General features: G+C 40.5%; 4 pseudogenes and 1 gene segment (V, D, J or C); all 5 read left to right on the forward strand.

Annotated features, from left to right (window-relative positions):
• The first annotated feature begins 34,121 nt into the window (after positions 1-34,121).
• LOC148046738 (Ig heavy chain V region pseudogene) lies at positions 34,122-34,601 on the forward strand (annotated as a pseudogene).
• A 3,137-nt stretch (positions 34,602-37,738) lies between these two features.
• Positions 37,739-38,215, forward strand: LOC148046739 (Ig heavy chain V region pseudogene; annotated as a pseudogene).
• Positions 38,216-76,461: 38,246 nt separating this feature from the next.
• Positions 76,462-78,955, forward strand: LOC148046740 (Ig heavy chain V region-like). The segment is given in 2 exon segments: positions 76,462-76,501; positions 78,642-78,955. Coding segments are annotated over 2 exon segments (354 nt in total).
• Positions 78,956-96,471: 17,516 nt separating this feature from the next.
• On the forward strand, positions 96,472-96,952 carry LOC148046741 (Ig heavy chain V region pseudogene; annotated as a pseudogene).
• Positions 96,953-135,538: 38,586 nt separating this feature from the next.
• On the forward strand, positions 135,539-136,017 carry LOC148046742 (Ig heavy chain V region pseudogene; annotated as a pseudogene).
• Positions 136,018-144,179: the final 8,162 nt, after the last annotated feature.

Below are 144,179 nucleotides of genomic sequence, written 5' to 3' on the forward strand. Positions count from 1 at the left end.
ATCAGTCAGGGTAGGATGACTCTTCTTTCACTGTTTGCCATATTGAGATTCTTTCACAGATGGGAACCTCCCATCAAGACGTACTATTTATGACCTATGCTTGCCTATTATAATAGAGGTAGTCCTCGACCTACAACAGTTCACTTTGTCTCCATTCAAAGTTACAACGGCAGTGGAAAAAAGTGGCTTATGATCATTTTCACACTTATGAGCATTGCAGCATCTTCACGATCATGTGATTTACGTTTGGAAGCTTGATAACTGACTCACATGATGGTTGCAGTGTTCCAATATTTGAGGGGCTGCCACAGAGAGGAGGAGGGGGGAATCAAAGTATTTTCCCGAAGGACAGACAAGGAATAATGGATGGAAACTGATTGAGAAATTCAACCTAGAAATAAAAAGAGATTTTTCTGACAATAGAACAGAAGTTGCCTTTGGAAGTCGTGGGAGCTTCATCCCTGGAGGCTTTCGGGGAAAAGATTGGACTCCCATTTGTCAGATATGGTGTAGGGTCTCCTGTTTTGGCAGAGGGTTGGACTAGATGACCTACAAGGTGCCTCCCAACTCTGTCTATTCTATTCTATTCTATTCTATTCTGTTCTGTTCTGTTCTGTTCTACTCTACTCTACTCTACTCTACTCTACTCTACTCTACTCTACTCTACTCTACTCTACTCAACTCTACTCAACTCTACTCTACTCTACTCTACTCTACTCTACTCTACTCTACTCTACTCCCTTTCCTATTCTATTCTAGTCTATCCTATCCTATCCTATCCCACTCCACTCCACTCCACTCCATTCCCTTTCCTATTCTATTCTGTTCTATTCTATTCTATTCCTATTCTATTCTATTCTATTCTATTCTATTCTATTCTATTCCATTCCATTCCATTCCATTCCACTCTATTCCACGCAATTCCCTTTATCAACCTTCTGACAAGCAAAGTCAACTTAAAAACCATGTTACGAATTTAACAACTGCAGTGATTCACTTAACAGATATGACAAGAAAGGTCGTAAAATGGGAAAAATCACCCTTGACATATTTCTCATTGAGCAACATAAATTTTTGGGGCTCAATTGTGGTTATAAAAGTGGAGGACGACCTCTTCTGCAGCTGGGTGGATCCAGTAGATGGTTGCATGTTCTCTGCTTCTCTTTTATTGTGAGTGCTATGCAAACCTAGATGCAAATCACTACACTCGATCTTAATTTCTTCTGGATCTCCAGAAAGCCAGACATCATTTCAACTGAATCCAGAGCAAAAAAAAAAGGAAAAGAGAGGAGAAAATGATATTTTGGTTGCCGTTTGTTTTCTCTTTTGCCCTCTTCAGACATCAAAGGATGCTGTTGTATTTCAATGTCTAAAACACATAAGCCCACATTAAGCAATCTTTCTTTGCAGGTGTCTATTTGGCGGTCCAGCTAGTAGAATCTGGTGGGGATGTGAAAAGACCTGGAGAATCCCTCCGTCTCTCCTGTCGAGGATCAGGATTCACCTTCAGTGGTGGCTATTTGCACTGGGTGAGACAAAGTCCCGGAAAGCCCTTGGAATGGGTGGCTTATATAAGTACCAACTCAAATCCCATTTATTATTCGGATAAAGTGAAAGGGCGATTCACCATCTCCAGAGACGATTCCAAAAGCCTGATGTTTCTCCAAATGAACAGCCTGAAAACTGAGGACACAGCAATGTATTATTGTACCAGAGATACACAATAAGAGAAAGGGAAGTGGAAGCCAAGCAAAAACTATCCTGTTTTGAGTGTGACTGTGTTATACCGATCTGCCCAGATTAGAATATATCTGCAGTTTGTACAGGTTTACAAGGAATCCTTTGTGTATGAAGAGTCACAAAACAATATTCAGCATCATCTCTAAAGCGTAAGGTCTGAAATTGGTGGGTAGGGAACAAGAGGTTTTCAGGCAGGCAGGCAAGCAGAACTGTTCAATAAATACAATTCCAACATGAAGTGAAGGAAAATAGTTTTCAAAAGCCCTTTAGTTTAAACTAGTTGAGAGCCCAGAAATTGCCCGGGTATTTATCTATAGGGGAAAAATATCTGGATCAAATGTACCAAACATAATTTCTAATGTTGGATTTTCCCCCTTGTGGAGTACCATGATGCTGTTACAATGGCAACTTCACTGCGCTGTACAGTAGAAGCCATTTTACAGCAGTACAGTAGAAGCCATTTGAAGGCACAACAGGCTGTATCTTAACAGAACACACACCCTGTGGGGTGTTGGGGGTGTGTTACCCCCACAGTATTTGTTTCCAGAGGGTAAGTCATCTGTGTACCAAGTTTGGTTGAAATTGCTCGAGACGTTCCAGAGTAATGCACGCACACACACACACACACACAAACACACACACACACACACACACAAAAACAGGCACACAAACAACTATCTATCTTTCTATCTTTCTATGGAATCTAGGATTTAGGAACCTCTGGTTCTATCTATAGATATTAAATAACACTAGTACTAGCACTTAGATTTATATACTGCTTTACAGTGCTTTACAACCCTCTCTAAGCGGTTTACAGAGTCAGCATATTGCCCTCAACAATCTAGAGCCCCATTTTACTGAACTCAGAAAGATGGAAGGCTGAGTCAATCTTGAACCTGGTGAGATTTGAACTCTTGGCAGTCGGCAGAGTTAGCCTGCAATACTGCATTCTAACCACTGCACCACCATGGCTCTTAAATAAAATAATGTCTATGATTGGCACCATCCATTGGGACGAAACACGTGTTGAAATAAATAAATAAAACTGCCTTAAAGGTAAAGGTTTCCCATGTCCATCTGAGTCCAATTCTAGGAGGTGGTGCTTATCTCCTTTTCATAGCCAAGGGAGCCAGCATTGTCTACAAATGCTTCCCTAGGGATGCTGTTAACTTCCCACTCAAATGGTACTTATTCATCTACTTGCATTTGCATGCTTTCAGACTGCTAGGTGGGTAGGAGATGGGGCAAGTAATGGCCCAGCTCACCCCATCACATGGCATTCTGATTTTGAACCTGGGCTGAAAACTTAGCGTCTTTAACTGCTGAGTTGTTGCACCCCCAAAACTGTCTTAAGTTGATTAACATTCATCAACATGAATTTCATATCAACTTATATTTCTGGAAGAAAAATCTTTCACAGGGTGGAACCACCCCAGAAAAGGCCACCCACCCTACCAACCAATACCTTGTAAGGTAGGAGAATGCAGAATAAGTCTTCTCTGCTTGACTTCAGCAGATGAACAGATTCAATTTTTCATAGCGTCGCCTGATAGATTCTGGTGTGTGGTCATATATGTGGCTTCAAAAGTATTAATTACCACCCTGAATTGGGCCTAGAAACCTACTGATCACTAAATGCAGAAATTTGAATATATGTGCAACTTGACAAGCTCAAGGTTGACTCAGCCTCCCATCTTTCTGAGGTCAGTAAAATAAGGACCCAAATTATTGGGGGGCAATATGGCTTGTCACACCAGAAGCCTGGCTGCTCCCTAACAAGGATGTTCTCTAGATCTTGATCTTTTTTTTCCTCTTTAGATGAAGACACTGTTGCGTACATTAAGAACCCAACAGCAAAACCCAGATGGTTATAAAAAGAAGCCAATGCAAATTAGTTGAACCAGTTGACCTTCTTAAAGAATGGTATTTCCAATCCAACCTTGCAGTCTCCGAACTCTGTAAGATCTGGAAAATGAAACAGAGGAAGCCTCACAGTCTTCCACCCAACCCAGTCGTGGAGATGACGTTGTGGATCAAACTTCTCCTGCTCTCAGCTGCTTTTTCGGGTAGATCCTTCCCTCCCCTCAATTTGGAATATAGAGTGTATACATAGATTTTCTGCCTATGTTTCCCCTGATGCTCATTAGGATTCTTGTTTCCAGGCTGCCACTCCGAAATTCAGATGACTCAATCCGGAGGAGGGATCAAAGAACCTGGGGGTTCACTCACCATCCTCTGTCAGACTTCTGGATTTACCTTTACAAACTATTACATGACCTGGGTTCGTAAACAACCCAAAAAAGGACTGGAATGGCTGTGCCGAATGCCCACTTTAGGTGCTAGCCCTTGGTACAATCCTGCCATCGTAGGAAGATTCATCCAAACTAGAGATAATACCAAGACTTCCACCACTCTGCAGCTGAACAACTTGAAGCTTGAAGACTCTGCTGTCTATTATTGTACAAGAGACACAGTGAGAGCATCTGCATTCCCTCCTGTACAAAAACCTCAGAGGACCCTTTGGGGCAGAAACCGGAGGCCTCTGCAGCTGGATGGAGGAGACAGACAAGATCTCAAGGTCTTAGAGAGCCAAGCATGGAAAGAGGCCAAGAATGAAGACGAAGGAAGAAACCCTGCAACTTAAAAATCCATGAATGCTTTCTGAGAAAGCAACGTATCCAGATTACTTTGCTAAGAGAGAACAATGGAAGAAACTGTGCCTGGAAAGTTGGGACAAGGAGGTCCAGCAGCTTCAGGAAGAAACCCCATCCGGTGGTCCTACTACTTAAGGCTTACCTCCCGCTCGTAAATAGCAATAGCAGTAGACTTATATACCGCTTCATAGGCCTTTCAGGCCTCTCTAAGCGGTTTACAGAGAGTCAGCATATTGCCCCCAACAATCTGGGTCCTCATTTTACCCACCTCGGAAGGATGGAAGGCTGAGTCAACCCTGAGCCGGTGAGATTTGAACCGCTGAACTGCTGATATAGCAGTAGCCTGCAGTGCTGCATTTAACCACTGCGCCACGTAAAGAGGGACACCTGCCTCCTTTCTGGTGGCAGTACGTAACTAAGCCTCACAGATACCCGTTGTAAAATGCTCCTTTCAGGAAGGTCTGTATAATCCCATGAAATGTTTCTGTGAGTTTCTTGCAGCCGCTCTTTCTTGTATTACTGTACTAGAAAACCCAACAAAAATCTGATATAAGCTAGCAATAGCAATAGCAATAGCAGTTAGACTTATATACCGCTTCATAGGGCTTTCAGCCCTCTCTGAGCGGTTTACAGAGTCAGCATATTGCCCCCAACAACAGTCGGGGTCTTCATTTTACCCACCTCGGAAGGATGGAAGGCTGAGTCAACCCTGAGCCGGTGAGATTTGAACAGCTGAACTGCAGAACTACAGTCAGCTGAAGTAGCCTGCAGTGCTGCATTTAACCACTGTGCCACCGCGGCTCTAAGCTGAACAGTGAAAAAAAATCAATGAATGCTTAAGGTAGAGGTAAAGGTTCCCCTCCCACATATATGCTAATCGTTCCTGACTCTAGGGGGCGGTGCTCATCTCCGTTTCAAAGCTGAAGCCATGTCTCTGTGGTCATGTGGCCAGCATGGCTAAACTCTGAACATGCACGGGACGCTGTTACCTTCCCACCCATTTTGGTGGTTCCCATCAAAATGGGTGGTTCCCATTTTTCTTCTTGCATTTTTTGCCTGCTTTCGAACTGTTAGGTTGGCAGAAGAATGAATGCTTATATACCCTATAAATTATTTGCCTACCTTATTTTCCTTCAACTACCTGTTTGGTTGAAGACATTGTGTGGTCGTTTATTAATAATGGAGTGGTTTTGAATGGAAGACCTCAAGCAAAATTATAAAGGGTTGAATTTTCAACAAAGTGTCCTTTTTCATTTGAGAAAATTTGAGCTACACAGCCATAGGATACAAAACATCACTTCTAAATTGTTTAAAGTTAGCCTAGCAAGGAGGAGCTAAGTTCAATGTAAAGATGTTTTCAATTTTTTATTCTTTTTTCCCATATATATTAGACTGTTTTTGTTAAAGATTTATACCGTGTATGGATTCTGGGAAGTCGGGGGAGGGAAGGCTGGGGGGGTTGGGGGGGAGGGGGGAGGGAGGGATGTATATTAGGCTTGACAAGGGGTGTTAGATTTTAATGTAATATGATTGCACATGTATACTGTTTTCTCTTATTTTTCTTTAAAACTAAGATATGTTAAGTATATTGATATGGAAGCACAAATACCATCAACATAGAATGGAGGTTGCTCAGAAGCGGAAATACACCAATAAGAGGAAGAGTGGGAAACAGAGGAGAGAAGAAAGATAGGAAGAGAGGGATAGGAGAGAAGGTAAGGGGGGAAGATGAGGAGGATAAGGAGGAGTGGAATGAAGAGAGAGGAGAAGGAGAAAGGAAGGGGAAGTAGAGTAGAAAAAGATGATGGAGGGAAGAAAGGAGGTAGGAGAGAGGTAGAAGAAAGAGGTGTATGGAGAGCAGACCCGGTTACAGCACAGAAACCGCTTTGGTCGCATTGACCGATGATCTCTGGAGAGCCTGGGATGGAGGCCATGCATCCATCCTGGTCCTCCTTGACCTCTCGGCGGCTTTCGATACTATCGACCATGGTATCCTTCTGCGACGACTGTGGGAGGTGGGGGTGGGAGGCACCGTGTTGCGGTGGTTCTCTTCCTACCTCTCGGACAGGTCGCAGTCAGTGTTAGTGGGGGGGCAGAGATCGTCCCCTAGGCCCCTAACATATGGGGTGCCTCAGGGCTCGGTCTTATCCCCCCTACTATTCAACATCTACATGAAACCGCTGGGAGAGATCATCCGTAGGCACGGGATCAGATACCATCAATATGCGGACGATACCCAGTTGTATCTGTCCGCCCCGTGCCAACTCAATGAAGCGGCAGACGTGATGAACCGAGGCCTTGAGGCCGTTATGGACTGGATGAGGGTTAACAAGCTTGTGCTCAACCCAGAAAAGACCGAGTGGCTGTTGTGTTTCCCTCCCAAAGATTCGACCAATATTCCATCACTCAGGCTGGGGGGTCAAATTTTATACCCCTCAGAGAGGGTTCGCAACTTGGGAGTCCTCCTGGATCCACAGCTATCGTTTGACCACCACCTGACGGCTGTGACCAGGGGGGCATTCGCCCAGGTTCGCCTGGTGCGCCAGTTGCGACCCTACCTGAATCGGGAGGCACTCACAACAGTCACTCGGGCCCTTGTGACCTCTAGGCTGGAATACTGCAATGTGCTCTACATGGGGCTGCCCTTGAAGAGCATCCGGCGACTTCCGCTGGTACAGAACGTGGCCGCGTGAGTGATTGTGGGTGCACCGCGGTTCACCCACATAACACCTATCCTCCGCGAGCTGCGCTGGCTACCTGTCGATCTCCGGATGCGCTTCAAGGTGCTATTAGTCACTCATAAAGCCCTGCATGGTAGTGGATCTGGATACTTGAGAGACCGCCTCCTGCCAATCACCTCCCTGCAACCAATTAGATCACACAGATTGGGCCTCCTCCGTATTCCATCGGCCAGCCAGTGCCGGCTGGCAACTACAAGGAGGAGGGCCTTCTCAGTAGTAGCCCCGACCCTTTGGAACGAACTCCCCGTGGAGATTCGTACCCTCACCACCGTCCAGGCCTTCCGCACAGCCCTCAAGAACTGGCTAGCCCGTCAGGCCTGGGGACAAGGATAGTTGCCCCTCCCGAATGATGAATGTATGTTGCTTATTACTTTTATTATATGTGTCTATGTCACTGTCTGTACTTCCCCTCCCTGATTTTATGTGAGCCGCCCTGAGTCCCCTCAGGGAAAAGGGCGGCCTACAAATGCTAATAAAAATCTCAAAAAAAAAAAAAAACATAGAATGGAGGTTGCTCAGAAGCGGAAATACACCAATAAGAGGAAGAGTGGGAAACAGAGGAGAGAAGAAAGATAGGAAGAGAGGGATAGGAGAGAAGGTAAGGGGGGAAGATGAGGAGGATAAGGAGGAGTGGAATGAAGAGAGAGGAGAAGGAGAAAGGAAGGGGAAGTAGAGTAGAAAAAGATGATGGAGGGAAGAAAGGAGGTAGGAGAGAGGTAGAAGAAAGAGGTGTATGGAGAGCAGAAGAGCTAATAATGGATTTTTATCTTTCTGGGCATTGATGACAAGAGGAACTGATGTAATTACTACTTAATACAATAGGATATTGGCTATGTAATAGTATACATGTGATTATACGTTAGGAAAGTGGAAAATAAAAAAGCATATTTAAAAACAAAAACAAAAAAACCCATCACTTCTAATAATACTTTAGCTGGATAATCTATGCGAATGTTTCATTTTGGAATGATGATATATTTGTCATAAACATTTAATTGTTTTGTGTGGTCCTTGATGCTCTCTTAGCTTGCTTGTTTTCTTGCAGGCATTTCATTACCCAACTAGGAAGTGTTAGAAGGGAATGGTGGAGGAGAACTCCTTGGTGCTCTCTGAGCTTGCTTGTTTTCCTGAAGACATTTCCGCATGAGCCCTGCACTTACCTAGCATCCAGAATGTGCCACCTGGAGACCCCTAGGAGGGGAGGGTGAGGCAGGAGGAGAGGGGAGGGATGGACGGGGCCAGCCAAAGCTGGGATTTGGAGGTCCTCTGAACCAGCCATAACATTAGCTATGGGTTCTCCCGAACCCAGTGCGAACCTGTAGTAGCCCACCCCTGCTTCTAATCCAACCCCCTGCTCAAGCAGGAGATTCGATACCATTTCAGACAAATGGTTGTCCATATGTCTTTTTCAAAGCTTCCAGGGATGGAGTAGCCACAAGTTCTGGATGTTTTATCTCTGGAGGCTTCCACAACATAGAGACAAAGATGGAAAAACCCATGATCAAATCCTTATTTTATTTCTCATTCAGCCTCTGGAGGAGGAGTTCATGCAAATTCCTGCAGAAGTCACTAGAAACAATCCACCTGAAAAAGAAGCTCATGCAGAAGGAAGAGTTTGAATTCATCTTGAGTTGAAAGGCGCCACTGAAACATCCTGACACCATGACCCTATGGCTATTTGCGTTATCTTTCATGGTTCTTCCGAGATGTAAGCATACAGTTATTGTAGGAAATGAAAACATTTTTGTTTGTTTAATAATGTGGTCTGTTGACTGAAAATTTTTCTTTTTCTTTCTTTTATTACGAGATATAACATTAACGTATATTACTTTAATTACATTGTATTATATTACGCTATGTTATTATATTACCTGCTATGCTATGCTATGCTATGCTATGCTATGCTATGCTATGCTATGCTATGCTATGCTATGCATCATATCCTGGTGTCAGGAAGGGCATCCAGTCAGTAAATCCTCAACTGCCTAGCCACTCCTTACTTTACCCTAAATTAAGGGATTACGGAGTCATAAAAAGGACAGTTTTTATATCATTATTGTGGTATTTATACAATATTAAGTATTAACACTCTAATGTTTAGATAACTTAGACTTTTCAAGGTTAATAATGATAATAATGATAAATTTCCTGACAACTAGAACAATTAATCAACTTCCCTCCAGAGGTTGTGAATGCTACAACACTGGAAGTCTTTAAGAAGATGTGGGATAACCATTCATCTGAAGTGCTGTATGGTTTCCTTCCTAAGCAGGGGATTGGACTAGAAGACTTCCAAGGTCCATTCCAACTCTGTTTATTCTATTCTATTCTATTCTATTCTATTCTATTCTATTCTATTCTATTCTATTCTATTCTATCCATCCTAAAAATGGATAAAAATGATGTCAGGTAATGAGGATTAAATAGCTGCCAGCTGATGTAAGGTTGTAAGCTGATGCAATGAGGATGATTCAGCAATATATGGTATCGCCTCTTTAAGACTATTCTATTCTATTCTATTCTATTCTATTCTATTCTATTCTATTCTATTCTATTCTATTCTATTCTATTCTATTCTATTGTACCCTACCCTATTCTAGAGACGTGGGGAAAGAAAATCTTTTTTCCTGTGTTAACTATATTTTGAAATGTCTATGTTAATCAATGTAGGAATGTTTAGATTTCATAATCAAAGTTGAATATATGATTAATAAGCAACTGAAAAGGACAACAAAATATTTTTTGTAAAGTTTTCTGCCTTAAGCCAAATATTTAATACCAAAATTTCCACTGTATCCTGACTTATTATTGTACGGGTATGTTGAAAAAAAGAGAAAATTAACAAAACAAAGTAGGTGAGAACAACTAAAAAAGGAAAAAGAAAGGAAAGGCTATTGGGTTTCTAGCATCTCCTCTTTTTGTGCTTCTACTAATTTGTAATGTTTATCAACAACTGTTGTCTTTTTTTCCCAAGCGGTCTTATCAAATCTCCAGCTGGCTGAATCTGGACCAGAGGTGGTGAGACCTGGAGATGTTCTCAACTTAGTTTGCAAAGTGACAGGTGTCTCCATCTCTGTGTCTAATGAATGGCACTGGATGAGAGACTCTCCTGAGAAGGGCCTGGAATGGGTCTCAGCCATAAATGTCCACAGTGGAAACAAATGGTACGCCGCCTCTCTGAAAAACCGAGCCACCATTTCCGCAGATGAGACCAGAAATGAATTCTACCTCCAGATCGAGTCTGTGACAGCTGCTGACTCATCGGTGTATTTTTGTACCCGGCTCTGCACGATGAGACAAAAGCTATTGGGGCTGTGTTAAAAAAAGGTTTTTATAACTTTCAATTAGAAAAAGAATCAGATCACCCCCTGAAGAGGAAAATATGTAAACACAACAACAGATAGAGAGGATGGAGAGAGGAGTAGAAGGAAAGATAGGAAGGAGAGGAGAAAGGAGAGGAGAAAGGAGAGAGGGAAAAGCAGAGGAAGAATTGGAGGGAATGCAAGAGTAGGAGAGAGGGGAGGAAAGGGAAGAAGAGGGGAGGGGTAGAGGAGAGGAAGGGGAGGGAGAGAAGGGAAAGGAGAGGAGGAAGGAAGGAAGGAGAGAAGAAAGAGAAGAAAGGGAGGAAGGAAGGAAGGAGAGAAGGAGAGAAGAAAGGAGGGAAGGAAGGAGGGAAGGAAGGAGGGAGGGAAGGAGGGAGGGAAGCAAGGAGGGAAGGAAAGAGGGAAGGAAGGAGAGAAGAAAGGAGGGAAGGAAGGAGGGGAGTAAGGAGAGAAGGAGAGAAGAAAGGAGGGAAGGAAGGAGGGAATGATGGAGGGAAGAAAGGGGGAAGGAAGGAGGGAAGGAAGGAGGAAAGGAAGGAGAGAAGGAGAGAAGAAAGGAGGGAAGGAAGGAGGGAAGGAAGGAAGAAGAAGGAGGATTGTTGTAAAATAAGATGGGTTTATGGGATGGTAAGAAAGCAATTTCAATTATATTGTCAACTGTAGGGGAGAAAAATTGTTACAAATACATATTAATAACAGTTATGAGATCATATAATTGTGAATGTATATATCAGAAATTTTTTTTTAAAAAAAAGGGTGAAATGGATTCAGCAATACAATTTACATCCCACAATGAAGGACTGGGCCATGAAGATGGAACCACTCGTGGAAACTGCTATATGGACTTCTTTCAGCAGTGGGTTTCACTTATTTTTACCAGCTGTTGGCTGCGTGTGCATATGTTTGCTTCACACATGTGTGCACCTTCCACACATGTTCCCGGCCTTCCATGCATGCGCTTGGGTCACATGTATGCCTTTCATGCATGCTCCCGGCCTCCAAAATGTGACTAAATATGACAGCATGGCACTGGGGCAGATGGGCAGGCCCACCAGCGATCCCCCTTACCGGTTCACTCGAACCGGTCTGAACCAGCTGAATATCACTTCCGATTTCTTTGATTAGGAAAAGAACAAGAACTGCTTTGATAAAGGACTGGAAAGCCTTGACTTTTTCCCCACTAAAAATGGATAAAAAATGATGTTAGGTAATGAGGATTTAATAGCTGCCAGCTGATGTAAGGTTGTAAGCTGATCCAATGAGGATGATTCAGCAACATATGGTGTCGCCTCTTTAAGACCCTGATGGGGTCCACAAAAGTCATTTACCTTTTTAAGAGGTGTCTCTATATAGGTGGCCATTAGAGTGCATTTCTCTCTCTCTCTCTCTCTCTCTCTCTCTCTCTCTCTCTCTCTCTCTCTCTCTCTCTCTCTCTCTCTCTCTCTCTCTCTCTCTCTCTCTCTCTCTCTCTCTCTCTCTCTCTCGTCATGTCTCCTTGTGTCCGTAGCTGAGTGGTAAGGGATATAATACACATAATGTGCAATATATGTATATATAAACCACTATTAATTGTACAAACGCTCTGTGTGCTGTGTGCTCTGTTTTGTCCCTGGGTTTATCTCATAATAATAGTCACACTGCCAAAACTCTCACAAATTAATGTGTTGTGACCCAGTTCCCAAACACAACAAGCATGCTGTTTTTAACCAACAGATCCAATTATTAGGACTGCCGGCGGCCCCAGGAAAGAGCCTCTGTCTCTATCTCTGTCGCTCTGACTCTCTGTTGCTCTGTCTCTATGTCTCTCTGTCTGTCTGTCTGTCTGTCTGTCTGTCTGTCTCTCTCTCTCTCTCTCTCTCTCACTCACACACACAAACACACACACACACGGCAAAAAAAGTCTCTAAGTAAAAGTACGAAGGTCATTTCCTTTCCTCCTGAAATGGCTCCAACACACCAGGAGTCTCTCTCTCTCTACACACACTCATAAAGGGAGTCCTGGAAAGTGTGCTTGCTCTTATGCAGCGCACACACAAACACACAAACAAACACACATACTCAAAAGGTGCGCCCGACTCTCAGCACCACAGATTCCAAGAAAGAATTCCGATAAAATTCCCAACAAGATTCAGAAGTTCAGGCTATCAGTGGCTGACCCACATGGAGATGAATAGCTGTCTGCCAACCTATTAGTCACCACTCCCCCTGCTTTTTATCCCCAGAGTTAGGGTGGGGCTTCCACCCCAAGGGCCAGCCCATAGATTCCTGCTGCTCTCCTCTCTTCTTCTGCATATCTGTGCATTAGTCATCAGACCCAGATATTTCTCCTCTTCTTCATCAGGCACCTCCAGACCTGGGGGCTATTGACTCTCCATCTGAGGGCTGATGGATGGCCCAGATTCCATCTCTCCCCCCCCCTCTCTCTCTGAAAGCTCCATTCCCTCTTTCCTCTTGGAGCTCTCAGATTGCCTTGATGCTGACCCTGATTCCCACTCCACCTCCTCATCTGATTTGGCAGCTGGGGGGATGCTGGTGGCTGACAGGACACAACAGAATGATTTTCTTATAATTTATTGTAATTTAATTTTGCAAAGAAAACATATTTATACACACACATACAAACACGCTCAAACATTTTACCATGCATAATATATTCCAAAAATCTGTGAGAAGAGGTTTCAGAGAATTAAGAGCCTCGGTGGCACAGTGGTTAGAGTGCAGCATTGCAGGCTATTTTCTGCTGACTGCCAGCTGCCTGCAATTTGGAAGATCGCATCTCCCCAGGCTCAAGGTTGACTCAGTCTTCCATCCTTCCAAGGTTAGTAGAATGAGGATTCAGATTGTTGGGGGCAATAGACTGACTCTGTAAAACTGCTTAGAGAGGGCTGTAAAGCACTGTGAAGTGGTATATAAGTCTAAGTGCTATTGCTATTTGTTAAAATATTCATGACTGGGAGAGACATGGGAACAAAGTCAGCCAATAAAGAGGCATAGCCACTAAGTCAGCCAATGGGAGATTAAACAGATATGATTCTGTGCAGAGAATTGAAACAGAAACTTAAGCAGTCTGGGGCTCTGAGAAGTAAACTAGTGGTCTTGTCTGGGCTTGTCTGCTGATATGAAACTAACTGCTTGTGTTTGCCTGTAACTCTCCTGCCTTGTGTTTATTTGGGAGAACCACTTGTTGGTATTGTAGATTTATTCATCTATTCTTATGTATATAAAGAAGTTAATGAATCCAGCTGAATCAGTTGTCTGTGTGTGTTTTCTGGATTTGATTTTTCTGCAACAAACTCTGACACTATTGCTTTTCATGATGAAAGGGAAAAGTTTGGTATAGATATCATCTGCTTTGGAGTGCATCACAAACATTTGAAATACGGAGATTTTCATAACTTTGGAATTGTTTCTTATGACCTCCCCGAAAGCGAGTCCAAAAAACTTTGAAGTGTTAATTTTATGTCTCCATTATATTTTTGCTTTCTTCACCTTCCTCAAATTTTGCAAAAACATAACCACAATTCCTGCTGATATGACTGAAGAATCTGCCGATAAAATTTCACACAGATTGAGATTTTAATTTCCCTCCACCTCAATTTCTCCAAAGAAGCAGAAGGAAGCCCATTAGCCAACGTTCTAATAAAGTCAGGTTTTAAGAACTCATTTTCCCACACTGCAATAGAGGAGGAGTTCATGCAAATACTTGCCATGGTAGCAATAGCAATAGCAATAGCAGTAGACTTATATACCGCTTCATAGGCCTTTCAGGCCTCTCTAAGCGGTTTACAGAGAGTCAGCATATTGCCCCCAACAATCTGGGTCCTCATTTTACCCACCTCGGAAGGATGGAAGGCTGAGTCAACCCTGAGCCGGTGAGATTTGAACCGCTGACCTGCTGATCTAGCAGTAGCCTGCAGTGCTGCATTTAACCACTGCGCCACCTTGGCTCACCATGGTGATGGTTCACTTCAAAATAAGTCTGTCCAGGATGAGAGCCTCATTTCCTTTGAAGTTCAAAGACCTCACTAGAGGGCCAGGATGACGTTATGGTTCCTTGCAGTTTGTTTTACAGCCCTCCCAAAATGTAAGAATATTTCATGGGAAATCGAGAGGTCTTTATTTAGTCAGTGATGTTTAGGGAGATTCTCAGTCATCCAGGTCCTGGTTGTCCCAAAGGTGCTTTTTTCAGGAGGCAACTGGACTTCCTTGTTCTTTTCTTTCTTTGGAAGACATCTTGCTTCTCATCCAAGAAGGCTACACACCAATTTGCACTACTCAGGTGACCCCCGAAGACCTCCAAATGTTTATGCAATTATGTATTTATTTTATTTCATCAAGCATGAATTAGATAACAGATATAAGTATAAACATGATTATGGATACATGAAATTGGTATGAATACAAGGGAACATTAGGACAGGGGCGTGCACTTATGCACACCCCTTAAAGACCTCTTAGGAATGGGGTAAGGTCAACAGTAGACAGTCTAAGGTTAAATTTTGGGGGTTTGGGGAAGAAACCACACTGTCAGGTAGTGCATTCCAGGCACTGACAATTCTGTTGCTGAAGTCGCATTTTCTGCAATCAAGTTTGGAATCAAATGGCCTCGATAACTCTCTAAAAGAAATGAATGCAATGAATATAAATCCTTCCATTTCTTGTCATCCAGACAGAGCTGAAGAAACTTCTTGGATGAGAAGTGAAACGTCTTCAAAGAAAAACAACTTGACTCCTGAAAAAGCACCTTTGGGATAGTCGGTGGTGTTGCTTCACTAATTGCAATCATGTGTGGTTGTTATTTATTTTTTTCCCCAAGGGGTCTTCGCAGAAACTCAGCTTGCAGAATCTGGGCCAGGAACGGTGAAACCTGGAAGTCAACTCAACCTAGTTTGCAAAGTCACAGGCTTCTCCATCGGTCATTCATTATATGAATGGCATTGGGTCAGGCAGCCACGCGGGAAAGGTCTTGAATGGCTCTCAGCCATCAATGCCAACAGTGGAAGCAAATGGTATGCCAATTCTGTGAAAAGCCGTATCACCACTTCGGCGGATCGGTCCAGGAATGAGTTCTCCCTCCAACTGAATTCTCTCACAGCTGCAGACTCCTCTGTGTATTTCTGTGCCCGAGAGCTCACAGTGTGACAGTATCTATTTGGCCACTGTAAAAAAAGAGGAAATTGTTTTCACGAAATGCAATGCTGAGCAGACGGAAGAAGAAGGAGGGAGGGAGAGAGAGGGAGGAGGGAGCCTGGGAGAGAGGGAGTAAGAGGGAGGGAGAAAGAGTGTGTCAGAGAGATGGCTGATGGAACAATGACAAGTAATTTTAAGAAATGTGATTAGCTTTATTAGATAAATTTTGACAGAGGTTTAATAAAGAGACATCAAAAATGTGGTAAGGTTTTTAAGAAGTAACTGGACAGCCACTTATCTAGAATGATGTAGGGCAGCGATGGCGAACTTTTTTTGGCTCGCGTGCCATAAGGGGGGAGCACAGGGGGTCATGAGCGGGCGTGCCACACCCATAATGCAACGCCGACCCCCCAGTGCGCATGCGCGCATGAGGGATGCAACCCCCCATTTTTTGCATGCTTTTTGTGCCCTCCCCAGGCTCCAAAGGTTTTATAGGAGCCTGGGGAGGGTGAAAACAGCCCCCCCCCGGAGGCCCTCCGGAGGCTTCAGGAGCTTCCCTGAAGCTTCTGGAATGCAAAAAACCTGGTCCTATGGACAAACCAGAAGTTCGGGAACGGACTTCCAGTTTGCTCTAGGGTTGGTTTAAGTATTCCAGAGGTTTCAGGGACCTTCAGGGGGCTTCTCTGAAGCCTCTGGAGTGCAGAAAAATGGTCCTATGGGCAAACTGGAAGTTTGGGAATGGACTTCTGGTTTGTTCGTAGGGTCATTTTTAGTCCTCCGGAGGCTTCAGGGAAGCCTCCTGAAAGTCCCTGAAGCCTCCGGAGGGCTTAAACCAACCCTACGAGCAAACCGGAAGTCCATTCCCAAACTTCTGTTTTGTCCATAGGACCAGGTTTTTTTGCACTCTGGAGGTGTCAGGGAAGCTCCTGAAGCCTCCGGAGGGCCTCCAGGGGAGGGGAATCTCTTTTTGCCCTCCCCATGCTCCTATAAAGCCTCTGGAGCCTGGGGAAGGTGAAAAAATGGCTTTAAAAAAGGCTGAACTCAGCTGACAGGGCAACACCTCGCGTGTCCTGACAAATGGCTCCGTGTGCCATCTGTGGCACGCGTGCCATAGGTTTGCTGTCCCGTATGTAGGGTTTTCTGCTTGAGCAAAGGGTTGCACTAGAAGACCTCCAAGGTCCCTTCAAACTCTATTATTCTGTTAATAAACAGACATGATCAGTTTACGTGCTAAACTTCATGTCAGACCTGGAAGCCATCTTTTAACTTTTGGACCTTCAGGCCTGCCACATTTTCAACTGAGATTTCTTCCAACAACCGGTTCTCCAAGCTGCTTAGAACGTTAACAACCGGTTCTCCTGAACAAGTGTGAATTGGCTGAATCCCACCATAGACATACATACATCAGGAACTTCATACATACCTAACATTTCAGGTTCTCTCCATCTCAATTTATCAAAAGAACAGAAACTGGTCCACGAGTCAACCTTGTAACAAACTCAGGTTTTAAGATTGAATTTATTATTCATTATGCATTAAAGGAGGAGCACATGCAAAACTTTATGAGATGCAATACTGATGCTTTACTTCAAAATAAACCCATCTGCTATGAGATTTTCACTTCCTTTGAAATTCAGGGACCTCACTGAATATCCTAGATGGCATTGTGGTTCTTTGCATTTTGTTTTGTACTGCTTCCAAGATGTAAGAGTGTTTAATGGACCATTATTAGACCATTATTCGGTCATTGAGGTTGTTTATTGATTGCAATCCTTTCTTTCTTTTTTTCCCCCAAGGGATCTTCTCAGACATTCAGCTTGGAGAATCTGGGCCAGGAATAGTGAGGCCTGGAAATCAAATCCACCTGGTTTGTAAAGTCACAGGTTCCTCCATTGCTACTTCATCAGCTGCTTGGCATTGGGTCAGGGAACCACCTGGGAAAGGTCTTGAATGGGTCTCAGCAATACATCCCAGCAGTGGCGGGAAATGGTATGGCAATTCTGTAAAAAGCCATGCCACCATCTCTGCAGATCAGCCCAGGAATGAAATATCCCTCTGGTTGAATTCTGTTACAGCTGCAGACTCCTCTGTATATTTCTGTGCCAGAGACTACACCATGAGACAGGATCTATATGGACTGTGTAAAAAAAGAGGAATTTGTATTCATAAAGTGCAATGCCAAGTAGAGGGAGGAAGACAGAGGAAGGGAGGGAGAGGGAGGGGGAGAGGGAGAGAAGGGGAAAGATGGAGGAAGTGAGAGGGGGAGATGGATATATGAGGGAGAGAGAAGGGAAGAAGGATATATGAGAAGTCGACATTGTTTATATTTGGCATTTAATTTTGGATATAAATAATCATTAATTCATATTAAGATTTTGAAAAAGCTTAAACCACACACAACCGAAAGGAACTCCTCTATAACAGACAATGTGTCAGGCCTGCAGTTATATCCCTTTTAGGATCTTTGGCCTGCCACACTCTCTCTTATTTCATTATGCTGTTTCATTAGTGTAGTAGTTGGGAGGGGGAAATAGAAAGGAGTAGAATGGTGGAATGTGTTGTTGTCATTCTTTTCTAGAAGCCAAGGTCATCTTTTGTCTTCACATCTCTGCACCTGACCGAAAGCAGCTGGGTGGAGATGCCAGTGTGGAAGAAGAAGATTGGACCATGTGATGGATTTGTGGGTGTGGGGACAAGATCATGAACTTTTTTATATATATTTTTTAAATTTTATTTTAAACACATAAACACAACAGAAACAAACACATGACTTAAAACAACATAGGAACAAGAAGTTCCATCATACATCATACAGCAGTTCTGTATCGGTTTCTTTACACTTAGAGTTTTCCCTTCTATACATTTCTATCTTGCATTCATTGTCTCCTTATTCGTTATCCATTTTTATGTACAATTCTATATTTATTTATACTTAGCTATTTATAATAAAATATTGTTTACCTCTATTGTGCTTTATATTCTTACTGTCATTTATTCTCTTACATACAATTATAGGTATACATTCACATAGTTATTCTTTTTCTTTGCCATTCTTATACTTTTGTTATTCCATTTAAAAGGTTATAATACACAGTTTGAGTTGCTTTGTTTACCATCCCTAGCACCTGTTTTAACACCACCTTATTTTCCCTTTCTTTTCTCCCTCTCTTCCTTCTCTACTTCCTTCCTTCATCCTCTCCTTCCCCTTCTTATTTCCCTTACCTCTCCCCCCTCCTACCCTCTCTCTTCCCCTTCCTGCCCTCTCTCCTTCTCTTTCTCTCCCTTCCACCCTTCTCTCCTTACCTCTTTCTTCTTCCCATAGCTCTCCTTCACTCTTCCTCTTCTTTTCCTACTATCTCTCCTTCTCTTTCTCTCCCTTCCACTCTCCTCTCCTTTCCCTTACTTCTTCCCTCCCTTCTCTACCTCCTTCCTCCTCTTCTCTCCTTCCTTCTTCCCTCCTTTTCTTTTTCTATTGTTATAGGTGTCTCTTTCAAATCTCAGTTTATGTTTTTTGGGGGATGGTATTTCCACAAACCCATATATAGTTTTGTATCATTTCCTTTTTTCTCTTTCCTTCTACAGTCTATATGCCAGCCATCGTCCTGATTTGATGGCTTATTCCAAGTAATTCAGTCTGACTACTTGAATTTTCTGTGCTAATTCCTTTTGAGTTATTAAATTGGTCTGCCCACTCATTTGGTTATATTTCAATTTTGTCTTCTTGATTACATAGCCCAGATGGATCATGAACTTTTAACCGGGTGGGATTCTGATGTCATTTCCAGAATTGGGATTCCACAGCAATGTGCTAAGATGTCTGCTTTATTAAATTGCAACTTTAAGGATAGTTTTGCCTTGGACTCTGATTTAATTCTACATGATACTTGGAATGCTGACATGCTCCAGAATGTAAAGGAATTGACTCTATGACAATTATAAAGCCTTACAGTCTCTGAGTTGCACTGACTCCCACTTCAACATGCTGGATAACAGACCAAATGCACTCTGTGTTGTTTCCAGTGAAGTGGGTACTTCTACCTTTGACAACAATGACTTGCTACTAAAATGATGGTCGAAATTGTACTCATAAGTTGAAGACTGTCTACATTCAGGTACACTCCATCTTCTATGTAAAACAATATACTGTACTAGATTTGTATACGCTCATGGACTTCATGTCCTATTTATACAATTCTCAGCAGGATTTATGCAAAGCCAACAAGACTTTCACTTCCTATTTAAACTCTAATTCTCCTTCTTCAGGTTCAACTCAAGGTGCAAAACTCATCCCTCCAAACTTCTTCACAATGACAACCCACTTCTTAATTCTCATCATGTTGGCTGCCTTCTCCAAAGGTCTGTAATTTGGTCCACTTTATGGGGTATTTTTTAGCACTCAAGGAAATGTAATATCTTTATTATGGCTCTTACTTTCTAACCATCATCCAATTGTGCTTTGTTCTTTCTCATTAGGTGGCCTCTCCCAGGTAGCTCTGACCCAGTCAGATGCAGCGCTGAAGAAACCAGGAGAATCCCATAAACTGACTTGTGCTGTCACAGGATTCAATGTTAACAGCTACAGCATGTATTGGATCAGACAGAAACCTGGTCAAGGACTGGAATGGATTGTTTACTATTACTCCTCTAGTGACAACTCTTATTCACCCACAATCCAAGGACGGTTTACTGCCTCCAAGGACAGTTCCAACTTCTATCTGCAAATGAACAGCCTAAAACCTGAGGACACAGCTGTCTATTACTGTGCAAGAGGCACAGTGAAATAGATCTTAAGGGAGCTCATGCAAAAACCTTTCCTGAAAAGTGTTTTGAGGGGAACAACAGAGAACCACAATAGTAGTTGTCTAAGCATCTGCAACAAAATCACTCAGGCAGAGAAGGGATGGAAATGAACAGACAAAACAAATATACCCCAAAATAAATTGTTATGCTAGTTTACTTGAACGCCATTCATGTGTTGGTTTCCAGCTAGTTTGTTGTGGTTTCCTGCAGGTTTTTTTTTTATGCCAGGGCCAGATGGCATCACAAAATGTGCCCCCTTTCCTCTTTAGGGATTCATTTCAAAAAGATTCTTGGGATTCTCTCCCCCATGAGAAGCCATATTTTCCGTTAAATGTTTTGAATTGTATGGAATTTCCTCTCCTGCTGTTCCCCCATCCCCTTGCAAAGCAAGCTCCATTTGAGAAGATATGCTGGACAACGCAAAGTATAAACTAAGTAATAGGCAGAGTGAATTATAGCTCTCATTTAGAAATATAAAACCCAAAAGTCAGCTAAAATAGGAAAATCTTGGAAATCAGATTCTGCTGTGCTTCCTATCCTTCTTATAGCCCAATGTCTCAGGGGGATATTTGTCTCAATTGTTTCCTAACATATGAGGAGAATTTCTCCTCTTTAGAATAGGCTTCAGCTCCCTTTCTGTTGTGACATTTTTTGGTGGAGTTCTGTGAAAGTCACTTTTGAGTTGACAATTTCATTGTTTCTTCTTTGCGAACTGTACTCATTTCTGGATCAAGTTACTCCATCAGCATCTATTTTTGTCACATAATTTCTCCTTATTTCTAGGTTGAATCTCTCCTTGATCAGTGTCCTTTCATTATTCCTTTTCTGGCCTTCAGTTGCCTTGGACAATAGCTTGACCCCCACCTCTCTGGGGCAGCCCCTCAAATATTGAAAGACTATTATGTCTCCCTATGTCCTTCTCTTCACTAGACTAGCTATGCCCAGTTCCTGTAACCGTAGTTCATATGTTTTAATCTCCATTCCCCTAATTATACTGGTTGCTCTTCTCTGAACTTTTCCTAGAGTCTCAACACCTTTTCTATAGCGTGGTGACCAAAACTAGACCATATTAGGAAGTCAAAGCCATGTAGAGCAATAGTGGTTTTATTTGAAATATATAGCAATAGAGTCTTTCAAATCTCAATGCACTTGCCCTGCCCTCCTTTTATCTTCGACAGAATGAGGGGAGTGGGTTGACTTTGATATTTTCTTAAGTGACAGCTCTGACCTAAACTCACCTTTATTTTCTCTGACTCTTCTCCTGGTAGTGGTTCCTCGCCTTGTACCTCAAGATCATTTCCTTGACCCTTTGCAATTAGATTACTGTAATAGCAATAGCAATATAGCAATAGCAGTAGACTTATATACCGCTTCATAGGCCTTTCAGGCCTCTCTAAGCGGTTTACAGAGAGTCAGCATATTGCCCCCAACAATCTGGGTCCTCATTTTACCCACCTCGGAAGGATGGAAGGCTGAGTCAACCCTGAGCCGGTGAGATTTGAACCGCTAACCTGCTGATCTAGCAGTAGCCTGCAGTGCTGCATTTAACCACTGCACCAACTTGGCTCTTCATAATGAAATAAGAGAGTTGTGGCAGGCCAAAATTAAAGTACCCTGCCTAGGACTGCCCTTGAAATGTATTTCTAATCCGCACTGCTCTGTCAGGCCTGCAATTATATTCCTTTTAGAATTTTGGCCTGCCACAACTCTCTTATTTCATTATGCTGTTTCATTAGTATAGTTGATGGGAGGGGAATAGACAGGAGTAGGATTTTGGAATGTATTGTTTTCATTCTTTTCTAGAAGCCAAGGTCAACTTTTCTCTCTGCAGTTTTACACCTGACCGGAAGCAGCTGTTTGGATGCCAGCGTGGAAGAAGAAGATTGGACCATGTGATGGACTGTGGGTGTGGGGACAAGATCATGAACTTTTGACTGGGTGGGATTCTGATGTAATTTCCAGAATTGGGATTCCACAGCAATGTGCTAAGGTGTCTGCTTTATTAAATTGGAATTTAAGGATCGTTTTGCCTTGGACTCTGATTTAATTCTACATGATACTTGGAACGCTGACATGCTCTAGAATGTAAACTTTGGCCATTATAAATCCTTTCAGTCTCTGAGTTGCACTGACTCCCACTTCAACATCCTGGATAACAAACCAAATGCACTCTGAGTTGTTTCCAGTGAAGTGGGTGCTTCTACCTGAGACAACAATGACTTGCTACTAAAATGATGGTCGAAATTGTACTCATAAGTTGAAGACTGTCTACATTCAGGTACACTCTGTCTTCTTTGTAAAACAATACTCCGAGAGCATGGGCGCAGCGGCTGCCGCCCGCACAGAACGTCATGCGGGGGTCCCGCCGCCCGGAAAGTTATGGAAAGTTATCTGCGGGCGGCGTCCGTTCGTGATTGGGATCGATCGCCGGGGCAGCCTCTCGCTTCTGGAACTTCCTCTCTCACTTCCGGGGGTCCCGCCGCCCGGCAGAAGCCCTTGAACCGCTGCGGAATCCGTTCGTGAATCAAAATGGATCCGCGCGGCAGGAGGAGAGGTTGGGGCGCTGCCAGCTGCCCGCAGACAATTTCCTCTCGCTTTCGGGGGTCCCGCCGCCTGGCAAAAGCCCCTGAATCGCGTGGAAGTTATCTGCTGGCGGCGTCCGTTCGTGATTGGGATCCATCGCCGCCTCCGAGAGGGTATACAGAACACTATTTACCTAAATGTGCATATATACAGTTTAGTATTTTAGCATTTATTTTTGAAAAAAAATCAAACTCCTAAATCATGGTGTATAGCTTATTGCTCCTATCTTGGACATATTTTTTCTGATCAAACATTTGTGTTTACTGGGGTGGTGCATAAAGCTGAAAAGAGTTATTGTTTGTAATTTTTCTACATTATTTTGCTGTTAAAGAAGAGTTTTCTTCTTGGGGATAGATATTGATGGAGATTTCTTGTGCCATTAGGAATTGTTGCAAAGAAAAGATAAAGAATCTTATGGTGTGATATTGGTGAATTTTTTTAAAAAATAGTCTGTGTTGTCTTTCTGTCCCAAATAGTTAAATATAATTTCATTATGAACATCTGCAGGGTTTATGGGATTCCCATAATATGGGAGATTCATGCCTTTGTAGGTCATATTTGCCCATTTGTGGTTTTCTGTCTCATCTGTGAAATTCACAACCTTTTATTTGTTATGTTCTGAATTTTTCTCTTTTTAGAAAGTGATAAGAAATCTACCTGCAATTTAATCTTGACCAGGCATCCTGACTTTTAAGAAGTCACTGACATGCCAGTTTTAAAATTGTTTTTTTTCTTGATAGTTAAGGTCAAAAATTTAAACTTGCTGTCACAACTTTGAGCAGGGTGTGAGATTGTTGATGTCCATTTTACTGTCTTTCAATAACTGTATAATGTTCCAATCAAGCCTCAAATTAAGATGTTACCAACTAGTATGTGAACTACTGGAAAGATTGTGTGCCTATAGAGTTAAGAGTAAGAGTTTCATTTCATGCATCAGAAGGCTGTATAGTGTAGAGAGAAAAATATGTTCAAAACATTACAGTTGTATGTGTTAGCCGCCTGAATCTATATTACTGTCTTTGTTTTAAAAATTTTCTCTCAGGATCCCAAAATGGTATTTGTTTGTATGGGTTATATTTATCAATATGTATTGCATTAAATATTGAAATCTAAGTATTCACTGCTACTGTGGATTCTCACAATTGTTTGATGGGATTTCAACATAGGCTGGCAAATTTGAATTTTGAGTACCCTTGATTGGGTCTGACCCTCTGGACTCCAAGGAGAGATTTTAAGAAACACTGATTTCTTTTGCCAGGTAATATGTAATAGGTTGCCACTGCAAGTGTATTTGAAAAAGATAGCTTACTCTATGGTGTTGTTTTTTTTATTTTTATACTGGAATTCTTCATGAAAAAATCCAAAAGGATTTACAAAAGAATAATAAAATATCTCTTCAAGAAAACAATAAAACTAACAGTGTCAGTGAAGATAATATAGAAAAGCAAGGCATAATTCATTTTTAAAAAGCAGTCTAAGAGGGAGGTTGTCCTGAAGCACATGTTACTCTAGAATTGCCTTGGGTGAACAGGCTTGATTTCAGCTGTTCAAACAAACCAATGTGTAGAAAACAGCTACACATTTCCTAATTTATTATTAAATAATTTGTATTCTATCAGGGGCTTTCAGCAGTTTACAGCAACAAAAATGCCAAATAAAATTATATTATTATAAAATCATTGTAACAATTCCACAAAAACAATAAAAAGAAAATCCAGTGATAAAACCATATTAAATCCCAATGGCTCTAGATTCTAGAAGACAGAATAATTTGTACAGCCTTCCTGAATGGACAGCAGGTTAGGGCTCCCTGCTCTGGAGGAGGTTTCCAAAGGATGGGCACAAGCTGAGACCTTCCTCCTGAGAAAGCCCTACCTTTGTCATGAATGGGATTACTAGCAGGGCCTCCCCAGAAGATATTTAAAGCTCTGGTAAGATAGCTTTGAGGGGGGTGGTCTTTAAATATTTGGACTTTAAGCTGATTTTGGAAAATCTGTAAATTTTAAAGCACAAAACTGCTATTGGCTTGTTTCCAGATGAGTCATTTACTGTAAGGAGTATAGGCTCAATGTATTTTAAAATAATATTTTATTTATTGTGCATATTATTTTTTAAAATAGTGGTATTCTGTGTTGATTCTTTTTTTAAATTGTCTTAGACTATTTAAAAAAAGATTCTATCCAAAATAAATTGAAACAAGCCATTTTAAAAATTTCTATGCACAATACTTTGAAATGGACTCAGGAGTCATGATTGACACTGAGTGAATTTGCACTTTTAATAATCAGGAAGATACAATGGCATTGAAAAAAGTGACTGATGACCATTTTTCACACTTAGCGACCATTTTCACACTTAGCGACCATTGTGGCATCCTCATGGTTACGCGATCAAAATGTTGATGTTTGGCAACAGATTCGTATTTCTGATGGTCGCTAAGTGAGGAGTCTCGAGGAGGGGGAAAACATTTAGTGACCAAAGTTACAATGGCATTGAAAAAAGTGACTGATGACCATTTTTCACACTTAGCGACCGTTGCGACCATTTTTCACACTTAGCGACCGTTGCAGCATCCTCATGGTCACGTGATCAAAATTTTGTTTGGCAACAGATTCGTATTTATGCTGGTTTCAGTGTCCTGGGGTGACCTTTTGACAAAAAAAATTTTTTTAATCAAGCCCCCCCCCCCCCCCCCCCCGGTCAAGGGTGTCCCTCTTTTCCAATCTGACAATCTGGTCACCTTATATTTATACAATTCTCAGAATGATTTATGCAAAGCCAACAAGACTTTCACTTCCTATTTAAACTCTCCTTCTCCTTCTTCAGGTTCAACTCAAGGTGCAAAACTCATCCCTCCAAACTTCTTCACAATGAGAACCCACTTCTTAATTCTCATTATGTTGGCTGCCTTCTCCAAAGGTCTGTAATTTGGTCCATGTTATGGGGTATTTTTTAGCACTCAAGGAAATTTAATATCTTTATTATGGCTCTTACTTTCTAACCATCATCCAATTGTGCTTTGTCTTTTCTCATTAGGTGGCCTCTCCCAGGTAGCTCTGACCCAGTCAGATGCAGCGCTGAAGAAACCAGGAGAATCCCATAAACTGACTTGTGCTGTCGCCGGATTCAATGTTAACAGCAAGAGCATGCTTTGGATCAGACAGAAACCTGGACAAGGACTGGAATGGCTTGTTGACTATTATTCATCTAGTAACAACTATTATTCACCAACAATCCAAGGACGGTTTACCGCCTCCAAGGACAGTTCCAACTTCTATCTGCAAATGAACAACCTAAAAGCTGAGGACACAGCTGTCTATTACTGTGCACAGTGAAATAGATCTTAAGAGATCTCATGCAAGAACCTTTCCTGAAAAGTGTTTTGAGGGGAGCAACAGAGAAACACAATAGTAGTTGTTGAAGCATCTGCAACAAAACCACTCAGGCAGAGAAGGGATGGAAATGAACAGACAAAACAAATATACCCCATAATAAATTGTTACTCTAGTTTGCTTGAACGCCATTCATGTGTTGGTTGCCAGCTAGTTTGTTGTGGTTTCCTGCAGGTTCCTCTTATGCCAGGGCCAGATGGCATCACAAAATGTGCCCCCTTTCCTCTTCAGGGATTCATTTCAAAAAGATTCTTCGGATTTTCTCCCCCATGACAGGCCATATTTTCCATTAAATGTTTTGAATTGTTACTACTGCTGTACCCACCCCCCTGCAAATCAAGCTCCATTGTGAGAAGATCTGCTAGAAAAAGCAAAGTATAAATTATGCAACAGGCAGAATGAAATATAGCTCTCTTTTAGAACTATAAAAACCAAAAGTCAGCGAAAATAGGAAAATATTGGAAGTGAATTTCTATTGTGCTTCCTATCCTTCTTATAGTCCAATAGATTAGGGGGACATTTGTCTCAATTGTTTCCTAACATATGAGGAGCAATTCTACTCCTTAGAATAAGCTTCAGCTCCCTTTCCTGTTGTGACATTTTTTGTGGAGTTCTGTGAAAGTCACTTTTGAGTTGACAATTTCATTGCTTCTTCTTTGCGAACTATACTCATTTCTGGATCAAGTGACTCCATCAGCATCTATTTATTGTCACACAATTTCTCCCTATTTCTAGGTTGAATCTCTCCTTGATCAGTGTCCATCCATTATTCCTTTTCTGGCCTTCAGTTGTCTTGGAGAATAGCTTGACCCCCCACCTCTCTGGGGCAGCCCCTCAAATATTGGAAGACTTTTCTCATGTCTCCCCATGTCCTTCTCTTCATTAAACTAGCTACGCCCATTTCCTGTAACCGTAGTTCATATGTTTTAATCTCCAGTCCCCTAATTATATGGTTGCTCTTCTCTGCACTTTTTCTAGAATCTCAACATCTTTTCTATAGTGTAGTGACCAAAACTAGGCCAGATTAGGAAGTCAAAGCCATGTAGAGCAATAGTGGTTTTATTTGAAAGATACAGAAATAGAGTCTTTCAAATCTCAAAGCACTTGCCCTGCCCTCCTTTTATCTTCGACAGAATGAGGGGAGTGGGTTGACTTTGATATTTTCTCAGGTGAGAGCTCTTGCCTAAACCCACCTTTATTTTCTCTGACTCTTCTCCTGGTAGTGGTTCCTCGCCTTGTACCTCAAGATCATTTCCTTGACCCTTTGCAATTAGATTACTGTAAAGTACCCTGCCTAGGACTGCCCTTGAAATTTATTTCAAATCTGCATTGCTCTGTCAGGCCTGCAATTATATTCCTTTTAGAATTTTGTCCTGCCATACTTTCTCTTATTTCATTTAGCTGTTTCATTAGTATAGTTGATGGGAGGGGGAATAGACAGGAGTAGGATTGTGGAATGTATTGTTTTCATTCTTTTCTAGAAGCCAAAGTCATCTTTTCTCTCCGCACTTTTACACCTGACCGGAAGCAGCTGGGTGGATGCCAGTGTGGAAGAAGATTGGATCATGTGATGGACTGTGGGTATGGGGACAAGATCATGAACTTTTAACTGGGTGGGATTCTGATGTAATTTCCAGAATTGGGATTCCACAGCAATGTGCTAAGGTGTCTGCTTTATTAAATTGGAATTTAAGGATCGTTTTGCCTTGGACTCTGATTTAATTCTACATGATACTTGGAACGCTGACATGCTCTCGAGTGTAAAGGAATTGACACTTTGGCCATTATAAAGCCTTTCAGTCTTGGAGTTGCACTGACTCCCACTTCAACATGCTGGATAACAGAACAAATGCACTCTTTGTTGTTTCCAGTGAAGTGGGTGCTTCTACCTGTGACAACAATGACTTGCTACTAAAATGATGGTCGAAATTGTAGTCATAAGTTGAAGACTGTCTACATTCAGGTACACTCCATCTTCTTTGTAAAACAATACACTCTGCTAGATATCTATACGCTCCTGGAGTTCATGTCCTGTTTATACAATTCTCAGCAGGATTTATGCAAAGTCAACAAGACTTTCACTTCCTATTTAAACTCTCATTCTCCTTCTTCAGGTTCAACTCAAGGTGCAAAACCTATCCCTCCAAACTTCTTCACAATGACAACCCACTTCTTAATTCTCATCATGTTGGCTGCCTTCTCCAAAGGTCTGTAATTTAGTCCACGTTATTGTTTTTTTTTTTAGCACTCAAGGAAATTTAATATCTTTATTATGGCTCTTACTTTCTAACCATCATCCAATTGTGCTTTGTCTTTTCTCATTAGGTGGCCTCTCCCAGGTAGCTTTGACCCAGTCAGATGCAGTGCTGAAGAAACCAGGAGAATTCCATAAACTGACATGTGCTGTCACTGGATTCAATGTTAACAGCTACAACATGTATTGGATCAGACAGAAACCTGGCCAAGGACTGGAATTCCTTGTTTACTATTATTCATCTAGTAGCAACTCTTATTCACCAACAATCCAAGGACGGTTTACCGCCTCCAAGGACAGTTCCAACTTCTATCTGCAAATGAACAACCTAAAAGCTGAGGACACAGCTGTCTATTACTGTGCAAGAGACACAGTGAAATAGATCTTAAGGAGCTCATGCAAAAACCTTTCCTGAAAAGGGTTTTGAGGGGAACAACAGAGAACCACAAAAGTAGTTGTCTAAGCATCTGCAACAAAATCACTCAGGCAGAGAAAGGATGGAAAGGAACAGACAAAACAAATATACCCCAAAATATATTGTTACTCTAGTTTGCTTGAACGCCATTCATGTGTTGGTTGCCAGCTAATTTGTTGTGGTTTCCTGCAGGTTCTTCTTATGCCAGGGCCAGATGGCATCACAAAATGTGCCCCCTTTCCTCTTCAGGGATTCATTTCAAAAAGATTCTTGGGATTATTTTTCCACATGACAAGCCATATTTTCCATTCAATGTTTTGAATTGTATGGAATTTCCTCTCTTGCTGTCCCCCCCCTGCAAATCAAGCTCCATTTTGAGAAGGTATGCTAGACAACGCAAAGTATAAACTAAGCAAGAGACAGAGTGAATTATAGTTCTCTTTTAGAAATATACAACAGAATTCAGCTAAAATAGGAAAATCTTGGAAATCAGATTCTGCTGTGCTTCCTATCCTTCTTATACCCCAATGTCTCAGGGAGGTATTTGTCTCAATTGTTTCCTAACATATGAGGAGCAATTCTCCTCCTTAGAATAGGCTTCAGCTCACTTTCCTGTTGTGACATTTTTTGTGGAGTTCTGTGAAAATCACCTTTGAGTTGACAATTTCATTGCTTCTTCTTTGCGAAGTGTACTCATTTCTGGATCAAGTGACTCCATCAGCATCTGTTTATTTTCAGATCTTAAGATTGCAGCTCTGACCCACACTCATGTTTATTTTCTGTGACTCCTCCCCTGGTAGTGGTTCTTCCTCTTGTACCTCAAGATCATTTCCTTGACCCTCTGGGTTCCACCACAAATGCGCGAACGACAAAAGCGTGCCTGACTAAACCGTGGTGACAAAACCGCGCCGACAAAACCGCGCCGACGAATGAGCGCTGAAGCGCCGACAACAGCGCGCCGACAGAAGCGCGCTGTAACCCTAACCCTAAACCAAACCCTAAACCTAACCCTAAACCTAACCCTAAACCTAACCCTAAACTTAACCCTAAACCTAACCCTAAACGTAACCCTAAACCTTACCTTAATTAAAACGTGCTTCTGTCGGTGCGGTTTTGTAGGCGCGCTGTTGTCGGCGTGCTATTGACATTGTGGTTTTAGCGCCGTGGTTTTGTCGGCGCGCTTTTGACGTTCGTGCATTTGTCGGGTCACGGACCCTCTGCAGTTGGCTTACTGTAAAGTACTCTGCCCAGGACAGCCCTTGAAGTATATTTCTAATCTGCATCGCTCCAGAATGTAAAGGAATGGACACTTTGGGCAGTATAAAGCTTTTGATCTCTGAGTTGCACTGACCCCCACTTCAACATGCTGGTTAACTGACCAAATGCTCTTTGACTTGTTTCCAGTGACGTGGCTGCTTCTACATGTGACAACCATGACTTGCTACTGGGAGAAGGATGAGCCACGTCGCAATGTCACAATATGCAGTCTCACTACTCTGAGACCACCGTTCACACTTTTGCCACTGGATGGTCCATTGAGACCTAAACTGTCCCATAGAGATGGTGATCAGGAAGACAAAGGCTTGCTGGTCTCAGGGATATCGCAAAATCCCTGAAGGGAAGTGCTTCAAGCCAGCGGTGAATAGGCAGCCCCAGGGCTGATGAAATCAGGATGCTCCAGAAGGAAGGAAGTGAAAAGAGAAAGTGAATCCATCTGGTGAGGTATTTTTTCCTTTTTTCTAAAGAGTGCCCAAAGAAATGTTTCTTTAAAGCCAAATAAGATCCTTAAGCAAAAGAACTGAGCGGCAAAAATAACCCGAATTGGATCGCTGTGGAAAGTTTTTCTTTTCTTTTTGTAACTATTTTTTGTGGATTGAAGTGCTCGCAACATTTTTTTCATCTCTCCACTTAAAGTGAACGGAATGATTTTTCTTCTGCTTTTTGTTGCTTTAGTTTTTTTGACTTCTTATTTTAACAATTCTTCCTACTACTTGTTATCAAACCACACTAAAAGAAATCTAAAGAACTTTGTTCCCTTTAAGCCAGAGTTAAATATTAGAAGGTGAAAATTAACACTGCCACTCGGAGGTCAGACGCTGGGGTTTTTGAAACAATGAATCTCTTTTCCTTCCTTATTTGACTTCACTAACTTTGTAGCTGAAGGGTTTGCAACTTGTTTACAGAAACTGATAAAGAATCAAGGACACAAATTGTTTTCACAGGTGCCTCTGAGAATTATTTTGGCAGGGGAAAGAAAGAAACAGGGAAAAAAAGAACCCTTCTCCTTTGAAGAGCATAAAAGAACTTGTGTTCAAGTCAATTTAAAATAAAAAATAAAAGAGGCCTGGAAGGTTAGAGTCGCTATTAGTTCTTTTTTTTTCTTTTTTCTTTCTTTCTTCTGTTTTGGAGACATGGATCAATACTTAGATGAGGAAACCTTAAAATTCCAAAATATCTTGGCTGGAATTCAACATATATTGGAAGAATATGGGAGAATTGAGAAGAAGTTGGAAAGACTAGTCTTCCTCACAGCCAAAGATGAAGGGGTTGGGACCCAAGAAATTTAAGGGGAGAATGAAGATATAGAAGATAAAGATAAGACAATAGATGAATTTATTAATGGAGCAAATGTGGGTGAAAGTGGAAAGAAGGGAATATGGAAAAGGGAATTTGATGAATTGGAACTCTACCACAGATTCCATGACACAGAAGGAAAAAAAACTACTAATGATGATAGAAATAAGAAGAGAAATTTTAGCAAGTTTGACAACCAAAAACAAGTCAATTTTAGTAACAACTGGTGGGCAATGAGATTATCTGAGAGACCCTTCAAGCAACAAAGTGCAGAGAGAAGTCTATAAAAACCTTATAAAGGAGATAAAAAGAAGACTGACACCACAATTGGCAAGAGAGATAAGACTGTTTTGTTATTGGAAAGATATAGGTTGACAATGAAAGTTGATAATAAAAAAATAGTTGATTTTGTTGATTAATAAGTAGGAATTTTGTAACTCTTGGATTGTTTTAGATTATCAAATGTTTATTTGCTAACAATTAGTTAACTATAATAACAATAAGGAAACAATAATGGATACAGCTTAATGATATATACATTTTTGGTAATCTAGCAAAAGAAATTTGGATATAAATTGCAAATTATGACATGGGAAAAAGACCTAGAAAATTTTATTAACAAATTTATATTTAGATCTTGTTATAAAAAATTGCATGCATAGCCTTACGGAAGCTTATAGAGTGCTGCTGGGGGCTGGGGGGGATAGCCCTTTTTTGCTCATTTCTGCCCTCCCCAGCCCCCAGGAGCCCTTTGACAGGCTCCATAAGGGAATGCACAGCCATTTTGGTGAAGGGGTGGGGATTCGGGAAGAAAAAATTCTGTATTCAATGTATAAGATGTACCCAGATTTTCACCATCTTTTTTGAGGGAAAAGGTGTGTCTTATACTCTGAACAATACTGTATATTTTTACTTTTTCTCTCCCCCAAGTTAGGCACTTCATGCTGAAGTGTCTGAAAATAATATTTGGTGCTTCATACAGACCTGAGATTTCAATTTCTCTCCACCTCACCTTATCAAAAGAGGTCCTTGAGCCAATCTTATAACAAACTCAGGTTTTGTGTCTTCATTTATTTTTCACCACTCAATAGAGGAGGAGCTCATGCAAATTTTATGATATGGAGTGCTGAGGCCTTGCTTCAAAATAAGCCCCTCCACTCAGAGATCATCACTTCCTTTGAAGTTCAGAGATCTCACTGAGACATCCTAGGTGGCCATCATGGCATTGTGGTTCTTTGCATTTTGTTTTATGGCTCTGCCAAGATGTAAGAATTTTTAATGGGACTAATATATCTTTATTTGTCCAGAGATCTTGTTTACTGATTGCAATCCTTTCCTTTCCTTTTTTCTTTTCCCCAAGGGGTCTTCTCAGACATTCAGCTCACAGAATCTGGGCCGGCAGTGGTGAGACCTGGAAGTCAATTCAACCTAGTTTGTAAAGTCACAGGTTTCTCCTTTGTTACTTCTTCATCTCTCGCTTGGCATTGGGTCAGGCAACCCCACGGGAAAGGTCTTGAATGGCTCTCAGCCATAAATGTCAACAGTGGAGGCAAAGTGTATGCTGATTCTTTAAAAGGCCGTGCCACCATTTCTGCAGATAAGCCCAGGAATGAGTTCTCCCTCCAACTGAATTCAGCCACAGTTTCAGATTCATCTGTGTATTTCTGTGTCCGAGAGCACACAGTGTGACAGTATCTATTTGGCCTCTGTAAAAAAAAGAGGACATTGTTTTTTACAAAGTGTAGTGCCAAACAGATGGAAACAGAGAGAGGGGAGAGAGATGGGGGAGGGAAAAAGAGTGGGATGAAGAGAGAGAGGGGGAGACAAAGAGACAAGGCAGAGAGAAAGGGGGGGGGGAGGGAGAGAGGGAGGGAGGGAGATAAAGAGGCAGAGGGAGAGAGGAAAAGAGAGAGAGGGAAAGAGAGAGAAAGATAGACCAAGACAGAGAGACAGAGACAGAGAGACTGAAGCAGAGAAGGAGAGATATAGATTTTCTGGAAAAAGATAACTCACAGAACAATCAAAAAGTAACAGAATTTAGAAATGGGGTGAGTTTGACAGTATGTATTTGGCCTCTGTAAAAAAAGAGAACATTGTTTTTTTACAAAGTGTAGTGCCAAACAGATGGAGATAGAGAGGGAGGGCAAAGTATCAGTAAAAAAATGTGTCCCCATGATTTGGAGCAATAGATTTGCTCAAAAACCCAAAGATTCTCTTAGAATCATTGAAAAGAATGGTTGAACATTTGTGTCCAGTCATGTGGTTTCCTCTACTTATGGCAGCACTCTCTAACAACCAAAATTCCAGAGCCTAAGTCAAGGACTGCTTGCATCCAGACACTCAATATCTTCATCTATTCTCAATTAAATTTCAGTACACTTTTGGACTTCATCTAATATTTATACAGCTCCCCGCAGGTTTTATGCAAAGCCAACAAGACTTTCACTTCCTATTTAAACTCTCCTTCTCCTTCTTCAGGTTCAACTCAAGGTGCAAATCTCATTCCTTTTTGACAATGACACCCCACTCGTTAATTCTCATCATACTGGCCTCCTTCTCTATAGGTTTGTAATTTGGATCATATTAAGTTTTTTTTTCTAGCACTGAAGGGAATTTTACATCTTTACTATGGCTCTTACTTTCTAACCATCATCCAATTGTGCTTTGTCTTTTCTCATTAGGTGGCCTCTCCCAGATTCTCCTGACCCAGTCAGATGCAGCACTGAAGAAACCAGGAGAATCCCATAAATTGACTTGTAGTGTCTCTGGATTCAATGTTAACAGCTACTGGATGGGTTGGATCAGGCAGAAACCTGGCCAAGGACTGGAATGGCTTGTTCTCTATCAGACATCTAGTAGCAACAACAATTATTCCCCAACAATCCAAGGACGTTTTACTGCCTCCAAGGACAGTTCCAACTTCTACCTGCAAATGAACAACCTAAAAGCCGAAGACACAGCTGTCTATTACTGTGCAAGATACACAGTGAAATAGATCTTAAGGCATCTCATGCAAAAACCTTTCCTTTCAATACTGAAATGTCTCTGTAGGGGACACCAGATAATCACAAAATGAGTTGTGTAATCATCTGGAACAGAATCACTGAGGCAGAGAAGAGGCGGAAATGAAAAGGCAAAACAAAAATACCACAAAAGATATTATTACTCCACACTTAGTGTGGTTGACCATCTTTCACTCATTGGTTTCTAACTATTTTTCTGTGGTTTCCTGCAGGTTCTTCTTCCAGGACCAAAATGCCATCTCAAAACATGCAACTTTCCCTCTTCAGGGATTCATTTCAGAAAGATTCCTGGGATTATTTCCATGAGGACACATACTTTTCATTACAAGTTTTGAATTGTATAGAATCTCCTCTCCTGCTATTTTCCCCCAAAAAGTTCTATTTTGAGAAGACGAGGAAGGTTCTTGTAAGAGGTTTTATCATGTGACTGTTCTCCCCTAGACCCAGATTCTTCTGAATGATGTTCTGGTAGTGAGTCATCACAGGGGCTACTCTTGAAGGCGATTTCTAATCTGAATTGTTCGAGAATTTAGAGGGATATGCAATTGGCCATGATAAAACTTCTAATGTGTTAATTTCACTAGCTTCTGTTATAAATTCTGTTTATAGTATCAGAGATCAAACAAAGTGCACACTTACCACGTGCTTTACTGCTTAACTGCTTTAACTGTAACTTAGAACAAAAGAACATACAGTATATACCATAGATCCGAACTTGAAAACACTGCCATCTACTAACTGAATACTACTGTAGTTGTTACACCAAAATACTTCAAAGTGCCAATTATTACCTATAAAGCCATATGATCAGTTACTTGTCTTACATCATTCCCTTTGATTGTCCCTTAATGCCCACCAGTACTGGCAGTGCAAGCTTATTGCAGGATGGGAACCGATTCTAAAATTTGTGTTAAAATTCCAACTTAATGAAACAACAGCCTCCAGATCTGAATGCCCCTAAATTTCTTGGCACTTTAAGAAATGAACATGAAAGCTAGAATTTCCCCACACATTTTAGTTCTGAGAGTTAATTGAGTCTGGTACTTAATTATTTAATATCCACTTCAAGATTTAGACTGGGAGTAAAATGATTTTGGAACCTCATGAATAGAAATGTTTGATCTTGAAATGGCTGAGAAGCTTAGAACTGTTTAATTTTGGGAGAGGAAATTATTAGGTATATGCAAGTCATTTGTTCAATACCTATTCTGGATAATACATTTGTCTAAAAATGCCAAGTTACAGGATAAGGAGTTAGTTTTGTTGACTTTAAGCTGAAAATGTTCACATGATTTTGCAGTCCCCAAGAAAGGACATTGTCCTTATAATATGGAGATGATGCAAATGAATTCAACGGATTTATCTCTTTAAAAGCAGATCTTGCAAAAATTCACCTGAACATATGAATTTAATATTAGGCATCATTTGTGCAAAACTAGTTTTCTTCAGGGCATTTATCTAAAAGTGCCAGTTTATAAGTAAAAAAGTTCGTTGTGTTGACCCTAAGGTGAAAATGTTCACATTATTTTGCAGATCCCAAGAAAGGGAGACGTCCTTATAATACGGAGATGATGCAAATTAATTCAAGTGCTTCATATCCTTAAAAAACAGTTCTTGCAAACTTACATCTGCAGAGCCAGCCACCAATTAGCCTCAAGGGAAGGCAACATAACTGGGAATATGCTTCTTAGAACTTTCCTCCTATTCCTTATCCGTCTTTTGAGGTAGATCTTCTCTCATAAAAAAAGTAGGACATAATAATCGTTCCTGTCCAGGTTTTGTCCTCATTCTCTGTTGATGTTTGATTTTCAGACTGCCAAGCAGATGTGAAATTGGTGGAGGGGGTGTTGTAATCCCTGGAGGTTCCCTTCGTCTAATCTGTAAAGCATCTGAATTCAACTTCACTAATTCTGAAATCCACTGCATCCGACAGTCTTCAGGAAAAGGACCGGAATGGGTGGCAGGAGTGAGCAAACCACAAGGAACTACTCAGTGCTATAACTCCAAAGTTGAGGGAAGATTCACCATTTCCAGGGACAATTCCCAGACTTCAGCTTATCTCCAAATGACCAATTGGAAGCCTGAAGACTCTGCCTTGTATTATTGTGCAAGGCACACAGTGAGTCCATTTTCTTTCTTCAATGTACAATCACTTCATTACTTGAGAGGAGAATCGAAAAGAAGAAAGCACAACCATCCATCCCCTGTCCCTGGAGGGCATCTTCAAGAAAAGACCAATTCTCATCTACACAATCAGGAAAGCAACCAGAGTGATAGAGAAAGTATAATATACCAGAATCTTGCAGGTCTGAATGTGAATGCTCTAACCCTGGATATTTCTAAGAAGAGATTGACAGCCATTGGTTTGAAATGGTACAGGATCCCATGCAAAAACCTTTCGTTTTGCAACTGCAATGTCTCCAGGGAATCAGAAAATGAGTTCTCCATATTCTGGGAAAAATCACTGAATCAGAATAGGGATGAAATGAATATGCCAAATCAATAGACCCTATTATTACTCCCTATTGTCATGGTTTCAACATCATTCACTTATTAGTTTCTAATTAGTTTGCTATGGTTTCTGCAGATTTGTCTCCTTTCAGGGCCAGAGGACATTTCAAAATGTCTTCCCTTTCCTCTTCAGGGATTCATTTGAGAAAGATTCCTGAGGAGACATATTTTTCATTAGATCTTTTGAATTGTAGGGAATTTGCTATCCTCCTATTTTCCCAAATCAAATTCTGTTTTGAGAATATCTGCTAGACACAGCAAAATATCAATGAAAAAAAAATCCCCCCATTTGGAGCAATACATTTGCTTAAAAATATTCTCAAATCAATTACTAAAAAAAATGGTTGAAGATTTGTGTCCAGTCATGTGGTTTCCTTTATTTATGGCAGCATAAATATGGAGGACTGCTTGCATCTATATGAATCTCACTCTATATCATCATCTATTCTCAACTAAATTTCAGTACACTTCTGGACCTCATCTAATATTTATACAGCTCCCAGCAGGTTTTATGCAAAGCCAACAAGACTTTCATTTCCTATTTAAACTCTCCTTCTTCAGGTTCAACTCAAGGTGCAAATCTTATTCCTTTTTCACAATGACACCCCACTTGTTAATTCTCATCATACTGGCCTCCTTCTCTAGAGGTTTGTAATTTGGATCATACTAAGTTTTTTTTCCTAGCACTGAAGGGAATTTTACATCTTTACTATGGACCTTACTTTCTAACAATCATCCAATTGTGCTTTGTCTTTTCTCATTAGGTGGCCTCTCCCAGGTAGCTTTGACCCAGTCAGATGCAGCGCTGAAGAAACCAGGAGAATCCCATAAATTGACTTGTGCTGTCACAGGATTCAATGTTAACAGCTACTGGATGGGTTGGATCAGACAGAAACCTGGCCAAGGACTGGAATGGCTTGTTTGGTATTATAATTCTGGTAGCAACTATTATTCCCCAACAATCCAAGGACGTTTTACTGCTTCCAAGGACAGTTCCAACTTCTATCTGCAAATGAACAACCTAAAAGCGGAAGACACAGCTGTCTATTACTGTGCAAGAGACACAGTGAAATAAATCTTAAGGCATCTCATGCAAAAACCTTTCCTTTCGCTACTAAAATGTCTCAATAGAGGACATCCAAGATCAACAAAATAAGCTGTGTAACCATCTGGAACAAAACCACTCTGGCAAGGAAGAGATGAAAATGAAAACACAAAACAAAAATACCACTAAAGAAACTATTGCTCCAGAGTTAGTGTGGCTGAACAAGTTTCACTCATTGGTTTCTAATTATTTTCCTGTGGTTTCTCAAATGTTCTTCTTCCAGAGCTAAATGCCATCTCAAAATGTCCTCCCTTTTCTCTTCAGGGATTCATTTCAGAAAGATTCCAGGGATTTCTTCCACAAGAAGCCATATTCTTCATAAAATATTTTGAATTCTACAAAATCCCCCCCCTGTTTTTCCCCAAATCAAGTTTTCTTTTGAAAAGATCTGCTAAATACAACAACTGTAAATCAAATATAATGAGCGTAAATTCCACCTCTGATTTTGAATATTAAAAAAAGAGCAGCTGAAATTATAGAATGTTGGAAGTCTGATTCAGCTGCATTTCCCATCTTTCTTATACTCCAGTGAATCAGTAGCTGCTTGAATTGCTTACAAATATTATCTGCTGATTGCAAAGCTGTAAAACTGCTTCAGCTCTTTTTTCTTTTGTAACAATGACTGTTTACTTTTGTCAAAGCAACCTGTTCACTGATGTTTCCATTGCTTCTTCTTCAATAGAAACTGAACCAATCATACTTTACTCAGCATCCAATCAAACCTTCAAGCTAGTCCAGACAAGGAAAACCAATACATTATAAATCAAAAGTATTTTCATGAAAAAGATGCAGTAATAGTCTTTCAACTCTGAATACTTCCACCTCCGTCCTTGAAAATTGTCAGAATGGGGGAGGGTCTTGTAAGAAGTTTTCTCATGTGACTGTTCTCCCCCAGAGTCAGGTTCTTATGATGTTTACTTTGCTTGTGGCTTCTCAACAGGGCTGCTCTTGAAGAAGATTTTAATCTGCATTGTTTGAGAATTTAGGGGGATGCACAATTTGACCCTAATAAAACTTCTGTTACATTAGTAGCACTAGCTTCTGTTAGAAATTATGTTCATAGAACCACAGATCTAACAAAGTGTACAGTCAACATGTCCTTTACTGCTTAACTGTTTTAACTACTGATTCTAGGGGGCGGTGTTCACCTCCATTTCAAATCCAAAGAGACAAAACGGTCTGAAGATGTTTCTGTGGTCATGTGGCTGGCATGACTAAACACCAAAGGCACACAAAACGCTGAAAGATATACTAATAGTGGCTTTTAAACAGGGCTGCTCTTGACAAAGATTTTAATCTGCATTGTTTGATAATTTAGGGGCATGCACAATTTGACCCTAATAAAACTTCTGTAACATTAGTAGCACAGCTTCTGTTAGAAATTATGTTCGTAAAACCACAGATCAAGCAAAGTGTACAGTCAACATGTGCTTTACTGCTTAACTGTTTTAAGTCTAACAGGAAAAAGGCGATCAAACCAGTCAGTCCTACAGAGATCAACTCTAACTCCATTTCAGAAGGCCAGATCCTGAAGATGAAACTCAAATACTTTGGCCAACTAATGAGAAGGAAGAAATAACTGGAGAAGAGCCTAATGCTGGGAAACAATGGAGGGCAAAGGAAAAAGGGGACAAGAGAGAATGAGGTGGGTGGATGGAGTCAATGAATGAGGTGGCTGGTTGGAGTCAATGAAGTGGTATGAGCTAAAATGGACTCTGGTGGATGATAGAGAACTGGAAGGCCTGGAGGAACATTTCTAATCTGCATTGTTTGAGAATTTAGGGGGATGCACAGTTTAACCCTTATAAAACTTCTGTTGTATTAGTAGCATTAGCTTCTGTTAGAAATTCTGTTCATAGAACCACAGATCTAACAAAGTGTACAGACAAAATCAGTGACGTGCAGTGAGGTTTATGGCTGGTGAGGCACTGACATCATCAGAATCAGATTTACCAACATAAAAATCTTACAAATTACCTTATCCAATATTAGATTGGCAGCACTTAACATGTTATGTTTAAAGTCTCATATCAGTACTTCTTACACATAATGTAGCACAAAGAAAACATTTAATTGAAAAAAAATTGAAGTTATTATGGGTCTTATCTTTACTTATGAATGAAATCCACCCGCCGCTCCTTCTGATCAAAAGCATCTATAACTTATTGGTAGAATTTTTCATTGTCTTCTTTTAGTTTTAAAAGTCTCTCTGTCTCAATGGTGATCACAGCCAGGGAAGAAAGTCGTCCTTGATGTCATCGTGCTCTGTGGCTGTCACTTACTCTGCTGAGTCACAGGAAGAATGAGCGCCCTCTACTATGAGACAGGAGAACTGCGTGCCTCACCTAGTTTGACTTTTTAGGCGTTTTATGATCGCTCAGCACAAGAAACACGTTCCACACACAGTTGTTGACAAAAAACACTCCATTTTATATTATATACATCAGCTAAACTATTAAAAGTGACATACAGAGAGACAGCAATATGGTCTCATTACAGATCATGTAAAGCAGTTAAGCAGAGTCATCCTCGGTGAGGCAGCAGCTAGCTCAGCCTCACCTCAGCTCTCTCCTCACTAAAGCCCTTCATGGTATTGGACCTGGGTACTTGAGAGACCACCTGCTGCCAATTACTTCCAACAGACCTATTCGATCCCACAGATTAGGCCTCCTCCGAATTCCATCTACCGGCCAATGCCGATTGGCTACCACCAGGAGGAGGGCCTTCTCTGTGGCTGCTCCGGCCCTCTGGAAGGAGCTCTCCATGGAGATTCAGACCCTCACCACCCTTCAGGCTTTCCGCAAAGCCCTTAAAACCTGCCTGTTCCGACAGGCCTGGGGCTAACGAGTTCTCGTCCCCCACTTGAATTTGTGTGGTTGTTGATTTTTTTAAATTGTTGTAGGTGTTTGTCTGATGTTTCCTCCTGTTTGTATCCCCCCCCCTTACTTTGGTTTGTGAGCCACTCTGAGTCCCTCTGGGAATAGGGCAGCGTAGAAATCCAATAAATCCAATCCAATCCAATCATTAGTTGAATGGTAAATGTGAAAATTCTGCAATTTTAATACCAAATAATGTAAAACTGGTGAAGTTAAATGGAGAAAAACTTTATGGTACAGATCAGTAGATAAATACAAACATTTAATTTAATGTTTTCCTTTTACATTTTTTTTCTTTTCATGATGAGAGGTGAGACTGTGCCTCACTTGCCACACCTGACTGCATGTCACTGGTCACCATGTGCTTTACTGCTTAACTGTTTTAACTGTAACAGGAAACTGTCCTTAAAACAAAAGAAAATAGAATATATACCAAAGATCCAGACTTGTAAACACTGCCATCTACTGTGTGAATATTACTGTATTTGTTACAAAAAAATACTTCAAAGTGCCAGTTATTACCTATAAAGCCATAGGATCAGGTTACTTACATTACTTTATTCTCTCTCATTGTCCCTTAATGCCCACCAGAACTGGCAGTGTAGGCTTTCTTCAGGATGGTATCCGGATTCTAAAATTTGTGTCAAAAACCCAACTTAAAGGAACAACACTCCCCAGGAGATCGGAATGGCACTAAATGTATTGGCACTTTAAGAAATAAACATGAAAGCCAGAATGTCCCATCACATGTTTGGTTCTGAAGTTAAATGAATCTGTTGCTTAATTGTTTAATATCCATTTCAAGATTTAGACTAGGAGTTAAATGATTTTGGATCTCGCAATTAATATTGTTCCATCTTGAAAGGCTGAAAAGCGCACAACTCTTTAAAGATTGTGGAGACAATTATTAGGATTCCCAGGGCCTGACACAGAGTTCACAATTGTGGATTTTAATGAAACATTCATGTTATCTGCAAGAATTGGACAAGGTTTGTCCATATTGAATGAGTTAAAATTAATTTCTTAAATTAAATTAAAAACTTCATGGAGTTTTAATGAAAATGACAAAATATATGAATTTAATATTAGGCATATGGAAGTCATTCTCTAATACCTGTTCCCTCCAATACATTTATCTAAAGGTGCCATTTACAAGAAAAGAAGTTAGTTGTGTTGACCTTCAGCTGAAACTGTTCACATGCTTTTGCAGTCCCCAAGAAAGGACCACGTCCTTATAATTTGGAGATGATGCAAATCAATTCAATCCCTTCATCTCCTTAAAAGCAGTTGTTGAAAACTTACATCCACAGAGCCAATCACCAGTTAGCCTCAAAGAAAGGCAACATAAGTGGAGATATGCTTCTTTGGACTTTCCTTCTGTTCCTTATCCATCTTTCAGGTAGATCTTCTCTCGAAAAAAAAAGTAGGAGGTTAAATGTTCCTGTTCAGGTTTTGTCCTGATTCGATGTTGATGTTTGATTTTCAGGCTGCCATGCAGAGGTTCAGTTGGTGGAGACTGGAGGGGGTATTGTAATCCCTGGAGGTTCCCTTCGTCTAACCTGTAAAGCATCTGGATTCACCTTTACTAACTATTCAATGGACTGGATCAGACAGTCTCCAGGAAAAGGACTGGAGTGGGTGGCTAGTGTTAGCCAACCACAAGGAACTAAACAGTGGTATAACTCCAAAGTGGAGGGAAGATTCACCATCTCGAGGGACAATTCCCAGACTTCAGCTTATCTCCAGATGAAGAATTTGAAGCGTGAAGACTCTGCCTTGTATTATTGTGCAAGGGAACACAGTGACTCCATCTGCTTTGCCTCTTGTACAATTACTCCAGGGGTCCCTTGAGAGGAGAAGCCAAAAGCAGAAAGCAGAACCATTCAGCCTCTGTCCCTGGAGGGCATCTGCCAGAAAATACAACTACTCACCCACACAAAACAACAAAGCAACAAAGTGGCAGAGAAAGTAAAGAGGAATGGAAAATGAGCAAGACATTCCAACACTTTCCAGAAAGATTGTGCCCCCAGTTTTGCATTTCCCATTCCAGTCCTTTTTCTGCAATCTTCTAGAGTTCTGTGTGAACCTCAATTCCCACATATTTTTCATTAAGCGTTTTGTTAAATGTTTCATGAAACGGAATTTCTTATCATGCTGCTTTTCCCATATATATATATATATATATATATATATATATATATATATATATATATATATATATATATATGTGTGTGTGTGTGTGTGTGTGTGTGTGTGTGTGTGTGTGTGTGTGTGTGTGTGTGTGTGTGTGTGTGTGTGTGTGTGTTTTATTTGTGCTGATAAATAAATAAAGGGAGATATATAATATATATATATTAATTTTTAGAAAGCTCTTCTAATTACAATAAAGTATCACCTTTAGGCATGCACTGTGAACTCTAGCTGTCTTTTTGAAATCTAAAGTAAAGGTAAATATTCCCCTCGCACATATGTGCTAGTTGTTCCTGACTCTAGGGGCAGTGCTCACCTCCGTTTCAAATCCAAAGAGCCAAAACTGTCTGAAGATGTTTCTGTGGTCATGTGGCCAGCATGACTAAACACCAAAGGCACACGGAACGCTGTTATCTTCCTATTTTTCTATTTGCATTTTTACATGCTTTCAAACTACTATCTTGGCAGAATCTGGGACAAGTAATGGGAGCTCACTCCATTATGTGGCACTAGGGATTCGAACATCTGAGTAGCCAACCTCTTTGATGGACAAGCTCAGTGTCTTAGCCACTTCCCCACTGGGTCCCTCTATTTTAGAAATCTACACATACCCCCAAAAGTCAGTTAATATACCAGAATCTTGTAGGTCTGATTGTGAATGTTCCAACACTGGAATTTTTTAAGAAGAGATTGGACAACCATTGGTCTGAAATGGTACAGGGATCCCATGCAAAAACCTTTCATTTCGTCACTGAAATGTCTCCAGAGAATCACAAAATAAACTCTTTATATTCTGGAGTAAAAAAAAACTGGAGCAGAGTAGGGATGAAATGAATGTGCCAAACTAGTATATCCTATTATTATTCCATATTATCATGATTTCAATATCATTCACTTATTGGATGGGGGGTTAACAAGCTTGTACTCAACCCAGATAAGACCGAGTGGCTGGTGTGCTTCCCTCCTACTAATTGGCCAAGTGTTCCATCTCTCAGGCTGGGGGGTCAAACAGTACGCCCCTCAGACAGGGTTCGCAATTTGGGAGTCCTCCTGGACCCACAGCTGACTTTTGAACACCACTTGTCGGCTGTGACCAGGGGGGCATTTGCACAGGTTCGCCTGGTGCACCAGTTGCGTCCCTACGTGAACCGGGAGGCTCTCACAACAGTCACTCGTGCCCTTGTGATCTCTAGACTGGACTACTGCAACATGCTCTACATGGGGCAGCCCTTGAAGAGCATTCGGCGACTTCAGCTTGTTCAGAATGCAGCCGCACCTCGGTTCACCCACGTAACACCTATCCTCCGCGAGCTGCACTGGCTGCCTATTGGTCTCTGGATACGCTTCAAGGTGCTAGTCATGACTTATAAAGCCCTTCATGGTATTGGACCTGGGTACTTGAGAGACCGCCTGCTGCCAATTACCTCCACTAGACCGATTAGATCCCACAGATTACGCCTCCTCCGAATTCCATCCGCCGGCCAATGTCGACTGGCGACTACTCGGAGGAGAGCCTTCTCTGTGGCTGCTCCGACCCTCTGGAACGAACTCCCCATGGAGATTCGAACCCTCACCACCCTCCAGGCCTTCCACAAAGCCCTTAAAACCTGGCTGTTCCGACAGGCCTGGGGCTAAAGAACTGTTGCCACCGCCTCAAATTGGTATGACTGTTGTGTTTTAATTATGCATTTTTTTTTTGTCGTTTAAATTCTTGTTTGTATCCCCCTTCCCTGGTTGAGTTGTGAGCCGCCCTGAGTCCCCTTCAGGGGAAAAGGGCGGCATATAAATAAAATCAACATCAAATCAACATCAACATTGGTTTCTAACCAGTTTGCTTTGTTTTCTTGAAGCTTCGTCTTCTTCCAGGATTAGGGGACATCTCAAAATGTCTTCCCTTTCCTCTTCAAGGATTCATTTTACCAAGATTCCTGGGATTATTTCCAAGGGAAACCATATTTTTCATTAAAATTTTTGAATTGTATAGAATCTGCTCTCCTGTTATTTTCCCATGTCAAGTTCTGTTTTAAGAAGATCTATTATATGTATCAAAGTATCTGTGAGAAAAAAAATGCCCAATTTGGAGCAATGGATTTGCTTAACAACCCAAAGATTCTCTTGTCAATCACTGAAAAGAATGGTTGAACATTTGTGTCCAGTCCAGAGGTGGGTTGCTACCAGTTCGCACTAGTTCGGGCACACCAGACCACCAAACTGGTTCCCCAGTTGCCACAGCATGTTTTTTTGACATTTTTAATGTTCTGCGCAAGCACCAACTTATTACAGGCAACTGAGAGCAGACTGCGCTAGCAAATCACGCATGTGCAAATCGGGCACAAACTGATCCAGCATTGGCAGAAACCCACCGCTGGCCCAGTCATGTGGTTGCCTCTACTTATGGCAGCACTGAATAACAACCAAAATTCCACTGCATACATTGAGGACTGCTTGCATCCAGTCCATACTCTATCGTCATCTATACTCAACTAAATTTGAGTAAACTTCTGGACTTCATCTAATATTTATACGCCTCCCAGCAGGTGTTATGCAAAGCCAATAAGACTTTCACTTCTTATTTAAACTCTTCTTCTCCTTCTCCAAGTTCACCTGAAGGTGGACATCTCATTTCACAATGACACCCCACTCCTTAATTCTCATCATGCTGGCTGCTTTCTCCAAAGGTTTGTAGTTTGGTCCATATTACATTTTTTCTTGCACTCAAGGGAATTTTACATCTTTACCATGGCTCTTAATTTCTAACCATTAACCAACTGTGCTGTCTCTTCTCATCAGGTGGCCTCTCCCAGGTTCTTACACAGTCAGATTCAGTGCTGAAGAAACCAGGAGAATCCCATAGATTGACTTGCACTGTCTCTGGATTCGATATTAACAGCTACTATACGGATTGGATCAGACAGAAACCTGGCCAAGGATTGGAATGGCTTGTTCACTATTACTCATCCAGTACCAACTATAATTCCCCAAAAATCCAAAGTCGTTTTACTGCCTCCAAGAGCAGTTCCAATTACTATCTGCAAATGAACAACCTAAAAACTGAGGACGCAGCTGTCTATTACTGTGCAAGATACACAGTGAAATAGATCTTAAGGCATCTCATGCAAAAACCTTTCCTTTCAATACTGAAATGTCTCTGTAGGGAACAGCAGAGAATTACAAAATGAGTTGGGTAATCATCTGGAACAGAATCACTGAGGCAGAGAAGACGTGGAAATGAAAAGCAAAACAAAAATACCACGAAAGATATTATTACTCCACACTTTGAGTGGTTGACCATCTTTCACTCATTGGTTTCTAACTATTTTTCTGTGGTTTCCTGCAGGTTCTTCTTCCAGGACCAAATGCCATCTCAAAACATGCAACTTTCCCTCTTCAGGGATTCATTTCAGAAAGATTCCTGGGATTATTTCCATGAGGACACATACTTTTCATTACAAGTTTTGAATTGTTTGGAATTTGCTCTCCTCTTATTTTCCCAAGTCAAGTTCTGTTTTGAGAAGATCTGCTAGACACAGCAAAGTATCAATGAAAAAAAATCCTCCCATTTGGAGCAATGCATTTGCTTAAAAATCTAAAGATTCTGATATCAATCACTAAAAAGAATGGTTGAAGATTTGCATCCAGTCATGTGGTTGCCTCTACCTATGGCAGCACTGACTAACAACGAAAATTCCAGAGTATGTTGAGGACTGCTAGCATCTATATGCATCTCACTGTATATCATCATCTATTCTCAAGTAAATTTCAGTACACTTCTGGACCTCATCTAATATTTATAAAACTCCCAGCAGGTTTTATGCAAAGCTAACAAGACTTTCACTTCCTATTTAAACTCTTCTTCTTCAGGTTCAACTCAAGGTGCCAATCTCATTCCTTTTTCACAATGACACCCCACTTGTTAATTCTCATCATACTGGCTTCCTTCTCTAGAGGTTTGTAATTTGGACCCTATTAAGTTTATTTTCTAGCACTGAAGGGAATTTTACATCTTTACTATGGCTCTTACTTTCTAACCATCATCCAATTGTGCTTTGTCCTTTCTCATTAGGTGGCCTCTCCCAGATTGTCCTGACCCAGTCAGATGCAGCAGTGAGGAAACCAGGAGAATCCCATAAATTGACTTGTGCTGTCTCTGGATTCAATGTTAACAGCTACTGGATGGGTTGGATCAGACAGAAACCTGGCCAAGGACTGGAACGGCTTGTTCTCTACCACACATTTAGTAGCAACAACTATTATTCCCCAACAATCCAAGGATGTTTTACTGCCTCCAAGGACAGTTCCAATTTCTATCTGCAAATGAACAACTAAAAGCTGAGGACACAGCTGTCTATTACTGTGCAGGGGACACAGTGAAATAGATCTTAAGGGATCTCATGCAAAAACCTTTCCTGAAAAGTGTTTTGAGGGGAACAACAGAGAACCACAAAAGTCGTTGTCTAAGCATCTGCAACAAAATCACTCAGGCAGAGAAGGGATGGAAATGAACAGACAAAACAAATATACCCCAAAATAAATTGTTACTCTAGTTTGCTTGAACGCCATTCATGTGTTGGTTGCCAGCTAATTTGTTGTGGTTTCCTGCAGGTTCTTCTTATGCCAGGGCCAGATGGCATCACAAAATGTGCCCCCTTTCCTCTTCAGGGATTCATTTCAAAAAGATTCTTGGGATTATTTTTCCACATGACAAGTCATATTTTCCATTAAATGTTTTGAATTATATGGAATTTCCTCTCTTGCTGTCCCCCCCCCTGCAAATCAAGCTCCATTTCAAGAAGATCTGCTAGACAACGCAAAGTATAAACTAAGCAGGAGGCAGAGTGAATTATAGCTCTCTTTTAGAAATGTAAAACCTAAAAGTCTGTTAAAGTAAGAAAATCTTGGAAGTCAGATTCTACTGTGTTTCCTATCCTTCATATGGCCCAATGGATCAAGGGGGCATTTGTCTCAATTGTTTCCTAACATATGAGGAGCAATTCTCCTCCTTAGAATAACCTTTAGCTCCCTTTCCTGTTGTGACATTTTTTGGTGGAGTTCTGTGAAAGTCACTTTTGAGTTGACAATTTCATTGTTTCTTCTTTGTGAACTATACTCATTTCTGGATCAAGTGACTCCATCAGCATCTATTTATTGTCACACAATTTCTCCCTATTTCTAGGTTGAATCTCTCCTTGATCAGTGTCCATCCATTATTCCTTTTCCGGCCTTCAGTTGCCTTGGACAATAGCTTGACACCCAGCTCTCTGGGGCAGCCCCTCAAATATTGGAAGACTTTTCTCATGTCTCTCCATGTCCTTCTCTTCATTAAACTAGCTACACCCATTTCCTGTAACCGTAGTTCATATGTTTTAATCTCCAGTCCCCTAATTATATGGTTGCTCTTCTCTGCACTTTTTCTAGAATCTCAACATCTTTTCTATAGTGTGGTGACCAAAATTAGGCCATATTAGGAAGTCAAAGCCATGTAGAGCAATATTGGTTTTATTTGAAAGATATAGCAATAAGAGTCTTTCAAATCTCAATGTACTTTCCCCGCCCTCCTTTTATCTCCGAGAGAATGAGGGGAGTGGGTTGACTTTGATGTTTCCTCAGGTGACAGCTCTGACCTAAACTCATGTCTCTCCATGTCCTTCTCTTCATTAAACTAGCTACACCCATAAACTCATGTCTATTTTCTCTGACTCTTCTCCTGGTAGTGGTTCTTCATCTTGTACCTCAAGACCATTTCCTTGATCCTTTGCAATTGGATTACTGTAAAGTACCCTGCCTAGGACCGCCTTTGAAATGTATTTCTAATCTGCATTGCTCTGTCAGGCCTGCAATTATATTCCTTTTAGAAATTTCGGCCTGCCGCATTTTCTCTTATTTCATTATGCTGTTTCATTAGTATAATTGATGGGAGGGGGAATAGACAGGAGTAGGATTGTGGAATGTATTGTTTTCATTCTTTTCTAGAAGCCAAGGTCAACTTTTCTCTCTGCACTTTTACACCTGACCAGGAGCAGCTGGGTGGATGCCAGCATGGAAAAAGAAGATTGGACCATGTGATGGACTGTGAGGGTGGGGACACGATCATGAACTTTTAACTGGGTGGGATTCTGATGTGATTTCCAGAATTGGGATTCCACAGCAATGTGCTAAGGTGTCTGCTTTATTAAATTGGAATTTAAGGATCATTTTGCCTTGGACTCTGATTTAATTCTACATGATACTTGGAACGCTGACATGCTCTCGAGTGTAAAGGAATTGACACTTTAGCCATTATAAAGCCTTTCAGTCTTGGAATTGCACTGACTCCCACTTCAACATGCTGGATAACAGAACAAATGCACTCTTTGTTGTTTCCAGTGAAGTGGGTGCTTCTACCTGTGACAACAATGACTTGCTACTAAAATGATGGTCGAAATTGTACTCATAAGTTGAAGACTGTCTACATTCAGGTACACTCCGTCTTCTTTGTAAACCAATACACTCTGCTAGATTTCTATACGCTCCTGGACTTCATGTCCTATTTATACAATTCTCAGAATGATTTATGCAAAGCCAACAAGACTTTCACTTCCTATTTAAACTCTCATTCTCCTTCTTCAGGTTCAACTCAAGGTGCAAAACCTATCCCTCCAAACTTCTTCACAATGACAACCCACTTCTTAATTCTCATCATGTTGGCTGCCTTCTACAAAGGTCTGTAATTTGGTCCATGTTATGGGGTTTTTTTAGCACTCAAGGAAATTTAATATCTTTATTATGGCTCTTACTTTCTAACCATCATCCAATTGTGCTTTCTCTTTTCTCATTAGGTGGCCTCTCCCAGGTAGCTCTCACCCAGTCAGATGCAGCGCTGAAGAAACCAGGAGAATCCTATAAACTGACTTGTGCTTTCACTGGATTCAATGTTAACCGCAACAGGATGCTTTGGATTAGACAGAAACCTGCCCAAGGACTGGAATGGCTTGTTTACTATTATTTATCTAGTGTCAACTCTTATTCACCAACAATCCAAGGACGGTTTACCGCCTCCAAGGACAGTTCCAACTTCTATCTGCAAATGAACAACGTAAAAGTTGAGGACACAGCTGTCTATTACTGTGCAGGGGACACAGTGAAATAGATCTTAAGGGATCTCATGCAAAAACCTTTCCTGAAAAGTGTTTTGAGGGGAACAACAGAGAACCACAAAAGTAGTTGTCTAAGCATCTGCAACAAAATCACTCAGGCAGAGAAGGGATGGAAAGGAACAGACAAAACAAATATACCCCAAAATATATTGTTACTCTAGTTTGCTTGAATGCCATTCATGTGTTGGTTGCCAGCTAATTTGTTGTGGTTTCCTGCAGGTTCTTCTTATGCCAGGGCCAGATGGCATCACAAAATGTGCCCCCTTTCCTCTTCAGGGATTCATTTCAAAAAGATTCTTGGGATTATTTTTCCACATGACAAGCCATATTTTCCATTAAATGTTTTGAATTGTATGGAATTTCCTCTCTTGCTGTCCCTGCCCCCCCTGCAAATCAAGCTCCATTTTGAGAAGATATGCTAGACAAAGCAAAGTATAAACTAAGCAAGAGGCAGGGTGAATTATAGCTCTCTTTTAGAAATATACAACAGAATTCAGCTAAAATAGGAAAATCTTGGAAATCAGATTCTGCTGTGCTTCCTAACCTTCTTATACCCCAATGTCTCAGGAGGGTATTTGTCTCAATTGTTTCCTAACATATGAGGAGCAATTCTCCTCCTTAGAATAGGCTTCAGCTCACTTTCCTGTTGTGACATTTTTTGGTGGAGTTCTGTGAAAATCACCTTTGAGTTGACAACTTCATTGCTACTTCTTTGCGAAGTGTACTCATTTCTGCATCAAGTGACTCCATCAGCATCTATTTATTGTCAGATCTTAAGATTGCAGATCTGACCCACACTCATGTTTATTTCCTCTGACTCCTCCCCTGGTAGTGGTTCTTCCTCTTGTACCTCAAGATCATTTCCTTGACCCTCTGGGTTCCACCACAAATGCGTGAACGACAAAAGCGTGCCTGACTAAACCGCGGTGACAAAACCGCGCCGACAAAACCACGCCGACGAATGAGCGCTGAAGCGCCGACAACAGCGCGCCGACAGAAGCGTGCTGTAACCCTAACCCTAAACCAAACCCTAAACCTAACCCTAAACCTAACCCTAAACTTAACCCTAAACCTAACCCTAAACGTAACCCTAAACCTTACCTTAACTTAAATCACGCTTCTGTCAGCGCGGTTTTGTAGGCGCGCTATTGTCGGCGTGCTATTGACATCGTGGTTTTAGCGCCGTGGTTTTGTCGGCGCGCTTTTGACATTTGCGTATTTGTCGGGTCACGGACCCTCTGCTGTTGGTTTACTGTAATGTACTCTGCCCAGGACAGCCCTTGAAGTATATTTCTAATCTGCATCGCTCCAGAATGTAAAGGAATGGACACTTTGGGCAGTATAAAGCTTTTGATCTCTGAGTTGCACTGACCCCCACTTCAACATGTTGGTTAACTGACCAAATGCTCTTTGACTTGTTTCCAGTGACGTGGCTGCTTCTACATGTGACAACCATGACTTGCTACTGGGAGAAGGATGAGCCACGTCGCAATGTCACAATATGCAGTCTCACTACTCTGAGACCACCGTTCACACTTTTGCCACTGGATGGTCCATTGAGACCTAAACTGTCCCATAGAGATGGTGATCAGGAAGACAAAGGCTTGCTGGTCTCACGGATATCGCAAAATCCCTGAAGGGAAGTGCTTCAAGCCAGCGGTGAATAGGCAGCCCCAGGGCTGATGAAATCAGGATGCTCCAGAAGGAAGGAAGTGAAAAGAGAAAGTGAATCCATCTGGTGAGGTATTTTTTCCTTTTTTCTAAAGAGTGCCCAAAGAAATGTTTCTTTAAAGCCAAATAAGATCCTTAAGCAAAAGAACTGAGCGGCAAAAATAACCCTAATTGGATCGCTGTGGAAAGTTTTTTTTTTCTTTTTGTAACTATTTTTTGTGGATTGAAGTGCTCGCAACATTTTTTTCATCTCTCCTTTTAAAGTGAATGGAATGATTTTTCTTCTGCTTTTTGTTGCTTTAGTTTTTTTGACTTCTTATTTTAACAATTCTTCCTACTACTTGTTATCAAACCACACTAAAAGAAATCTAAAGAACTTTGTTCCCTTTAAGCCAGAGTTAAATATTAGAAGGTGAAAATTAACACTGCCACTCGGAGGTCAGACGCTGGGGTTTTTGAAACAATGTATCTCTTTTCCTTCCTTATTTGACTTCACTAACTTTGTAGCTGAAGGGTTTGCAACTTGTTTACAGAAACTGATAATCAAGGACACAAATTGTTTTCACAGGTGCCTCTGAGAATTATTTTGGCAGGGGAAAGAAAGAAACAGGGGAAAAAAGAACCCTTCTCCTTTGAAGAGCATAAAAGAACTTGTGTTCAAGTCAATTTAAAATAAAAAATAAAAGAGGCCTGGAAGGTTAGAGTCACTATTAGTTCTTTTTTTTTCTTTTTTTTCCCCTTCTTTCTTCTGTTTTGGAGACATGGATCAATACTTAGATGAGGAAACCTTAAAATTCCAAAATATCTTGGCTGGAATTCAACATCTATTGGAAGGATATGGGAGAATTGAGAAGAAGTTGGAAAGACTAGTCTTCCTCACAGCCAAAGATGAAGGGGTTGGGGCCCAAAAAATTAAAGGGGAGAATGAAGATATAGAAGATAAAGATAAGACAATAGATGAATTTATTAATGGAGCAAATGTGGGTGAAAGTGGAAAGAAGGGAATATGGGAAAGAGAATTTGATGAATTGGAACTCTACCGCAGATTCCATGACACAGAAGGAAAAAAAAACACTACTAATGATGATAGAAATAAGAAGAGAAATTTTAGCAAGCTTGACAACCAAAAACAAGTCAATTTTAGTAACAACTGGTGGGCAATGAGATTATCTGAGAGACCCTTCAAGCAACAAAGTGCAGAGAGAAGTCTATAAAAACCTTATAAAGGAGATAAAAAGAAGACTGACACCACAATTGGCAAGAGAGATAAGACTGTTTTGTTATTGGAAAGATACAGGTTGACAATGAATGTTGATAATAAAAAAATAGTTGATTTTGGTGACTAATAAGTAGGAATTTTGTCATTCTTGGATTGTTTTAGATTATCAAATGTTTATTCACTAAAAATTAATTAACTATAATAACAATAAGGAAACAATAATGGATACAGTTTAATGATATATACATGTATGGTAATCTAGCAAAAGAAATTTGGATATAAATTGCAAATTATGACATGGGAAAAAGACCTAGAAAATTTTATTAACAAATTTATATTTAGATCTTGTTATAAAAAATTGCATGCATAGGCTTATGGAAACTTATAGAGTGCTGCTGGAGGTTGGGGGGGGGGGATGGCCCTTTTTTGCTCATTTCTGCCCTCCCCAGCCCCCAGGAGCCCTCTGAAAGGCTCCATAAGGGAATGCACAGCCATTTTGGTGAAGGGGTGGGGCTTTGGGAAGAAAAAATGCTGTATTCAGTGTATAAGATGTACCCAGATTTTCACCGTCTTTTTTGAGGGAAAAAGGTGTGTCTTATACTCTGAACAATACTGTATATTTTTACTTTTTCTCTCCCCCAAGTTAGGCACTTCATACTGAAGTGTCGGAAAATAATATTTGGTGCTTCATACGGACCTGAGATTTCAATTTCTCTCCACCTTACGTTATCAAAAGAGGTCCTTGAGCCACTCTTATAACAAACTCAGGTTTTGTGTCTTCATTTATTTTTCACCACTCAATAGAGGAGGAGCTCATGCAAATTTTATGATATGGAGTGCTGAGGCCTTGCTTCAAAATAAGCCCCTCCACTCAGAGATCATCACTTCCTTTGAAATTCAGAGATCTCACTGAAACATCCTAGGTGGCCATCATGGCATTGTGGTTCTTTGCATTTTGTTTTATGGCTCTGCCAAGATGTAAGAATTTTTAATGGGACTAATACATCTTTATTTGTCCAGAGATCTTGTTTACTGATTGCAATCCTTTCCTTTCCTTTTTTCTTTTCCCCAAGGGGTCTTCTCAGACATTCAGCTCACAGAATCTGGGCCGGCAGTGGCGAGACCTGGAAGTCAACTCAACCTAGTTTGTAAAGTCACAGGTTTCTCCTTTGCTACTTCTTCATCTCTCGCTTGGCATTGGGTCAGGCAACCCCGTGGGAAAGGTCTTGAATGGCTCTCAGCCATAAATGTCAACAGTGGAGGCAAAGTGTATGCTGATTCTTTAAAAGGCCGTGCCACCATTTCTGCAGATAAGCCCAGGAATGAGTTCTCCCTCCAACTGAATTCAGCCACAGTTTCAGATTCATCTGTGTATTTCTGTGTCCGAGAGCACACAGTGTGACAGTATCTATTTGGCCTCTGTAAAAAAAGAGGACATTGTTTTTTACAAAGTGTAGTGCCAAACAGATGGAAACAAAGAGAGGGGAGAGAGAGGGGGGAGGGAAAAAGAGTGGGATGAAGAGAGAGAGGGGGAGACAAAGAGACAAGGCAGAGAAAAAGGGGGGAGGGAGGGAGAGAGGGAGGGAGGGAGATAAAGAGGCAGAGGGAGAGAGGAAAAGAGAGAGAGGGAAAGAGAGAGAAAGATAGACCAAGACAGAGAGACAGAGAGACTGAAGCAGAGAAGGAGAGATATAGATTTTCTGGAAAAAGATAACTCACAGAACAATCTAAAAGTAACAGAATTTAGAAATGGGGTGAGTTTGACAGTATGTATTTGGCCTCTGTAAAAAAAGAGAACATTGTTTTTTTTAAAAAGTGTAGTGCCAAACAGATGGAGATAGAGGGAGGGCAAAGTATCAGTAAAAAAAATGTGTCCCCATGATTTGGAGCAATAGATTTGCTCAAAAACCCAAAGATTCTCTTACAATCACTGAAAAGAATGGTTGAACATTTAGGTCCAGTCATGTGGTTTCCTCTACTTATGGCAGCACAATCTAACAACCAAAATTCCAGAGCATAAGTTGAGGACTGCTTGCATCCAGTCACTCGATATCTTCATCTATTCTCAATTAAATTTCAGTACACTTCTGGACTTCATCTAATATTTATACAGCTCCCCGCAGGTTTTATGCAAAGCCAACAAGACTTTCACTTCCTATTTAAACTCTCCTTCTCCTTCTTCAGGTTCAACTCAAGGTGCAAATCTCATTCCTTTTTCACAATGACACCCCACTCGTTAATTCTCATCATACTGGCCTCCTTCTCTAGAGGTTTGTAATTTGGATCATACTAAGTTTTTTTCCCTAGGACTGAAGGGAATTTTACATCTTTACTATGGCTCTTACTTTCTAACCATCATCCAATTGTGCTTTGTCTTTTCTCATTAGGTGGACTCTCCCAGGTTGTCCTGACCCAGTCAGATGTAGCACTGAAGAAACCAGGAGAATCCCATAAACTGACTTGTGCTGTCACAGGATTCAATGTTAACAGCTACTATATGGGTTGGATCAGACAGAAACCTGGGCAAGGACTGGAATGGCTTGTTTACTACCACACATCTAGTAGCAACTATTATTCCCCAACAATCCAAGGACGTTTTACTGCCTCCAAGGACAGTTCCAACTTCTATCTGCAAATGAACAACTTAAAAGCTGAAGACACAGCTGTCTATTACTGTGCAAGAGACACAGTGAAATGGATCTTAAGGGATCTCATGCAAAAACCTTTCCTTTCAGTCTTGAAATGTCTCTGTAGGGGACAGCAGAGAACTACAAAATAAGTTATGTAACCATCTGGAACAAAATCACTCGGGCAGAGAAGAGATGAAAATGCAAAACAAAAATATCACTGAGAAATTATTGCTCCACAGTTTGTGTGATTGAACAAGTTTCACTCATTGGTTTCTAATTAATTTGCAGTGCTTTCTCAAATGTTCTTCTTCCAGGGCTAAAAGACATCTCAAAATGTCCTCCCTTTTCTCTTCAGGGATTCATTTCAGAAAGATTCGATGGATTTCTTCCACAAGAAGCCATATTCTTCCTAAAATATTTTGAATTCGATGAAATTTACTTCCCCCTGTTTTTCCCCAAATTAAGTTATATTTTGAGAAGATCTGCTGGATACAACGAAGTGGAAATGAGAGATAAGCAGCATGAATTCCACCTCTCATTTGGAATGTTAAAAAAAAGAACAGCTGAAAGTATAGAATGTTGGAAGTCTGATTCAGCTGCATTTTCCATCTTTCTTATACGCCAGTGTATCAGTAGCTGCTTGAATTGCTTACAAATACTATCTGCTGAATGCAAAGCTGTAAAACTACTTCAGCTCTTTTTTCTTTTGTAACAATGACTGTTTAATTTTGTCTAAGCAACCTGTGCACTCAAAAAAACTGCCCCAGTTTTTTTTTTTACTCCAGAATATAGAGAACTCATTTTGTGATTCTGTGGAGACATTTCAGTTGCAATAGGAAAGATTTTTGCGTGGGATCCCTGCACCATTTCAAACCAATGGCTTTCCAATCTCTTCTTTAAAAAGTCCAGTGTTGGAGCATTCACAATCAGACTTGCAAGATTCTGGTATATTAGCTGATTTTTTGGGGGGTATATGTAGATTTCTAAAATAGAGGGACACAGTGGCGGAGTGGCTAAGATGCTGAGTTTGCCAATCTTGTAAGAAGTTTTCTCATGTGACTGTTCTCCCCCAGAGTCAGGTTCTTCTGAGGTTTACTTTGCTGGTGGCTTTTCAACAGGGTTGGTCTTGAAGAAGATTTTAATCTCACTTCCTGGGAGGAGCTTACTGGTGGGGGCAGCAAAAAATCAGCTGCCTCCGAATTCCTGGCTACGTACCTGTTTAGAGGATCTTCCATCTGACGTCTTATCAGGTTTTCTTATCCTTCAGGCAAGAGGGAAAGAAGAAACTGTTTTGCTGGCAAATGCTCTTCGATTTTTGCAGCTTTTGTGCTTGCAAGGAAAGGGGGGCTAGCCCAAGGCAGAACGGCTGTCCGTGCTGGGAACTTCAAACTGCCTTGTGCAGGACAAAGTAGGTCTCTCCCACTCTGCTCTAAGTTTTGTTTGATTTAATCTTATCACGAGCTGAATCCGTTTACTGCGAGGACAATAATTGCTTATCAACATTTTAGCTTCTTCTCTTTTTCTCCTCCGAAAAATTATTTACTCAGAGGCTTTTAAAATGGCGCCGAGCAGGCTGGTTTCTCCGGTAATAACGAACACTTTTTGCTAATTCTCACAAGACTTCAAAAGAATTCAAAACAAAAGAGATAGCTTATCAAATGTTTTGGTTTCACAATAGAAGAATTTTACTCCTTCATTAACTTTGCTTATTTGGAAGTTAAATGGTGATGAATCTGTTGAACGGTCTTGTTACAATGTTTACTCACTGAAAGTTTTGCCAAGCCTTAAACTTCAAAATAAAAGCCTCTTTACTTAAAGCTGCATATTTAGGCGATAGAGTTTTATTAACTGCAGGCAGACAAATTTTGAAATGGCCTCAAAACCAAATATTAACTTGAAGTCGTCACCCTCTACTTCCAGGGGCACATCCTCAGTGCCTGGCACAAAGCTGCAGCCTCCGCTTCCTACGCCCCCTGCTGGGGATGTGTTAACGAAAGAATTTTTTCTGAGTAATCTAAGCGAGGCTCTTAATGCACAGACAATTAAAATGGAAGATAAATTTAGAGATAATAGAGAGGAGAGAAAAGAGGAAATAAAAGAAATGAAAGAAGAAATTAAAAGTGAAATTAAAAGTGAAATAAAAGGACTTAAACAGGAGTTGTATGAGAAATTTGAGGCTAAGGTTGATAAAATTAGAGACGACATGCTGAGTCTTGTAACTGTATTAACAGAACATATTTCTGGAGTGGAAGATACTCTAGAGGTTCTTAATGATGCCAATGCTAACTTGACATTGAAAACAGAGGTGGTGGAACAAAAAGTGGAAAATGCTGAAAAAGAAATTATTATGATACAGTACCGACAAATGGAGCTCGCATTAAGAGTAAGGGGGCTGCGTGAGGAGAAACAGGAGAACCTGAAACAGATCCTATCGGAAGCTTTTGACCGCCTGATGGGAAGACCAGGGACCAACCAAGGCTGGCAAATTGACAAAGCTTACCGCGTTAACTCCTGGCTGGCAAAGCAGAAGCAGCTTCCTCGAGACATCGTTATATATTTTACTACAAGAGAGTTCAGAAATATGGTACTGCAAGCGTCTTATAACACTAAGCTTCAAATTGGCGGTCAAGACCTGGCTGTTTTGAAAGAGATACCACCTCAAATGTTAAGAGCCAGAAGAGACTACGCTTTTTGGTCGAAGAACTCAGAAACCGTCAGATACAGTATAGATGGGATGCACCATTCGGCATCATATTTACATTTGATAAGCAAAGGTACCGCCTCAACTCTGTATGGAAAGCCCGAGATTTTTATTATAATATATTGAAGGCCGGACACCCTGCACCATCTGGACCTAGAGAAAGACCACAAGAAGGACAGGATAGACAGCAAACTACACAACCACCAGACAAGATGGAGCATCTCTCTTCTCTAGAAGTGCAAGGTGCTATGGAACCAAGACCTAGCCGCATGACTACTAGACGTATGGAGAAACAAGCTAAGAAGCAACAGTATCAACAATCATCGGCCATCGATCAAGGAACTACAACAACAAATCTGGAAGCAGTGGGAGGAGCTAAACCTAAGGTTAAACAGGCCGTGCAGGAAGCTCTAAAAATGCTTCAACCAACCAAAGATGACAACTAAGATTTTAACATGGAATGTCAACGGACTGAACTCTCCACAGAAGAGGAAGAAAATATTTCATTATCTTAAACAGTTTAAGAACGATGTAATTTGTTTGCAAGAAACTCATATCAAGTCAACTGATCAAAAATATTTGATCAACTCAAAACTTGGTCAACATTTTGCAGCTTCTGCTATGGAAAAGAAGAATGGTATAGTTGTATACTTAAGAAAAGATATGAAAGCTGAATTAATAGAAGCAGATCCCTTCGGAAGATATATTGCTTTAGACTTAATCTTAGAAGGGAAAAAGACATTACTTTTGGGAATTTATGCACCCAATCAACAGCAAGATAGATTCTATAGAAATCTTCATGCTAAATTAGTACAGTGGGACTATAGTTCCTGTATACTATTGGGTGACTGGAATGGAGTGATAGACACTAAGAGAGATAAGAAGATTTCCCGTCTAAATACCAAGATGCGAGCAAAGTTACCCAAATCCTTCTTTGACATTATGGATGATTTTGAATTGAGAGATATCTGGCGAGAAAGAAATGCAGAGGAATATGACTTCACTTTCTTCTCGGACAGGCATCAATCCCTTTCAAGGATTGATTTTATTCTAACTACTAATGATTTGCTTTCTAGGGTCAAGAAAACAAAGATTGCAGCTAGAGTCCTTTCGGACCATAATCCAGTTTGGATGGAGTTGGGAAGGGTAGTGCAGGCAAGAAGGTTTTGGAGACTGAATGAAAATTTATTTAGATATGAAAACTATATTAATGATTGTAAAAAATTACTATCTGAATATTTTGTTTTGAATATGAATAAGGGTACATCTATGGAATTTGTATGGGACGCAAGCAAAGCGTATATGAGAGGAGTTTTGATGAATATAAATAAAACACATAGAAATAAGCAAGGGTTAAAACGAACAGAACTGGAAGAGGAAATTAAGAGAAAAGAGCTGGAGTTAACAAGGAAACCAGACGATACAAAGGTTAAGGAAACTATTAACATATTAAAATCTCAATTTGACATGTTGATCTCTGACCAGGTAGCTACTAATTTATTATATGCAAAACACAATACCTTTTGTAATGCAAACAAACCTGGCAGATGGTTAGCTTATCAGATTAGGAAAAAAAGGAAAACTCGAAATATATCTAAACTGATTTACAGAGGGAAGGAGGTGTTCCAACAGGAAGAGATTCAAAAGGCTTTCTGGGAATTTTTTACAGAACTGTATAAAGGGGATAAAATTAATGGTTTAGACATAGACAAATATTTAGACAAGGAGAAAATACCTTCAGTTAGAGAAGAACACAGGCAAAAATTGAATCAACCAATAACCTCGGGGGAAATCCTGCAGGTAATTAAGCAATTAAAGCCAGGGAAAGCACCAGGTACAGATGGCTTGACAGCGGTTTACTATAAAAACTTACAGTTAGAAATGGTAGAACCTCTTAGAGAATTATTTAATATGATTCAAACGGAAGGTAAAGTCCCTCCATCTTGGAAGACAGCGTTTATATCTTTGATACCCAAAGAAGATCAAGATACTACTCAACCCAAAAATTATAGACCCATTTCATTACTGAATGTAGATTATAAAATTTTTACTAAAATATTAGCAAATAGGTTAATGTTGGTCATTCAACAATTGATACATACGGACCAAACAGGTTTTATACAAGGGAGACAGATGAAAAGTAATGTCAGATTAATTATTAATGCATTAGAATATTTGGGAAAGAACAACCAGATCCCTGCTGCGTTTATATTTTTGGATGCTGAGAAGGCCTTTGATCGAGTTAACTGGCAATTTCTGCTGAAGATATTGCAAAAAATGCAGATAGGAGATAATTTTTTACAGTCAATTAAAGGAATATACCAACAGCAAACAGCACAAATCATAGTCAATGGAAGTTTAACAGACTCTATTCAAATTGGAAAAGGTACAAGACAGGGTTGTCCTTTGTCCCCATTATTGTTTATTATAACTTTGGAAGTATTGTTGAATAAAATACGGGGCTTGGATGGTTTAAAAGGGATCAAGATTAGGCAGCAAGAATATAGAGTCCGCGCTTTTGCGGATGATTTGGTCATAATATTGGAACAACCGCAGGAATCCAGTATGGTTTTAATGAATACGATTAATCAATATGGTCAAGTGTCTGGCTTTAAAATAAACTTAGGAAAAACCAAAACATTAGCTATAAATATGAATATTAAACAAAAGGAAGAATTAGGAGTGATGCTAGGATGTGAGGTAGTTAAAAAAGTCAAATATCTTGGAGTTAACATTTTAACTTCAAATGGGAAGTTATATAAGCATAATTATGAACCACTTTGGCATAGCATACAGACAGAGATGAAAAAATGGGAGAAATTGCACTTATCTTTGCTGGGCAGGATAGCGGCAGTGAAAATGAACATTTTACCAAAATTTTTATTTCTTTTCCAAATGTTACCTATACTTAAAAAAGATGCGAACCTTTTAGAATGGCAGAAGGGTATCAACAAATTTGTGTGGGCAGGAAAGAAGCCGAGGGTAAAGATGAAAATAATGCAAGATGTACGTGAGAGAGGAGGACTGAAACTACCTAATTTAAAACTATATTATGATGCAGTGGCATTATCTGTAATTAGTGATTGGATTCATTTAACCAATGATAGAATATTGAACATTGAGGGACACGATCTGGTATTTGGTTGGCACGCTTACCTGTTATTCAACAAAAAATTGGATAAGAACTTTAAAAGTCATATTTTAAGAAATGCTTTATTGCGGGTTTGGAAGAAATACCAATATAAATTAAATGACAAGATACCCATGTGGGCAATTCCTAGACATGCAATTGAAAATATGAATACAGCACAAAAACAGGACAGATTTACTTACAGACAGCTTCTTACCTCGGAAAGGGGGGTATTACAATTAAAATCTTTAGAGGTATTAAAAGAGGAGAAGGTAGTTCAAACATGGTTCCAGTATGGGCAATTACAGGCTAGGTGGAAAATAGATCAAAAAATTGGTTTTATTCAAGTTGAGGATAATCTGTTTAAACAAATAAGAGATCAAAGCTTAATGCATATAAAGAGGATATATAATGTATTAATACAGATGGATTCGGAAACAGAATTAGTTAAAGATTGTATGATAAAATGGGCTCAAAATATTGAGGAACCAATAATGTTGGATACATGGGAAAGAATTTGGGTAAGAAATGTGAAATTTACACAAGCTCAAAATCTGAGAGAAAATTTTTACAAGATGTTCTACAGATGGCATTTAGATCCTAAAAAGTTGGCTTCTATGTATCCGAATGTACAGCCTAAATGTTGGAGGTGTGGTTCTCTCGATGCTACATATTATCATATATGGTGGACCTGCCAAAAGGTTAAGGCATTTTGGATAAAAATATGGTGGGTCATGCAAAATGTTTTTAAAAGAAGGATAAAGTTTACTCCTCAGTTATTTTTACTAGGTATATGTACTGATTTTACAGTGGTAGAGACCAATTTGATTCTGCACCTGATAACTGCAGCAAGACTGTTGGTGGCGCAATATTGGAAGAAGGGAGACTTGCCTACAATCCAAGAATGGACATTGAAAGTAACAAACTTAGCTGAAATGGCTAAAATATCGGCATATCTCAAAGATCATTCAAATGAGAGATATAAACGAGACTGGAAAAAATGGATTGACTATATACAAAATAAATACGGGACTAAGAAATTCCAGTTAGCCTATGCTTAAGATCAGAAATGATTTAAACTGTTAAAAGTCAGTTCAGTAAGAAGAAGCTAAGTTCAATCTAGAATGTCATTAATTTCTTTATTTCTTTTTTCTCAATAGATTTTAGACTGTGTTAGTTAAAAATCCATACCGTGTACGGGTTCTGGGAAGTCGGGGGGGGGAAGGAGGAGGGGGGATGGGGGGGTGGAGGGAGGGAGGGGTATACACAACAAAAAAAAATTGTACTTCAATGTCTTAATGATTGACAAATGATGACATATTTGTGTTTTTTTTTAAAGAAAAATAAAAAAGTTCTCTTAAAAAAAAAAAGAAGATTTTAATCTGCATTATTTGAGCATTTAGGGGGATGCACAATTTGACCTTAATAAAACTTCTGTTGCGTTAGTAGCACTAGCTTCTGTTACAAATTCTGTTCATAGAACCACAGATCAAACAAAGTGTACAGTCAGCATGTACTTTACTACTTAACTGTTTTAACTGTAATAGGAAAAAGGCGATCAAACCAGTCAGTTCTACAGAGATCAACTCTGACATTTCAGATGCCCAGATCCCGAAGATGTAAATCAAATGAGAAGGAGATAATCACTGGAGAAGAGGCTAATGCTGGGAACGATTGAAGACAAAAGAAAAAGGGGACCAGAGAGAATGAGGTGGCTGGATGTAGTCAATGAAGTGGCGTGAGCTAAAATGGGCTCTGGTGGATAGTATAGGACTGGAAGGCCTGGAGGAACATTTCTAATCAGCATTGTTTGAGAATTTAGGGTGATGTTACAGCTTTAACTGTAACAGGAAAAAGGCGATCAAACCAGTCAGTTCTACAGGAGATCAACTCTGACATTTCAGAACGTCAGATCCTGAAGCTGAAACTCAAATACTTTGGCCACCTAATGAGAAGGAAGTAATCACTGGAGAAGAGCCTAATGCTGGGAACGATTGAGGACAAAAGAAAAAGAGGGCAAGAGAGAATGAGGTGGCTGGATGGAGTCAATGAATGAGTTGGTTGGATGGAGTCAATGAAGTAGCATGAGCTAAAATGGACTCTGGTGGATAGTAGAGGACTGGAAGGCCTGGAGGAACATTTCTAATCTGCATTGTTTTAGTATTTAGGGTGATGCACAGTTTAACCCTTAAAAAAGTCTGTTGTATTAGTAGCATTAGCTCCTGTTAGAAATTCTGTTTATATAGCCAGAAATCAAACAAAGTGTATAGTCAACATGTGGTTTACTGCTTAACTGTTTTAACTGTAACAGGGAACTGTCCTTAAAACAAAAGAAAATAGAGTATATACCATACATCCAAACTTGTAAACACTGCCATCTACTTCCTGAATACTACTGTATTTGTTACCAAAAAATACTTCAAAGTGCCAGTCTCTCTCATTGTCTCATAATGCTCATCAGTGTTGGCTGTGTGGGCTTGCTCCAGGATGACATCCGGATTCTAAAATTTGTGTCAAAAACCCAACTTAATCGAACAACACTCCTCAGGAGATCGGAATGGCCCAACTTCATTGGCATTTTAAGAAATAAATATGAAAGACAGAGGGTCCCCATACACTTTTAGTTCTGAGAGTTAAATGAGTCTTTTGCTTAATTGTTTAATATCCATTTCAAGATTTAGACAAGGAGTTAAATGATTTTGGATCTCACAATTTATTGTTCCATCTTGAAAAGGCTGAAAAGCGCACAACTCTTTAAATTTGGTGGAGACAATTATTAGGATTCCCAGGACCTGAGAGAGAGTTCACAGTTGTGAATTTTAATGAAATTTTTAGGTTTTCTGCATGAATTGGACAAGGTTTGTCCATATGGAATGAGTTAAAATTAATTTCTTAAATTAAATTAAAAACTTCATGGAGTTTTAATGAAAATGACAAAATATACGAATTTAATATTAGACATATTGAAGTGATTTTTTAATACCTGTTCCCTCCAGTATACTTATGCCATTTACAAGAAAAGGAGTTAGTTGTGTTGACCTTAAGCTGAAACAGTTCACATGCATTTGCAGTCCCCAAGAAAGGACCACGTCCTTATAATTTGGAGATAATGCAAATCAATTCAATCGCTTCCTCTCCTTAAAAGCAGTTGTTGAAAACTTACATGTGCTGAGCCAATCACCAGTTAGCCTCAAGGAAAGGCAACATAAGTGGAGATATGTTTCTTTGGACTTTCCTCCTCTTCCTTATCCATCTTTCAGGTAGATCTTCTCTCTTAACAAAAAGTAGGAGGTTAAATGTTCCTGTTCAGATTTTGTCCTGATTCGATGTTGATGTTTTATTTTCAGGATGCCACGCAGAGGTTCAGTTGGTGGAGACTGGGGGGGGGGGTGTGTTGTAATCCCTGGAGGTTCCCTTCGCCTAACCTGTAAAGCATCTGGATTCACCTTTACCAGCTACGGCATCAACTGGATCCGACAGTCTCCAGGAAAAGGACTGGAGTGGGTGGCAGAGGTTAGCCAACCACAAGGAACTAGTCAATGGTATAACTCCAAAGTGGAGGGTAGATTCACCATCTCAAGGGACAATTCCCAGACTTCAGCTTATCTCCAGATGAACAATTTGAAGCCTGAAGACTCTGCCTTGTATTATTGTGCAAGGGAACACAGTGACTCCAATCTGCTTTGCCTCTTGTACAAATACTCCAGGGGTCCCTTGAGAGGAGAAGCCAAGAGCAGAAAGCAGAACCATTCAGCCTCTGTCCCTTGAGGGCATCTTCCAGAAAAGGCCAATTCTCACCCACACAAAAAAACAAAGCAACCATAGTGGCAGAGAAAGTAAAGAGGAATGGAAAATGAGCAAGACATTCCAACACTTTCCAGGAAGATTGTGCCCCCAGTTTTGCATGCCCCATTCCAGGTCTTTTTCTGCAGTCTTCCAGAGTTTTGTGTGAACCTCAATTCCCACATATTGTTCATTAAGTGTTTTGTTAAATGTTTCATGAAATGGAATTTCTTATCATGCTGCTTTTCCCATATACATACATACATACATACATACACACACACACACACACACACACACACACACACACACACACACACACACACACACACACACACACACACACACACACACACACACACACACATATATATATATATATATATATATATATATATATATATATATATATATAAATTTTTAGAAAGCTCTGCTAATTACAATAAAGTAATCACCTTTAGGCATGCACTGTGAATTCTAGCTCTCTTTTAGAAATCTAAAGTAAAGGTATAGATTCCCCTTGCACATACGTAAAAGTTGTTCCTGACTCTAGGGGGCGGTGCTCACCTCCGTTTCAAATAAAAAGAGCCAAATCTGTCTGAAGATGTTTCTGTGGTCATGTGACTGGCATGACTAAACAATCAAGGAACATGGAATGCTGTGCTGTTACGTTCCCACCAAATGTGGTCCCTATTTTTCTACTTGCATTTTTATATGCTTTCAAACTGCTAGCTTGGCAGAAGCTGGGACAAGTAACGGGAGCTCACTCCTTTATGTGACACTAGGGATTCGAACAGCCGAGCTGCCAACCTCATTGATTGACAAGCTCAGCATCTTAGCCACTCCGCCACTGTGTCCCTCTATTTTAGAAATCTACACATACCCAAAAAGAGTCAGCTTACATACCAGAATCTTGCAGGTCTGATTGTGAATGCTCCAACACTGGAATTTTTAAAGAAGAGATTGGAAAGCCATTGGTTTGAAATGGTGCATGGATCCCATGCAAAAACCTTTCATTTTGCAACTGAAATGCCTCCAGAGAATCACAAAATGAGTTCTCTATATTCTAGAGTAAAACAAAACAAAACTGGGGCAGAGTAGAGATGAAATGAATATGCCAAATCAATAGATCCTATTATTACTCCATATTATCATGGTTTCAACATCATTCACTTATTGGTTTCTAACTAGTTTGCTGTGGTTTCCTGCAGGTTCATCTACTTCCAGGACCAGAGGACATCTCAAAATGTCTTCCTTTTCCTCTTCAGGGATTCCTTTTAGGAAGATTCCAGAGATTATTTCCATGAGGAGACATCTTTTTCATTAAACGTTTTGAATTGTATGGAATCTGCTCTTCTGTTATTTTCCCATGTCAAGTTCTGTTTTGAGAAGACCTGCTAGATGTTTCAAAGTATCTGCAAGAAAAAAGATGCCCAGTTTGGAGCAATGGATTTGCTTAACAACCCAAAGATTCTCTTATCAATCACTGAAAAGAATTGTGGAACATTTGTGTCCAGTCCAGAGGTGGGTTGCTACCAGTTCGCACTAGTTCGGGCACATCAGACCAGCAAACTGGTTCCCCAGTTGCCACAGCATGTTTTTTGACATTTTTAATGTTCTGCGCAAGCACCAAGCTATTACAGGCAACTGCCCATGAGAGCAGACTGCGCTAGCAAATCACACATGTGCAAATCGGGCACAAACTGATCCAGCATTGGCAGAAACCCACCGCTGGCCCAGTCATGTGGTTGCCTCTACTTATGGCAGCACTGACTAACAACCAAAATTCCACTGCATACATTGAGGACTGCTTGCATCCAGTCCATACTCTATCATCATCTATACTCAACTAAATTTGAGTACACTTCTGGACTTCATCTAATATTTATACAGCTCCCATCAGGATTTATGCAAAGCCAATAAGACTTTCACTTCCTATTTAAACTCTCCTTCTCCTTCTTCAGGTTCATCCGAAGGTGGAAATCTCATTTCACAATGACACCCCACTCCTTAATTCTCATCATGCTGGCTGCTTTCTCCAAAGGTTTGTAGTTTGGTCCATATTACATTTTTTCTTGCACTCAAGGGAATTTTACATCTTTACCATGGCTCTTAATTTCTAACCATTAACCAACTGTGCTGTCTCTTCTCATCAGGTGGCCTCTCCCAGGTTCTTACACAGTCAGATTCAGTGCTGAAGAAACCAGGAGAATCCCAAAGATTGACTTGCACTGTCTCTGGATTCGATATTAACAGCTACTATACGGATTGGATCAGACAGAAACCTGGCCAAGGATTGGAATGGCTTGTTCACTATTACTCATCCAGTACCAACTATAATTCCCCAACAATCCAAAGTCGTTTTACTGCCTCCAAGGGCAGTTCCAATTATTATCTGCAAATGAACAACCTAAAAATTGAGGACACAGCTGTCTATTACTGTGCAAGATACACAGTGAAATAGATCTTAAGGCATCTCATGCAAAAACCTTTCCTTTCAATACTGAAATGTCTCTGTAGGGGACAGCAGAGAATTACAAAATGAGTTGGGTAATCATCTGGAACAGAATCACTGAGGCGGGAGAAGAGGCGGAAATGAAAAGGCAAAACAAAAATACCACAAAAGATATTATTACTCCACACTTTGAGTGGTTGACCATGTTTCACTCATTGGTTTCTAACTATTTTTCTGTGGTTTCCTGCAGGTTCTTCTTCCAGGACCAAATGCCATCTCAAAACATGCAACTTTCCCTCTTCAGGGATTCATTTCAGAATGATTCCTGGGATTATTTCCATGAGGACACATACTTTTCATTACAAGTTTTGAATTGTTTGGAATTTGCTCTCCTCTTATTTTCCCAAGTCAAGTTCTGTTTTGAGAAGATCTGCTAGACACAGCAAAGTATCAATGAAAAAAAATCCTCCCATTTGGAGCAATGCATTTGCTTAAAAATCTAAAGATTCTGATATCAATCACTAAAAAGAATGGTTGAAGATTTGCATCCAGTCATGTGGTTGCCTCTACCTATGGCAGCACTGACTAACAACCAAAATTCCAGAGTATGTTGAAGACTGCTAGCATCTATATGCATCTCACTGTATATCATCATCTATTCTCAAGTAAATTTCAGTACACTTCTGGACCTCATCTAATATTTATAAAACTCCCAGCAGGTTTTATGCAAAGCCAACAAGACTTTCACTTCCTATTTAAACTCTTCTTCTTCAGGTTCAACTCAAGGTGCCAATCTCATTCCTTTTTCACAATGACACCCCACTTGTTAATTCTCATCATACTGGCCTCCTTCTCTAGAAATTTGTAATTTGGACCATATTAAGTTTTTTTTCTAGCACTGAGTGTAATTTTACATCATTACTATGGCCACCTAATGAGATGGCCTCTCCCAGATTGTCCTGACCCAGTCAGATGCAGCACTGAAGAAACCAGGAGAATCCCATAAATTGACTTGTGCTGTCTCTGGATTCAATGTTAACAACAACTGGATGGGTTGGATCAGGCAGAAACCTGGCCAATGACTGGAATGGCTTGTTCGCTATTATGATTCTGATATCCAGTATTATTCACCCACAATCCAAGGACGTTTTACTGCCTCCAAGGGCAGTTCCAACTTCTATCTGCAAATGAACAACCTAAAAACTGAGGACACATCTGTCTATTACTGCACAGGGTACCCAGTGAAATAGATCTTAAGACATCTCATGCAAAAACCTTTCCTTTTGCTAATGAAATATGTCTATAGGGGACAGCAGAGAGCCACAAAATAAGTTTTTTAAGCATCTGTGGAAAAAATCACTCTTGCAGAGAAGAGATGGAAATGAAAAGGCAAAACAAAAACACTCCAAGAGATATTATTGCGCGACAGTTAGTGTGGTTGATTCGCTTTCTAACTATTTTGCTGCAATTTCCCAAAAATTCTTCTTCCAAGGCCAAATGATATCTCAAAATGTCCTCCCCTTTCTCTTCAGGGATTCATTTCAGAAAGATTCCTGGGATTTCTTCCATGAGAAGTAATATTCTTCATAAAATATTTTGAATTGTATAGAATTTCCTTTCCAGATGTTTTTCCCAAATCAAATTCTATTTTGAGAAGATCGGCTAGATATAACAAAGTATAAATGAGAGGTAAGCAGCATGAATTCTACCTCTCGTTTGGAATGTTAAAAAAAAGACAGCTGAAATTACAGAATGTTGGAAGTCTGATTGAGCTGTATTTCCCATCCTTCTTATACTCCAGTGGATCAGTAGCTGCTTGAATTGCTTCCAAATATTATCTGGTAATTGCAAATCTGCAAAATTGCTTCAGCTCTCCTTTCCTTTGTAACAATGACTGTTTAATTATGTCAAAGCAATCTTTGCACTGATATTTCCCTTGCTTCTCCTTCAATAGAAACTGAACCATGTGACTCATTCCTTATTGAGCACCCAGTCATTGTCAATCTTTCAATCTCATCCAGACAAGGAAACCCAACCCATATAGATCAATAGTATTTTCATTAGAAAGATACACTACTGGAGTCTTTCAACTCTGAATTTCCTTCCCCCCCCTCCTTGAAATGTGTGAGAATGAGGGAAAGTCTTGTAAGAGGTTTTCTCATGTTACTGTTCTCCCCCAGAGTCAGGTTCTTCTGATGTTTGTTCTCATAATAACTTTTCACTGGGGCTGCTCTTGAAGGTCATTTTTAATCTGTATTGTTAGAGAATTTAGGGGGATGCCCAGTTTAACCCTGATAAAACTTATGTTGCATTAGTAGCACTAGCTTCGGTTAGAAATTATGTTTATATAACCACAGATCAAACAAAGTGCACAGTCAACATGTTCTTTACTGCTTAACTGTTTTAACTATAACAGAAAACTGTCCTTAGAAGAAAAGAACATAGAATATATACCATACATCCAAACTTGTAAATATTGCCACCTAATGCCTGAATACTAATGGATTTGTTACAAAAAATATTTCAAAGTGCCAGTTATTACCTATAAAGCCATAGTATGAGGTTACTTGCCTGACTTCATTCTCTCACATTGTCCCTTAATGCCCGATAGAACTGGCAGTGTAGGCCTGCTCCAGGATGGACCCCGGATTCTAAAATTTGTGTCACAACTCCAACTTTGAATGTTTCCCGCACACTTCTGGTACTGAGTGTTAAACAAATCTGTTGCTTAATTATTTTACATACACTTCAAGATTTAGACTAGGAGTAAAATTATTTTGGACCACATGATTCCTATTGTTTGGTCTTGAAATGGTTTAAAAGTTAACAACCCTTTAATTTTGCGTGAGGGAACGATCAGGATTTTTAGGGCCTAAGCCAGTAGGCACAATTGGGAATTTAAATTAAATTTTCAGGTTATCTGTAACCATTAGAAAAGGTTTGTCCATATGGACTGAGTTAAATTTAATTCCTTAGATTAAATTTAAAATTTCATGGTGTTTTAATGACGTAAAAAAAAATATGTATTTAATATTAGGCACCATTTGTTCAAAACCTGTTTTCTTCAGTACATTTATCTAAAAGTGCCAGTTTATAAGTAAAGCAGTTAGATGTTTTGACCTGAATTTGAAAATGTTCACTGGATTTATCAGTCTCCAAGAAAGGACCACATCCTTACAATATGGAGATGATGCAAATTAATTCAACAGTTTCATCTCCTTAAAAGCAGTTCTTGCAAAAATTCATCCGCAGAACCAATCACAAATTAGCCTCAAGAAAAGCCAACATAACTGGAGATATGCTTCTTTGGACTTTCCTCCTATTCCTTATTCATCTTTCAGGTAGATCTTCTCCCATAAACAAAAGTAGGAGGTAATAACTATACAGGTTTGGTCCTGATTTGCTGATGATGTTTTATTTTCAGGATGCCATGCAGAGGTTCAGTTGGTGGAGACTGGAGGAGGTGTTGTAATCCCTGGAGGTTCCCTTCTTCTAACCTGTAAAGCATCCGGATTCAACTTTACTGATTATACAATCCACTGGATCCGACAGTCTCCAGGAAAAGGGCTGGAGTGGGTGGCAGGTGTTAGCAAACCAGAAGGAAATAGTCAATGGTATAACCCCAAAGTGGAGGGATGATTCACCATCTTTTCCTTTCTTTTTCTTTTTTCTTTTTTCTTCCTTTGTATGGGATATGCATGGGATACGCATGTGATTGGGCGAATGGTTCCACTTTTATTGACTTATCTGCTGTATTTTGTGTTTTAATTATCGTGTGGAGACTGCTTGGGTGAGTGAATGAGTATGTGTGCTTCGGAGGACCTGCCGGGGGTCATCGGGGTGGCTGGGGGGACCATGGCCACGGGAGTGGGCCAGAGCATTACGGTCGTAACGGGGAGGGGCAGATATGGCGGGTACTTTAGGGCTGGCCATTACCGGGGAAGGAGGGTTCGCTATGTCACAGAGATCCCTCCTTCCGGCCCTATGAGTTCCACTCTGAGGCCAGATGGCGCGAGTAATCAGGACCCTGGTCTGAGGCTGTTGTCGCTAAATGCCAGATCTGTTGTTCACAAGGCTCCCCTCGTCCGGGACTTAATTTTAGACGAGAGGGCAGATCTGGCATGTATTACTGAAACCTGGCTGGGCACGGAGGGAGGAGTCCCCATCGTAGAGATGTGCCCAGACGGATTTCACGTGCTTCACCAGCCGAGAGCCCAGGGAAGGGGTGGCGGTGTGGTTATCATTATCCGGGAGTCTTTAGCACCTCATAGGATCCTTGCTCCGGAGCTTGTCAGGTGTGAGTCCCTGCTGGTGAAGTTGGACCTCAAGGGTCAAGTGGGTCAAGATTTGCATCCAGTCATGTGGTTTCCTTTACTTATGGCAGCACTATCTAACAACCAAAATTCCAGAGCATAAGTTGAAGAATGCTTGCATCCAGACACTCTATATCATCATCTCTTCTCAACTAAATTTCAGTACACTTCTGGACTTCACCTAATATTTATACAGCTCCCCGCAGGTTTTGTGCAAAGCCAACAAGACTTTCACTTCCTATTTAAACTCTCCTTCTCTTTCTTCAGGTTCAAGTCAAGGTGAAAATCTAATTCCTTTTTCACAATGACACCCCACTCCTTAATTCTCATCATGCTGGCTTCCTTCTATAGAGGTTTGTAATTTGGACCATATTAAGTTTTTTTTTTCTAGCACTGAAGGGAATTTTATGACTTTATTATGGCTCTTACCCTCTAACAATCATCCAATTGTGCTTTGTCTTTTCTCATTAGGTGGCCTCTCCCAGATTTTCCTGACCCAGTCAGATGCAGCACTGAGGAAACCAGGAGAATCCCATAAATTGAGTTGTGCTGTCACAGGATTCAACATTAACAGCTACTGGATGAATTGGATCAGACAGAAGCCTGGCCAAGGACTGGAATGGCTTCTTTCCTACTACACATCTAGTAGCAACAATTATTCACCAACAATCCAAGGATGGTTCACTGCCTCTAAGGAGAGTTCCAACTTCTATCTTCAAATGAACAATCTAAAAGCCGAAGACACAGCTGTCTATTACTGTGCAAGATACACAGTGAAATGGATCTTAAGGGATCTCATGCAAAAACCCTTCCTTTCACTATTGAAATGTCTCTGTAGGGGACAGCAGAGACCTACAAAATAAGTTATGTAACCATCTGGAACAAAATCACTCGGGCAGAGAAGAGATGAAAATGAAAATGAAAAACAAAAATACCATTGAAGAAATTATTGCTCCACAGTTAGTGTGGTTGAACAAGTTTCACTCATTGGTTTCTAATTAATTTGCTGTGCTTTCTCAAATGTTCTTCTTCCAGGGCTAAATGACATCTCAAAATGTCCTCGTTTTCTCTTCAGGAATTCATTTCAGAAAGATTCCATGGATTTCCTCCACAAGAAGCCATATTCTTCATAAAATATTTTGAATTCTATGAAATTTCCTTCCCCCCTGTTTTTCCCCAAATCAAGTTTCATTTTGAGAAGATCTGCTAGATACAACAAAGTGTAAAAGAGAGATAAGCAGCATGAATTCCACCTCTCATTTGGAATGTTAAAAAAGAGCAACTGAAAATATAGAATGTTGGAAGTCTGATTCAGTTGTATTTCCCATCATTCTTATAATCCAGTGAATCAATAGCTGCTTGAATTGCTTACAAATATTATCTGCTGATTGCAAAGCTGTAAAACTGCTTCAGCTCTTTTTTCTTTTGTAACGATGATTGCTTAAATTTGTCAAAGCAACCTGTGCACTGATGTTTCCATTGCTTCTTCTTCAGCAGAAACTGAACCAATCATACCTTACTCAGCATCCAGTCAAAACTTCAAGCTAGTCCATACAAGGAAACCCAATAAATATACATCAAAATTATTTTCATTAAAAAAATACAGTAATAGTCTTTCAACTTCGAATGCTTCCACCTCCCTGTTTGAAAATTGTCAGAATGGCGGAGGGTCATGTAAAAGTTTTCTCATGTGACTGTTCTCCCCCAGAGTCAGGTTCTTCTGAGGTTTACTTTGCTGGTGGCTTTTCAACAGGGTTGGTCTTGAAGAAGATTTTAATCTGCATTGTTTGAGAATTTAAGGGGGATGCACAATTTGACCCTAATAAAACTTCTGTTGCGTTAGTAGCACTAGGGTCTGTTAGAAATTCTGTTTATATAACCACAAATCAAATAAAGTGCAAAGTCAACATGTGCTTTACTGCTTAACTGTTTTAAGTGTAACAGGAAACTGACCTTAAAACAAAAGAAAATAGAATATATACCATAGATCCAAACTTGTAAACGCTGCCATCTACGTCCTGAATACTACTGTATTTGTTACAAAAAAACAATACTTCGAAGAGCCAGTTATTACCTATAAAGCCATAGGATTAGGTTACTTACATTACTTCATTCTCTCTCATTTTTTCCTTAATGCCCATCAGTATTGGCAGTGTAGGCTTTCTTCAGGACAGTATCCAGATTCTAAAATTTGTGTCAAAAACCCAACTTAAAGGAACAACACTCCCCAGGAGATCTAAATGGCACTAAATTTATTAGCACTTTAAGAAATGAACAGAATGTCCCCACACATGTTTGGTTATGAGAGTAAAATGAATCTTTTGCTTAATTGTTTAATATCCATTTCAAGATTTAGACTAGGACTTGAATGATTTTTGGATCTCACAATTAATATTGTTCCACCTTGAAAAGGCATAAAAGTGTCCAACTCTTTAAATGTGGTGGAGACAATTACTGTTCACATGCATTTGCAGTCCCCATGAAAGGACCATGTCCTTATAATTTGGAGATGATGCAAATCAATTCAATCGCTTCATCTCCTTAAAAGCAGTTGTTGAAAACTTACATCTGCAGAGCCAATCACCAGTTAGCCTCAAGGAAAGGCAACATAAGTGGAGATATGCTTCTTTGGACTTTCCTCCTGTTCCTTATCCATCTTTCAGGTAGATCTTCTCTCGTAACAAAAAGTAGGAGGTTAAATGTTCCTGTTCAGATTTTGTCCTCAACCGCCCAGAGTCCCTAGGAATGGGTGGCATACAAATGCTAATAAATTATAATTATAATTATAATTGTCTGGTTCGATGTTGATGTTTGATTTTCAGGCTGCCATGCAGAGGTTCAGTTGGTGGAGACAGGAGGAGGTGTTGTAATCCCTGGAGGTTCCCTTCACCTAACCTGTAAAGCATCTGGATTCAACTTTACTACCTATTCAATCGACTGGATCCAAAAGTCTCCAGAAAAAGGACTGAAGTGGGTGGCAACAGTTAGCCAACCAGAAGGAACTAGTCAGTGGTATAACTCCAAAGTGGAGGGAAGATTCACCATCTCGAAGGACAATTCCAAGACTTCAGCGTATGTCCAGATGAACAATTTGAAGCCTGAACACTCTACCAAATACATATAGAGCAATAGTATTTTCCTTAAAAATATATAGTAATAGTCTTTCAACTCTGAATGCTTCCCCCTCCCTCCTTGAAATTTGTGAGAATGAGGAAGGGGCTTGTAAGAAGTTTTATCATGTGACTGTTCTCCCCCAGAGTCAGGTTCTTATGATGTTTACTTTGCTGGTGGCTTTTCAACAGGGCTGGTCTTGAAGAAGATTTTAATCTGCATTTTTTGAGAATTTAGGGGGATGCACAATTTGACCCTAATAAAACTTCAGTTGCGTTAGTAGCACTAGGTTCTATTAGAAATTCTGTTCATAGAACCACAGATCAAACAAAGTGTACAGTCAGCATGTGCTTTACTACTTAACTGTTTTAACTGTAACAGGAAAAATGTGATCAAAGCAGACAGTTCTACAGGAGATCAACTCTGACATTTCAGAAGGCCAGATCCTGAAGATGAAATTTAAATACTTTGGCGAACTAATGAGGAGATAATCACTGGAGAAGAGGCTAATGATGGGAACGATTGAAGACAAAAGAAAAAGAGGACCAGAGAGAATGAGGTGGCTGGATGTAGTCAATGAAGTGGCGTGAGCTAAAATGGGCTCTGGTGGATAGTAGAGGACTGGAAGGCCTGGAGGAACATTTCTAATCTGCATTGTTTGAGAATTTAGGGCGATGCAGAGTTTAACCCTTATAAAACTTCTATTGTATTAGTAGCATTAGCTTCTGTTAGAAATTCTTTTTATATAACCACAGATCAAACAAAGTGTACAGCCAACATGTGCTTTACTGCTTAACTGTTTTAACTGTAAGAGTAAACTGTTCTTAAAACAAAGGAAAATAGAATATATACCATAGATCCAAACTTGTAAACAATTTACTGCCATTTACTGCCTGAATACTACTGTTATTGTTACCCAAAAATACTTCAAAGTGCCAGTTATTACCTATAAAGGCATAGAATCAGGTTACTTACATTACTACATTCTCTCTCATTGTCCCATAATGCTCATCAGTGTTGGCTGTGTGGGCTTGCTCCAGGATGGTATCCGGATTCTAAAATTTGTGTCAAAAACCCAACTTAACTCCAGATGAACCATTTGAAGCCTGCAAGGATTTATTAACACACAGACAAGACCTTGGCAGCAATCCAGCACAGTCCAGGCCTTGGCAGCAATCCAGCACAGATGGCAACAATCCAGCACATTTGCCAACAAATGCCCCTGTAGTCAAGGCTCACCCACACAAAACAACAAAGTAACCATAGTGGCAGAGAAAGTAAAGAGGAATGGAAAATGAGCAAGACATTCCCACACTTTTCAGAAAGATTATGCCCCCAGATTTGCATGCCCCATTCGAGCCTCTTTTTTGCAATCTCCCAGAATCCTGTGTGAACTTCATTTCCCACATATTTTTCATTAAGTGTTTTGTTAAATGTTTCATGAAATGAAAATCTCCTGCTGCTTTTCCCAAACAAATTTTTAGTTTGGGAAGATCTGCTAATTACATTAAAGTATCACCTTTTGATGGCAAATCTAGATAGCAAATCTAGACAAGCATGCTAAAAAGCAGAGACATCTCTGTGCCAACAAATGCACCTCTATTCAAGGCTATGGTTTTCTCAGTTCCAATGTCTGGCTGTGAAAGTGGGACGATAAGAAACACTGAGCACCAAAGAATTGAGGCCTTTGAACTACGGTGCTGGAGAAGACTCCTGCTAGTCCCTTGGACTGCAAGGCCATCCAACCGGTCAGTCCCAGAGGAGCTCAACCATGACTGCTCTTTAGAAGGTCAAATCCTGAAGATGAAACTCAAATACTTTCGCCACCTAATGAGAAGGAAGGACTCACAGGAGAAGAGCCTAATGCTGAGAATTACTGAGGAAGAAAAAGAACGGGAAGATAGAGAATGAGGTGGCTGGATGGAGTCACTGTAGCAGTAGGCATGAGTTTAAATGGACTCCATTGGATGGTAGGGGACAGGAAGGCTGGGAGGAATATTATTCATGGAGTCGTGATGGGTCGGGCATGACTTCACAACTAATAACAACAACAGCAATCATCTTTAAATGGGCACGATGAATTCTCACTATCTTTTAGGAATTATTCCAACCCAATCCCACACACCCCCAAAACTCAGCAAATTTCCAGAATCTTGAAGGTCTGATTGTCAATGCTCTAACATGGGAAGTTTTTAAGAAGAGACTGGACAGCCATTGGTTTGAAATGTTGCAGGGTTTCCATGCAAAAACCTTTCCTTTTGCCACTGAAATGTCTCCAGAGAATCACAAAATGAGAGTTCTCTTTATTCTGGAATAAAAAATCATTGGGGCAGAGAAGGGATGAAATGAATATGCCAAATCAATAGATCACATTATTACTCCCTATTGTCATGGTTTCAACATCATTCACTTATTGGTTTCTAACTAGTTTGCTATGGTTTCCTGCAGATTCGTCTTCTTTCAGGGCCAGAGGACATATCAAAATGTCTTCCTTTTCCTCTTCAGGGATTCATTTCAGAAAGATTCCTGTGATTATTTCCATGACGAGACATACTTTTCATTAGAGGTTTTGTATTGTATGGAATTTGCTCTCCTCCTATTTTCCCAAGTCAAGTTCTGTTTTGAGAAGATCTGCTAGACACAGCAAAGTATCAATGAAAAAAAATCCTCCCATTTGAAGCAATGCATTTGCTTAAAAATCTAAAGATTCTGATATCAATCACTAAAAAGAATGGTTGAAGATTTGCATCCAGTCATGTGGTTGCCTCTACCTATGGCAGCACTGACTAACAACCAAAATTCCAGAGCATAAGTTGAGGACTGCTTGCATCTATATGCATCTCACTGTATATCATCATCTATTCTCAACTAAATTTCAGTACACTTCTGGACTTCATCTAATATTTATACAGCTCCCAGCAGGTTTTATGCAAAGCCAACCAGACTTTCACTTCCTATTTAAACTCTCCTTCTCCTTCAGGTTCAACTCAAGGTGCCAATCTCATTCCTTTTTCACAATGACACCCCACTCCTTAATTCTCATCATACTGGCCTCCTTCTCTAGAGGTTTGTAATTTGGACCATATTAAGTTTTTTTTTTCTAGCACTGAAGGGAATTTTACATCTTTACTATGGCTCTTACCTTCTAACCATCATCCAATTGTGCTTTGTATTTTCTCATTAGGTGGCCTCTCCCAGATTCTCCTGACCCAGTCAGATGCAGCACTGAAGAAACCAGGAGAATCCCATAAATTGACTTGTGCTGTCACAGGATTCAATGTTAACAGCTACTATATGGGTTGGATCAGACAGAAACCTGGCCAAGGACTGGAATGGCTTGTTCTCTACCACACATCTAGTAGCAGCAACTATTATTCCCCAACAATCCAAGGACGTTTTACTGCCTCCAAGGACAGTTCCAACTTCTACCTGCAAATGAACAACCTAAAAACTGAGGACGCAGCTGTCTATTACTGTGCAAGATACACAGTGAAATAGATCTTAAGGCATCTCATGCAAAAACCTTTCCTTTCAATACTGAAATGTCTCTGTAGGGGACAGCAGAGAATTACAAAATGAGTTGTGTAATCATCTGGAACAGAATCACTGAGGCAGAGAAGAGGTGGAAATGAAAAGGCAAAACAAAAATACCACGAAAGATATTATTACTCCACACTTAGTGTGGCTGACCATCTTTCACTCATTGGTTTCTAACTATTTTTCTGTGGTTTCCTGCAGGTTCTTCTTCCAGGACCAAATGACATCTCAAAACATGCAACTTTCCCTCTTCAGGGATTCATTTCAGAAAGATTCCTGGGATTTCTTCCATGAGAAGCTATATTCTTCATTAAAAGTTTTGAATTGTATGGAATCTCCTCTCCTGCTATTTCCCCCCAAAAAAGTTCTATTTTGAGAAGACGAGGAAGGTTCTTGTAAGAGGTTTTATCATGTGACTGTTCTCCCCTAGACCCAGATTCTTCTGAATGATGTTCTGGTAGTGAGTCATCACAGGGGCTACTCTTGAAGGTGATTTCTAATCAGAATTGTTAGAGAATTTAGAGGGATATGCAATTGGCCATGATAAAACATCTAATGTGTTAATTGCACCAGCTTCTGTTATAAATTCTGTTTATAGTACCACAGATCAAACAAAGTGCAAAGTTACCATGTGCTTTACTGCTTAACTGCTTTAACTGTAACTTAGAACAAAAGAACATAGAGTATATACCATAGATCCGAACTTGAAAAGACTGCTGTCTACTAATTGAATACTACTGTAGTTGCTACACCAAAATACTTCAAAGTGCCAATTATTACCTATAAAGCCATAGGATCAGGTTACTTGTCTTAAATCATTCCCTTTGATTGTCCCTTAATGCCCACCAGTACTGGCAGTGCAAGCTTATTGCAGGATGGGAACCGATTCTAAAATTTGTGTCAAAATTCCAACTTAATGAAACAACAGCCTCCAGATCTGAATGCCCCTAAATTTATTGGCACTTTAAGAAATGAACATGAAAGCTAGAATTTCCCCACACATTTTAGTTCTGAGAGTTAATTGAGTCTGGTAATTAATTACTTAATATCCACTTCAAGATTTAGACTGGGAGTAAAATGATATTGGAACCTCATGAATGGAAATGTTTGATCTTGAAAAGGCTGAGAAGCTGACAACTGTTTAATTTGGGAGAGGAAATTGTTAGGCATATTCAAGTCATTTGTTCATTACCAATTCTGGCTAGTACATTTATCTGAAAATGCCAACTTACAAGATAAGGAGTTAGTTGTGTTGACTTTAAGCTGAAAATGTTCACATGATTTTGCAGTCCCCAAGAAAGGACATCGTCCTTATAATATGGAGATGATGCAAATGAATTCAATGGCTTTCTCTCTTTAAAAGCAGATCTTGCAAAAATTCACCTGCACATATGAATTTAATATTAGGCATCATTTGTGCAAACCCTGTTTTCTTCAGGGCATTTATCTAAAAGTGCCAGTTTATAAGTAAAAAAGTTAGTTGTGTTGACCTTAAGGTGAAAATGTTCACATTATTTTGCAGATCCCAAGAAAGGGCCACGTCCTTATAATACGGAGATGATGCAAATTAATTCAAGTGCTTCATATCCTTAAAAAACAGTTCTTACAAACGTACATCTGCGGAGCCAATCACCAATTAGCCTCAAGGGAAGGCAACATAACTGGGAATATGCTTCTTGGGACTTTCCTCCTATTCCTTATCCGTCTTTTGAGGTAGATCTTCTCTCATAAACAAAAGTAGGAGGTAATAATCGTTCCTGTCCAGGTTTTCTCCTCATTCTCTGTTTGATTTTCAGACTGCCAAGCAGATGTGCAATTGGTGGAGGGGGTGTTGTAATCCCTGGAGGTTCCCTTTGTCTAACCTGTAAAGCATCTGAATTCAACTTTACTAATTCTGAAATCCACTGCATCCGACACTCTTCAGGAAAAGGACTGGAATGGGTGGCAGGAGTGAGCAAACCACAAGGAACTACTCAGTGCTATAACTCCAAAGTTGAGGGAAGATTCACCATTTCCAGGGACAATTCCCAGATTTCAGCTTATCTCCAAATGACCAATTGGAAGCCTGAAGACTCTGCCTTGTATTATTGTGCAAGGCACACAGTGAGTCCATTTGCTTTCTTCAATGTACAATCACTCCATTACTTGAGAGGAGAAACGAAGAGAAGAAAGCACAACCATTCATCCTCTGTCCCTGGAGGGCATCTTCCAGAAAAGACCAATTCTCATCCACACAATCAGGAAAGCAACCAGAGTGATAGAGAAAGTATAACATACAAGAATCTTGCAGGTCTGAATGTGAATGCTCTAACCCTGGATATTTCTAAGAAGAGATTGGACAGCCATTGGTTTGAAATGGTACAGGATCCCATGCAAAAACCTTTCCTTTTGCAACTGCAATGTCTCCAGGGAATCACAAAATGAGTTCTCCATATTCTGGGGGAAAAAATCACTGAATCGGAATAGGGATGAAATGAATATGCCAAATCAATAGATCCTATTATTACTCCCTATTGTCATGGGTTCAACATCATTCACTTATTAATTTCTAACTAGTTTGCTATGGTTTCTGCAGATTTGTCTTCTTTCAGGGCCAGAGGACATCTCAAAATGTCTTCCCTTTCCTCTTCAGGGATTCATTTGAGAAAGATTCCTGTGATTATTTCCATGAGGAGACATATTTTTCATTAGATGTTTTGAATTGTAGGGAATTTGCTATCCTCCTATTTTCCCAAGTCAAATTCTGTTTTGAGAATATCTGCTAGACACAGCAAAGTATCAATGAAAAAAATCCCCCCCCATTTGGAGTAATACATTTGCTTAAAAATATTCTCATATCAATCACTAAAAAAAAAATGGTTGAAGATTTGTGTCCAGTCATGTGGTTTCCTTTATTTATGGCAGCACTATCTAACAAACAAAATACCAGAACATAAGTTGAGGACTGCTTGCATCTATATGCATCTCACTTTATATCATCATCTATTCTCAACTAAATTTCACTACACTTCTGGACCTCATCTAATATTTATACAGCTCCCAGCAGGTTTTATGCAAAGCCAAAAAGACTTTCACTTCCTATTTAAACTCTCCTTCTCCTTCTTCAGGTTCAACTCAAGGTGCAAATCTCATTCCTTTTTCACAATGACACCCTATTTGTTAATTCTTATCATACTGGCTTCCTTCTCTAGAGGTTTGTAATTTGGACCATATTAAGTTTTTTTTTTCCTAGCACTGAAGGGAATTTTAAATCTTTACTATGGCTCTTACTTTCTAACCATCATCCAATTGTGCTTTGTCTTTTCTCATTAGGTGGCCTCTCCCAGGTAGCTTTGACCCAGTCAGATGCAGTGCTGAAGAAACCAGGAGAATCCCATAAATTGACTTGTGCTGTCACAGGATTCAATGTTAACAGCTACTGGATGGGTTGGATCAGACAGAAACCTGGCCAAGGACTGGAATGGCTTGTTTACTATTATGATTCTGCTAACAAGTATTATTCCCCAACAATCCAAGGACGTTTTACTGCCTCCAAGGACAGTTCCAACTTCTATCTGCAAATGAACAACCTAAAAGCCGAAGACACAGCTGTCTATTACTGTGCAAGAGACACAGTGAAATAAATCTTAAGGGATCTCATGCAAAAACCTTTCCTTTCGCTAAGAAAATGTCTCAATAGAGGACATCCAAGAACAACAAAATAAGCTGTGTAACCATCTGGAACAAAATCACTCTGGCAAGGAAGAGATGAAAATGAAAACGCAAAACAAAAATACCACTGAAGAAACTTTTGCTCCAGAGTTAATGTGGCTGAACAAGTTTCACTCATTGGTTTCTAATTCTTTTGCTGTGGTTTCTCAAATGTTCTTTTTCCAGGGCTAAATGCCATCTCAAAATGTCCTCCCTTTTCTCTTCAGGGATTCATTTCAGAAAGATTCCAGGGATTTCTTCCACAAGAAGCCATATTCTTCATAAAATATTTTGAATTCTATGAAATTTCCCCCCCCCCCCTGTTTTTCCCCAAATCAAGTTTTCTTTTGAAAAGATCTGCTAAATACAACAACTGTAAATCAAATGTAATGAGCGTAAATTCCACCTCTCATTTTGAAAATTGCGCATGTGCGAGGAACATGTCTGCCGAGTCCACCACTCTGGCGTCCGTACAGGGAAAACAGCCAAAAAAGGGAGAAATTGGCCTCAGAAATTGAGCTGGAGAGAGGCCATGGTATGAGCAATTTCCTCGGGGGCCTGGCAGCAGACTGGAGAGATATTGCTCTCCAAGGCTGCTTTTTGAGAAAGACGCCGATGCCGCCTGGAAGCCACTCGGAAGACGCCGCGACCCAGCTGGCGACCCAGCTGGCCTTGGAAGGCATCGGAGAGCGTTCCGAGCGTTCGGAGTGTTGGAGAGCGTTTGGAGTGTTTGGAGAGCGTTTGAGAGGCCAGGGTACGAGCGACTTCTTGGGGGTCCGACGCTGGCCGCGGACTGGAGATCCAGCTGGCTGGAGAGAGCTTCGACCTTCATCTAACTGCTGGCTGAGAAAGCCTCACCTCCCCCCCCCCCCCTCTTTCTTCGCTGCTTTGTCTGCCGTGACTGTTGTTGTGCCTCTGGTTGCTGAGACTGTTTGAAAACGCTGCGGCTCAGCTTTAGAAGACATTGTGACTTAGCTGCAGAGGGGGCTTGGGTTTCCCCGCGATTACCATTAGGCTTGGAGATTATGGGGACTATGACTATCGCAGGGCTGCTGTTGGCTTGTTAGACCTGGTTTGTCGCTGCAATTGGGAGAACGCTGTGGCTAAGTTTCTTGGAGGACATCGCCCCTGCGTTTGCTTGGGGAGTTTTGACTTAGCTATGATTACTATGACTGCCGCCCTGATTATATTAATTATTGTTATATTGATGTTGGCTGCTGCTGGCTTGCTACCCTATTGGCTCACTGAAGCCACTTCGAAAATGCCCCGGCTTAGCCGTCTGGCCCACTTTGTCAATGTGGACCAGGTGAAGGGGTGGCTAGCCTGGATGGAGGGGTTAGGGCCCAGGGTGATCGAGTGGCTAGTTCGTAACCACCATTACGGCTCTCCTGCATCTTCCCCCCCGTCCATTACCTTTCAATCTGCAACAGCAACAGCCGACTTCCCATCTTATTGGGTGTGCAAGCCCCCCCCCCCCCCCGGTTTGCCCTTTTTTGTGGCTGGGGGGTGGCTTCTCTGTTTGCCATCTTTATCATCCACCTTAGCTGGCCCCTCCAATTATGTTTCATCTTTATGGACTTAGCCCGCTGGACTTTCAGCTCTGCATCTCTCCCCCCGGACTGCGTTTATTATTGTGGCTTTCATCGCCCACTACTATCTCAGAAACTTTACCCTTGCCATCCCGACTACTATTCCTCCTACACCAGACTTTTGAAGAAAGAGGCCACTTTAGCTCCCCCACATCATCCCAGCTTGACCGGTCTATTGTGCTGTTACTTTATGGACTTTATGTCCCCACATGCGGACTGTTCACCTATTTTTTATCAGCTATTATACCTGCGCAATTTCTTTCATGTAAGTAGTGTGGATGTGTATGATTATAAGTGAATGTTCCCACTTTTAACCTGTGTAATTTTTCCCCTTTTATATTATACTGTTGTATTTTAAATTTTGTGGGGGTGTGAGTGAGTGAACGTTTGGGTGTGTAAGCGAGGATTGGGATGGGAACCAGGTTCCCCCACACTGAATGCTCTGCAGAAGTGCTGGGGGGATCTGGGCCCATTCCAATCTCAAGATGAATGATTCGAAGGGCCTGTCGGGAAATATGGGGGCTATGGGGGTGGGTGGAGGGACTACGGACACGGGAGTGGGCCGGAGCATTACGGTCTTAACAGGGAGGAGCAGATATGGCGGGGACTTTAGGGCTGGCCATTACCGGGGAAGGAGGGCTCGCTATGTTACAGAGATCCCTCCTTCCGGCCCTATGAGTCCCACTCCAAGGCCAGATGGCGCGAGTAATCAGGACCCTGGTCTCAGGCTGCTGTCGCTAAATGCAAGGTCTGTAGTTCATAAGGCTCCCCTCGTTCGGGACTTAATTTTAGACAAGAGGGCAGACCTGGCATGTATTACTGAAACCTGGCTGGGCCCGGAGGGAGGAGTCCCCCTCGTAGAGATGTGCCCAGAGGGTTTTCAGGTGCTTCATCAGCCGCGATCCCAAAAAAAGGGGGGGGGGTGCGGCTATTGTTATCCGAGAGTCTTTAGTACCTCGTAGGATCCCTGCTCCGGAGCTTGTCGGGTGTGAGTCCCTGCTGGTGAAGTTGGACCTCAAGGGTCAAGTGGGCTTGCTGTTAACGTACCTGCCTCCCAACAGCATTGCAGCAGCCCTCCCCTCGCTCCTCGAGTCGGTAGCCGAGCTGGCAATTGAGTTTCCCAGGCTTATGGTTCTGGGGGATTTCAATTTGCCTTCGCTCGATGAACACTCTGATGGAGCGCAGGAGTTCATGGCTTCCATGACAGCCATGGGCTTGACCCAAGTAATTCGGGGCCCGACTCACTCGGCGGGTCACATGCTCGACCTCGTATTTAGCTCGGAGCAGTGGAGTTGTGATCTTGGTTTGAGGGGTAGTGAGATCTTAACCCTGTCATGGTTGGACCACTACCTACTGAGGCTTGACTTTCAGAGACCAAACCCCCACTGTAGGGAGGAGGAACCGATTAGGTGGTTCTACCCCAGGCAACTTATGGACGCTTTGGGATTTCAGACGGAGCTTGGAGTTATTCCTGATACCCTCGTCCGCAGTCCGGCAGAGACTCTGGTTGCTGCCAGGAACTCAGCAGCGACAGAGGCTCTTAACCGGATTGCACCTTTATGGCCGATCTGAGGCAGTGGATCCAGGAGGGCCCCTTGGTTTACTGAGGAACTCCGGGAGATGAAGTGCCGAAAGAGACTCCTAGAGCAACGATGGAGATCCAGTAAGTCCGAGTCAGACCGAGCACTTTTAATATCTAGCATCAGAGCTTACCTCCGGGCAATTAGGACGACTAAAAGAACACACATTGCTTCTCTGATTGCTTCCGCTGAGTTGCACCCAGCCGCCTTGTTCAGGATAACCCATTCCCTCCTAAATAGGAGGGATACGAGTGATCCTTTGCAAGGCAGAGCTGAGGATTACATCCAATTCCTCGCGGATAAAGTTGCTCGGCTTCGGGCGGACCTGGACTCCAATAGCGCAGAACCAGCTGAGGCACCAAGGGATAATCTGGCAGGACATCACTGGATTGATTTTCAAGCTGTTACCCCTGAGGACGTGGACAAGGCCATGGGAGCTGTAAGTACCTCCACATGTGTACTGGACCCGTGCCCCTCCTGGCTGGTTGCTAACAGCAGGGAGGTGACACGGGGCTGGATCCAGGTGGTTGTTAACGCCTCCCTTTGGGAGGGGTTCTTTCCCCCTGCTCTAAAGGCGGCGGTGGTGAGACCCCTTCTGAAGAAGCCATCTTTGGATCCAGTCGTTTTAAACAACTATCGTCCAGTCTCCAACCTCCCCTTTGTGAGGAAGGTTGTTGAGAAGGTGGTAGCCTTTCAACTCCAGCAGTCCTTGGAGGAAACCGATTATCTAGATCCCTTCCAGTGGGGATTTAGGCCTGGCTACAGCACGGAAACCGCTTTGGTCGCATTGATCAATGATCTCTGGAGAGGCAGGAATGGAGGTTATGCCTCCGTCCTAGTGCTCCTTGACCTCTCAGAGGTTTTCGATACCATCGACCATGGTATCCTTCTGCGACGACTGCGGGAGGTGGGGGTGGGAGGCACTGTACTACAGTGGTTCTCCTCTTACCTCTTGGACAGGTCGCAGTCGGTGTTGGTCGGAGGGCAGAGATCGACCCCTAGGCCCCTGACGTACGGGGTACCGCAGGCTTCGGTCCTGTCCCCCCTCCTGTTTAATATCTACATGAAACCACTGGGTGAGATCATTCAACGGCACAGGATAAAATACCACCAGTATGCGGACGATACGCAGCTGTATCTGTCCGCCCCATGCCAACTCAATGAAGCGGTTGACGTGATGTGCCATGGCCTCGAGGCTGTTAGGGACTGGTTGGGGCTAACAAGCTTGTACTCAATCCAGATAAGACCAAGTGGCTGCTGTGCTTCCCTCCTACTAATTGGCCAAGTGTTTCATCTCTCAGGCTGGGGGATCAAACAGTATGTCCCTCAGACAGGTCCGCAATTTGGGAGTCCTCCTGGACCCACAGCTGACTTTTGAACACCACTTGTCAGCTGTGACCAGGGGGGCATTTGCCCAGGTTTGCCTGGTGTACCAGTTGCATCCCTACCTGAACCGGGAGCAATAGCAATAGCAATAGCAATAGCAGTAGACTTATATACCGCTTCATAGGCCTTTCAGGCCTCTCTAAGCGGTTTACAGAGAGTCAGCATATTGCCCCCAACAATCTGGGTCCTCATTTTACCCACCTCGGAAGGATGGAAGGCTGAGTCAACCCTGAGCCGGTGAGATTTGAACCGCTGACCTGCTGATCTAGCAGTAGCCTGCAGTGCTGCTTTTAACCACTGCGCCACCTTGGGAGGCCCTCACAACAGTCACTTGCATCCTTGTGACCTCTAGACTGGACTACTGCAACATGCTCTACATGGGGCAGCCCTTGAAGAGCATTCGGCGACTTCAGCTTGTCCAGAATGCAGCCGCGCGAGCAATCGTGGGTGCACCTCGGTTCACCCACGTAACACCTATCCTCCACGAACTGCACTGGCTGCCTATTGGTCTCCGGATACGCTTCAAGGCGCTAGTCGTCACTTATAAAGCCCTTCATGGTATTGGACCTGGGTACTTGAGAGACCGCCTGCTGCCAATTACCTCCACCAGACCGATTAGATCCCACAGAGTAGGCCTCCTCTGAATTCCATCCGCCGGCCAGTGTCGACTGGTGACTACCCGGAGGAGGGCCTTCCCTGTGGCTGCTCTGACCCTCTGGAACGAACTCCCCATGGAGATTCGCACCCTCACCACCCCCCAGGCCTTCCGCAAAGCCCTTAAAACCTGGCTGTTCCGACAGGCCTGGGGCTAAACAATTGTTGCCCCTATCTCGAATGGTATGATTGTTGGGCTTTTAATTTATGTATTGTTTTGTGTTGGTGTCAAACTGTTTGTATCCCCCTTCCCTTGCTCAACTTGTGAGCCGCCCTGAGTCCCCTTCGGGGAAAAGGGCAGCATACAAATGAAATAAATGAAATGAAATCAAATGAATGTTAAAAAAAGAGCAGCTGAAATTATTAGAATGTTGGAAGTCTGATTCAGCTGCATTTCCCATCTTTCTTATACTCCAGTGAATCAGTAGCTGCTTGAATTGCTTACAAATATTATCTACTGATTGCAAAGCTGTAAAACTGCTTTGGCTCTCTTTTCTTTTGTAACAATGACTGTTTAATTTTGTTAAAGCAACCTGTTCACTGATGTTTCCATTGCTTCTTCTTCAATAGAAACTGAACCAATCATACCTTACTCTGCATTCAGTCAAACCTTCAAGCTACTCCAGACAAGGAAACCCAATACATATACATCAAAAGTATTTTCCTTAAAAAGATACAGTAATAGTCTTTCAACTCTCAATGCTTCCCTCTTCCTCCTTGAAATTTGTGAGAATGAGGAAGAGTCTTGTAAGAAGTTTTCTCATGTGACTGTTCTCCCCCAGAGACAGGTTCTTCTGATGTTTACTTTGGTAGTTGCTTTTCAAAGTAGTTGGTAGTTGAAGAAGATTTTAATCTGCATTGTTTGAGAATTTAGAATTTAGGGGAGATGCACAATTTGACCCTAATAAAACTTCTGTTGTGTTAGAAGCACTATCGTCTGTTAGAAAATTTGTTCATAGAACCAGATCCTGAAGATGAAACTCAAATACTTTGGCCACCTAATGAGAAAGAAATAATCTCTGGAGAAGAGCCTAATGCTGGGAAACGATTGAGGGCAAAGAAAAAGGGGATGAGAGAGAATGAGGTGGCTGGATGGAGTCAATGAATGAGGTGGGTAGATGGAGTCAATGAAGTAGCGTGAGCTAAAATGGACTCTGGGGACTGAGGGGACTGGAAGGGGACTGGAAGACCTGGAGGAACATTTATAAACTGCATTATTTGAGGATTTAGGGCGATCCACAGTTTAACCCTTATAAAACTTCTGTTGTATTAGTAGCATTAGCTTCTGTTAGAAATTCTGTTTATATAACCACAAATCAAACAAAGTGTACAGTCAACATGTGCTTTACTGTTTAACTGTTTTAACAGTAACAGGAAACTGACCTTAAAACAAAAGAAAATAGAATATATACCATAGATCCAAACTTGTAAACACTGCCATCTACTTCCTGAATACTACTGTATTTGTTACAAAAAAAAAAAATACTTCAAAGTGCCAGTTATTACCTATAAAGCCATAGGATCAGGTTACTTACATTACTTCATTCTCTCTCATTGTCCCTTAATGCCCATCAGTATTGACAGTTTAGGCTTTCTTCAGGATAGTATCCAGATTCTAAAATTTGTGTCAAAAACCCAACTTAAAGGAACAACACTCCCCAGGAGATCTAAATGGCACTAAATTTATTGGCACTTTAAGAAATAAACAGAATGTCACCACACATGTTTGGTTATGAGAGTAAAATGAATGTTTTGCTTAATTATTTAATATCCATTTCAAGATTTAGACTAGGAGTTAAATGATTTTGGATCTCACAATTAATATTGTTTCATCTTGAAAAGGCTTAAAAGTGCCCAACTCTTTAAATGTGGTGGAGACAATTATTAGGATTCCCAGGGCCTGAGACAGAGTTCACAATTGTGAATTTTAATGAAATGTTAATGTTATCTGCAAGAATTGGAGAAGGTTTATCCATATGGAATGAGTTAAAATTAATTTCTTAAATTAAATTAAAAACTTCATGGAGTTTTAATGAAAATGACAAAATATATGAAATAAATATTAGGCATATTCTTTAATACCTGTTCCCTCCAGTATATTTATCTAAAGGTGCGATTTACAAGAAAAGGAGTTAGTTGTGTTGACCTTAAGCTGAAACTGTTCACATGCATTTGCAGTCCCCAAGAAAGGACCACGTCCTTATAATTTGGAGATGATGCAAATCAATTCAATCGCTTCATCTCCTTAAAAGGAGTTGTTGAAAACTTACATCTGCAGAGCCAAACACCAGTTAGCCTCAAGGAAAGGCAACATAATTGGAGATATGCTTCTTTGGACTTTCCTCCTGTTCCTTAGCCATCTTTCAGGTAGATCTTCTCTTGTAACAAAAAGTAGGAGGTTAAATGTTCCTGTTCAGATTTTGTCCTCAGCCGCCCAGAGTCCCTAGGGAGTGGGCGCCATACAAATGCTATTAAATTATAATTATAATTGTCCTAATTCGATGTTGATGTTTGATTTTCAGGCTGCCATGCAGAGGTTCAGTTGGTGGAGACTGGAGGAGGTGTTGTAATCCCTGGAGGTTCCCTTCGCCTAACCTGTAAAGCATCTGGATTCAACTTTACTAATTATCAAATCAACTGGATTCGACAGTCTCCAGGAAAAGGACTGGAGTGGGTGGCAACAGTTAGCAAACCACAAGGAACTAGTCAGTGGTATAACTCCAAAGTGGAGGGAAGATTCACCATCTCGAGGGACAATTCCAAGACTTCAGCTTATCTCCAGATGAACAATTTGAAGCCTGAAGACTCTGCCTTGTATTATTGTGCAAGGGAACACAGTGACTCCATCTGCTTTGTCTCTCGTACAAATACTCCAGGGGTCCCTTGAGAGGAGAAGCCAAGAGCAGAAAGCAGAACCATTCAACCACTGTCCCTGGAGGGCATCTGCCAGAAAATACAACTAATCACTCACACAAAACAACAAAGTAACCATAGTGGCAGAGAAAGTAAAGAGGAATGGAAAATGAGCAAGACATTCCAACACTCTCCAGAAAGATTGTGCTGCCAGTTTTACATGCCCCATTCCAGTGCTTTTTCTGCAATCTTCCAGAGTTCTGTGTGAACCTCAATTCCCACATATTTTTCATTAATTGTTTTGTGAAATGTTTCATGAAATGGAATTTCTTATCATGCTGCTTTCCCCAAGTGTGTGTGTGTGTGTGTGTGTGTGTGTGTATGTGTGTGTGTATATATATATATATATATATATATATATATATATATATATATATATATATATATATATATATATATATATATATATATATATATATATATATATACATACATACATACATACATACATATATATATATATATATATATATATACACACACACACACACACACACACACACACACACACACATATATATACATATACATATACATATACATATACATATACATATACATATACATATACATATACATATACATATACATATACATATACATATACATATACATATACATATACATATACATATACATATACATATACATATACATATATATATATATATTATATTTATGCTGATAAATAAATAAAGGGAGACTAGTATAGATCTATTTCAAGCTATTTAGCTCTCATCAGCTAGCCACACCCTTACTGGGAATCGAACCTGTGCTCTATTGCCTCTAAGGCAGATGTGTTAACCATTGAGCTACAGGGCTCAACTCCTTATCAGCGAGGCCAGGGTGAAAGGTATATATTTAAAGTCACAACCCCTGGTATGCCCAAATATGGGAGGAAGGTCACACTTCCACCCTTCCTCCCATATTTGGGCATACCAGGGGTTGTGACTTTAAATATATACCTTTCACCCTGGCCTCGCTGATAAGGAGTTGAGCCCTGTAGCTCAATGGTTAACACATCTGCCTTAGAGGCAATAGAGCACAGGTTCGATTCCCAGTAAGGGTGTGGCTAGCTGATGAGAGCTAAATAGCTTGAAATAGATCTATACTATTCTCCCTTTATTTATTTATCAGCATAAATATAACAAATGTAATAAAAAGGCAACAGTAAAAAATATTGGATTTCTGTCTGGATGGTCTCTTGTGACGAGCCGAAGATAGAGAGTGGAAGTGTGACCTTCCTCCCATATTTGGGCATACCAGGGGTTGTGACTTTAAATATATATATATATATATACACACACACACACATACATAAAAACTGGGGCAGAGTAGGGATGAAATTAATATGCCAAACCAATTGATCCTGTTATTTTTCCATATTATCATGGTTTCAACATCATTTACTTATTGGTTTCTAAATAGTTTGCTGTGTTTTCCTGTGTTTTCCTGCAGGTTCAACTTTTTCCAGCACCAGAGGACATCTCAAAATGTCTTCCCTTTCCTCTTCAGGGATTCCTTTTAGGAAGATTCTTGGGATTGTTTCCATGAGAAATCATATTTTTCATTAAATGTTTTGAATTGTATGGAATTTGCTCTCCTGCTATTTTCCCAAGTTAAGTTCTGTTTGGAGGACACCTGTCTGGAGGAGACCAGCACAGTATCTGTGAGAAAAAATGACCCCATTTGGAGCAATGGATTTGATTTACAATCCTAGGATTCTCTTAACGATAACTGAAAAGAATGGTTGAAAATTTCTGTCCAGTCATGTGGTTGCCTCTACTTATGGCAGCACTATCTAAGAACCAAAATTCCAGAGCATATGTTGAGGACTGCTTGCATCCAGACATTCTATATCATCATCTATTCTCAAGTAAATTTCAGTACACTTCTGGACTTCATCTCATATTTATACAGCTCCCAGCAGGTTTTATGCAAATCCAACCAGACTTTCACTTCTTATTTAAACTCTCCTTCTCCTTCTTCAGGTTCAACTCAAGGTGCAAATCTCATTCCTTTTACACAATGACACCCCACTTGTTAATTCTCATCATGCTGGCCTCCTTCTCTAAAGGTTTGTAATTTGGACCATATTAAGTTTTTTTTTTCTAGGACTGAAGGGAATTTTACATCTTTACTATGGCTCTTACTTTCTAACCATCATTGAATTGTGCTTTGTGTTTTCTAATTAGGTGGCCTCTCCCAGATTGTCCTTACCCAGTCAGATGCAGCACTGAAGAAACCAGGAGAATCCCATAAACTGACTTGTGCTGTCACAGGATTCAATGTTAACAGTTACTATATGAGTTGGATCAGACAGAAACCTGGCCAAGGACTGGAATGGCTTGTTTACTATTATGATTCTGCTAACAAGTATTATTCCCCAACAATCCAAGGACGGTTTACTGCCTCCAAGGACAGTTCCAACTTCTATCTGCAAATGAACAACCTCTGGTAGTGAGTCATCACAGGGGCTACTCTTGAAGGTGATTTCTAATCAGAATTAGATGAATTGGATCAGACAGAAACCTGGCCAAGGACTGGAATGCCTTGTTTCCTACTACATATCTAGTGAGAACTCTTATTCACCAACAATCCAAGGACGTTTTACTGCCTCCAAGGACAGTTTCAACTTCTATCTGCAAATGAACAACCTAAAAGCCGAAGACACAGCTGTCTATTACTGTGCAAGCTACACAGTGAAATAGATCTTAAGGGATCTCATGCAAAAACATTTCCTTTCACTACTGAATGTCTCTGTAGGGGATAGCAGAGAACCAGCAAATAAGTTGTGTAACCATCTGGAATAAAATCTATCAGGCAGGGAAGAGATGAAAATGAAAATACAAAACAAAAATACCACTGAAGAAATTATTGTCCCACAGTTAGTGTGGTTGAACAAGCTGCACTGATTGATTTCTAATTATTTCGCTGTAATTTCTCAAATGTTCTTCTTCCAGGGCTAAATGACATCTCAAAATGTCCTCTATTTTCTTTTCAGGGACTCATTTCAGAAAGATTCCAGTGATTTCTTCACCAAGAAGCCATATTCTTCATAAAGTATTTTGAATTCTATGAAATTACCTTTCCTGCTGTTCCCCCCCCCCAAATCAAGTTTAAATTTTAGTAGATCTGCTAGATACAACAAAGTGTAAATGAAAGGCAAGCAGTGTGAATTCTTCTTTGGACTTTACTCCTGTTCCTTATCCCTCTTTCAGATAGATCTTCTCTCGTAACAAAAAGTAGGAGGTTAAATGTTCCTGTTCAGGTTTCGTCCTGATTCAATGTTGATGTCTTATTTTCAATATGCCATGCAGAGGTTCAGTTGGTGGAGACTGGAGGGGATGTTGTAATCCCTAGAGGTTCCCTTCGCTTAACGTGCAAAGCATCTGGATTCACCTTTACCAGCTACGACATCTACTGGATCCAAAAGTCTCCAGGAAAAGCCAACCACAAGGAACTAGTCAATGATATAACTCCAAAGTGGAGGGAAGATTCACGATCTCGAGGGACAATTCCAAGACTTCAGCTTATCTCCAGATGAAGAATTTGAAGCGTGAAGACTCTGCCTTGTATTATTGTGCAAGGGGACACAGTGACTTCATCTGCTTTGCCTCTTGTACGATTACTCCAGGGGTACCTTGAGAGGAGAAGCCAGACCGCAGAACCATTCAGCCTCTGCCCCTGGAGGGCATCGTCCAGAAAACACCAATTCTCATCCACACAATCAGGAAAGCAACCAGAGTGGTAGAGAAAGTATAATATACCGGAATCTTGCAGGTCTGAATGTGAATGCTCTAACCAAGGAGGAGAAGCCAAGAGCAGAAAGCAGAACCATTCAGCCTCTGTCCCTTGAGGGCATCTGCCAGAAAGGACCAATTCTCATCCACACAAAACAACAAAGTAACCATAGTGGCAGAGAAAGTAAAGAGGAATGGAAAATGAGCAAGACATTCCCACACTTTTCAGGAGGATTATGCCCCCAGATTTGCATGCCCCATTTGAGCCTCTTTTTTGCAATCTCCCAGAATCCTGTGTGAACTTCATTTCCCTCATATTTTTCATTAAGTGTTTTGTTAAATGCTTCATGAAATGAAAATCGCCTGCTGCTTTTCCCAAACAAATTTTTAGTTTGGGAAGATCTGCTAATTACATTAAAGTATCACCTTTTGATGGCAAATCTAGATAGCAAATCTAGACAAGCATGCTAAAAAGCAGAGACATCTCTGTGCCAACAAATGCACCTCTATTCAAGGCTATGGTTTTCTCAGTTCCAATGTCTGGCTGTGAAAGTGGGACGATAAGAAACACTGAGCACCAAAGAATTGAGGCCTTTGAACTACGGTGCTGGAGAAGACTCCTGCTAGTCCCTTGGACTGCAAGGCCATCCAACCGGTCAGTCCCAGAGGAGCTCAACCATGACTGCTCTTTAGAAGGTCAAATCCTGAAGATGAAACTCAAATACTTTCGCCACCTAATGAGAAGGAAGGACTCACAGGAGAAGAGCCTAATGCTGAGAATTACTGAGGAAGAAAAAGAACGGGAAGACAGAGAATGAGGTGGCTGGATGGAGTCACTGTAGCAGTAGGCATGAGTTTAAATGGACTCCATTGGATGGTAGGGGACAGGAAGGCTGGGAGGAATATTATTCATGGAGTCGTGATGGGTCGGGCATGACTTCACAACTAATAACAACAACAGCAATCATCTTTAAATGGGCACGATGAATTCTCACTATCTTTTAAGAATTATTCCAACCCAATCCCACACACCCCAAAAATCAGCTAATGTCCAGAATCTTGAAGGTCTGATTGTCAATGCTCTAACATGGGAAGTTTTTAAGAAGAGATTGGACAGCCATTGGTTTGAAATGTTGCAGGGTTTCCATGCAAAAACCTTTCCTTTTGCCACTGAAATGTCTCCAGAGAATCACAAAATGAGAGTTCTCTTTATTCTGGAATAAAAATCATTGGGGCAGAGAAGGGATGAAATGAATATGCCAAATCAATAGATCACATTATTACTCCCTATTGTCATGGTTTCAACATCATTCACTTATTGGTTTCTAACTAGTTTGCTATGGTTTCCTGCAGATTCGTCTTCTTTCAGGGCCAGAGGACATATCAAAATGTCTTCCTTTTCCACTTCAGGGATTCATTTCAGAAAGATTCCTGTGATTATTTCCATGAGGAGACATACTTTTCATTAGAGGTTTTGTATTGTATGGAATTTGCTCTCATCCTATTTTCCCAAGTCAAGTTCTGTTTTGAGAAGATCTGCTAGACACAGCAAAGTATCAATGAAAAAAAATCCTCCCATTTGAAGCAATGCATTTGCTTAAAAATCTAAAGATTCTGATATCAATCACTAAAAAGAATGGTTGAAGATTTGCATCCAGTCATGTGGTTGCCTCTACCTATGGCAGCACTGAGTAACAACCAAAATTCCAGAGCATAAGTTGAGGACTGCTTGCATCTATATGCATCTCACTGTATATCATCATCTATTCTGAACTAAATTTCAGTACATTTCTGGACTTCATCTAATATTTATACAGCTCCCAGCAGGTTTTATGCAAAGCCAACAAGACTTTCACTTCCTATTTAAACTCTCCTTCTCCTTCAGGTTCAACTCAAGGTGCAAATCTCATTCCTTTTTCACAATGACACCCCACTCCTTAATTCTCATCATACTGGCCTCATTCTCTAGAGGTTTGTAATTTGGACCATATTAAGTTTTTTTTTTCTAGCACTGAAGGGAATTTTACATCTTTACTATGGCTCTTACCTTCTAACCATCATCCAATTGTGCTTTGTCTTTTCTCATTAGGTGGCCTCTCCCAGATTGTCCTGACCCAGTCAGATGAAGCACTGAAGAAACCAGGAGAATCCCATAAATTGACTTGTGCTGTCACAGGATTCAATGTTAACAGCTACTGGATGGGTTGGATCAGACAGAAACCTGGCCAAGGACTGGAATGGCTTGTTCTCTACCACACATCTAGTAGCAGCAACTATTATTCCCCAACAATCCAAGGACGTTTTACTGCCTCCAAGGACAGTTCCAACTTCTACCTGCAAATGAACAACCTAAAAACTGAGGACGCAGCTGTCTATTACTGTGCAAGATACACAGTGAAATAGATCTTAAGGCATCTCATGCAAAAACCTTCCCTTTCAATACTGAAATGTCTCTGTAGGGTACACCAGCTAATCACAAAATGAGTTGTGTAATCATCTGGAACAGAATCACTGAGGCAGAGAAGAGGCGGAAATGAAAAGGCAAAACAAAAATACCACGAAAGATATTATTACTCCACACTTAGTGTGGCTGACCATCTTTCACTCATTGGTTTCTAACTATTTTTCTGTGGTTTCCTGCAGGTTCTTCTTCCAGGACCAAATAACATCTCAAAACATGCAACTTTCCCTCTTCAGGGATTCATTTCAGAAAGATTCCTGGGATTTCTTCCATGAGAAGCTATATTCTTCATTAAAAGTTTTGAATTGTATGGAATCTCCTCTCCTGCTATTTCCCCCCCAAAAAAGTTCTATTTTGAGAAGACGAGGAAGGTTCTTGTAAGAGGTTTTATCATGTGACTGTTCTCCCCTAGACCCAGATTCTTCTGAATGATGTTCTGGTAGTGAGTCATCACAGGGGCTACTCTTGAAGGCAATTTCTACTCTGAATTGTTTGAGAATTTAGAGGGATATGCAATTGGCCATAATAAAACATCTAATGTTTTAATTTCACTAGTTTCTGTTAGAAATTCTGTTTATAGTATCACAGATTAAACAAACTGCACAATTACCATGTGCTTTACTGCTTAACTGCTTATACTGTAACTTAGAACAAAAGAACATAGAGTATATACCATAGATCCAAACATGAAAACACTGCCATCTACTAATTGAATACTACTGTAGTTGTTATACAAAAAATACTTCAAAGTGCCAATTATTACCTATAAAGCCATAGGATCAGGTTACTTGTTTTAGATCATTCCCTTTGATGGTCCCTTAATGCCCACCAGTACTGGCAGTGCAGGCCTATTGCAGGATGGGAACCAGATTCTAAAATTTGTGTCAAAATCCCAACTTAATGAAACAACAGCCTCCAGATCTGAACGGCCGTAAATGTATTGGTGCTTTAAGAAATAAACATGAAAGCTAGAGTGTCCCCACACATTTTAGTTCTGGGAGTTAAATGCATCTGGTGCTTAATTACTTAATATCCACTTCAAGATTTAGACTGGGAGTAAAATGATTTTGGAACCTCATGAATGGAAATGTTTGATCTTGAAAAGGCTAAGAAGCTAACAACTGTTTAATTTTGGGAGAGGAAATTGTTAGGCATATGCAAGTCATTTGTTCATTACCAATTCTGGCTAGTACATTTATCTAAAAATGCCAAGTTACAGGATAAGGAGTTAGTTGTGTTGACTTTAAACTGAAAATGTTCACATGATTTTGCAGTCCCCAAGAAAGGACATCGTCCTTATAATATGGAGATGATGCAAATGAATTCAATGGCTTTATCTGTTAAAAGCAGATCTTGCAAAAATTCATCTCCACATATGAATTTAATATTAGGCATCATTTGTTCAAAACTGTTTTCTTCAGGGCACTTATCTAAAAGTGCCAGTTTATAAGTAAAAAAGTTAGTTGTGTTGACCTTAAGCTGAAAATGTTCACATTATTTTGCAGATCCCAAGAAAGGGAGACGTCCTTATAATATGGAGATGATGCAAATTAATTCAAGTGCTTCATATCCTTAAAAAACAGTTCTTGTAAACGTACATCTGCGGAGCCAATCACCAATTAGCCTCAAGGGAAGGCAACATAACTGGGAATATGCTTCTTGGGACTTTCCTCCTATTCCTTATCCGTCTTTAGAGGTAGATCTTCTAAACAACAGTAGGAGGTAATAACCATTCCTGTCCAGGTTTTGTCCTCATTCTCTGTTGATGTTTGATTTTCAGACTGCCATGCAGATGTGAAATTGGTGGAGGGGGAGTTGTAATCCCTGGAGGTTCCCTTCGTCAAAACCTGTAAAGCATCGGAATTCAACTTCACTAATTTTGAAATCCACTGGATCCAACAGTCTTCAGGAAAAGGACTGGAATGGGTTGCACGAGTGAGCAAACCACAAGGAACTACTTAGTGCTATAACTCCAAAGTTGAGGGAAGATTCACCATTTCTAGGGACAATTCCCAGACTTCAGCTTATCTCCAGATGAGCAATTGGAAGCCTGAAGACTCTGCCTTGTATTGTTGCGCAAGGCACACAGTGAGTCCATCTGCTTTCCTCAATGTACAATCCCTCCATTCTCACCCACACAATCAGGAAAGCAACCAGAGTGATAGAGAAAGTATAACATACAAGAATCGTTGTACGTCTGAATGTGAATGCTCTAACCAGGGATATTTCTAAGAAGAGATTGGACAGCCATTGGTTTGAAATGGTACAGAATCCCATGCAAAAACTTTTCCTTTTGCCACTGAAATGTCTCCAGACAATCACAAAATGAGAGTTCTCTATATTCTGGAATAAAAATCACTGGGGCAAAGTAGGGATGAAATGAATATGCCAAATCAATAGATCATATTATTACTCCCTATTGTCATGGTTTCAACATCATTCACTTATTGGTTTCTAACTAGTTTGCTGTGGTTTCCTGCAGATTCGTCTTCTTTCAGGGCCAGAGGACATATCAAAATGTCTTCCTTTTCCTCTTCAGGGATTCATTGCAGAAAGATTTGTGGGATTATTTCCACAAGGATACATACTTTTCATTAGATGTTTTGAATTGTATGGAATTTTGTTCTCCTCCTATTTTCCCAAGTCAAGTTCTGTTTTGAAAAGACCACAGCAAAGTATCAGGGGGAAAAAAATCACCCATTTGGAGCAATACATTTGCTTAAAAACCTAAATATTCTCATATCAATCACTAAAAAGAATGGTTGAAGATTTGTGTCCAGTCATGTGGTTTCCTCTACTTATGGCAGCACTATCTAACAACCGAAATTCCAGAACATAAGTTGAGGACTGCTTACATAGAGACACTCTATATCATCATCTATTCTCAACTAAATTTCACTACACTTCTGGATTTAATCTAACATTTATATAGCTCCCAGCAGGTTTTATGCAAAGCCAACAAGACTTTCACTTCCTATTTAAACTCTCCTTCTCCTTCTTAAGTTTCAACTCAAGGTGCAAATCTTATTCCTTTTTCACAATGACACCCCACTTCTTAATTCTCATCATACTGGCTTCCTTCTCTAGAGGTTTGTAATTTGGACCATATTAAGTTTTTTTTTCTAGCACTGAAGTGAATTTTACATCTTTACTATGGCTCTTACTTTCTAACCATCATCCAATTATGTTTTATCTTTTCTCATTAGGTGGCCTCTCCCAGGTTGTCCTGACCCAGTCAGATGCAGCACTGAAGAAACCAGGAGAATCCCATAAACTGACTTGTGCTGTCACAGGATTCAATGTTAACAGCTACTATATGTCTCAAGTTTTATTTTGAGAAGATCTGCTAGATACAATGAAGTGTAAATGAGAGATAAGCAGCATGAATTCCACCTCTCATTTGGAATGTTAAAAAAAAGCAACTGAAAATATAGAATGTTGGAAGTCTGATTCAGTTGTATTTCCCAACATTCTTTTAATCCAGTGAATCAGTAGCTGCTTGAATTTCTTACAAATATTATCTGCTGATTTCAAAGCTGTAAAACTGCTTCAGCTCTTTTTTTCTTTTGTAACAATGATTGCTTAATTTTGTCAAAGCAAACTGTGCACTTATGTTTCCATTGCTGCTTCTTCAATAGAAACTGAACCAATCATACCTTACTCAGGATCCAGTCAAACCTTCAAGCTAGTCCAGACAAGAAAACCCAATACATATAGATCAAATGTATTTACATTAAAAAGATACAGTAATAGTCTTTCAACTCTGAATGCTTCCCCCTCCCTCCTTGAAATTTGTGAGAATGAGGGAGGGTCTTGTAAGAAGTTTTCTCATGTGACTGTTCTCTCCCAGAGTCAGCTTCTTCTGATGTTTACTTTGCTAGTGGCTTTTCAACAGGATTGCTCTTGAAGAAGATTTTAATCTTTGATAATGTAGGGGATGCACAATTTGACCCTAATAAAACTTCTGTTGCGTTTGTAGCAAAAGCTTCTGTTAGAAATTCTGTTCATAGAACCACAGATCAAACAAAGTGTACAGTCAACATGTGCTTTACAGCTTAACTGTTTTAACTGTAACAGGAAAAAGGCGATCAAACCAGTCAGTCCTACAGAGATCAACTCTAACTCCATTTCAGAAGGCCAAATCCTGAAGATGAAACTCAAATACTTTGGCCAACTAATGAGAAGGTAGAAATCACAGGAGAAGAGCATAATGCTGGGAAACGATTGAGGGCAAAGGAAAAAGGGGACAAGAGAGAATAAGGTGGGTGGATGGAATCAATGAATGAGGTGGCTGGATGGAGTCAATGAAGTGGTGTCAGCTAAAAGGGAGTCTGGTGGATGGAAGCGGACGGGAAGGCCTGGAGGAACATTTCAAATCTGCATTGTTGGAGAATTTAGGGGGATGCACAGTTTAACCCTTACAAAACTTCTGTTCCATTAGTAGCATTAGCTTCTGTTAGAAATTCTGTTCATAGATCCACAGATCAAACAAAGTGTACAGTCAACATCAGTGACGTGTGGTGAGGTTTATGGCTGGTGAGACACTTACATCATCAGAATCAGATTTACAAACATAAAAATCTTACAAATTATATTATCCAATAGTTCATTGGCTGCAGTTAACAGGTTATGTTTAAAGTCTCCTATCAGCACACCTTACACATACTGTAGCACACAAAAAAGCACATTTAATTGGAAAAAAAAATGAAGTTATTATGGTTCTTATCTTTCCTTATGAATGAAGTCCATCCACCGCTCCTTCTGAACAAAAGCATCTCTAAATTTTTGGTAGAATTTTTCATTGTCTTCTTTTCGTTTTAAAAGTTTCTCTGTCTCGATGGTGATCACGGCCAGTGAAGAAAGTCGTCCTTGATGTCATCGTGCTCTGTGGCTGTCACTTACTCTGCTGAGTCATAGGAAGAATGAGCGCCCTCTACTATGAGACAGGAGAACTGCGTGCCTCACCTAGTCTGACTTTTTAGGCGTTTTATGATCGCTCAGCACAAGAAACACGTTCCACACACAGTTGTTGACAAAAAACACTCCATTTTATATTATATACATCAGCTAAACTATTAAAAGCGACATACAGAGAGACAGCAATACGGTTTCATTACAGATCATGTAAAGCAGTTAAGCAGAGTCATCAACGGTGAGGCAGCAACTAGCTCAGCCTCACCTCAGCTCTCTCCTCACTAGTTGAATGGTAAATGTGAAAATTCTGCAATTTTAATACCAAATAATGTAAAACTGGTGAAGTTAAATGGAAAATAACTTTATGGTACATATCAGTAGATAAATACAAACATTTAATTCTTTTTTCTTTTACATTTTTTTTCTTTTAATGATGAGAGGTGAGGCTGTGCCTCACTTGCCTCACCTGACTGTATGTCACTAGTCACCATGTGCTTTACTGCTTAACTGTTTTAACTGTAACAGGAAACTGTCCTTAAAACAAAAGAAAATAGAATATATACCATACATCCAGACTTGTAAACACTGCCATCTACTGTGTGAATATTACTGTATTTGTGACAAAAAAAATACTTCAAATTGCCAGTTATTACCTATAAAGCCATAGGATCAGGTTACTTACATTACTTTATTCTCTCTCATTGTCCCTTAATGCCGACCAGAACTGGCAGTGTAGGCTTTCTTCAGGATGGTATCCAGATTCTAAAATTTATGTCAAAAACCCAACTTAAAGGAACAACACTCCCCAGGAGATCAAAATGACACTAAATCTATTGGCACTTTAAGAAATAAACATGAAAGCCAGAATGTCCCCACAAACGTTTGGTTCTGAGAGTTAAATGAATCTGTTGCTTGTTTAATATTCATTTCAAGATTTTGACTAGGAGTTAAATGATTTTGGATCTCACAATTAATATTGTTCCATCTTGAAAAGGCTAAAAAGTGCACAACTCTTTAAATTTGGTTGAGACAATTATAGTATTAGGATTCCCAGGGCGTGAGACAGAGTTCACAGTTGTGAATTTTAATGAAATGTTAAGATTATCTGCAAGAATTGGACAAGGTTTGTCCATATGGAATGAGTTAAAATAAATTGCTTAAATTAAATTAAAAACTTCTTGGTGTTTTAATGAAAATGACAAAATATATGAATTTAATATTAGACATATTGAAGTCATTCTTTAATACCTGTTCCCTCCAGTATATTTATGCCATTTACAAGAAACGGACTTAGTTATGTTGACCTTAAGCTGAAACTGTTCACATGCTTTTGCAGTCCCCAAGAAAGGACCACGTCCTTATAATTTGGAGATGATGCAAATCAATTCAATCGCTTCATCTCCTTAAAAGCAGTTGTTGAAAACTTACATCTGCAGAGCCAATCACCAGTTAGCCTCAAGGAAAGGCAACATAAGTGGAGATATGCTTCTTTGGACTTTCCTCCTGTTCCTTATTCATCTCTCAGGTAGATCTTCTCTCATAACAAAAAGTAGGAGGTTAAATGTTCCTGTTCAGATTTTGTCCTGATTCGATGTTGATGTTTTATTTTCAGGATGCCACGCAGAGGTTCAGTTGGTGGAGACTGGGGGTGGGTGGGTGTTGTAATCCCTGGAGGTTCCCTTCGCCTAACCTGTAAAGCATCTGGATTCACCTTTACCAGCTACGGCATCAACTGGATCCGACAGTCTCCAGGAAAAGGACTGGAGTGGGTGGCAGAGGTTAGCCAACCACAAGGAACTAGTCAGTGGTATAACTCCAAAGTGGAGGGAAGATTCACCATCTCCAGGGACAATTCCAAGACTTCAGCTTATCTCCAGATGAGCAATTTGAAGCCTGAAGACTCTGCCTTGTATTATTGTGCAAGGCGCACAGTGACTCCATCTGCTTTGCCTCTTGTACAAATACTCCAGGGGTCCCTTGAGAGGAGAAGCCAAGAGCAGAAAGCGCAACCATTCAGCCTCTGTCCCTGGAGAGCATCTGCCAGAAAATACAACTATTCATCCACACAAAACAACAAAGCAACCATAGTGGCAGAGAAACTAAAGAGGAATGGAAAATGAGCAAGACATTCCCACACTTTTCAGCAGGACTATGCCCCGAGATTTGCATGCCCTATTCGAGCCTCATTTTTGCAATCTCCCAGAATCCTGTGTGAACTTCATTTCCCACATATTTTTCATTAAGTGTTTTGTTAAATGTTTCATGAAATGAAAATCTCCTGCTGCTTTTCCCAAACAAATTTTTAGTTTGGGAAGATCTGCTAATTACAATAAAGAATCACCTTTTGATGGCAAATCTAGATGCCAAATCTAGACAGCATGCTAAAAAGCACAGACATCACCATGCCAACAAATGTCCCTGTAGTCAAGGCTATGGTTTTCTCAGTTCTAATGTGTGGCTGTGAAAGTTGGACGATAAGAAACACTGAGCACCAAAGAATTGAGGCCTTTGAACTACGGTGCTGGAGAAGACTCCTGCGAGTCCCTTGGACTGCAAGGCCATCCAACCGGTCAGTCCCAGAGGAGCTCAACCATGACTGCTCTTTAGAAGGTCAAATCCTGAAGATGAAACTGAAATACTTTTGCCACCTAATGAGAAGGAAGGACTCACAGGAGAAGAGCCTAATGCTGAGAATTACTGAGGAAGAAGAAGAAGGGGAAGACAGAGAATGAGGTGGCTGGATGGAGTCATTGAAGAAGTAGGCATGTGTTTAAATGGACTCCTTTGGATGGTAGAGAACAGGAAGGCCGGGAGGAATATTATTCATGGAGTCGTGATGGGTCAAACATGACTTCACAACTAATAACAACAACAACAATCATCTTTAAATGGGAAAGATGAATTCTCACTATATTTTAGGAATTTCTCCATCACCCCCCCCCCCAAAAAAAAATCAGCTAATTTCCAGAATCTTGCAGGTCTGATTGTCAATGCTCTAACATGGGAAGTTTTTAAGAAGCGATTGGACAGCCATTGGTGTGAAATGGTACAGGATCTCATGCAAAATCCTTTCATTTTGCCACTGAAATGTCTCCAGAGAATCATAAAATGAGAATTCTTTATATTCTGGAGTAAAAATCACAGAGGCAGAGTTGGAATATGCCAAATCAATAGATCCTATTATTACTCCCTATTGTAATGGCTTCAACATCATTCACTTATTGGTTTCTAACTAGTTTGCTATGGTTTCCTGCAGATTTGTCTTCTTTCAGGGCCAGAGGAACATCTCAAAATGTCTTCCTTTTCCTCTTCAGGGATTCATTTGAGAAAAATTCCTGTGATTATTTCCACGAGGAGACAAATTTTTCATTAGATGTTTTGAATTGTATGGAATTTGCTCTCCTGCTATTTTCCCAAGTCAAGTTCTGTTTTGAGAAGATCTGCTAAACACAGCAAAGTATCAGTGAAACAAAATCCCCCCATTTGGAGCAATGCATTTGCTTAAAAACCTAAAGATTCTCATAACGATCACTAAAAAGAATGGTTGAAGATTTGCGTCCAGTCATGTGGTTGCCTCTACCTACGGCAGCACTATCTAACAACCGAAAATCCAGAGCATGAGTTGAGGACTGCTTGCATCCAGACACTCTATATCATCATCTATTTTCAAGTAAATTTCACTACACTTCTGGCCTTCACCTAATATTTATACAGCTCCCAGCAGGTTTTATGCAAAGCAAAACAGACTTTCACTTCCTATTTAAACTCTCCTTCTTCAGGTTCAACTCAAGGTGCAAATCTCATTCCTTTTTCACAATGACACCCCACTCCTTAATTCTCATCATACTGGCTGCCTTCTCTAGAGGTTTGTAATTTGGACCATATTAAGTTTTTTTTTTCCTAGCACTGAAGAGAATTTTACATCTTTACTATGGCTCTTACTTTCTAACCATCATCCAATTGTCCTTTGTCTTTTCTCATTAGGTGGCCTCTCCCAGATTGTCCTGACCCAGTCAGATGCAGCACTGAGGAAACCAGGAGAATCCCATAAATTGAGTTGTGCTGTCACAGGATTCAATGTTAACAGCTACTGGATGGATTGGATCAGACAGAAGCCTGGGCAAGGACTGGAATGGCTTGTTCACTATTCCTCATCTAGTAGCAACTATTATTCCCCAACAATCCAAGGACGTTTTACTGCCTCCAAGGACAGTTCCAACTTCTATCTGCAAATGAACAACCTAAAAGCCGAAGACACAGCTGTCTATTACTGTGCAAGAGACACAGTGAAATGTATCTTAAGGGATCTCATGCAAAAACCTTTCCTTTCACTCTTGAAATGTCTCTGTAGGGGACAGCAGAGAACTACAAAATAAGTTATGTAACCATCTGGAACAAAATCACTCAGGCAGAGAAGAGATGAAAATGAAAATTCAAAACAAAAATACCACTGAAGAAATTATTGCTCCACAGTTTGTGTGATTGAACAAGTTTCAATCAATGGTTTCTAATTAATTTGCTGTGCTTTCTCAAATGTTCTTCTTCCAGGGCTAAAAGACATCTCAAAATGTCCTCCCTTTTCTCTTCAGGGATTCATTTCAGAAAGATTCCATGGATTTCTTCCACAAGAAGCCGTATTCTTCCTAAAATATTTTGAATTCTATGAAATTTACTTCCCCCTGTTTTTCCCCAAATCAAGTTTTATTTTGAGAAGATCTGCTAGATACAACGAAGTGTAAATGAGAGATAAGCAGCATGAATTCCACCTCTTATTTGGAATGTTAAAAAAAAGAACAGCTGAAAGTATAGAATGTTGGAAGTCTGATTCAGCTGCATTTTCCATCTTTCTTATACGCCAGTGAATCAGTAGCTGCTTGAATTGCTTACAAATATTATCTGCTGAATGCAAAGCTGTAAAACTGCTTCAGCTCTTTTTTCTTTTGTAACAATGACTGTTTAATTTTGTCTAAGTAACCTGTGCACTCATGTTTCCATTGCTGCTTCTTCAATAGAAACTGAACCAATCATACCTTACTCAGCATCCAGTCTAATCCAGACAAGGAAACCCAATATATATACATCAAAAGTATTTTCATTAAAAATATACATTAATAGTCTTTCAACTCTGAAAGCTTACTCCTCCCTCCTTGACATTTGTGAGAATGAGGAAGGATCTTGTAAGAAGTTTTCTCATGTGACTGTTCTCCCCCAGAGTCAGGTTCTTCTGAGGTTTACTTTGCTGGTGGCTTTTCAACAGGGCTGGTCTTGAAGAAGATTTTAATCTGCATTATTTGAGAATTTAGGGGGATGCACAATTTGACCTTAATAAAACTTCTGTTGCGTTAGTAGCACTAGCTTCTGCTACAAATTCTGTTCATAGAACCACAGATCAAACAAAGTGTACAGTCAGCATGTACTTTACTGCTTAACTGTTTTAACTGTAATAGGAAAAAGGCGATCAAAGCAGTCAGTTCTATAAGAGATCAACTCTGACATTTCAGAAGGCCAGATCCTGAAGATAAAACTCAAATCCTTTGGCCAACTAATGAGAAGGAGATAATCACTGGAGAAGAGCCTAATGCTGGGAACAATTGAAGACAAAAGAAAAAAGGGTCGAGAGAGAATGATGTGGCTGGATGTAGGCAATGAAGTGGCGTGAGCTAAAATGGGCTCTGGTGGAGAGTAGAGGATTGGAAGGCCTGGAGGAACATTTCTAATCTGCATTGTTTGAGAATTTAGGGGGATGCACAGTTTAATTCTTATAAAACTTCTGTTGTATTCGTAGCATTAGCTTCTGTTAGAAATTCTGTTTATATGACCACAGATCAAACAAAGTGTACAGCCAACATGTGCTTTACTCCTTAACTGTTTTAACTGTAACAGGAAACTGTTCTTAAAACAAAAGGAAATAGAACATATACCATAGATCCAAACTTGTAAACAATGACATCTACTTCCTTAATACTACTGTATTTGTTACCCAAAAATACTTCAAAGTGCCAGTTATTACCTATAAAGGCATAGAATCAGGTTACTTACATTACTACATTCTCTCTCATTGTCCCTTAATGCCCATCAGTATTGGCAGTGTGGGCTTGCTCCAGGATGGTATCCAGATTCTTAAAATTGTGTCAAAAACCAAAATTAATGGAACAACACTCCTCGGGAGATCGGAATGGCCCAACTTCATTGGCATTTTAAGAAATAAACATGAAAAACAGAGGGTTCACATACACTTTTAGTTCTGTGAGTTAAATGAGTCTTTTGCTTAATTGTTTAATATCCATTTCAAGATTTAGACTAGGAGTTAAATGATTTTGGATCTCGCATTTAATATTGTTCCATCTTGAAAAGGCTGAAAAGCACACAAATCTTTAAAGATGGTGGAGACAATTATTAGGATTCCCAGGGCCTGAGACAGAGTTCACAGTTGTCAATTTTAATGAAACATTCATGTTATCTGCAAGAATTGGACAAGGTTTGTCCATATGGAATGAGTTAAAATTAGTTGCTTAAATTAAATTAAAAACTTCATGGAGTTTTAATGAAAATGACAAAATATATGAATTTAATATTAGTCATATGGAAGTCATTCTCTAATACCTGTTCCCTCCAGTATATTTATGCCATTTACAAGAAAAGGAGTTAGTTGTGTTGACCTTAAGCTGAAACTGTTCACATGCATTTGCAGTCCCCAAGAATGGACCACGTCCTTATAATTTGGAGATGATGCAAATCAATTCAATCGCTTCATCTCCTTAAAAGCAGTTGTTGAAAACTTACATCTGCAGAGCCAATCACCAGTTAGCCTCAAGGAAAGGCAACATAAGTGGAGATATGCATCTTTGGACTTTCCTCTTGTTCCTTATCCATCTTTCAGGTAGATCTTCTCTCATAACAAAAAGTAGGAGGTTAAATGTTCCTGTTCAGGTTTTGTCCTGATTCGATGTTGATGTTTTATTTTCAGGCTGCCATGCAGAGGTTCAGTTGGTGGAGACTGGAGGGGATATTGTAATCCCTGGAGGTTCCCTTCGTCTAACCTGTAATGCATCTGGATTCACCTTTACTAACTATTCAATGGACTGGATCAGACAGTCTCCAGAAAAAGGACTGGAGTGGGTGGCAAGAGTTAGCAAACCACAAGGAACTAGTCAGTGGTATAACTCCAAAGTGGAGGGAAGATTCACCATCTCCAGGGACAATTCCCAGACTTCAGGTTATCTCCAGATGAGCAATTTGAAGCCTGAAGACTCTGCCTTGTATTATTGTGCAAGGGAACACAGTGACTCCATCTGCTTTGTCTCTCGTACAATAACTCCAGGGGTCCCTTGAGAGGAGAAGCCAAGAGCAGAAAGCAGAACCATTCAGCCTCTGTCCCTGGAGGGCATCTGCCAGAAAATACAACTACTCACCCACACAAAACAACAAAGCAACCAAAGTGGCAGATAAAATAAAGAGGAATGGAAAATGAGCAAGACATTCCAACACTTTCCAGGAAGATTGTGCCCCCAGTTTTGCATGCCCCACTCCAGGTCTTTTTCTGCAGTCTTCCAGAGTTTTGTGTGAACCTCAATTCCCACATATTTTTCATTAAGTATTTTGTTAAATGTTTCATGAAATGGAATTTCTTATCATGCTGCTTTTCCCAAATATATATATATATATATTTAATTTTTAGAAAGCTCTGCTAATTACAATAAAGTAATCACCTTTAGGCATGCACTGTGAATTATAGCTCTCTTTTAGGAATCTAAAGTAAAGGTAAAGATTCCCCTCGCACACATGTGCTAGTTATTCCTGACTCTAGGGGGCAGTGCTCACCTCCGTTTCAAAGCCAAAGAGCCCAAACTGTCTGAAGATGTTTCTGTGGTCATGTGGCCGGCATGCCTAAAAACTAAAGGCGCATGGAATGCTGTTACCTTCCCACCAAATGTGGTCCCTATTTTTCTACTTGCATTTTTATATGTTTTCAAACTGCTAGCTTGGTAGAAGCTAGAACAAGTAACGGGAGCTCACTCCATTATGTGGCACTAAGGATTTGAACAGCCGAGCTGCCAACCTCTCTGATTGACAAGCTCAGCATCTTAGCCACTCCACCACTGTGTCCCTCTGTTTTAGAAAACTACATATACCCCCAAAAAATCAGCTAATATACCAGAATCTTGCAGGTCTGATTGTGAATGCTCTAACACTGGAGTTTTTTAAGAAGAGATTGGAAACCCATTGGTCTGAAATGGTGCAGGGATCCCATGCAAACACCTTTCTTTTTGCAACTGAAATCTCTCCACAGAATCACAAAACGAGTTATCTATATTCTGGAGAAAAAATAAAACTGGGGCAGAGTAGGGATGAAATGAATATATCAAACGAATTGATCCTATTATTATTCCATATTATCATGGTTTCAATGTCATTCACTTATTGGTTTCTAAATAGTTTGCTGTGGTTTCCTGCAGGTTCATCTTTTTCCAGGACCAGAGGACATCTCAAAATGCCTTCCCTTTCCTCTTCATGGATTCATTTGAGAAAGACTCCTGGGATAATTTCCCTGAGAAATCATATTTTTCATTAGATGTTTTGAATTGGATGGAATTTGCTCTCCTCCTATTTTCCCAAGTCAAGTTCTGTTTTGAGAAGGCCACAGCAAAGTATCAGTGAAAAAAAATCCTCCCCATTTGGAGCAATACATTTGCTTAAAAACTTAAAGATTCTCATATCAATCACTAAAAAGAATGGTTGAAGATTTGCTTCCATTCATGTGGTTGCCTCTACTTATGGCAGTGCTATCTAACAACCAAAATTCCAGAGCATAAGTCGAGGACTGCTTGCATCCAGACACTCCATATCATAATCTATTCTCAACTAACTGTCAGTACATTTCTGAACTTCATCAAATATTTATACAGCACCCAGCAGGTTTTATGCAAAGCCAACAAGACTTTCACTTCCTATTTAAACTCTCCTTCTTCAGGTTCAACTACAGGTGCAAATCTCATTCCATTTTCACAATGACACCCCACTCCTTAATTCTCATCATACTGGCTGCCTTCTCTAGAGGTTTGTAAATTGGACCATAATAAGTTTTTTTTTCCTAGCACTGAAGAGAATTTTACATCTTTACTATGGCTCTTACCTTCTAACCATCATCCAATTGTCCTTTGTCTTTTCTCATTAGGTGGCCTCTCCCAGGTTGTCCTGACCCAGTCAGATGCAGCACTGAGGAAACCAGGAGAATCCCATAAATTGAGTTGTGCTGTCACAGGATTCAATGTTAACGGCTACTATATGGGTTGGATCAGACAGAAACCTGGCCAAGGACTGGAATGGCTTGTTTCCTACTACATACCTAGTAGCAACAACTATTATTCCCCAACAATCCAAGGACGTTTTACTGCCTCCAAAGACAGTTCCAACTTCTATCTGCAAATGAACAACCTAAAAGCAGAAGACACAGCTGTCTATTACTGTGCAAGAGACACAGTGAAATAGATCTTAAGGCATCTCATGCAAAAACCTTTCCTTTCACTGCTGAAATGTCTCTGTAGGGGACAGCAGAGAATTACAAAATGAGTTGTGTAATCATCTGGAACAGAATCACTGAGGCAGAGAAGAGGCGGAAATGAAAAGGCAAAACAAAAATACCATGAAAGATATTATTACTCCACACTTAGAGTGGTTGACCATCTTTCACTCATTGGCTTCTAACTATTTTTATGTGGTTTCCTGCAGGTTGTTCTTCCAGGACCAAATGACATCTCAAAACATGCAACTTTCCCTCTTCAGGGATTCATTTCAGAATGATTCCTGGGATTTCTTCCACAAGAAGCCATATTCTTCATTAAAATTTTTGAATTGGATGGAATCTCCTCACTTGCTATTTTCCCCAAATAAAGTTCTGTTTTGAGAAAATGAGGAAGGTTCTTATAAGAGGTTTTATCATGTGACTGTTCTCCCCTAGACCCAGATTCTTCTGAATGATGTTCTGGTAGTGAGTCATCACAGGGGCTACTCTTGAAGGCGATTTCTAATCTGAATTGTTTGAGAATTTAGAGGGATATGCAATTGGCCATAATAAAACATCTAATGTGTTAATTTCACTAGCTTCTGTTAGAAATTCTGTTTATAGTATCACAGATTAAACAAAGTGCACAGTTACCATGTGCTTTACTGCTTAACTGCTTATACTGTAACTTAGAACAAAAGAACATAGAGTATATACCATAGATCCAAACATGAAAAAACTGCCATCTACTAATTGAATACTACTGTAGTTGTTACACAAAAATACTTCAAAGTGCCAATTATTACCTATAAAGCCATAGGATCAGATTACTTGTCTTAGATCATTCCCTTTGATGGTCCCTTAATGCCCAACCAGTACTGGCAGTGCAGGCCTATTGCAGGATGGGAACCAGATTCTAAAATTTGTGTCAAAATCCCAACTTAATGAAACAACAGCCTCCAGATCTGAATGGCCCTAAATGTATTGGTGCTTTAAGAAATAAACATGAAAGCTAGAGTGTCCCCACACAATTTAGTTCTGGGAGTTAAATGCGTCTGGTGCTTAATTACTTAATATTCACTTCAAGATTTAGACTGGGAGTAATATGATTTTGGAACCTCATGAATGGAAATGTTTGATCTTGAAAAGGCTAAGAAGCTTAGAACTGTTTAATTTTGGGAGAGGAAATTGTTAGGCATATGCAAGTCATTTGTTCATTACCAATTCTGGCTAGTACATTTATCTAAAAATGCCAAGTTACAGGATAAGGAGTTAGTTGTGTTGACTTTAAACTGAAAATGTTCACATGATTTTGCAGTCCCCAAGAAAGGACATCGTCCTTATAATATGGAGATGATGCAAATGAATTCAATGGCTTTATCTGTTAAAAGCAGATCTTGCAAAAATTCATCTCCACATATGAATTTAATATTAGGCATCATTTGTTCAAAACTGTTTTCTTCAGGGCACTTATCTAAAAGTGCCAGTTTATAAGTAAAAAAGTTAGTTGTGTTGACCTTAAGCTGAAAATGTTCACATTATTTTGCAGATCCCAAGAAAGGGAGACGTCCTTATAATATGGAGATGATGCAAATTAATTCAAGTGCTTCATATCCTTAAAAAACAGTTCTTGTAAACGTACATCTGCGGAGCCAATCACCAATTAGCCTCAAGGGAAGGCAACATAACTGGGAATATGCTTCTTGGGACTTTCCTCCTATTCCTTATCTGTTTTTAGAGGTAGATCTTCTAAACAACAGTAGGAGGTAATAACCGTTCCTGTCCAGGTTTTGTCCTCATTCTCTATTGATGTTTGATTTTCAGACTTTCATGCAGATGTGAAATTGGTGGAGGGGATGTTGTAATCCCTGGAGGTTCCCTTCGTCAAAACCTGTAAAGCATCGGAATTCAACTTCACTAATTCTGAAATCCACTGGATCCGACAGTCTTCAGGAAAAGGATTGGAATGGGTTGCAGGAGTGAGCAAACCACAAGGAACTAGTCAGTGCTATAACTCCAAAGTCAAGGGAAGATTCACCATTTCCAGGGACAATTCCCAGACTTCAGCTTATCTCCAGATGAGCAATTGGAAGCCTGAAGACTCTGCCTTGTATTGTTGCGCAAGGCACACAGTGAGTCCATCTGCTTTCCTCAATGTACAATCGCTCCATTCTCACCCACACAATCAGGAAAGCAACCAGAGTGATAGAGAAAGTATAACATACAAGAAACGTTGTAGGTCTGAATGTGAATGCTCTAACCAGGGATATTTCTAAGAAGAGATTGGACAGCCATTGGTTTGAAATGGTACAGGATCCCATGGAAAAACCTTTCCTTTTGCCACTGAAATGTCTCCAGACAATCACAAAATGAGAGTTCTCTATATTCTGGAATAAAAATTACTGGGGCAAAGTAGGGGTGAAATGAATATGCCAAATCAATAGATCATATTATTACTCCCTATTGTCATGGTTTCAACATCATTCACTTATTGGTTTCTAACTAGTTTGCTGTGGTTTCCTGCAGATTCGTCTTCTTTCAGGGCCAGAGGACATATCAAAATGTCTTCCTTTTCCTCTTCAGGGATTCATTGCAGAAAGATTTGTGTGATTATTTCCATGAGAATACATACTTTTCATTAGATGTTTTGAATTGTATTGAATTTGCTCTCCTCCTATTTTCCCAAGTCAAGTTCTGTTTTGAAAAGACTACAGCAAAGTATCAGGGGGGAAAAAATCCCCCATTTGGAGCAATACATTTGCTTAAAAACCTAAAGATTCTCATATCAATCACTAAAAAGAATGGTTGAAGATTTGTGTCCAGTCATGTGGTTTCCTCTACTTATGGCAGCACTATCTAACAACCGAAATTCCAGAGCATAAGTTGAGGACTGCTTGCATAGAGACACTCTATATCATCATCTATTCTCAAGTAAATTTCACTACACTTCTGGACTTCATCTAACATTTATACAGCTCCCACAAGGTTTTATGCAAAGCCAACAAGACTTTCACTTCCTATTTAAACTCTCCTTCTCCTTCTTAAGTTTCAACTCAAGGTGCAAATCTTATTCCTTTTTCACAATGACACCCCACTTCTTAATTCTCATCATACTGGCTTCCTTCTCTAGAGGTTTGTAATTTGGACCATATTAAGTTTTTTTTTCTAGCACTGAAGTAAATTTTACATCTTTACTATGGCTCTTACTTTCTAACCATCATCCAATTATGTTTTGTCTTTTCTCATTAGGTGGCCTCTCCCAGGTTGTCCTGACCCAGTCAGATGCAGCACTAAAGAAACCAGGAGAATCCCATAAACTGACTTGTGCTGTCACAGGATTCAATGTTAACAGCTACTGGATGAATTGGATCAGACAGAAGCCTGGCCAAGGACTGGAATGGCTTGTTCGCTATCACACATCTAGTAGCAACTATTATTCCCCAACAATCCAAGGACGTTTTACTGCCTCCAAAGACAGTTCCAACTTCTATCTGCAAATGAACAACCTAAAAGCTGAAGACACAGCTGTCTATTACTGTGCAAGAGACACAGTGAAATAGATCTTAAGGGATCTCATGCAAAAACCTTTCCTTTCACTACTGAATGTCTCTGTAGGGGACAGCAGAGAACCAGAAAATAAGTTATGTAACCATCTGGAATAAAATCACTCGGGCAGAGAAGACATGAAAATGAAAACGCAAAACAAAAATACCACTGAAGAAACTATTGCTCCAGAGTTAGTGTGGTTGAACAAGATTCACTCATTGGTTTATAATTATTTTGCTGTGGTTTCTCAAATGTTCTTCTTCCAGGGCTAAATGACATCTCAAAATGTCCTCCCTTTTCTCTTCAGGGATTCATTTCAGAAAGATTCCAGTGATTTCTTCCACAAGAAGCCATATTCTTCATAAAATATTTTGAATTCTATGAAATTTCCTCCCCCGCTGTTTTCCCCCAAATCAAGTTTTCTTTTGAAAAGACCTGCTAAATACAACAACTGTAAATCAAATGTAACGAGCGTAAATTCCACCTCTCATTTTGAATGTTAAAAAAAGAGCAGCTGAAATTATAGAATGTTGGAAGTCTGATTCAGCTGCATTTTCCATCTTTCTTATCCTCCAGTGAATCAGTAGCTGCTTGAATTGCTTACAAATAATATCTGCTGATTGCAAAGCTGTAAAACTGCTTCAGCTCTGTTTTCTTTTGTAACAATGCTGTTTAATTTTGTCAAAGCAACCTGTTCACTGATGTTCCCATTGCTTCTTCTTCAATAGAAACTGAATCAATCTTACCTTACTCAGCATCCAGTCAAACCTTCAAGTTAGTCCAGACAAGGAAACCCAATACATATACATCAAAAGTATTTTCATGAAAAAGATACAGTAATAGTCTTTCAACCCTGAATGCTTCAACCTCCCTCCTTGAAAATTGTCAGAATGGGGGAGGGTCTTGTAAGAAGTTTTCTCATGTGACTGTTCTCCCGCAGAGTCAGGTTCTTCTGATGTTTACTTTGCTATTGGCTTCTCAACAGGGCTGCTCTGGAAGAAGATTTTAATCTGCATTGTTTGAGAATTTCGGGGGATGCACAATTTGACCCTAATAAAACTTCTGTTGCGTTAGTAGCACTAGCTTCTGTTAGAAATTCTGTTCATAAAACCACAGATCAAGCAAAGTGTACAGTCAACATGTGCTTTACTGCTTAACTGTTTTAACTGTAACAGGAAAAAGGCGATCAAATCAGTCAGTACTACAGAGATCAACTCTAACTCCATTTCAGAAGGCCAGATCCTGAAGATGAAACTCAAATACTTTTGCCAACTAATGAGAAGGAAGAAATAACTGGAGAAGAGCCTAATGCTGGGAAACGATGGAGGGCAAAGGAAAAAGGGGACAAGAGAGAATGAGCTGGGGTAAGAGCTTGAAAATCAATCCATTGATGTCCATCCAAATTCTGCCCTGGTGCCTCGGCTGGCTCTGCGCAATTGTAGTCCAGGTCCGTCCGAAGCCGAGCAACTTTATCCGCGAGGAATTGGACGTAGTCCTCAGCTCTGCCTTGCGAAGGATTGCACGCATCCCTCCTGTTTAGGAGGGAACGGGTTATCCTGAACAAGGCGGCTGGGCGCGACTCAGCAGAAGCTATCAGAGGGGCAATGTGTGTTCTTTTTGTCATCCTGATTGCCTGAAGGTAGACTCTGATGCTGGATGTTAAAAGTGCTCGGTCTGACTCAGACTTACTGGATCTCCATCATTGCTCTAGGCGTCTCTTTCGGCGCTTCATCTCCCGGAGTTCCTCAGTAAACCAAGGAGCCCTCCTGGATCCACTGCCTCAGATCTGCCGTAAAGGCGCCATCTGGTTAAGAGCCTCTGCCGCTGCTGAATTCCAGGCAGCAACCAGAGTCTCTGCCGGACTGCGGGCGAGGGTATCAGGAATAACACCAAGCTCCGTCTGAAAGCCCAAAGGGTCCATAAGGCACCTGGGGTGGAACCACCTAATTGGTTCCTCCTCCCTACAGTGGGGGTTTGGTCTCCGAAAGTCAAGCCTCAGTAGATAGTGATCCGACCATGACAGGGGTAATTGTCTTCTTTTGTCTTCTTTTAGTTTTAAAAGTTTCTCTGTTTCAATAGCGATCAGGAAAGAAAGTCGTCCTTGATGTCATCATGCTCTGTGGCTGTCACTTACTCTTCTGAGTCACAGGAAGAATGAGCGCCCTCTACTATGAGGCAGGAGAACTGCGTGCCTCACCTAGTCTGTCTTTTTAGGCGTTTTATGATCGCTCAGCACAAGAAAGACATTCCACACAGTTGTTGATAAAAAATTACTCCATTTTATATTATATACATCAGTAAACTATTAAAAGCGACATTCAGAGAGACAGCATTACGGTCTCATTACAGATCATGTAAAACAGTTAACCAGATTCATCCATGGTGAGGCAGCATCTAGCTCAGCCTCACCTCAGCTCTCTCCTCACTAGTTGAACGGTAAATGTGAAAATTCTGAAATTTTAATGCGAAATAATGTAAAACTGATGAAGTTAAATGGAAAATAACTTTATGGTACAGATCAGTAGATAAATACAAACATTTAATTCATGTTTTTCCTTTTACATTTTTTTTCTTTTAATGATGAGAGGTGAGGCTGTGCCTCACTTGCCTCACCTGACTGCATGTGACTGGTCACCATGTGCTTTACTGCTTAACTGTTTTAACTGTAACAGGAAACTGTCCTTAAAACGAAAGAAAATAGAATATATACCATAGATCCAAACTTGTAAACACTGCTATATACTGCCTGAATATTACTGTATTTGTTACAAAAAATACTTCAAGTGCCAGTTACTACCTATAAAGCCATAGGATCAGGTTCCTTATATTACTTCATTCTCTCTCATTGTCCCTTAATGGCCACCAGAACTGGCAATGTAGGCTTTCTTCAGGATGGTATGCAGATTCTAAAATTTGTGTCAAAAACCCAACAAAAAGGAACAATGCTCCCTAGGAGATCTGAAGGGCACTAAATTTATTGGCACTTTAATAAAATAAACATGAAAGCCAGAATGTCTCCACACACGTTTGGTTATGAGGGTAAAATGACTCTGTTGCTTAATTGTTTAATATCCATTTCAAGATTTAGACTAGGAGTTGAATGATTTTGGATCTCACAATTAATATTGTTTCATTTTGAAAAGGCTGAAAAGTGCACAACTCTTTAAATTTGGTTGAGACAATTATTAGGATTCCCAGGGCCCGAGACAGAGTTCACAGTTGTGAATTTTAATGAAACGTTCAGGTTGTCTGCAAGAATTGGACAAGGTTTGTCCATATGGAATGAGTTAAATTAATTGCTTTAAATTAAATTAAAAACTTCATGGTGTTTTAATGAAAATGACAAAATATATGAATTTAATATTAGGCATATGTAAGTCATTCTTTAATACCTGTTCTCTCCAGTATATTTATCTAAAGGTGCCATTTAGAAGAAAAGGAGTTAGTTGTGTTGACCTTAAGCTGAAACTGTTCACATGTTTTTGCAGTCCACAAGAAAGGACCACGTCCTTATAATTTGGAGATGATGCAAATCAATTCAATCACTTCATCTCCTTAAAAGCAGTTGTTGAAAACTTACATCCGCAGAGCCAATCACCAGTTAGCCTAAAGGAAAGGCAACATAAGTGTAGATATGCATCTTTGGACTTTCCTCCTGTTCCTTATGCATCTTTCAGGTAGATCTTCTCTCGTAACAAAAAATAGGAGGTTAAATGTTCCTGTTCAGGTTTTGTCCTGATTCGATGTTGATGTTTGATTTTCAGAATGCCATGCAGAGGTTCAGTTGGTGGAGACTGGAGGGGGTGTTGTAATCCCTGGAGGTTCCCTTCGCCTAACCTGTAAAGCATCTGGATTCACCTTTACCAGCTACAGCATCAACTGGATCCGACAGTCTCCAGGAAAAGGACTGGAGTGGGTGGCAGAGGTTAGCCAACCACAAGGAACTAGTCAGTGGTATAACTCCAAAGTGGAGGGAAGATTCACCATCTCCAGGGACAATTCCAAGACTTCAGCTTATCTCCAGATGAACAATTTGAAGCCTGAAGACTCTGCCTTGTATTATTGTGCAAGGGAACACAGTGACTCCATCTGCTTTGCCTCTTGTACAATTACTCCAGGGGTCCCTTGAGAGGAGAAGCCAAGAGCAGAAAGCAGAACCATTCAGCCTCTGTCCCTGGAAGGCATCTGCCAGAAAATACAACTATTCATCCACACAAAACAACAAAGCAACCAAAGTGGCAGAGAAAGTAAAGGGGAATGGAAAATGAGCAAGACATTCCAAAACTTTCCAGAAAGATTGTGGCCCATTCCAGTCCGTTTTGCATGCCCCATTCCAGTCCTTTTTCTGAAATCTTCCAGTGTTCTGTGTGAACCTCAATTCCCACACATTTTTCATTCATTATTTTGTTAAATGTTTCATGAAATGGAATTTCTTATCATGCTGCTTTTCCCAAATATTTTTATTAATTTTTAGAAAGCTCTGCTAATTACAATAAAGTAATCACCTTTAGGCATGCACTGTGAATTCTGGCTCTCTTTTAGAAATCTAAAGTAAAGGTAAAGATTCCCCTTGCACATATGTGCTAGTTGTTCCTGACTCTAGGGGGCGGTGCTCACCTCCGTTTCAAATCAAAAGAGCCAAAACTGTCTGAAGATATTTCTGTGGTCATGTGGCTGGCATGACTAAACACTAAAGGCGCATGGAATGCTGTTACCTTCCCACCAAATGGGGTCCCTATTTTTCTACTTGCATTTTTATATGCTTTCAAACTGCTAGCTTGGCAGAAGCTGGGATAAGTAACGGGAGCTCACTCCCTTATGTGGCACTAGGGATTCGAACAGCTGAGCTGCCAACCTCTCTGATTGACAGGCTCAGGGTCTTAGCCTCTCGGCCACTGGTTCCCTCTATTTTAGAAATCTACACATCCCCCAAAAAAGTCAGTTAATATACCAGAATCTTGCAGGTCTGATTGTGCATGCTCCATCACTGGATTTTTTTAAGAAGAGATTGGAAAGCCATTGGTCTGAAATGGTGCAGAGATCCAATGCAAAAACCTTTCGTTTTGCAACTGAAATCTCTCCACAGAATCACAAAATGAGAGTTCTCTATATTCTGGAATAAAAATCATTGGGGCAGAGTAGGGATGAAATGAATATGGATTTGCTTAAAAACCTAAAGATTCTCATATCGATCACTAAAAAGAATGGTTGAAGATTTGCATCCAGTCATGTGGTTGCCTCTACTCATGGCAGCACTATCTAACAACCAAAATTCCAGAGCACACGTTAAGGACTGCTTGCATCCAGACACTCTATATAATCATCTATTCTCAACTAAATTTCACTACACTTCTGGACTTCATCTAATATTTATTCAGCTCCCACAAGGTTTTATGCAAAGCCAAAAAGACTTTCACTTCGTATTTAAACTCTTCTTCTTCAGGTTCAACTCAAGGTGCCAATCTCATTCCTTTTTCACAATGACACCCCATTTCTTAATTCTCATCATACTGGCTTCCTTCTCTAGAGGTTTGTAATTTGGACCATATTAAGTTTTTTTTTCTAGCACTGAAGGGAATTTTACATCTTTATTATGGCTCTTACTTTCTAACAATCATCCAATTATGTTTTGTCTTTTCTCATTAGGTGGCCTCTCCCAGGTTGTCCTGACCCAGTCAGATGCAGCACTGAAGAAACCAGGAGAATCCCATAAACTGACTTGTGCTGTCACAGGATTCAATGTTAACAGCTACTATATGGCTTGGGTCAGACAGAAACCTGGCCAAGGACTGGAATGGCTTGTTAGCTATTATGATTCTGGTTACCAGTATTATTCACCCACAATCCTAGGACGTTTTACTGCCTCCAAGGACAGTTCCAACTTCTATCTGCAAATGAACAACCTAAAAGCTGAAGACACAGCTGTCTATTACTGTGCAAGAGACACAGTGAAATAGATCTTAAGGGATCTCATGGAAAAAAACTTTCCTTTCCCTACTGAATGTCTCTGTAGGGGACCGCAGAGAACCACAAAATAAGTTATGTAGCCATCTGGAATAAAATCACTCAGGCAGAGAAGAGATGAAAATGAAAATGCAAAACAAAAATACCATTGAAGAAATTATTGCTCCACAGTTTGTGGGGTTGAACAAGTTTCACTCATTGGTTTCTAATTATTTTGCTGTGGTTTCTCAAATGTTCTTCTTCCAGGGCTAAATGACATCTCAAAATGTCCTCCCTTTTCTCTTCAGGGATTCATTTCAATAAGATTCCATGGATTTCTTCTACACGAAGCCATATTCTTCATAAAATATTTTGAATTCTATGAGATTTCCTTCCCTGTTGTTTTTCCCCAAATCAAGTTTCATTTTGAGAAGATCTTCTAGATACAACTAACTGTAAATGAGAGGTAAGCAGCATGAATTCCACCACTCATTTTGAATGTTAATAACAGTGCAGCTGAAATTACAGAATGTTGCAAGTCTGATTCAGCTGCATTTCCCATCATTCTTATACTCCAGTGAATCAGTAGCTGCTTGAATTGCTTACAAATATTATCTGTTGATTGCAAAGCTGTAAAACTGCTTCAGCTCCCTTTTCCTTTGAAACTGTTTAATTTTGTCAAAGTAACCTGTGCACTGATGTTTCCATTGCTTCTTCTTCAATAGAAACTGAATCAATCATACCTAACGCTGCATTCAGTCAAACTTTCAAGCTAGTCCAGACAAGGAAACCAAATACATATAGATCAATAGTATTTTCATTAAAAAGATACAGTAATAGTCTTTCAACTCTGAATGCTTCCCCCTCCCTCCTTGAAATTTGTGAGAATGAGGGAGGGTCTTGTAAGAAGTTTTCTCATGTGACTGTTCTCCCCCAGAGTCAGGTTCTTCTGATGTTTACTTTGGTAGTGGCTTTTAAACAGGGCTGCTCTTGAAGAAGATTTTAATCTGCATTGTTTGAGAATTTAGGGGGATGCACAATTTGACCCTAATAAAACTTCTGTTATATTAGTAGCACTAACTTCTGTTAGAAATTCTGTTCATAGAACCACAGATCAAACAAAGTGTACAGTCAACATATGCTTTACTGCTTAACTGTTTTAACCGTAATAGGAAAAAGGCGATCAAACCAGTCAGTTCTACAGGAGATCAACTCTGACATTTCAGAAGGCCAGATCCTGAAGATAAAACTCAAATCCTTTGGCCAACTAATGAGAAGGAGATAATCACTGGAGAAGAGCCTAATGCTGGGAATGATTGAAGACAAAAGAACAAGGGGACGAGAGAGAATGAGGTGGCTGGATGGAGTCAATGAAGTGGTGTGAGCTAAAATGGGCTCTGGTGGATAGTAGAGGATTGGAAGGCCTGGAGGAACATTTCTAATGTGCATTGTTTGATAATTTTGGGGCGATGCAGAGTTTAACCCTTATAAAACTTCTATTGTATTAGTAGCAATTAGAAATTCTCTTCATAGAACCAAAGATCAAACAAAGTGTACAGTCAACATGTGGTTTACTGCTTAACTGTTTTAACTGTAAAAGGAAACTGACCTGAAAACAAAAGAAAATAGAATATATACCATAGATCCAAACATGTAAACACTGCCATTTATGCCTGAATACTACTGTTATTGTTACACACAAATACTTCAAAGTGCCAGTTATTACCTATAAACCCATAGTATCAGGTTCCGTACATTACTTCATTCTCTCTCATGGTCCCTTAATGCCCACCAGAACTGGAAGTGTAGGCTTTCTTCAGGATGGTATCCGGATTCTAAAATTTGTGTCACAACTCCAACTTAATGGAACAACACTCCCCAGGAGATCTAAATGGCCAAACTTCATTGGCATTTTAAGAAATAAACATGAAAGCCAGAATGACCCCACAGACGTTTGGTTCTGAGAGTTAAATGAATCTGTTGCTTAATTGTTTAATATCCATTTCAAGATTTAGACTAGGAGTTAAATGATTTTGGATCACACAATTAATATTGTTACATCTTGAAAAGGCAGAAAAGTGCACAACTCTTTATATTTGGTTGAGACAATTATTAGGATTTCCAGGGCCTGAGACAGAGTTCACAGTTGTGAATTTTAATGAAATGTTCAGGTTGTCTTCAAGAATTGGACATGGTTTGTCCATATGGAATGAGTTAAAATTAATTTTTTAAATTAAATTAAAAACTTCATGGAGTTATAATGAAAATGACAAAATATATGAAATTAATATTAGGCATATTCTTTAATACCTGTTCCCTCCAGTATATTTTTCTAAAGGTGCCATTTACAAGAAAAGGAGTTAGTTATGTTGACCTTAAGCTGAAACTTTTCACATGCATTTGCAGTCCCCAAGAAAGGACCACGTCCTTATAATTTGGAGATGATGCAAATCAATTCAATCGCTTCGTCTCCTTAAAAGCAGTTGTTGAAAACTTACATCTGCAGAGCCAAACACCAGTTAGCCTCAAGGAAAGGCAACATAAGTGGAGATATGCTTCTTTGGACTTTCCTCCTGTTCCTTATCCATATTTCAGGTAGATCTTCTCTCGTAACAAAAAGTAGGAGGTTAAATGTTCCTGTTCAGGTTTTGTCCTGATTCGATGTTGATGTTTTATTTTCAGGCTGCCATGCAGAGGTTCAGTTGGTGGAGACTGGAGGGGATATTGTAATCCCTGGAGGTTCCCTTCGTCTAACCTGTAATGCATCTGGATTCACCTTTACTAACTATTCAATGGACTGGATCAGACAGTCTCCAGGAAAAGGACTGGAGTGGGTGGCGAGTGTTAGCCAACCACAAGGAACTAAACAGTGGTATAACTCCAAAGTGGAGGGAAGATTCACCATCTCCAGGGACAATTCCCAGACCTCAGCTTATCTCCAGATGAACAATTTGAAGCCTGAAGACTCTGCCTTGTATTATTGTGCAAGGGAACACAGTGACTCCATCTGCTTTGCCTCTTGTACCATTATTCCAGGGGTCCCTTGAGAGGAGAAGCCAGAAGCAGAAAGCAGAACCATTCAGCCTCTGTCCCTGGAGGGCATCTGCCAGAAAATACAACTACTCACCCACACAAAACAACAAAGCAACCAAAGTGGAAGAGAAAGTAAAGAGGAATGGAAAATGAGCAAGACATTCCAACACTTTCCAGAAAGATTGTGCCCCCAGTTTTGCATTTCCCATTCCAGTCCTTTTTCTGCAATCTTCTAGAGTTCTGTGTGAACCTCAATTCCCACATATTTTTCATTAAGCGTTTTGTTAAATGTTTCATGAAACGGAATTTCTTATCATGCTGCTTTTCCCAAATATATATATTTTTAGAAAGCTCTTCTAATTACAATAAAGTATCACCTTTAGGCATGCACTGTGAACTCTAGGTGTCTTTTTGAAATCTAAAGGAAAGGTAAATATTCCCCTCGCACATATGTGCTAGTTGTTCCTGACTCTAGGGGCAGTGCTCACCTCCGTTTCAAATCCAAAGAGCCAAAACTGTCTGAAGATGTTTCTGTGGTCATGTGGCCAGCATGACTAAACACCAAAGGCACACGGAACGCTGTTACCTTCCTATTTTTCTATTTGCATTTTTACATGCTTTCAAACTACTATCTTGGCAGAATCTGGGACAAGTAATGGGAGCTCACTCCATTATGTGGCACTAGGGATTCGAACATCTGAGTAGCCAACCTCTCTGATGGACAAGCTCAGCGTCTTAGCCACTTCGCCACTGGGTCCCTCTATTTTAGAAATCTACACATACCCCCAAAAGTCAGTTAATATACCAGAATCTTGTAGGTCTGATTGTGAATGTTCCAACACTGGAATTTTTTAAGAAGAGATTGGACAACCATTGGTCTGAAATGGTACAGAGATCCCATGCAAAAACCTTTCATTTTGTCACTGAAATGTCTCCAGAGAATCACAAAATAAACTCTCTATATTCTGGAGTAAAAAAAACTGGGGCAGAGTAGGGATGAAATGAATATGCCAAACTAGTAGATCCTATTATTATTCCATATTATCATGATTTCAACATCATTCACTTATTGGATGGGGGGTTAACAAGCTTGTACTCAACCCAGATAAGACCGAGTGGCTGGTGTGCTTCCCTCCTACTAATTGGCCAAGTGTTCCATCTCTCAGGCTGGGGGGTCAAACAGTACGCCCCTCAGACAGGGTTCGCAATTTGGGAGTCCTCCTGGACCCACAGCTGACTTTTGAACACCACTTGTCGGCTGTGACCAGGGGGGCATTTGCACAGGTTCGCCTGGTGCACCAGTTGCGTCCCTACGTGAACCGGGAGGCTCTCACAACAGTCACTTGTGCCCTTGTGATCTCTAGACTGGACTACTGCAACATGCTCTACATGGGGCAGCCCTTGAAGAGCATTCGGCGACTTCAGCTTGTCCAGAATGCAGCCGTGCCTCGGTTCACCCACGTAACACCTATTCTCCACGAGCTGCACTGGCTGCCTATTGGTCTCTGGATACGCTTCAAGGTGCTAGTCATCACTTATAAAGCCAGGAGTTCATGGCTTCCATGACAGCCATGGGCTTTACCCAGGTAATTCGGGGCGCAACCCATTCAGCGGGTCACATGCTCGACCTCATATTCCTCTCGGAGCAGTGGATTTGTGATCTTGGTCTGAGGGGTAATGAGATCATACCCCTGTCGTGGTCAGACCACTGCCTACTGAGGCTTGACTTCCGGAGGCCAAACCCCCACTGTAGGGAGGAGGAACCGACCAGGTGGTTCTGCCCCAGGCGACTTATGGACCCTCTGAGGTTCCAGACGGAGCTTGGGGTTATTCCTGATACTCTCGCCCACAGTTCGGCGGAGACTCTGGTTGCCGCCTGGCACTCAGCGGCATCGGAGTCCCTTGACCGGATTGCGCCACTACGGCCCCTCCGGGTTGGCGGATCCAGGAGGCCTCCTTGGTTCACCGAGGAGCTCCGGGAGAAGAAGCGCCGGAGGAGACGCCTAGAGCACCTGTGGAGGTCCGAGAAGTCCGAATCGAACCGAGCACTTTTGACAACATGCACCAAGGAATATATCAGGGCATTGAGGACAGAAAAAAAGAACATATATTGCCACCTTGGTTGCGTCCGCTGAGTCCCGCCCAGCCGCCCTGTTTAGGATAACCCGCTCCCTCCTAAATAGGAGGGATACGGGGGACCCCCTGCAGGGTAAGGCTGAGGATTATGTCCAGTTCTTAGCGGACAAAGTTGTTCGGTTTCGGTCGGACTTGGACTCCACCTTTGCAGATCCAGCCGAGACACAGGGGGATAACTTGGCAGACCATCTCTGGGTTGAGTTTCAGGATGTTGCCTCTGGGGATGTGGACAAGGCCATACGAGCTGTGAGTGCCTCCACCTGTATTCTGGACCCGTGTCCCTCCTAGCTGGTTGCCAACAGCAGTGAGGTGACACGAGGCTGGATCCAGGCGGTCGTCACCGCCTCCCTTCGGGAGGGGCACTTCCCCGCCGCACTTAAAGCAGCGGTGGTGAGACCCCTCCTGAAGAAACCATCCTTGGATCCAGCCGTTTTCAACAATTACCGTCCAGTCTCCAACCTCCCCTTTGTTGGGAAGGTTGTTGAGAAGGTGGTGGCCTTCCAGCTCCAACGGTCCTTGGAGGAAGCTAGTTACCGTGACCCCTTCCAGTCCGGCTTCAGACCTGGTTACAGCACAGAAACCGCTTTGGTCGCATTGACCGATGATCTCTGGAGAGCCAGGGATGGAGGCTATGCGTCCATCCTGGTTCTCCTCGACCTCTCTGCGGCTTTCGATACCATCGACCATGGTATCCTTCTGCGACGACTGCGGGAGGTGGGGGTGGGAGGCAATGTTTTGCAGTGGTTCTCCTCCTACCTCTCGGACAGGTCGCAGTCGGTGTTGGTAGGGGGGCAGAGATCGTCCCCGAGGCCCTTAACATATGGGGTGCCGCAGGGTTCGGTCTTATCCCCCCTACTATTTAACATCTACGTGAAACCGCTGGGCGAGATCATTCGGAGGCACGGGATAAAATACCACCAGTATGCGGACGACACTCAGTTGTATCTGTCCGCCCCGTGCCAACTCAATGAAGCGGTGGACGTGATGAACCGGGGTCTTGAGGCCGTTAAGAACTGGATGAGAGCTAACAAACTGGTACTCAACCCGGACAAGACCGAGTGGCTGTTGTGTTTCCCTCCCAATAATTTGGCCAGAGTTCCATCGCTCAGGCTGGGGGGTCAAATTTTATACCCCTCAGATAGGGTTCGCAACTTGGGAGTCCTCCTGGACCCACAGCTGACTCTTGACCATCATTTGTCGGCTGTGACCAGGGGGGCGTTTGCCCAGGTTCGCCTGGTGCGCCAGTTGCGACCCTACCTGAACCGGGAGGCCCTCACAACAGTCACTCGAGCCCTTGTGATCTCTAGGCTGGAATACTGCAATGTGCTCTACATGGGGCTGCCCTTGAAAAGCATCCGGCGACTTCAGCTAGTCCAGAATGCGGCCGCACGAGTGATTGTGGGCGCACCGCGGTTCGCCCACATAACACCTATCCTCCGCGAGCTGCGCTGGCTACCTGTTGATCTCCAGGTGCGCTTCAAGGTGCTACTTACCATCCATAAATCTCTCCATGGTAGTGGATCTGAGTACTTGAGAGACCGCCTCCTGCCGATTACCTCCCTTCGACCTATTAGATCGCACAGATTATGCCTCCTCCGAGTTCCATCCGCCAGTCAGTGCCGACTGGCGACTACGCGGAGGAGAGCCTTCTCAGTAGCAGCTCCGACCCTTTGGAACAATCTCCCCGTGGAGATTCACACCCTCACCACCGTTCAGACCTTCCGCACAGCCCTTAAGAACTGGCTATCCCATCAGGCCTGGGGATAAGATTCTAATCCGCCCCACCCGAATGCTGAATAAAAGTTGTGTTTTATTGTTTTATTTTTTATTTATTCACTGTCTTATGTTTTATCTTGAACCCCCCTTCCCATGAACTGTAAGCCACCCTGAGTCCCCTCAGGGAAAAGGGCGGCCTATAAATAACAAATAAATTCTAAATTCTAAAATTCTAAAAATTCATGGTATTGGACCTGGGTACTTGAGAGACCGCCTGCTGCCAATTACCTCCACTAGACCGATTAGATCCCACAGATTACGCCTCCTCCGAATTCCATCCGCCGGCCAATGTTGACTGGCGACTACTCGGAGGAGAGCCTTCTCTGTGGCTGCTCCGACCCTCTGGAACGAACTCCCCGTGGAGATTCGAACCCTCACCACCCCCCAGGCCTTCCGCAAAGCCCTTAAAACCTGGCTGTTCCGACAGGCCTGGGGCTAAAGAACTGTTGCCCCCGCCTCGAATTGGTATGACTGTTGTGTTTTAATTATGCATTGTTTTTTTTTTGTCATTTAAATTCTTGTTTGTATCCCCCTTCCCTGGTTGAGTTGTGAGCCGCCCTGAGTCCCCTTTGGGGGAAAAGGGCGGCATATAAATAAAATCAACATCAACATCAACATCAACATTGGTTTCTAACCAGTTTGCTTTGTTTTCTTGAAGCTTCGTCTTCTTCCAGGATTAGAGGACATCTCAAAATGTATTCCCTTTCCTCTTCAAGGATTCATTTTACAAAGATTCCTGGGATTATTTCCATGGGAAACCATATTTTTCATTAAAATTTTTGAATTGTATAGAATCTGCTCTCCTGTTATTTTCCCATGTCAAGTTCTGTTTTAAGAAGATCTACTATATGTATCAAAGTATCTGTGAGAAAAAAAATGCCCAATTTGGAGCAATGGATTTGCTTAACAACCCAAAGATTCTCTTGTCAATCACTGAAAAGAATGGTTGAACATTTGTGTCCAGTCCAGAGGTGGGTTGCTACCAGTTCGCACTAGTTCGGGCACACCAGACCAGCAAAATGGTTCCCCAGTTGCCACAGCATGTTTTTTGACATTTTTAATGTTCTGCGCAAGCACCAAGTTATTACAGGCAACTGCCCATGAGAGCAGACTGCGCTAGCAAATCACGCATGTGCAAATCGGGGACAAACTGATCCAGCATTGGCAGAAACCCACCGCTGGCCCAGTCATGTGGTTGCCTCTACTTATGGCAGCACTGACTAACAACCAAAATTCCACTGCATACATTGAGGACTGCTTGCATCCAGTCCATACTCTATCATCATCTATACTCAACTAAATTTGAGTACACTTCTGGACTTCATCTAATATTTATACAGCTCCCAGCAGGATTTATGCAAAGCCAATAAGACTTTCACTTCCTATTTAAACTCTCCTTCTCCTTCTTCAGGTTCATCCGAAGGTGGAAATCTCATTTCACAATGACACCCCACTCCTTAATTCTCATCATGCTGGCTGCTTTCTCCAAAGGTTTGTAGTTTGGTCCATATTACAATTTTTCTTGCACTCAAGGAAATTTTACATCTTTACCATGGCTTTTACTTTCTAACCATTAACCAACTGTGCTGTCTCTTCTCATCAGGTGGCCTCTCCCAGGTTCTTACACAGTCAGATTCAGTGCTGAAGAAACCAGGAGAATCCCATAGATTGACTTGCACTGTCTCTGGATTCGATATTAACAGCTACTATACGGATTGGGTCAGACAGAAACCTGGCCAAGGATTGGAATGGCTTGTTCACTATTACTCATCCAGTACCAACTATAATTCCCCAACAATCCAAAGTCGTTTTACTGCCTCCAAGGGCAGTTCCAATTACTATCTGCAAATGAACAACCTAAAAACTGAGGACGCAGCTGTCTATTACTGTGCAAGATACACAGTGAAAAAGATTTTAAGGCATCTCATGCAAATACCTTTCCTTTCAATACTGAAATGTCTCTGTAGGGGACAGCAGAGAATTACAAAATGAGTTGGGTAATCATCTGGAACAGAATCACTGAGGCAGAGAAGAGGCGGAAAATAAAAGGCAAAACAAAAATACCACAAAAGATATTATTACTCCACACTTTGAGTGGTTGACCATTTTTCACTCATTGGTTTCTAACTATTTTTCTGTGGTTTCCTACAGGTTCTTCTTCCAGGACCAAATGCAAATCTCAAAACATGCAACTTTCCCTCTTCAGGGATTCATTTCAGAAAGATTCCTGGGATTATTTCCATGAGGACACATACTTTTCATTACAAGTTTTGAATTGTTTGGAATTTGCTCTCCTCTTATTTTCCCAAGTCAAGTTCTGTTTTGAGAAGATCTGCTAGACACAGCAAAGTATCAATGAAAAAAAAATCCTCCCATTTGGAGCAATGCATTTGCTTAAAAATCTAAAGATTCTGATATCAATCACTAAAAAGAATGGTTGAAGATTTGCATCCAGTCATGTGGTTGCCTCTACCTATGGCAGCACTGACTAACAACCAAAATCCCAGAGTATGTTGAGGACTGCTAGCATCTATATGCATCTCACTGTATATCATCATCTATTCTCAAGTAAATTTCAGTACACTTCTGGACCTCATCTAATATTTATAAAACTCCCAGCAGGTTTTATACAAAGCCAACAAGACTTTCACTTCCTATTTAAACTCTTCTTCTTCAGGTTCAACTCAAGGTGCCAATCTCATTCCTTTTTCACAATGACACCCCACTTGTTAATTCTCATCATACTGGCCTCCTTCTCTAGAGGTTTGTAATTTGGACCATATTAAGTTTTTTTTCTAGCACTGAGTGTAATTTTACATCATTACTATGGCTCTTACTTTCTAACCATCATCCAATTGTCCTTTGTCTTTTCACATTAGGTATTTGTATTTGTATTTGTTTATTATTTATAGGCTGCCCTTTTCCCTGAGGGGACTCAGGCAGCTTACAATTTGTGGGAAGGGGAATACAAGACAAGACATGAGACAATACATAAGTAAAAATAGAACACAACATTCATTCATCATTCGGGTGGGGACAGATTAGAATCTTTATCCCCAGGCCTGACGGGATAGCCAGGTCTTGAGGGCTGTGCGGAAGGTCTGGACGGTGGTGAGGGTGCGAATCTCCACGGGGAGATCGTTCCAAAGGGTCAGAGATACTACTGAAAAGGCTCTCCTCCGCGTAGTTTCCAGTCGACACTGACTGGCGGATGGAACTCGGAGGAGGCCTAATCTGTGTGATCTAATAGGTCATAGGGAGGTAATTGGCAGGAGGCGGTCTCTCAAGTACTCAGATCCACTACCATGGAGGGCTTTATGGGTGATAAGTAGCACCTTGAAGCGCACCCGGAGATCAACAGGTAGCCAGTGCAGCTCGCGGAGGATAGGTGTTATGTGGGCGAACCGCGGTGCGCCCACAATCACTCGCACGGCCGCATTCTGGACTAGCTGAAGTCGCCGGATGCTCTTCAAGGGCAGCCCCATGTAGAGCACGTTGCAGTATTCCAGCCTAGAGGTCACAAGGGCCCGAGTGACCGTTGTGAGAGCCTCCCAGTTCAGGTAGGGTCGCAACTGGCGCACCAGGCGAACCTGGGCAAATGCCCCCCTGGTCACAGCTGACAGGTGGTGGTCAAAAGTCAGCTGTGGGTCCAGGAGGACTCCCAAGTTGTGAACCCTGTCTAAGGGGTATAAAATTTGGCCCCCCCAGCCTGAGTGATGGAACACTAGCCAAATTATTGGGAGGGAAACACAACAGCCACTCGGTCTTGTCCGGGTTGAGTACCAGTTTGTTAGCTCTCATCCAGTCCCTAACGGCTTCAAGACCCCGGTTCATAACGTCCACCACTTCATTGAGTTGGCACAGGGTGGACAGATACAGATTGTCCTGACCCAGTCAGATGCAGCACTGAAGAAACCAGGAGAATCCCATAAATTGACTTGTGCTGTCTCTGGATTCAGTGTTAAAAGCTACTGGATGGGTTGGATCAGACAGAAACCTGGCTAAGGACTGGAACGGCTTGTTCTCTACCACACATCTAGTAGCAACAACTATTATTCCCCAACAATCCAAGGACGTTTTACTGCCTCCAAGGACAGTTCCAACTTCTATCTGCAAATGAACAACCTAAAAACTGAGGACACAGCTGTCTATTACTGCATAGGGTACACAGTGAAATAGATCTTAAGGCATCTCATGCAAAAACCTTTCCTTTTGCTACTGAAATATGTCTCTAGGGGACAGCAGAGAGCCACAAAATAAGTTTTTTAAGCATCTGTGGAAAAAATCACTCTGGCAGAGAAGAGATGGAAATGAAAAGGCAAAACAAAAACACCCCAAGAGATATTATTGCGCGACAGTTAGTGTGGTTGATTCGCTTTCTAACTATTTTGCTGCGATTTCCCAAAAATTCTTCTTCCAAGGACAAATGATATCTCAAAATGTCCTCCCCTTTCTCTTCAGGGATTCATTTCAGAAAGATTCCTGGGATTTCTTCCATGAGAAGTAATATTCTTCATAAAATATTTTGAATTGTAAAGAATTTCCTTTCCAGATGTTTTTCCCAAATCAAATTCTATTTTGAGAAGATCTGCTAGATATAACAAAGTATAAATGAGAGGTAAGCAGCATGAATTCTACCTTTCATTTGGAATGTTAAAAAAAAAGACAGCTGAAATTACAGAATTTTGGAAGTCTGATTGAGCTGTATTTCCCATCCTTCTTATACTCCAGTGGATCAGTAGCTGCTTGAATTGCTTCCAAATATTATTTGGTAATTGCAAATCTGCAAAATTGCTTCAAGCTCTCCTTTCCTTTGTAACAATGACTGTTTAATTATGTCAAAGCAATCTTTGCACTGATATTTCCCTTGCCTCTCCTTCAATAGAAACCGAACCATGTGATTCATTCCTTATTGAGCACCCAGTCATTGTCGATCTTTCAATCTCATCCAGACAAGGAAACCCAACCCATATAGATCAATAGTATTTTCATTAGAAAGATACACTACTGGAGTCTTTCAACTCTGAATTTCCTTCCCCCTCCCTCCTTGAAATGTGTGAGAATGAGGGAAAGTCTTGTAAGAGGTTTTCTTATGTTACTGTTCTCCCCCAGAGTCAGGTTCTTCTGATGTTTGTTCTCATAGTAACTTTTCACTGGGGCTGCTCTTGAAGGTCATTTTTAATCTGTATTGTTAGAGAATTTAGGGGGATGCCCAGTTTAACCCTGATAAAACTTATGTTGCATTAGTAGCACTAGCTTCAGTTAGAAATTATGTTTATATAACCACAGATCAAACAAATGCACAGTCAACATGTTCTTTACTACTTAACTGTTTTAACTATAACAGAAAACTGTCCTTAGAAGAAAAGAACATAGAGTATATACCATACATCCAAACTTGTAAATATTGCCATCTAATGCCTGAATACTAATGGATTTGTTACAAAAAATATTTCAAAGGGCTAGTTATTACCTATAAAGCCATAGTATGAGGTTACTTGCCTGACTTCATTCTCTCACATTGTCCCTTAATGCCCGATAGAACTGGCAGTGTAGGCCTGCTCCAGGATGGTCCCCGGATTCTAAAATTTGTGTCACAACTCCAACTTGAATGTCTCCCGCACACTTATGGTTCTGAGTGTTAAACGAATCTGTTGCTTAATTATTTTACATACACTTCAAGATTTAGACTAGGAGTAAAATTATTTTGGACCACATGATTCCTATTGTTTGGTCTTGACATGGTTTAGAAGTTAACAACTCTTTAATTTTGCGTGAGGGAATGATCAGGATTTTTAGGGCCTAAGCCAGTAGGCACAATTGGGAATTTAAATTAAATTTTCAGGTTATCTGTAACCATTAGAAAAGGTTTGCCCATATGGACTGAGTTAAATTTAATTCCTTAGATTAAATTTAAAATTTCATGGTGTTTTAATGACGTAAAAAATATGTATTTAATATTAGGCACCATTTGTTCAAAACCTGTTTTCTTCAGTACATTTATCTAAAAGTGCCAGTTTATAAGTAAAGCAGTTAGATGTTTTGACCTGAATTTGAAAATGTTCACTGGATTTATCAGTCTCCAAGAAAGGACCACATCCTTACAATATGGAGATGATGAAATTAATTCAACAGTTTTGTATCCTTAAAAGCAGTTCTTGCAAAAATTCATCCGCAGAACCAATCACAAATTAGCCTCAAGAAAAGCCAACATTACTGGAGATATGCTTCTTTGGACTTTCCTCCTATTCCTTATTCATCTTTCAGGTAGATCTTCTCCCATAAACAAAAGTAGGAGGTAATAACTGTACAGGTTTGGTCCTGATTTGCTGATGATGTTTTATTTTCAGGATGCCATGCAGAGGTTCAGTTGGTGGAGACTGGAGAAGGTGTTGTAATCCCTGGAGGTTCCCTTCTTCTAACCTGTAAAGCATCCGGATTCAACTTTATTGATTATACAATCCACTGGATCCGACAGTCTCCAGGAAAAGGGCTGGAGTGGGTGGCAGGTGTTAGCAAACCAGAAGGAACTAGTCAATGGTATAACCCCAAAGTGGAGGGATGATTCACCATCTCCAGGAACAATTCCCAGACTTCAGCTTATCTCCAGATGACCAATTGGAAGCCTGAAGACTCTGCCTTGTATTGTTGTGCAAAGCACACAGTGAGTCCATCTGCTTTCCTCATTGTACAATCACTCCATTGCTTGAGAGGAGAAGAAACCTCAACCATTCATCCTCTATCCCTGGAGGGCATCTCCCAGAAAAGACCAATTCTCCTCCACACAATCAGGAAAGCAACCCGAGTGATAGAGAAAGTATAATATACCAGAATCTTGCAGGTCTGAATGTGAATGCTCTAACCCTGGATATTTCTGAGAAGAGATTGGACAGCCATTGGTTTGAAATGGTACAGGATCCCATGAAAAAACCTTTCCTTTTGCCACTGAAATGTCTCCAGACAATCACAAAATGAGAGTTCTCCATATTCTGAGAAAAAAATCACTGAATCAGAATAGGGATGAAATGAATATGCCAAATTAATAGATCATATTATTACTCACTATTGTCATGGTTTCAACATCATTCACTTATTAGTTTCTAACTAGTTTGCTGTGGTTTCGGCAGATTTGTCTTCTTTCAGGGCCAGAGGACATCTCAAAATGTCTTCCTTTTCCTCTTCAGGGATTCATTTGAGAAAGATTCCTGTGATTATTTCCACGAGGAGACAAATGTTTCATTAGATGTTTTGAATTGTATGGAATTTGCTCTCCTGCTATTTTCCCAAGTCAAGTTCTGTTTTGAGAAGACCACAGCAAAGTATCAGTGGAAAAAAATCCCCCCATTTGGAGCAATACATTTGCTTAAAAATCTAAAGATTCTCATAACGATCACTAAAAAGAATGGTTGAAGATTTGCGTCCAGTCATGTGGTTGCCTCTACCTACGGCAGCACTATCTAACAACCGAAATTCCAGAGCATGAGTTGAGGACTGCTTGCATCCAGACACTCTATATCATCATCTATTTTCAAGTAAATTTCACTACATTTCTGGACTTCACCTAATATTTATACAGCTCCCAGCAGGTTTTATGCAAAGCAAAACAGACTTTCACTTCCTATTTAAACTCTCCTTCTTCAGGTTCAACTCAAGGTGCAAATCTCATTCCTTTTTCACAATGACACCCCACTCCTTAATTCTCATCATACTGGCTGCCTTCTCTAGAGGTTTGTAATTTGGACCATATTAAGTTTTTTTTTCCCCAGCACTGAAGAGAATTTTACATCTTTACTATGGCTCTTACTTTCTAACCATCATCCAATTGTCCTTTGTCTTTTCTCATTAGGTGGCCTCTCTCAGATTGTCCTGACCCAGTCAGATGCAGCACTGAGGAAACCAGGAGAATCCCATAAATTGAGGTGTGCTGTCACAGGATTCAATGTTAACAGCTACTGGATGGATTGGATCAGACAGAAGCCTGGGCAAGGACTGGAATGGCTTGTTCACTATTCCTCATCTAGTAGCAACTATTATTCCCCAACAATCCAAGGACGTTTTACTGCCTCCAAGGACAGTTCCAACTTCTATCTGCAAATGAACAACCTAAAAGCCGAAGACACAGCTGTCTATTACTGTGCAAGATACACAGTGAAATAGATCTTAAGGGATCTCATGCAAAAACCCTTCCTTTCACTATTGAAATGTCTCTGTAGGGGACAGCAGAGACCTACAAAATAAGTTATGTAACCATCTGGAACAAAATCACTCGGGCAGAGAAGACATGAAAATGAAAATGCAAAACAAAAATACCACTGAAGAAACAATTGCTCCAGAGTTAGTGTGGCTTAACACGTTTCACTCATTGGTTTCTAATTATTTTGCTGTGGTTTCTCAAATATACTTCTTCCAGGGCTAAATGACATCTCAAAATGTCCTCTCTTTTCTCTTCAGGGATTCATTTCAGAAAGATTCCATGGATTTCTTCCACAAGAAGCCATATTCTCCATAAAATTTTTTGAATTCTATGAAATTTCCTTCCCTGTTGTTTTTCCCCAAATCAAGTTTCATTTTGAGAAGATCTGCTAGGTACAACTAACTGTAAATGAGAGGTAAGCAGCATGAATTCCACCTCTCATTTTTAATGTTAATAAAAGAGCAGCTGAAATTGTAGAATGTTGGAGGTCTGATTCAGCTGCATTTCCCATCATTCTTATACTCCAGTGAATCAGTAGCTGCTTGAATTGCTTACAAATATTATCTGCTGATTGCAAAGCTGTAAAACTGCTTCAGCTCTTTTTTCTTTTGTAACAATGACTGTTTAATTTTGTCCAAGCAACCTATGCATGGATGTTTCCATTGCTGTTTCTTCAATAGAAATCGAACCAATCATACCTTACTCTGCATTCAGTCAAACCTTCAAGCTAGTCCAGACAAGAAAACCCAATACATATACATCAAAAGTATTTACATTAAAAAGATATAGTAATAGTGTTTCAACTCTGAATGCTTCCTCCTCACTCCTTGAAATTTGTGAGACTGAGGGAGGGTCTTGTAAGAAGTTTTATCATGTCACTGTTCTTCCCCAGAGACAGGGTCTTCTGATGTTTACTTTGGTAGTTGCTTTTCAATAGGGCTGATCTTGAAGAAGATTTTATTCTGCATTGTTTGAGAATTTAGGGGAGGTTGCCCAATTTGACCCTAATAAAACTTCTGTTGTGTTAGTAGCACTAGCTTCTGTTAGAAATTCTGTTCATAGAACCACAAATCAAACAAAGTGTACAGTCAACATGTGATTTGCTGCTTAACTGTTTTAACTGTAGTAGGAAAAAGGCGATCAAACCAGTCAGTCCTACAGGAGATCAACTCTGACATTTCAGAAGGCCAGATCCTGAAGATAAAACTCAAATCCTTTGGCCAACTAATGAGAAGGAGATAATCACTGGAGAAGAGGCTAATGCTGGGAACGATTGAAGACAAAAGAAAAAGGGGACGAGAGAGAATGAGGTGGCTGGATGTAGACAATGAAGTGGCATGAGCTAAAATGGGCTCTGGTGGATAGTAGAGGACTGGAAGGCCTGGTTTAACATTTCTAATCTGCATTGTTTGAGAATTTAGGGCGATGCCCAGTTTAACCCTTATAAAACTTCTATTGTATTAGTAGCATTAGCTTCTGTTAGAAATTCTGTTTATATAACCACAGATCAAACAAAGTGTACAGCCAACATGTGCTTTACTGCTTAACTGTTTTAAGGTAACAGGAAACTGTTCTTAAAACAAAAGGAAATAGAACATATACCATAGATCCAAATTTGTAAACACTGGCATTTACTTCCTGAATACTACTGTATTTGTTACCCAATAATACTTCAAAGTGCCAGTTATTACCTATAAAGGCATAGAATCAGGTTACTTACATTACTACATTCTCTAACATTGTCCATTAATGCCCATCAGTATTGGCAGTGTGGGCTTGCTCCAGGATGGTATCCAGATTCTAAAATTTCTGTCAAAAACCCAACTTAATGGAACAATACTCCTCAGGAGATCGGAATGGCCCAACTTCATTGGCATTTTAAGAAATAAACATGAAAGACAGAGGGTCCCCATACACTTTTAGTTCTGAGCGTTAAATGAGTCTTTTGCTTAATTGTTTAATATCCATTTCAAGATTTAGACTAGGAGTTAAATGATTTTGGATCTCACAATTAATATTGTTACATCTTGAAAAGGCTGAAAAGTACACAACTCCTTAAATTTGGTGGAGACAATTATTAGGATTCCCAGGGCCTGAGACAGAGTTCACAGTTGTGAATTTTAATGAAATGTTAAGATTATCTGCAAGAATTGGACAAGGTTTGTCCATGTGGAATGAGTTAAAATTAATTTCTCAAATTAAATTAAAAACTTAATAGAGTTTTAATGAAAATGACAAAATATATGAATTTAATATTAGGCATATGTAAGTCATTCTTTAATACCTGTTCCCTTCAGTACATTTATCTAAAGGTGCCATTTACAAGAAAAGGAGTTAGTTGTGTTGACTTAAGCTGAAACTGTTCACATGCTTTTGCAGTCCCCATGAAAGGACCACGTCCTTATAATTTGGAGATGATGCAAATTAATTCAATCGCTTCATCTCCTTAAAAGCAGTTGTTGAAAACTTACATCTGCAGAGCCAATCACCAGTTAGCCTCAAGGAAAGGCAACATAAGTGGAGATACGCTTCTTTGGACTTTCCTCCTGTTCCTTAGTCATCTTTCAGGTAGATCTTCTCTCATAACAAAAAGTAGGAGGTTAAATGTTCCTGTTCAGGTTTTGTCCTGATTCGCTGTTGATGTTTTATTTTCAGGATGCCACGCAGATGTTCAGTTGGTGGAGACTGGAGGGGGTGTTGTAATCCCTGGAGGTTCCCTTCGCCTAACCTGTAAAGCATCTGGATTCACCTTTACCAGCTATGAAATCAACTGGATCCGACAGTCTCCAGGAAAGGGACTGGAGTGGGTGGCAGAGGTTAGCCAACCACAAGGAACTAGTCAATGGTATAACTCCAAAGTGGAGGGTAGATTCACCATCTCAAGGGACAATTCCCAGACTTCAGCTTATCTCCAGATGAACAATTTGAAGCCTGAAGACTCTGCCTTGTATTATTGTGCAAGGGAACACAGTGACTCCATCAGCTTTGCCTCTTGTACAAATACTCCAGGGATCTCTTGAGAGGAGAAGCCAAGAGCAGAAAGCAGAACCATTCAGCCTCTGTCCCTTGAGGGCATCTTCCAGAAAAGGCCAATTCTCACCCACACAAAAAAACAAGGCAACCATAGTGGTAGAGAAAGTAAAGAGGAATGGAAAATGAGCATGGAATTCCCACAATTTTCAGGAGGATTATGCCCCCAGATTTGCATGCAACATTCGAGCCTCATTTTTGCAATCTCCCGGAATCCTGTGTGAACTTCGTTTCCCACATATTTTTAATTAAGTGTTTTGTTAAATGTTTCATGAAATGAAAATCTCCTCCTGATTTTCCCAAACAAATTTTTAGTTTGGGATGATCTGCTAATTACAATAAAGAATCACCTTTTGATGGCAAATCTAGATGCCAAATCTAGACAGCATGCTAAAAAGCACAGACATCACCGTGCCAACAAATGTCCCTGTAGTCAAGGCTATGGTTTTCTCAGTTTCAATGTCTGGCTGTGAAAGTTGGACCATAAGCAACGCTGAGCACCAAAGAATTGAGGCCTTTGAACAAGGGGCTGGAGAAGACTCCTGTGAGTCCCTTGGACATCAAGACGATCCAACTGGTCAGTCTCAGAGGAGCTCAACCATGACTGCTCTTTAGAAGGTCAAATCCTGAAGTTGAAACTCAAATACTTTCTCCACCTAATGAGAAGGAAGGACTCACAGGAGAAGAGCCTAATGCTGAGAATTACTGAGGAAGAAAAAGAAGGGGAAGACTGAGAATGAGGTGGCTGGATGGAATCATTGAAGAAATAGGCATGAGGTTAAATGGACTCCATTGGATGGTAGAGGACAGGAAGGCCGGGAGGAAGATTATTCATGGAGTCATGATGGGTCGGACATGACTTCACAACTAATAACAACAACAAAAATCATCTTTAAATGAGCACGATGAATTCTCACAATCTTTTAGGAATTATTCCAACACCCCCCCCAAAAAAAGCAGTTAATTTCCAGAATCTTGCAGGTCTGATTGTCAATGCTCTACATGGGAAGTTTTTAAGAAGAGATTGGACAGCCATTGGTTTGAAATGTTGCCAGGTTTCCATGCAAAAACCTTTCCTTTTGCCACTGAAATGTCTCCAGAGAATCACAAAATGAGAGTTCTCTTTATTCTGGAATAAAAATCATTGGGGCAGAGTAGGGATGAAATTAATATGCCAAATCAATAGATCCTATTATTATTCCCTATTGTCATGGTTTCAACATCATTCACTTATTGGTTTCTAACTAGTTTGCTATGGTTTCCTGCAGATTTGTGTTCTTCCAGGGCCAGAGGACATCTCAAAATGTCTTCCTTTTCCTCTTCAGGGATTCATTTGAGAAAAATTCCTGTGATTATTTCCACGAGGAGACAAATTTTTCATTAGATGTTTTGAATTGTATGGAATTTGCTCTCCTGCTATTTTCCCAAGTCAAGTTCTGTTTTGAGAAGATCTGCTAAACACAGCAAAGTATCAGTGAAAAAAAATCCCCCCATTTGGAGCAATGCATTTGCTTAAAAATCTAAAGATTCTCATAACGATCACTAAAAAGAATGGTTGAAGATTTGCATCCAGTCATGTGGTTGCCTCTACCTACGGCAGCACTATCTAACAACCGAAATTCCAGAGCATGAGTTGAGGACTGCTTGCATCCAGACACTCTATATCATCATCTATTTTCAAGTAAATTTCACTACATTTCTGGACTTCACCTAATATTTATACAGCTCCCAGCAGGTTTTATGCAAAGCAAAACAGACTTTCACTTCCTATTTAAACTCTCCTTCTTCAGGTTCAACTCAAGGTGCAAATCTCATTCCTTTTTCACAATGACACCCCACTCCTTAATTCTCATCATACTGGCTGCCTTCTCTAGAGGTTTGTAATTTGGACCATATTAAGTTTTTTTTTTCCCCAGCACTGAAGAGAATTTTACATCTTTACTATGGCTCTTACTTTCTAACCATCATCCAATTGTCCTTTGTCTTTTCTCATTAGGTGGCCTCTCTCAGATTGTCCTGACCCAGTCAGATGCAGCACTGAGGAAACCAGGAGAATCCCATAAATTGAGGTGTGCTGTCACAGGATTCAATGTTAACAGCTACTGGATGGATTGGATCAGACAGAAGCCTGGGCAAGGACTGGAATGGCTTGTTCACTATTCCTCATCTAGTAGCAACTATTATTCCCCAACAATCCAAGGACGTTTTACTGCCTCCAAGGACAGTTCCAACTTCTATCTGCAAATGAACAACCTAAAAGCCGAAGACACAGCTGTCTATTACTGTGCAAGAGACACAGTGAAATGTATCTTAAGGGATCTCATGCAAAAACCTTTCCTTTCACTCTTGAAATGTCTCTGTAGGGGACAACAGAGAACTACAAAATAAGTTATGTAACCATCTGGAACAAAATCACTCAGGCAGAGAAGAGATGAAAATGAAAATGCAAAACAAAAATACCACTGAAGAAATTATTGCTCCACAGTTTGTGTGATTGAACAAGTTTCACTCATTGGTTTCTAATTAATTTGCTGTGGTTTCTCAAATGTTCTTCTTCCAGGGCTAAAAGACATCTCAAAATGTCCTCCCTTTTCTCTTCAGGGATTCATTTCAGAAAGATTCCATGGATTTCTTCCACAAGAAGCCATATTCTTCCTAAAATATTTTGAATTCTATGAAATTTACTTCCCCCTGTTTTTCCCCAAATCAAGTTTTATTTTGAGAAGATCTGCTAGATACAACGAAGTGTAAATGAGAGATAAGCAGCATGAATTCCACCTCTTATTTGGAATGTTAAAAAAAAGAACAGCTGAAAGTATAGAATGTTGGAAGTCTGATTCAGCTGCATTTTCCATCTTTCTTATACGCCAGTGAATCAGTAGCTGCTTGAATTGCTTACAAATATTATCTGCTGAATGCAAAGCTGTAAAACTGCTTCAGTTCTTTTTTCTTTTGTAACAATGACTGTTTAATTTTGTCTAAGTAACCTGTTCACTCATGTTTCCATTGCTGCTTCTTCAATAGAAACTGAACCAATCATACCTTACTCAGCATCCAGTCTAGTCCAGACAAGGAAACCCAATATATATACATCAAAAGTATTTTCATTAAAAATATACATTAATAGTCTTTCAACTCTGAAAGCTTACTCCTCCCTCCTTGACATTTGTGAGAATGAGGAAGGATCTTATAAGAAGTTTTCTCATGCGACTGTTCTCCCCCAGAGTCAGGTTCTTCTGAGGTTTACTTTGCTGGTGGCTTTTCAACAGGGCTGGTCTTGAAGAAGATTTTAATCTGCATTATTTGAGAATTTAGGGGGATGCACAATTTGACCTTAATAAAACTTCTTTTGGGTTAGTAGCACTAGCTTCTGTTACAAATTCTGTTCATAGAACCACAGATCAAACAAAGTGTACAGTCAGCATGTACTTTACTGCTTAACTGTTTTAACTGTAATAGGAAAAAGGCGATCAAACCAGTCAGTTCTACAGGAGATCAACTCTGACATTTCAGAAGGCCAGATCCTGAAGATAAAACTCAAATCCTTTGGCCAACTAATGAGAAGGAGATAATCACTGGAGAAGAGCCTAATGCTGGGAACGATTGAAGACAAAAGAAAAAAGGGTCGAGAGAGAATGATGTGGCTGGAGGTAGGCAATGAAGTGGTGTGAGCTAAAATGGGCTCTGGTGGAGAGTAGAGGATTGGAAGGCCTGGAGGAACATTTCTAATCTGCATTGTTTGAGAATTTAGGAGGATGCAGAGTTTAACCCGTATAAAACTTCTGTTGTATTCGTAGCATTAGCTTCTGTTAGAAATTCTGTTTATATAACCACAGATCAAACAAAGTGTACAGCCAACATGTGCTTTACTCCTTAACTGTTTTAACTGTAACAGGAAACTGTTCGTAAAACAAAAGGAAATAGAACATATACCATAGATCCAAACTTGTAAACAATGACATCTACTTCCTGAATACTACTGTATTTGTTACCCAAAAATACTTCAAAGTGCCAGTTATTACCTATAAAGGCATAGAATCAGGTTACTTACATTACTACATCCTCTCTCATTGTCCCTTAATGCCCATCAGTATTGGCAGTGTGGGCCTGCTCCAAGATGGTATCCAGATTCTTAAAATTGTGTCAAAAACCAAAATTAATGGAACAACACTCCTCGGGAGATCAGAATGGCCCAACTTCATTGGCATTTTAAGAAATAAACATGAAAGATAGAGGGTCCCCATAGACTTTTAGTTCTGAGAGTTAAATGAATCTTTTGCTTAATTGTTTAATATCCATTTTGATATTTAGACTAGGAGTTAAATGATTTTGGATCTCACAATTAATATTGTTTCATCTCTAAAAGGCTGAAAAGTGCACAACTCTTTAAATTTGGTGGAGACAATTATTAGGATTCCCAGGGCCTGAGACAGAGTTCACAGTTGTGAATTTTAATGAAATGTTAAGGTTATCTGCAAGAATTGGACAAGGTTTGTCCATATGGAATGAGTTAAAATTAATTTCATAAATTAAATTAAAAACTTAATGTTTAATGAAAATGACAAAATATATGAATTTAATATTAGGCATATGTAAGTCATTCTTTAATACCTGTTCCCTCCAGTATATTTAAGCCATTTACAAGAAAAGGACTTAGTTGTGTTGACCTTAAGCTGAAACTGTTCACATGCTTTTGCAGTCCCCAAGAAAGGACCACGTCCTTATAATTTGGAGATAATGCAAATCAATTCAATCGCTTCATCTCCTTAAAAGCAGTTGTAGAAAACTTACATCTGCAGAGCCAATCACCAGTTAGCCTCAAGGAAAGGCAACATAAGTGTAGATATGCTTCTTTGGACTTTCCTCCTGTTCCTTAGCCATCTTTCAGGTAGATCTTCTCTAGTAACAAAAAGTAGGAGGTTAAATGTTCCTGTTCAGGTTTTGTTCTGATTCAATGTTGATGTTTGATTTTCAGGCTGCCATGCAGAGGTTCAGTTGGTGGAGACTGGAGGAGGTGTTGTAATCCCTGGACGTTTCCTTCGCCTAACCTGTAAAGCATCTGGATTCACCTTTACTACCTATTCAATTGACTGGA

The sequence above is a fragment of the Thamnophis sirtalis genome, unplaced genomic scaffold, assembly GCF_051295495.1.
Source record: "Thamnophis sirtalis isolate CommonGarterSnake01/CBP01778 unplaced genomic scaffold, rThaSir2_p1.2 scaffold_4, whole genome shotgun sequence".
NCBI classification, from domain to species: domain Eukaryota; kingdom Metazoa; phylum Chordata; class Lepidosauria; order Squamata; family Natricidae; genus Thamnophis; species Thamnophis sirtalis.